Here is a 144,179-nt window from a genome sequence, read left to right on the forward strand (position 1 = left end):
AGAGCCCATCAAGGGGCTTGGTCTCAAGACCATGAGATCATAACCTGAGCCGAAATCAAGAGTCAAGGACGCTTAACCGAATGAGCCACCCCGACGTCCCATAAACAAAGTTTTAAAAAAGAGTTTATAGCTAAACATTTTTTAAAAGAGATTTTGTTTTTAAGTAATCTCTACCCCCAACTTGGGGCTCAAACTCATAGCCCTGAGATCAAGAGTCACATGTTCCATCTACTGAGCCAGCCAGGGGCCCCTATCTATAAACTTCTAAATAGCTTCCAAAATCTATCTAAAACTTTACAGTTTTGCCAGGGTAAATGGTAAATTGGATTGGGGTGCCCGGGGGGCTCAGTCGGTTGAGTGACCGACTTCAGCTAAGGTCATGATCGATCTCGCGGTTTGTGGGTTTGAGCCCCGCGTCGGGCTCTGTGCTGACAGCTCAGAGCCTGGAGCCTGTTTCGGATTCTGTGTCTCCCCCTCTCTCTGTCCCTCCCCTGCTCATGCTCTGTCTCTCTCTGTCTCTCGATAATAAATAAACGTTAAAAAAAAGTTTTTAAAAAAATGATAAATTGGATTGAATTCACTGGATATCTAAGTCTTTTCCAGATAAGATAAAAGACCGAAACATCAATTACTGAATGTCTGTTTTTCTGCTTTTAGCTTCTTACTGTAGGGGAACTAAAGGTACTTGGGTCCAGGGGCGCCTGGGTGGCTCAGTCGGTTGAGCGTCTGACTTCGGCTCAGGTCATGATCTCATGGTTCAGGGGATGGAGCCTGATGTCCAGCTCTGAGCTGACAGTGAGGAGCCTGCTTGGGATTCTCCCCCTCTCCCTCTCCCTCTGCCCCTCCCCCACTCACACTAAGACTGGAAAAAATTAGCTTTAAAAATACACTGGTCTAAAATTAAATTTTGGTTTTTCTCTCTCTGTTAAAAATACAGGATTTTTTTGGATTGTTGGTCTGCCCTTGATGAGAAACTCTAAAGCTTTTTTTTTAACCTTCCCAGAAAAACAAGGTTTCTGTATTTGTTTCTACTGAGCCCTTGATTACTTAATAAAACTGAATCTTATCAATATTAAAGGAGCTAAGTTTTGCCCACAACTATATACCCTTGTTATTTGCCTTTCAAATCTCTCGTTGCTGCCTTGGTTAAATAAATATTTAAATATTAAGTTTTATAGTAGTCTGTAATCCTACTTAGGCCCGTGCTTTCAAACCTTTTGATATTTGTAACAAATTTCCCCCAAATTCAAGTTCTAAATAAAGTCTTTTTAACTAATTAGGGTTGTTCATTGGATTTGTGAGGCACATGGGAAGCAATGTCAAACAAACACTGGTAAACCTTTTTGGTTACATTACATGGGCAAAAGTCATGACTGTTTCAGAAATTAGATAAAATTCCTAAAAATAAAAAAAAATTTTTTTTAATGTTTCTTTGTTTTTGAGACAGAGAGAGACAAAGCACGAGTAGGGGAGGGGAAGAGAGAGAGGGAGACACAGAATCTGAAACAGGCTCCAGGCTCTGAGCTGTCAGCACAGAGCCCGATGCGGGGCTCGAACTCACGGACCGCGAGATCGTGACCTGAGCCGAAGTCGGATGCTCATCCGACTGAGCCAACCAGGCACCCCAAAATTCCTAAAATTTTAATATGTCCTGGCATGATGTCACCACTTAAAGTTCTAATTATGAAAGTGTTGTGTGTCACAAAAATAACCAAATTTCCTTGTCAACTGCATCAGAATAAACTCTCATCAGATTTTTAACTGTAGCAGGATTCTCGCACAGGGAGTTGTGACACCGAGGCTTTTCTTTCCAGGAAGCAACTTTATTCTTGCCGGCCCTGCTCGGTTGGGTTCGTACCCAGAGACCTCAGCCCCGGATGCCACGTGGGGTAGTTTTTAAAGTATATTTTCTGCTTCCTTGTCTCCCATATAGGATAACACAGAAACACGTAGTCTGATTAAGTGGTCATGACGTTGCAAGGTCATGAGGGATGTTGTCACGTTCACGTATAGCCAGGTTACCTTGGTTTTGTTTTGTTTTTAATTTTCCCCTTTCCTTAGGGAGGGGACCCTACCACATAACCAGGGCCATTTTTTGAGTCTTCTGCCATTTACAGTTATTGTCCTGACGCTCTTGCAAACTATGTTGCAGCTTCAAGGAAATTCACGAACACAACTTTTAACACATACAGGCGTCCGATATCCTTAAGGTCAGAAAACTAAACTAAGCATTTCTAGAACTAATAGAAAAGCTCCACTCAGAACAAGAATGAACAACACGGGACTGACTGCATGGAGGTAGAGGACTAGAGTTTCTTACGATTCTTGTTTGAAACATTGCTGGTTCTCTAATGTTTGTGTCACAGGAGGGTGGGCGAGACGCCGGTCCTTGTCTCACGGAGTGGAAGAATGAATCTCCAGCACGACAGCGATGGAGTTTGAGAGAAAGGGTGAAGCTCTCAAGAGCGCGGGAGGTCCCGACGGGGTAGCCACTGAGGATTTCTGCCCCTGACTTTTTACTGGGACCTCATCAGAAAGTTTGTGAGACTCCACTCATGGCATCTAGCCCAGGCGGGTCCGGAATATGTTTATCCTTTTTTTTCTTCCCCCAAACCCTGCAGCCTGCCGCCCAGGGGGGTCCCTGATCTCGCCCTGCCTGATGTTGACCTTTTCCCCTATTCATTTGCACTTCCAGATTTAAGGAAACCTTTTCTCCTAAGATAGCCAGGACTTCCAGAAATTTGACAAAATATTCTTTTGTAAAGAAATGGAAACATTTATCTTTTCTCCCTGCCTGAACCTTCCCGAAGTCGGAAACTCTCAACGAGCGTTCTTTCTTCCATGACAAGCATGAGGCTTTGACCGGAATGTCCTATTTGAGAGAGACGTGCACAGACTCAGATATGGCCAGACAGTTTTAAGGAACAAAGGTCCACTTGGGGCCAATGGAGCCCCTTGGAAGTGTTAGCCTCATACCTTGCTTCCAGAGTTGTCAACAGCCTTACCAGGTGCGTAAAGGATGTCACTTCCTCGTGGATACAGGAACCTCAGGAAATTTTGGAGGACCTCACGGAGAGAGGAATTCACCTAAATCTACCAGTGTTACAGGTGAATTGGACGGCAAATATTTGGCTCGGCTCTTGGCCTTAACGTTGTTAAAGGCTCAATCTGAAATTCTTTATAAAAAGTTCAGCAGAGCAGATTAAAAGGAAAAAAAAAAAAACCAACCCCCTAGAGTCAATCACTATTCTTGCTGTGCTTATGTAGATAATTAAACCAAGTGTGTTAAAACTGGACTTATTTTACAAACGTATTAGCAAAATATTAGTAAAAGATTATGTTTCAATAACACCAGGGATGTTAGATTCTGGTTCTGGCTGATCATCTTTGAGTGTTTGTTGTTTGCCTATAAAACCGGGCTGCATCCTGAATTCTTTTGGTTTCCTCGAATCTCTGGCAATGTCTCTCCAACCTACTCCCATTCTCTCGTCTCGGAGTCATTGCCCATTTTCCTGAAAGCTGAAGCTTGACATAAACTTCAGAGAAACTGTGATGACAGTTTTCGTGCCTGTCGCTCTATGGACCACTCAAAAGGATCACCAGGGACATCTGAACTACAAACCAGAAAAATGCATCAGATCGTCGATGCCTGCCCCCACTCGCTCTGAGGATGCTTGGAGCCTGACATCTGGAAATCTTCTCACTGGCAGTGCTCGGGATTCAGACACTGGGTTTGTAATTTGCTCTAACCATTAGCCTGTGTTTTTCTTACATTTCCACAGAAATGCCTCATCCGTTCCCTGAGTGCCTACTGAACAAGGCAGAGTCTATATGATGGCTAACACTGCTTGCTGTACCTGTATTATATCCTCCTGGGAAGTAAACATCCATAGCGATAAAATCAGCAAGCCACTTGGCTATGAGAAGCCCTTGACCACCCCCAACCCCATTTCCAAGGTGGCTGGGACTGGTTGACTGATCTATTCTCTAGGATCCCCCCAGGATCAGATCAATTTTAGAGGACATTATAAAGTTGGGCTTGACTACACCGTTACTGTTCCTTGGGACATAGTTGGGGATAAGATTAATGATGTCATGCAGAGCTAAACTCGGCAGAAGAATAGCCAAATTCTCGGACAAGGGACTACCTTCGCTACCTCCTCCATTAGAACAAGGGGGTTATGTCCTGCGTTATGTCAATTCCTTCCATTCCAAAGCCCTGCTATAATTCAGCTTGAAGCGGTTACAGAAGTTGGGCCCCTCTGCCCGTGTTCCGTAGAAATAGGACGAATGGTAGGCAGTGGAGACACTATGACCACACTCCAAACGGTCATAAGCATTAATTTGCTTCAAGCTTCTGCATCCCTTGCTTGCTGACCTAAGTCCCTTGGTCTATAGCAGAACTTACCTACTTCTCTTGGGATTTGCAGAGCGCCGGTCTCAGGAGACAAGGACAAAACTTTCCCAGAAGATAAGAACTGACCACGGATGCCAGCAAGCCTGGTCAAGGTCATGTCGATCTTCGACTAACCGCCTGGGCACCGGCTTCTCCTCCCCCCCTTTCCCTTGCCTTCCCCTTGAACGCCCGCCAGCTCCTCCTGGACACGGAAGATGGTCTTTGAGACATTAGTTCACCACCTTCCCAGGTTGCCGGCTCCCTGAATAAAACAACCCTTCCTTTCCCACCATGATTCGTCACTTGAATATTGGTTTTCGAATGATGAGGAGGCAAACCTGAGTTCGGAACCGGTTCTGTGTCTGGTAACCCCCCCCCCCCCCCCCCCACCCATACTTTCCCATTACTAATACTGGTTCGGTACATTTGTCACAGGAGACGAACTGGTATTGGTGTGTTATTAACTCAAGTCCACAGTTCACATTAGGGTTCACTGTGTGTGCATTCTGCATAATGTCATGCGTCCACCATTATGCAATCATGCGGAACAGTGTCTCGAAAATGCCCTTGCCACACCTCCTCTTTCCTCGCTGTCTAGATCTTTCTTGTTTTCTGATTTATACGTTCAATGCTAACCACTTCTTTCTGAGCACCGCTTCTGCTGCATCCTGCATGTTTTCGTTGGTTGTTGTTCTCCTTTTCGTTCAGCACGGAATATTTTCAAGTTTCTTTTGAGACTTCTTTGACCCGTGTGTTGGTTAGAAGTGTGTTATTACATCTCCAGATACTTTGGAATTTTCCAGCTATCTTTCTTTGATTGATTTCTCATTTAACGCCACCGTGGTAGAGAGTATACTCTGGATGATGTGTATTCTTTGGAATTTGTTAAGGTGTGTTTTATGGCCTCAGAATCGGCATACCTTGGTGAATGGCCCGTGGGAGCTTGAGAAGAGTTTGTATTCTGGTTTTGTTGGAGATGTAGCCTATAAAGGCCAATGAGCTATCTATCTTAACAACCCTCTCTTAACCTGCTCAGCAATTCATTGCCACTTCCTCCCCTTCTGTATTAACAGGTCGACCGTTTGCCTGAGGCAAATGTAACCATGAAGGGGATGGGCTTCCCTCTGCGTGACACCTTGCTTACCAGTTGGATTGGATCTATTTCAAACCCACAGCGTAGAATGCTGTGTTAAGATGGGTTCAGAGGCTGCTAGCAGGCTCTGCGAGAAAGACGCCATATTGATTAGCAATGTTTGCCATGAGCACGGGGCAAGGTTAGTAATGTCTGCATTGAGCACAGGGCAACAGTGCCCCCTGCCACTTTTGGGGGTGCGACGTGGCCTTAACTGGTACCTCTTTCCACCTGGTGGCAGCTGGCTGATTTGTAGGAGAAACAGATGGACTTTAGGGCAGCGGTTTGCAAAGTCACCATGGGCGTGGGAAGCGGAAGGCGATAAGGCGTCAAACAGGAAGTATGTTCGAATGTACACCTTGTCCCCAGGGCACAGGAGAGTCTGGGGGTGGGGTGGCAGGGAGAGCATGGGTAGTTTGGAAAGAAAATATCCCCGGGTGATTCTAACATGCCTACTTCTTCCCCAGGATTGAGAACCCCCCTTTTGGGGGGGAAGAAAAAACTTCTCTCTAACATGGCCTGGATGGAAGTGGATGACTCCTTCTGGGAAGTAACCAACATTCCCGATAAATTGCTTCAACCCTTTCGGGATAGATCATAGGGAGATTAATCATCCTTCTGGGAAGTTAGTTACCTCCTCAGCTCACTTTTAGGACCACCGAAGGCTATCTGTGAAGGCTCCTTGTAGGATGGAAGGTTCTAGAACACAAAGGAGGTGTTTGATGATCGGTGATAGTATTAGCCAGTGTGTTAAGGACACTGTGCCGGGAGTCCCATGAAACAGCTTCTTTCCTGGCGCTGCTGTCGTGAGCCGTTGGGTGTGTTATTCCCTTTCCCAGGCTTTGGGTAATTCCTCTGTGAGATAAGTGAGTTGATTGGACTAGGCCCTGGCTCAACTCTGTCGTCTCTTTGGGCATGATCTGATTCCACGTCACCTTGGAATTTTCCCAAGGTTGGGCTAGAGGAGAGAAGAGGAGGGTTTGGGTACCAGGGAACAGCATTCAGCCATCATGGCCAGAAACCACACCTGCCTCGTCCACTGCTGTGTCCCCAAGGGCTGGAACGTAGCAGATACTCACTAAATACTCACTCTCCCAATAGCATCATGGGTCCTGACGGAGAGGAAGCACTTCCAGAAGCCAGAAAGGAAAACCCCAGGCCAACCAGCTTTCCTGGATATTCCTACTTTATTTTTTGGCTACATCGTCACTAAGAAAGGCAGTGGGAGGTTCTGCATGCACTGGAGGGCGTGTGTGGATTCTAGGCAGGGAGGTGGTTACATTTGTCGGGGACAGCGTGCACCCAGACCGGGGACACCGTGAGCTCGCTGCATGCCGATTCCAGCGCCCACACCAGCGTCGGGCTTGAGCAACACAGCCAGCATGCTTTCTCCTAAGGGCAACCGTGGGAAGGAGGTGGGCTGAGAGTGGGTGCCCCGGGGACTGACAGAGAGACGGGGTCAGGGGGCAAGATGCCAGCGAGGAAGCCGTTGGCCATCTTGGGGAAGGGGAAGAGCCATCTCGATGTTTAGAAAACGGTTATTCGAGGCGAGAAACCAGAGTCTTCCGATGAGTTTGTGCAGGGAGCTGGGGGTGGAGGCATTGAATGGAGAGGTTCAAAGGCGTGTCTGGAGAAAGGCAGAGCGTTAGGGTCCATCTGGTGATGTCTATAGGTGATGGTGGGCTGTTAGACAGAAGGAGGTGATTTTCACAGGGGTAGACAATGGAAACTGGGGGGAAAAACACAAGCCTTTCTCATGGGGCAGTGAAGACTGCCTGACCCCAGCCTCAAATTTATAGCGTTCATTCTCATTGCTTTTTTCCTCCTTTCCATTATTATTATTTTTTTTTTTGGGGGGGGGGGGAGAGACCGACCGATTCATGATGGGACAATGGCCTTTGGCATCAGGATCTGTCACTCTCGAAAGCTTTCCATTCATGATGGTGTTTTCTTCCCCTGACAAACTTGGTGAAGAAAGTGCAAGAGACACAGAGACTGAGACAGAGACACAGACTGAGAGATTCAAGGTGATTCTGAGTGAGAGACAGGATCCCAGAGATGCAGAGAGTCAGCGAGCGCTAAGGACGCAGTCGTGTGTTCCTTTAACTGACGGCAGAGGGGGGAGGAAGGCTGGGGGCTTTGGAGAGGCCCCCTGCCCCCAGAGCTCTGGTTTCTAAATGCCTTTGGCACCTGCTTGGGGAGCCCAGGGGCTGAGGAAGCCCTCTACAGGATGTCTACACAGCTCCCGGGACGTCGCCAGGCACCCGGGACATCGCCAGCAGCCGGCCCAGCCCGAGGACACCCAGCCCTGCCGGCAGGAGTGGAAGTTTTGAGAAGCACGGCCCAACGGGGACTTCCGGGATGCGCCAGTTTGGGTCAAGCTGGTGAGGGGCGAGGCTGGGTTAAGGTCTCTGTTTTGCCGTTGCTATTTTACCCCCCTTGGGGAGAGAGAAAGGAGGAGGGGAGAGAGATGGACGGAGAGAGACAGGAGCGTGAGGAGGTGAGAGAGTTTGGTGGGGTGTAGGGCCCGGGAGAGGGGAAGGGAGGTCGAGGGACAGGGTGGGGGCGCTAGAGAAAGGGTGTTGGGTTTTGCTAGGAAGCAAGTGGGGGGCATCCTGAAAGAGGAGGCTACGGGATCCCGTTGTGTGTTCCGTGCGTGCATTTCTTGACGCATCTGGAGCCAGGAGGGTGTGTTCCTAGTCACCGGGGAGTTTAAACCCGGTGGTCTGTTTTCCTGGCCATCGGCGGGGGCGGGTAATGCTGTGGAGGGGCAGCCTGGCCCGGATGCTCTGTTTCTGCCCCAGTGCTGGTCCTCACAGCCTTGTCCGGGTCTGCTGACAACTGAGGATATGCGCAGACACGACACGCAAGTTGTGTGTGTGTGTGTGTGTGTGTGTGTGTGTGTGTGTGTTCGAGGCTAGGAGGGTCTAAAAACAGTTCTAAATGATGAGGAACCTTTGCCGTTTACCCAGAGAGGTCATTAAATTCCAACCTCCTTGTCAAAATCGCCCCTTCCCTCTCCCTGTGGCCCCATCCTAGAGGGATCAGAGAGGGGCTGCACTCAGGGCCCGCGCCACAGCATCGCAGAGGGAGGGAGGAAAAGGTCTTTGGCAGTGGTGCCCAAGGTGGGGGGGGGCACCTCAAAGGCAGGTGCAGGGAGGGGAGGGGCGGAGGAGGCGGAGAGAAGAGGGACCGGAGTGCAAAGGGCAGCTGGGGTAGGCGGGTGGGTGAGCTGGCATGGGGGTGGGGCGTGGAGCTGGGGACCCGGCGGGGGGCATCCTAATCGCTCGACACGTGGTTCTCATTCTGTAGCTGGTGCCAACGCTCAATCTTCTTGTCCTTGTTTTTCAGACACTCGTACCAGTGTTTTAAGCGCTCTCCCTTGGCTGAGATCCCCAGCTGGCAGCCTCCTGGAGGACGAGATAGGGAGACAGGAGCAGGCAGTCAGAGCGGAGAGATGCGTGGGACTCTCACTCTGGACCCAAGTGTCTAGCTGGGGAAAAACTGCCACCAAGAAGTGACCCCTCCAGCAACCTGGGATCCTTCACTGTGGGGGGCTGTCGTAATGACGCTGTGGTTACTGCTGGCCTTCTCTGCCTGTGCCCCAGCTCCTCAGGATCCTGCCATGGCTCCCTATTGTAGCATCAGGTCATAGCTTCGCGGCCTCATCTTTAAAGACCTTCTGTGAGTGACCACCCCGCTCGGCGAAACTTCTCCCCACTCCTGGGTACTCCACACGGTTGCCTATGCTGCGGCCTTTGCCCGGGGCTCCCTCCCTTGCCCCATGTTTAGCGGCTGTTCTTCCTCATCATTTGAAGGGATGCTGGGAAAATTAGAACCTTCCTCCACGACTTGCAAACAGAGTAAGGAGACTTCCTTTGCGCCCTGTTTTCTGAGGCCACAGACCCCACTCTCCTCTGTGATTCGAGTATGCACTAAACATGATTTGTGCAGCACATAACCAATCGTGACCCAATCGCCCAGCTCTGGAAGCCCTTTCCTGTGAAAGCATCCCCACGTTGGACCCAAACCAGTACCATGGGTCCTGACTTGGTGTTTGGGCAATGTAGCCACAAAAGACAAAGAATGCCCTGACCCCCCCCCCTCCCCCCCCCCCCGCCACACCCCTCCCCAAGAGAAGCCTGGGTAAGGCTCTTCTCTCCCCGGAGGATGGGCTTTTCTCTGGGAGCTGGGAGCACTCACCGATGTAATCGTTGGATTTTCCGATGTCGTAGTCCCAGACCGAGATGTCCAGGGACTTCTTTGCCAGGTCACTATGTTTGATGTCATAGAAGAACTCCTGGTTGCAGCAGAGGGAAGACAGGTGAGTGAGAGGGTCCTGAGCCCTTAGAATCAGAAGCTAAGAGGCTGAGCCCTAAGGGTCCGTGGACCAACGGGAGGCCCTAGAACTGGGCATCTGGGAGCAAGGGGGCCCTCCTGCTCGAGCCTTTACCCCAGGCCTGACAATCCCCTTTCAACAAATACTCTGTATAACAAAGTCCCTCAAGCCCTGTAACTCTCTGTAACTTTCAATGACTCTCTGAAACAGGAAGGCTGATGGGGCTTTTCTAAGAGAGTTGCTCCTGGCCAAGTTTACTTGAAGGCAGATGGCCCGTGAAATCAGTCCTTCCATTCTGGTAGCTTCTGAAGTGGGTTTTCCTTTCACTCCATCATTTAGAGATTAAGGATAGTCGAGGGCCCTGAGGCTAATGTGAGGGACAGGTGCTTAGGTTTCCAGATAATCTGACTTTTATATAGCGTTTCTGCCTAACTATAAAATTCATTCACATTCACCATTAAAACAAACAAGGAAGCTAAAATAAAATAAAACCTAAACACCAAAACTTGCCGTCTAACCACCCAAGAATAGCCACTGTCAACATTCCCCGTGTGTGACCACATTAAAGTATGTTTTTAAAACTAATATGAATATTCATTTGAGTATTATATTATATGAAACATTTGAATATTCTATGAAATATAAAATAAATATACTGCACTATGGCCTTCTTTTCCCATTTTGTAACATATGATAAAAACCAGCTTAGCGGGGCGCCTGGGTGGCTCAGTCGGTTAAGCGTCCGACTTCGGCTCAGGTCATGATCTCACAGTTCATGAGTTTGAGCCCCGTGTCGGGCTCTGTGCTGATAGCTCAGAGCCTGGAGCCTGCTTCACATTCTGTGTCTCCCTCTCTCTCTGCCCCTTCCCTGCTCATGCTGTGTCTCTCTCTGTCTCAAAAATAAATAAACATTAAAAAAAATTAAAAGAAAAAAAACAGCTTAGCATGTTAGCAAATCTTTTTCTGCATCACCATTTTAATGGCTTCATTTAATGGTTGTGTGGCTGTTCCTTAACCTAATGCCCAACAGTTGAGTATTTAGGTTGTTTCCAACTTTCCACGCCGTTAATGATATGAGAAAAGGCAAACAGCAACTAAGTCATTGCGAACATCTATGACAGCTTACTTAGGATAAATTCCGAGAAGTGTCTTTCCGGGTTTGTAAAATTTTAAGATAGAGAGCAGTGGGCGTATTCTGTGATGTCATCTGTGATCAATAGGAAAGCAAGCCACAGGGGCACCTGGGTGGCTCAGTCGGTTGGGCGGCCGACTTTGGCTCAGGTCATGATCTCGCGGTCCGTGAGTTCGAGCCCCGCGTCGGGCTGTGTGCTGACAGCTCAGAGCCTGGAGCCTGTTTCAGATTCTGTGTCTCCCTCTCTCTCTGACCCTCCCCCGTTCGTGCTCTGTCTCTCTCTCTCTGTCTCAAAAATAAATAAACGTTAAAAAAAAATTAAAGAAAAAAAAGAAAGCAAGCCACATACGTATTTGTTTTGTATACTTATAAATTCTGGAAATGGATAATATACAGTTACTCTGGAAGAAGACAAGTAGTTGATAGAGGCTGGGAAAGGAGGAGGATTTTGACCGGATACCTTGGTTCCTTTAGGAATTTTCAAATATGTGACTATATTACCTGTTCCCCGAATAAATGGAATTTAAACTTAAAAACTGTAAGGCTTTTGGAGTAGTTTGACAAACATCCCTTAGGAAGTCAGACTGGTTTGTTCTCGTGCGCATGGCGTGTACCTTTCCCCACAGGCTCACCAACACCCGTATCAACATTTTACGGTATTTTTTGCCAGTTTGTGACGAGTATGGTGTCTGGCCTTGTTTCATACTTTCTCTATTGTTAATGAGGCTTATTGGCTGCCTGGATTTCTCCTTCAGTGACTTGTTCAGACTCCAGGAGAGGGTAGGGCAGGTCGGCAACAGTTGCCAGTTGGTTCCTGACTCAAAATTCCTGAGTCTGAGTTGGGGTCCAGCTGAAAGAGGGGCCTGGGAACGGGGTGGGCTGAACTAATGGCCAGGGGTGCTCTGAGCTCTGTTTACACAGAACATTCTCCACGCACGCCCATACAGGCACGTGCGTTTTTAAAAACAAAACAACACAAAACACCTGTACTGTAGCTTTCTTTCCCTACCTTCCGACATTTGGTGAAAATCCATACTCGCGGGCTCTGACCCAACATCAGATCATTATATTCAACGTATATTTCCGGACGCCTACCATCTAACAAAACTGTCAACAAATGATGCAGAGGGACAGGGTAAGACGCGGGGGCATGTAAAGCCTGGAAACACAGAGGAGAGCGTACCTGCAGGGTTAACACCCCAACTCCTGAGGGATGAGAAGGAGTTTGCCAGAAAGGAAAAGAGAGAGATGGAAGGCCAGAAAAAGGGAGCAGCGAGGGCGAAGGCTATGAGACGTACCAAGGACCCGTGTGAGGTTACTGTGACCTGAGAAGGGGAGTCAAGATAGGGCAGGGGTGGGACGTGAGTTCGAAAGGGCTTGACTGTCACCCTAAGAAGTGGGGAGGCCACTGCTGGGTGAAGCAACAGGGATGACAAATCCGGATCCATTCTTTAGAAAGCTCATGTTTAGGTGGAGGATGGGCCAAACACAAGGGAGTGAGGCAAGAGTCTAATGCAACAGTCCAGACAGAAAATGCCAGACAAGTAACACTGAGACAACAGGAAGAAGCACATTCAGAGGGTATGTAGACAGTGGCCTTGCGGGGACTTGATGCCCAGGATGGACATGGTGGGTGAGGGAGAAGAGAGAAGGGAGTGCCAACTGGGTGGATGGTAAAGGGCATCACTACCCCCATTTATTTCCTCAAATTTCAGTACCACAAACTATTAGAATTGGTAAAGACATTGGAGATGATTTCCTTTCAATCTCTCTCCGAATGCAGCTTCTTCCTATGGCATTCCTAATCCATAGGCTTTTGTCTTAGGCTTGATTCCCTCTGGTGACCAGGAACTCATTACCTATCCTTTAGCTAATTCAAGTCGATCTGTGAGAAAAACTTTTCTTGACGTGCTTTACAACGTCCTAGTAGGGAGCGTGTTCCTCTCTCGCATCTAGGAAATCTCTCAGAGCATGACAAAAATGGGGCAGCCTCACCTCATTAAATTCAGGATTCAAGGTTTTCTTCTTTATTTGAGTCTTGTGTTTGGCTTTCTTTCCCATGTCCGGTTTCAGCCAGCTGAGAGGAGACAGAAATGCTATTGTGGATGACGTTAAACGAGTAAGAGCAGACTCTTGATGACCCCAAAGGTGCCGTCCGGCGTCAGGAGAGTAAATGAACAAATCAGAAAGTGAATCAACATTAACGATGGCCAACGTGCACTGGAGCATCTACCGGGGACTGCGCTGAGGACCGTAGGTACATTTAATTCTCAACAAACCCTAGACGGTGGAGTTACGGCCACCTGTTTTACACACAAGGAAATTGAGCATCCAGAGTTGAGACAGGTGCCTCCGGTCACACAGCTGGGGACTTGACCCAGCTGTTGCCTATGGAGTCCATGCTCCCAGCCAGTATTTTCTCCCAAGGGATCGGATTGAAAGCCTAGATGGTGGTGACTGGAGTCTCACTATTACCCCTTAGACTGCCTCCAAGTCCTGGGGAGACGGTGACTGTGTAGACAGAAAGGAGAAGAAGCCAATCTGATTATAGTAAATCCTGCTCAAAACTGGTCGGTGGCCCCCCCTTCGACCTCAGGGTAAAGTTCAAAATCCTTGATGTGGCCTTTAAGGCGCTGTATGATTGGGTCCGTGCCCCGGCCCAGCCTGGTCTTGCACCATGCTCTTCACCCCACTCCCCATTCACTGTCCTTTCCACCACGGGGCCTTTGCACATACCATTACCTCTGCCTAGAAGGCTCTTCCCCAGTGTAGGCACAATGCCTGGCACATAGTCGGTGCTCAACTAATTTCTTCTGGGCAAATAAATAAAATAGGCCAACAACTCTTGGGAGTGGGGATATCTGGATTCGGATTAAAGCTATCACTCGCTGTGCAACTTTGAACCTGACTGTAGCTCTGGCATACCCCAGGTGCCCAGTCTCTAAAGAGGGCGAACGTTTTTTTTTTTTTTTCTTACTTACAGAAGGGTTTTGGAGGACAATTTTATTTCTTTATTTCTATTGAAGTATAGCTGACGTATAATGTCCCATTAGTTTCAGGGGCACAACACAGTGACTGGACAAGTCTGTGCTTCTACCGTGCTCACCAAACCCGTCACTATACGACACGACTGCAACACCATCGACTCTATTCCATACGCTGTACCTATGATCCCTGTGACTCATCCATTCCATGACTGGAAGCCTGTACCTCCCACAGCCCGTGAGGATAATTTTATTCATCTGTGAATTTTACTTCGTAATGTTTATTTATTTTTGAGGGAGAGAGACATACAGCACAAGTGGGGGAGGGGCAGGGAGAGAGAGAGAGAGAGAGAGAGAGAGAGAGAGAGGGAGACACAGAATCTGAAACAGGACCGACTGAGCCACCCAGGCGCCCTGAGGATACTTTTCAAGAAGAGACACAAAGTTGGTACTGAAAGTATGAGGTGCTGAGCGACGATAAAGATAAGATTGGGGCACCTGGGGGGCTCAGTCGGTTGAGTGTCCAACTTCGGCTCAGGTCATGATCTCAAAGTTCATGAGTTTGAGCCCCGCGTCGGGCTCTGTGCTGACAGCTCAGAGCCTGGAGCCTGTTTCAGATTCTGTATCTCTCTCTCTCTCTGTCCCTCCCCCACTCACACACACTCTCTCTCTCTCAAAAAGAAACATTAAAAAAAATTTAAAGAGATAAAATCAATTCTGATTTTGAAAATCTTTATTTGGTCTTAAACCGATTAATGGCCTCCTTTTAGCTTTCCCACAATGGCCACCAGGGCAGCTGTTTTCCTGGTGACCTCAGCAACGCTCCTTCTTCTGCAGAGATTGGGCAGACGAGAGAAGGGGTGGGAGAGAGAATTATTTAAGAAAAACAATTTGCATGTGGCTGGGATGTAATGGAGGGCAGGACAGTAGTCCAGGAGCCAATTTTCTCTATTGGACCGTATGAGAAAATAAAAGCCAATGACTCCCAGAAATCAAACTCACCCCTGACACGTGGGTTCTTTTGTTCACTAACTCCTCATTCGAAGAAAATCTGAAGCAAAGTCCACACTGAGTTTTAGCCATGACCCGAAGGGAAGCATTGCTTTCGATTATGAAAGGTAGTCCGTGGGAGGGAGCGTCTCCCAGGCTGGAGGGAACAATGAGCACCCTTTGCCGTGAGTAGGACTAGTGGTGGTGGTGATTTATAACCATAATGGCACATATTTATGGAGCACTTACTACGTACCGGACCCCACGAAAACACATCTCTCAGATCTCCAACCGCAGGGGGCAAAACTGGCTGACAAGCTGCTGGACTCTGATTTCACCCCGATGTTCCCACTGTGGCTGCGCTTGCCCTGGGCAGCTCCCGTACCTGGGCCGGCAGGGACAGGAGGCAGCCCGATTTCTGGGAGGTGCAGGGCCCCTCCGAGTGACTTTGCACTCCAGGATTCCCCACAGCCTGCGTCAAAACTTCCTCAGAACTGCCCTTCAATCTTCGACTTTCCCTGCCCAACCGTCCCCCCTCCTCCCCACCTGTTCTCCTCTGACCCTCCTCTCACTCCCTCTCAAATCTCCTTCACAGGCGTGTTCCCCAATAAATCTCCTGCACATCTCACGTAGTCTTGGTGTCTGCTCCTTGGAGGAGAGAACCTCATGGCCAATATTACTCTTCCCGTTTTACAGATGAGGACATCGAGGGCCAGAGATGTGAAGGCACTAGCCAAAGGTCACACAGCTGGAGAACACTGAAGACTACCGGCTCTCAGATTCAAACCCAGGCAGTCTGGACCCGGAGCCCAGGCTTTCCACCATATCGACAGAAACACAACTTGCTTATAGTTACACAGCTAGCAGCTGGCAGAGATGGGAGAGGAGCCCCACGTCTGATTCAGTGGTGGCCACGAGAACGTGCCGGGTGGACCTCCAGCCACAGCATAACTGACCTAGGCCCCAGCTGCTGCACTTGGAAATCCAGCCACGTTCGTGCCAAGACCCTGCTCCCAGCTGATGACTGAAGGTGGCAGGGCCCCCTCCTAGGAGACATGGGACTCGTCTGGCGGCTGATTTGGGCCTTGAGGACTCGGACGGTCTCGCCGAACTTGCATCTAGTATGCTTCCACTGGCTCCCACCTCCCCTCTCCGCTCTCGCACACACGGTGGCCTCTCCCACTCCCTCCCTGCTTTCCCTCACTCAGGCGTTTCTCCTAGTGAACCTTTGTCTGTTGAATCCCATCTTGGCATCATTCCAGAGGACCTGGACTAACACAGATAACACGTCTCTCTTACTCCCCATGGTGGCGATTACTGGAATAACCAAAGTCTAAGGCCTTAGAGCATTTCCAGACTGGGAAATGCTGGAATTGCTTCTTCAGTGGTGAGGCTCTGGACTGCTGGAGGGATGTGGTGCTGATTCCAGGGGGCTCCAAATGGGGTTACTGCAACTTGCCGACTGCCTCTCTCCCACTGGAGAGGACAGAGTCACAAAACTCCTCATACGGGCGAGCGACACAGCGGTCTGACTGTCTGAGGCCCCAGACTCACACTCTAGCCAGTCCTGGACATCACCTCATTGTGTGACCCTGGGCACGCTCATTCCCTTCTCTGAGCCTCAACGTTCAATGATCTTGGGGAAATTCTCTAGGTTCTCCCTTTGCAACGATCTAGGACCCCGTCTGGGGTCCATCCACAGTCCCAATGACTCACAGCTTGACAAATGGATCTGAGTAGCCATTGGCATCCATGGCGGCCAGGTGCACGCAGCGTATGATGCCCACGATGAGGCCTCCCTGCTGTGTGCTGTACATGAGGGACACCAGGATCTTGCCGCGTTCCTCTATGTCACCAATTCGTTCCACCTGCTGTAGAAGAAGACGGCATATGGGTCTAGGAAGGGGAGGGGGCCAGGCAACGGGACGGATGACTGGCAGGAGGGAGGAGCCCGTGGAAAGTAGGAGGCGCTGGCCCGCCCCAGCACGGTCAGCACCATGGACAGCAGATGCTCCCCAGACTCCAGAGACCAGAAAGTCGGGCTAGCAGTGAAGGCACCTGGGGGCCTGGGGCTTTACTCTGACTTAGACAAGGACAGAGCCCTGAGTGATTGGAGGTGGGGCTGGACCCTGGTTCCAGTCTGACTCTGAACTCAGATTTGCCTGAGTAAAACAGTTTTCTCACCACTGTAGTCCCTGGGGTCCCATGAGGGACCTGGGCAGAGGGCACAGATATGTAGCCCAACCCCAGCCCCAGCCAGCCCGTCCTAGGTCCCCACGGAGGGAGAGTGGCATTGCTTTAGTCCTGCAGAATTTTTCAGCAGAGCTTCTGCCAACAAGGCAGGGGAACTCAAGGGTGTGCCCCGGGTGTGAGAGGGTGGGCTTTCTTGGCCTTGGGGGCTCCAGACGGGAGGAGCATCCATTTGGTCTCATGTTCTAATGGGAAGGGGTACTTCTCTCGTGGTACACCGACGGGCAAGTGGTTTTGGGGGAAAGAATAAGGAAGGGGCTGGGAGGGAGAGAAAAGAGAATTGGCAGATCCTGACTGCGGCTTCAATACCCACGGAGTGCTCACCTCCTCCTCATAAAGGGCCATGCCTCGGGCTGACCCGGTGGTTCCAGCACGCTTCATCTTAGAGGAAGGAAACAGAAAGGAAAGATAACGTGAGTCTATGAGGCTCATCTCCTTACATGGGAAGGATCGGAAACCCACATCCTTCCATTAGCAGCCAGAGCCACGAGGGTGACTTCTCCAAACTTCTGTGGTCCTCCAGCTCCCCTTGTTTTAGATAAAGTTTATGTAATGTTAACCATTTGACAGACCACGTTAATGCACAACAGCCTATGATGCAGGTTGTATTCCTATCCCATTTGACAGATGAGGACACTGAGGGTCAGAGTGGTTAAGCCACTTGCCCGAGGTCACATAGCCAAGAAGTGGCCGGGCACCCCACTCATAAAACAGGTAAGATTTCATCTGCTTTGGTAGAGTTGGCACAGGGGGCTTGGGGTCTGAACCCCCCTTGGTTCCTAAGGTCCTTTTGTGGGATCCTAGGACTCTGGGGAACACAATGTGGAAACCACTGCCTAAATCCAACCTCCCCACTACAGAGATGAGGAAAACTGAGGTCCGGGGCGGGGGTGGGGGGAAGGGACAGCACTTGCGAGGCCCCTGCTCTTCGTGGGGCATGTGGGGGTAGTTGGCGGTGGGAAGGTTAAGGACAAAGAGCAAAAGATGTCCTGTGGCGGCTCCAGGCCCCTGCCTGTCCCCGCCACCTTTGTGCCTCTGGGGCTGGCTGCATCCCTCACAGCAAGATGGGCAGACTCGGAAGCAGATAACCCAGGTGGGGGCCCGGCCACTGTCCTGACCAGCTGGACTCACTGAGTGGGGGATGGAGGAGGAGGTCTGAAGAACCAGCTGTTTCTAGGAAAAGAGCCAGAGCCAATTCTTCACTCTTGGGATTGTCTTTAATGATTTATTTGGAGCCTGGCATTTGGGGCAAATCGCTTCTTGCAATTTTCCTTGCTCTGTCTTGTTCTTCTGCCTATGCTATAGAAACATGGTGCGGCACATGGGATATTCCATCCTCGGGCTGGCCATCTGGCGGGAGGATGCTGTAGGACTTCCCCTCCCGCCCCCCACGGAGTCCTTGTGGGGAGCTGGCCCGCTGCCCAGGGGGAAGAGTCACACTGGTGGCTGCAGGAGAGCTAGGCTCTGGCTGGTGCGTGAGAGCACAGCCACTGACTTGTGGCATAACCTTGGCAGCTCGCTCCCCTCTGTGGGCCCAAGGTGGCCCGTATGTAAAATGGGCAGGTTGTTTTGTCTCTAAAAATACAGAGTGCTGGGTCCCACCCTACCTCACTAAGTCAGGATCTCCAGGGAGATTCCCACGAATCATAGTTTAAGCTCTGGTTTAACATGTGGTTTAAACTCCGGTTTACAATTTGACAATACATTTCATATTTAAAAAAAAAAAAAAAAAAAAAAAAAGAAAGAAACTCCGGTTTAAAAATCTCCAGTTGAGAACTGTGTTTGCAGCCTCCGCTGTGCCAGCCTCGCTCAACACCTCCAGCCGTGCTCCAGCCGAAGGAGAAGGCGGGTAAGAAGCCCTGTCCGTGCCAGGGCTCATACAAAGCAGACTGCTCGAAAACCGGCGGGGGGGGGGGGGGGGGGGAAGCCTCAAGGAAGCCACAGGTTACAAAAGCTGCTTGCAAGAGTGCGCCCTCTACCGGAGGGCGAAGAAACCTCATCGTCACAGGCCTGGCCCTGTGGCCTTGGGTGAAATTAGACGTTATCAGAAGTCCACTGAACTTCTGATCCGCAAACTTCCTTTCCGGCATCTGGCGCGAGAAATTGCTCAGGACTGCAAAACAGATCTGCGCTTCCGGAGTGCAGCCATTAGACTTTGCAGGAGGCAGTGAGGCCTAGCCGGCGGGCCTCTTTGAAGACGCTCCATGCCAAACGTGCAACATTGTGCCAAAAGGCATCCAGCTAGTGCACCACACACACGGAGAAAGTGCTTAAGAATCCACTATGATAGATAACATTTGGAGGTGCCTCGGTGGCTCCGTCGGTTAAGCACCTGACTCTTGATTCTGGATCATGATCTCAAGGTCGGTGAGTTGACTATGCTGATTCTGCTTTGGGTGTCTCTCTCTCTGTCCCTCCCCTGCTCATACTCGTGTGCACTCTCTCTCTCAAAACTATCTAAACATTACAGAAATTTTTTTTCTTCCTGTCATTGGTGGCTCTGAACGTTAGGTACTTTTTTTTTCCCCATGGGAATCAAAAGTTACCTGAGTATATGATTGCAAGGGAAAACACAGGGGACAGAAATCAGGTATTAACAGTTTCTCCATTTTCATTTGTGTGTGAATTTTTAATGCAAATGCAGAGACCTAAAGCATTAATGCAAGTGAACATGTTTCAATGAACACGATTCAGCAGCTTCAACTTTATAACGATCTTAAATAAACCAGTTACATTTTTCTGGACAATGCCAGCATTTGGATTTTTTTTTTTTTTAAACAAGGAAATTTCTTATCGACGGCAGCTAAACGGTGTTTGTGGCTTTTTTTTTTTTTAAATTTTTTTTTAAACGTTTTTATTTATTTTTGAGACAGAGAGCGACAGAGCATGAACGGGGGAGGGGCAGAGAGAGAGGGAGACACAGAATCTGAAGCAGGCTCCAGGCTCTGAGCCGTCAGCACAGAGCCCGACACGGGGCTCGAACTCACGGACCGTGAGATCATGACCTGAGCCGAAGTCGGACACTCAACCGACCGAGCCACCCAGGCGCCCCAAGTGGCTTTTTTTTTTTAAATCACGTGGTAGATTCCCTCCATTCACCATTCTGAGTTGTCCTACAAGTCCTACCTGTTTTTTTAATGTCGTCGGTCCTCTGTGCTGTTCCTGTAAGTTTGCTACTTAAGTACACTGAACTATAGAAACAATTGAAAACAATACAAATCCCCAGTTGATTCCGAGGTATAGATTGGTATTCTCCAATCTCCAAGTGGAGCGCCTTGGTTTGGTTCCTGTTTTTTCCCAAAAGGCAAGCAGCACATAGCAGTAACAGCTCCAATGCTCTATAGGTAGTCTCAGATCAATCCTTCAAAGACCTTATGAAGTTGGTACTTGCTACATTAGTCCATTTTACAGATGAGAAAATTGAGGCCTAGAGAGGTCAAATCATTGGGCTCAGATTATACTAGAAGTGCCAGAGCCTGAGTCTGGCTCCAGAGCCCATATCTTAAGCACTATGCTACCCTGTCGCCCGCTGATCTGCGCGGTGCTTTAGGAATTCGTGACTGACAAGGGGGGTGAGGCAGTATTATTTTCTACAATAGCAACAGTTAATTTACAAATGGCTATTAGACCCTAGGTTCTGTTCTGATTGTATGTATCACACAACCGTCCTATGGCGAAAGTCCTGTTAGGATGCCCATGTTGTAGACTAGAAAATCGGAGGCTCAGAATAGTTCAGACCCTTGGCCGAGGCCAGGGACCAGGGAAATGGCGGAGCCAGGCTTTGAACCCAGACAGGCCACACTGCTGCACCACACTGCCCTTCTCAATGTCACCGAGGAGGACGCGGACGTCAGAGAAGTGATGTTGGTACAGGGTTGAAGAGCCAGGATGCCATCCCGATGTTCTGACCTGAAATCCCCCTCCCACCTCCACTGTCGGGCACCCTGCAGATCTATCACCCCCTTTGCAGGCCCCAGAGGAAGGCCCCAGCCCCCAAACTCTTCTCCCCCATCGCACCCTCGAGGCAAAGGCGCTCACCGGGATCACCCGCTCCAGGCAGATGTTGAAGTTCTTTCTCTGGTTAGGCTTCAGTTTCTTGAGTGAGAATCTGGTCTCACCGATAAACTCGTTATGGCCAAATTTGTCCTCGTCACAGACAGAGATCCTGCGATCAACATAAGGAAGGGGTGGGGAGAGAAAGAAGGGCCTATATTGAGCACCTACTATGTACCAAGAGCTGTGATCGATACTGACAAGGAATGTGTCGTGCGCATAGGAATATTTCAGTTTCCTATTTTTTGAGCACTAGGCCAGGTACTTTGTTTCTTCCTTATTACCGTGTAACTTACAAGCAGTAATGTGTACAAATCTTAAATTTATAACTTGCTGAATTTTTGCATAGGTATACACTGATGTAACCACCACCCACCTCAAGATATAGAATGTTCTGGCTCCTGGAAGATCCTCAAGGTCCCTCCTTGTCATGACCTCCCTCAAAGATAAGCTTCATCTACGTCTATAGGCATTTGTCATTTTCCCTGCTGTATAGTATTCCACTGTGAAACTATACCATGATACTTGTGCTACTGATGGGTATTTGCTTTTGATCCATTTCTAGTTTTGAGCTATTACGAAGAAAGCTGCTGCAATCAACTTTTTTTTTTTTTAAAGGGGGGTGGCCTGGGTGACTCAGTCTTTAAGCATCCGACTCTTGGTTTCAGCTCAGGTCATGATCTCGCGGTTCGTGGGTTTGAGCCCCGCGTCGGGCTCTGTGCTGACAGCTCAGAGCCTGGGGCCTGCTTCGGATTCTGTGTCTCCCCCTCTCTCGGCCCCTTCCCTGCTCGCACTCTGTCTCCCTCACTCTCAAAAAGGAAGAAACATAAAAAAATGAAAGAGAAAACAGTGTTGTAATTAATCATCGGGGAAATGCAAAACCAGAATTGCGACACCACGGCACAGCCACCAGAATGGCCAAAATGGAAATGTGTTGATGAGGATGGGGAAGACCCAGGACTCTCGTGCACTGCTGTTAAGAGTGGCAACTGGTACAATCTCTTTGGGAAACTGGCAGTTTTCTGTTAAAGCTGAACGTGCACATACACTACAATTCAACCCTTACTCTCCTAGGAAGAAAAGCATGCACAATATGTGACTCGAATGTTCCCAGCCGTACTATTGTAATAGCCCCCCAATGAAAACCAACCAAATGCCCCTCAGCAGTAGAACGGACACATAAAACTGTGGCATCGTCACCCCAGGGGATACTAAATAGCGACAAGCATCAATGATCTACAGCCACAAGCAACAACTTGGGTGTGTGTCACGAACATAGTATTAAGTGAAAGGAGGCAGACACAAAGGGTCATGTTGTGCCATCCCGTTTATGTAAAGTACAAAACCAGACTGAGTTCATTTGTCCTGTAGGAAGTCAGGACAGTGAATGCCCCGAGGGAGGGGTCCTCACTACGGGGACGGCGCTGGTGGGGCAGGGAGTCTGTGGTCTTGGGAATGTCCTCTTCTTGGATCCTGATGTGTTCATGTGGTAAAAATTCATCAATCTGTGCAGTTTTTTTTTTTTATGTGTGCATTTTTCTAAGTGGATGTTACCCTGCAATAGAAATGTTTACTTAACCTAATACTGTAGCTGGTGGGAATGTGCATGGAACAGCCAAATTTGAAACGCCGTTTGTGCGATTTGTAAAATAAAACAAACCCCACAACGGCGGATACTATGAAGCAGCAAATGCCTGCTCACTTCGTTTCTATCCTAAGGAAACACCAGTGTCTATACACGGAAGCATAAAGGATACTTGTTGCAACTTTGTTGGTAATAGAAGCTGGAAACAACCTAAATGTCCATCCATAAAGGATACTCGTTGCAACTTTGTTGGTAATAGAAGCTGGAAACAACCTAAATGTCCGTCCATAAAGGATACTTGTTGCAACTTTGTTGGTAATAGAAGCTGGAAACAACCTAAATGTCCGTCCACAGGGCGATGGCTGAATAAACTGGCAAACATTTACATAAAATTTAAAAACATGCCAGATAATACCACCATGGTGTATAGATACGTAGTTATGCAGCTAAAGCCTAAAGCATGCTGGGGAATGATATCCATAAAATTCAGTATGGTGTTTAGCCCTGCGAGGGAAGGAAGAGAAGGAAAGGGTATAGAAGAAAAGCTTTGACCTGCTTCTGTGGCACTTTATTTCTTGAAGATAATAATAATTTAAAAAGCAGCACATACAGCGCAAGAGTGAGATTTTCTAAAAGACCGAGTATTGAGTTTGTCGGTGTTTGTTTTATTATGTTCTACACTCTTCTGTGTCTTTGTAATATTTAAATTATAAAAGGTTTTCAAAAACGTGTGATAAGCCATTCTGTACAACTCTCCGAAGCAGTCAAATATTAGGCAGATCTAAATGTCTTCTGGCTATAACGCCAAGATACATTGTTAAGAAAAAAAAGGAAAGTTCCAGATCTATGCAACATGATACTTTATAGGTTCTGAACAGCAGTATGAACATGTGTACACTCACAAAGGGAGGAAGAAGGCCCGGGCTGGCAGACGGGGTTAACATTTAAAAGGAGTTTTGCCTTCTCTGTAATTTTTTTTTTTATAACAAGGAACGTGTATTCATTTATGACTTCTATAATTACAAATGCAGTTTACTAAAACACTGAAGAATATAAAATGGCACCAATATATTGTTAAGTAAGAGAGGCTAATTAGACCATCCTATTGGATGGTCCATTTTTATAAACACTTAATTTTAATTTTTTTTAACGTTTATTTATTACTGAGAGAGAGAGACAGAGTGTGAGCAGGGGAGGGGCAGAGAGTGAGGGAGACACAGAATCCGAAGCGGGCTCCAGGCTCCGAGCTGTCACCACAGAGCCCAATGCAGGGCTCAAACTCATAGACCACGAGATCATGACCTGAGCCGAAGTCGGACGCTCAGCCGAGCCACCCAGGTGTCCCATATAAACACTTAATTTTAGAAGAATTGTTGGCACACACACGCAAGGTCACACGCATGAATACACACACACACACACACACACACACACACACACACACAGCCCGAATGTCCAGACACCAAGATGTTAAGAGTTTTGTTTATCGCTGTTTTCAAAAGTTTCTACCAGCACTATACTGTTTTTGTAGAAGTGGAAAAGAAAGGAAAAAGTAAGCAGACACATTTTCCAGAGTGGCCCCTGGCAGCTACAGACGTGTCCATCTGCCCGGCCTCCGTGTCCTGTCCGCCCACCCTCCTGCCAGGTACCTGAGCGTCTTCCTCTGCATGTCCTCGTCTGTGATGCCGTGATAGACAAGTGTCTCGTTCCACACGGGGTTCCGGGTGTTCCGCAGGGTTTTTGTACGAAGCTTGTTGGACTAGAGCCCAGAGAGATGGACAGACACCTGCCTCGGTGGGGAGCCAGCCCTGCGGCCCTATCCTTTGGGTTGATTTGGGGGTGGGGGTGGGCGGGTGATGTAGGAGTCCTCTCCCCTTACGAGTATCCAGGGGCTCAGATGTTCCCAAATGCATGTTTTCGGTGAGTGAGGGGCATCCTGTAGGGTGATGGCTACAGCCATCACCAATGCTGGACATTGGGCCACCCCTCCCTCCATGCACTGGTCCTTCTCTTTGAACTTTCCACTAAGATTAGAAAGCAGAGACATCTTCCTCTGAGGAAAAAAAATACGATTTATAGGCCAGAAAGAAAGAAATAAGAGTCCCCCGTTTCTAGGCAGTAAAGAAACAATTTCTGGGGATATTGAAATGGTTCCTTCTGTCTTCCTCCATGCCTGAATTCCCTTGGGGACAAAGTTTTCATTTTGTTCTAAGAGAGAAGGCTAAACACGCACTATGTCCAGAAGAGGCGGCCTGGTGACAAATCTAATTCATACTAACATGTAAATGACTCACTGGGTGCTTTGGCAAAGCAAGTTTGGATTGAGGACTGAGCAAAGAGTCTCAAGGAGAAGTGAATGTCACTGGGGAGTTAGAATGAGTAGTAGCCAAACACTTCAAAGTTTGGCCACGGCCAGGTGAGGGACTCTCCTTGATCCAAGCAAAGAAAGGGTAAGAGAGAAAACATGCATGTGAATGCACGCACGTGTGTCCTCTTTTTGTGTGATGTGGCATTTCCTACTTGCAGAGATTTTTAACAGGCAGTTTCCCAAGATCACATAAGCGAGTGTGCGGTCGCCCTTGTTTTTAGGACATCCATATCAAATTAAGTCAACAAACCAGAAAACAAAACTCAAGAAAGCACCCTTTCCTTTCTAGCCTTGTCTTCTGAGTGGGTCAATCCAAAGGGAGGAGAGTTCACTCCATTTTCCCTTCCCAGGGCAAGGTCGCGATATACTGACTTTCACTCAGTAACAGAACATATTCTCAAATGCTTAGCCCCACAGCCTGGAGAGAGTTATTTATTTCTGTTAAGAGCTGAGTAGTCTTTGGTTGGGGGCGTAAAGTGAGTGGGGGAAGTGAGCCACGGTCAGCACTGGGGAGCCACCGAAGGTGTCTGAGCAGGTGGATCGCATAATCAGGGCTTCTGCTCCCCCCTGGCCTTCGGCAGCTCCTTGGATCCCAGGTTTCTGGGCTGGAGAAATGGGCAGAGCGCCCGCCCCTTGGGGAAGAATGACTCCTGTCTGTCCCTTACCCCTTGCAAGGACTTTGCCGCTCAGGGAGGAGGGGCGCTGGGGCCAGATAAGGCTATTTTAGGCTCTGGGCTGGGAACCTTGGGTGCCTGCCAGGGCCCATGTGCCCAGCCTGCCGAGAGGCCCGGGCCATATGGTACCTTGCTGGCTCCCGGCAGGAGATGCAGCTTAACGTAAGGATCAGCCAAGCCGTTGGAATCCATGGGCTTCAGTCCCTGCAAGAGAACGGGCAACAGCATGAGGGCCTCGGGAGGGCCTGGCACTCAACCGTCATAGGCAATGGACACAGCCCCTGACATCTGTCCTGCCCATCGGTGCACCCGTGTGCTTCCTCTTCCAAAGAGAGAGAAGGGAAGTGAAGTCTCTTGGAAAGAACGCCGGAATCAGGCAGACAGGATTTGAAGCCTGGCCATGTGTGACGCCTTCCCAGCTGTGTGAGTTTGGGCAAGTTCCTTAGCCTCCCTGAGCCTCATTTTCCACATCTGTCAAATGGGATGACAGAATCTGTTTCATGGAGCGGTATGACTTCAACACAGTCATACCTGTAAAGTGCTGGGCACAGAGCCTGGCCCACGGTAACTGCTGCGTTAAGGCTGGACTGTTATTTCTTCTTTTTTTAAAAAAATTTTTTTTTCTTAACGTTTATTTATTATTGAGAGACAGAGAATGAGCATGGGCGGGGCAGAGAGAGAAGGAGACACACAATCAATCCGAAGCAGGCTCCAGGCTCTGAGCTGTTGGCACAGAGCCCAAAGCGGGGCTCGAACTTACAAACTGAGAGATCATGACCTGAGCTGAAGTCGGACACTCAACCGACTGAGCCATCCAGGCGCCCCAAGGCTGGACTGTTATTTCTGAGATGGGAGGCGATGTTCCAGAACAGGGAAGATGGGAGAGGAGGAGAAGCTGGGGCAAGAGGGCTTGAGTTCTGGCCCTGGCCCCTGTACTCATTTCTGAGACCTCAGTTTCTTCACCCATAAAAAGGGGGATCACAAGGTCTGCCTGGCCCCCCTCACAGGGCTGGAATGAGGCTCAAGGGAGACACTGGGGGGGAAGGGAGTTTGGGGCAGGGATTACACTGGGCTTGTTTATATGAGCAACCCCAAGTTCCCGGGGCCCAGACACATTCTGTCAACTTCCTAGGCCCGGGCTGGGCAGACGTCCCTCCTCTGGGCTCCCGCTGTCCCTTCTCACAGCCCTAATCCCAAAGTCATGCATCTTTGTGCACCTGTTTCCCTATCTGTTCATGTTCTTGGGGGATGAAGACCTCTCCTATGAAGGGCGAGCTCTGGGCCCCGCACTAGCGAGTGTGGACAATGGAGACGGTGCCACAAAGCGGGGTGCAAGGGGGAGAGCTCACAGAGCAGCATCGTGGGTAAGAACGCAGGCTCCTGAGCTGGACTACACTGGTTCAAATCCCAGCTCTGTCACTTCCTGGCTATGTGATCTGGGCAGGTCCCTTAATCCCTCTGTGCCTTAGTGTGTCCGTCTATAAAATGGGGATGATGATGATAGACCCTTCCTCATAGGTTGCTGTGAAGGTGAAGGGGAACAAAGTAATCTGTGGAAAGCCCCGGAGGGTGTGTGATCCTCAGGAAATGCTACGGCCACAGTTTCTTGGCTGTTTCCCCAAAGTGAGCCCCAAAGCAGGGCCAGCCCTTGTTCACTCTGGGATCGCCAGCATTCGGGACAGTGCCTGGTACAGAGGAGGTATTTAGCCGACGTTTCTGGAATGACTATTGGGGTTCCAACGTTGCAAACTGGCAGACGCTGTGCTTTTAAACTCTGAATTTGAACGTCTCTGTTTGGGGCCTGCTCAGTCCAGTTGACCACAGTTACCATCACAGCTGAACATCTCACGCACCTTCCTCACCTCCGTTACCAGCCCGGCCCGAGAGCGTGTGAGTTTTCTGTGGCCCTGTCTCCAGGGGGCTGGCATGGTGTGGCATTCCCCCATTTCTGGAGCTGAAAGAGGGGACCGAATGCCTGGGCATTGAGCCAGACTCAAATCCAGCTCTATCCCTACCTGCCGGGTGACCTCAGGCTTTAACCTTTCTAGGACTCAGTTTCCCCATCTGTACAATGGGGCTAATAATGATCCCCACCTCGGAGGTTCCCAGGAAGATATAATGAGATCATGAACGTGCTTCCCTCACGGTGCTACTGGAGGCCGGGGGTGGGTGCAAGCACGTGCTTCCTACGGTGACGGATACAAAATACACGCTCAATGCCTCTTCCGAGGACGCAAGCTGGGTGTGTTGACCCAGGAGTTGTGCCAGGCACTGCTGAGCCTCGCTTATCTCCCAAACTTGGGCGTTAGGCAGGTGAAAAGGGGGGCTTTTAATCATTACAGCATCACAGGCGTGGCCAGGGACTGTCCTGGGCAGACGGGAATATGTGGCCACCTTCCTCTTAATACTCAGTCATCCTTGGGACGCCTCGCTGGCTCAGTCGGTTGGGCGTCTGGCTTTTGACTTCGGCTCAGCTTATGATCTCACAACTCGTGAGATCAAGCCCTGCATCGGGCTCTGCGCTGACAGCGTGGAGCCTGCTTGGGATTCTCCCTCCCCCTCTCTGTCCCCCCCACTCACACACTCTCTGTCTTTCTCAGAATAAAAAAAAAAAGTACTCAGTCATCCTTACGGGAGAGGCACATTATCCCCTATTTACAAATGGCACACTGAGGCACAGAGAGGCGAAGTAACTTTCCCCAAATCACACAGCCAGGAAGCAATGGAGCTGGTATTTGAACCCGGCCGTCTGCTTCCTGAGCCTTGCTTCTTGTTTGTTCTTCCACGTGGACCAGGCTTGCAGTGGGGGGAACTCTGGTCAGTTACTTTCTGGGATCTGCACTGGCATCTCCAGCTTTCCTCGGGGTCTGGAGGTGAGTCCACTCACTCCCCCTGGGGCCCGCAGCAGGGAGATGTCCTTGCATCTGCAACAATGGTTCCCCTGCCCCCACCCCAGCCGCTGCTCCAGCCCGACAGTCACATCAACAGAAGGAGCCCTCGGCGGGCATGTCAGCTGTCAGGTCAGGCTGTCACCGCTTCCCCGGGCAGCGCCTCTTGGGCAGATTCCAGTTCTGCCCTTGAAGCCCGGCTGCCTCTGCTCCCGGGAGCTACAGATCAGTGAGCCCCTCCCCCCCCACCAGAGACCACCCCTGAAGAAAGTCCTCCAAAGGAAGTGGCCACGGTTACTTCCTGCCCCTTTCTCATTACCGTCACGGTCACAGATCAACAGGCCTGGTAACCCACGCCAACCCCGAGTCCCCTAGAAATGCCAGGGCATCCTAAGCGGTCCCCAGCTGGGCCTCTCACCTACCTTGGCTTTTATGATGGTGCAGTGCAGGGAGCTGTTGTCCTGGTCGTAGAGAAGACTGAACTCCAGGGCACCCAGGGTGGCTGAAGGGGGCAGAGGCAGGAACCGAGAGGACATTCATTCAGTCACTCGACAAACATTTCCTGAGCACTTACTAGGTGCCCAGTCTGGTCCAGGCATTGAGCCTACAGAGAGGAAGACTCGGTCCCTGCTCTGGACTCGCCATCCCGGCAGACCCTCCTCTACTTTGGAGCCCTCAGCACACCTGAGATCAGTGAATCGGGTGGGCGATTGCCAAGTTAACGACTTCCCATCCTGCTAGATTGAGAGCCCCATGAGGGCAAGCGCTGTGACTGTCCTGTTCACTGCTGGGCCCCCACTGGGCACAGTGCAGGAAACACAGTCGGTGCTCACTTACTTGCTAAAGGAATAAACGAATCCGGGCATTTGCCGTTACCTCTGCTTGGAATACTCTCCCTCTAGATCCTCACGTGGCTGCCACCTTCTCATCATCCACATCTCGGCTTAAACGTCACCTCCTCAGGGAAGCCCTCGCCGACCACTCCATCTAAAGCAGCCACCCCCGTGGCCATTGCCTTTATTTCCTTCCTGCTGTGCTATCTCTGTTTGAAATGAGCTCATTTGTATGTTAACTGTTTCTCTCCACTAGAATGTTAGTTCTGTTAGATTAGCCATCTTGGCTGCCTTTTTTTCTTTTTTTTTTTTTTTTTTTTTTTTGGCCATGGTGTCTCTAGCACCTAGAATAGTTTGGGGCACATACTATGTACTTGATAAGTACTTATTGGTTATGAAGACGAGTGCATGAGTGAGTGAGCGGTACATATAGCTGAATACAGTATAGGATTGTTATAAATCACTGGCGTCAGCTCGTAAGAGGGACAGATCCAAGCTGGGAGGGATCATCTAGGCTCGGCAGGTCAGTGAAGAGACACCTAAGGCCGAAGGAAGGAGCAGTGGATACGGTTCTGGGCACAAGTGCCAGTGTGCAGAAAGGCGGAAAGGTGGGCCGGACACAGTGTGCATTTCCGAGGCAGGAAACAGTTCGTCGCTCACAAGGCAGTGGACCTTCCTACGCTCCTTTCCCGAGACCGCAGACCCATGACCCGTGGGAGAGCACAGGGGACAGAGGGGACAGCTGATATTTCATCCTGATCTATTTCACCCAGCTGATCTGCTACAGCCATACGACCGTCAGCCCCTCCACTCGCTGGCCCTGTGAGGTTGGACGGGTCCCTGAAGCTCTCGGAGCCTCAGTTTCACTATCTGCGAAATAGGAGGAGTAGAAGCAACTAGTCCCAGGCCGAGCAGGAAGACTCAATGAGCACGTGCACTGAACACACTTAGAAAAGCGCCCGGCATAAAATAAGCAAGTATGGACTGTTTTTACTTCTGATGTGCATACCACGTAAATAATAATTCCTCCTGTGTGTTTAGGACTATATAATGATAACGACTGCCAGTTTCACCTCCCAGGGGGTACCTCAGTTTACCACCCCCTCAGCTCCGTGCGGGAGGCAGTATTTGCTTCCCAGTTTACAACAAGGAGGGGTGACACGGGGGGACCAAGCCACGCCACTGATCATGGCTGTTCGTCCACTTCTTCTGAGTGGGTTCAGTCTGTCCCCCTGACTCGGAGCCCCTGGGACGCCCCCAACCCCACAACACATGTTAGATCAGACACGTGTCCTTCCACACCTCCCTCCAGCTCACAACGGCCACCCCAGCTCTCCCCTGCTGCTCCACACACACCCAGGATAAGTGCCACTGCGTGTGTGTGTGTGTGTGTGTGTGTCCCTAGGACTTCGGGTCCGAGTGGGAGAGGGACACAGCAGGCATTGTATAAATCACTGAAGGAATGGATGCAAGAGGAAATGTCTAGAAATATTTGAATCATGGTTAAAAAATTACTTCCAGAAGACACACAATAAAGAGTTTTGGAAACTAGTAAAACACACACACACACACACACACACACACATAATTGTAGAAGTGAGATGCTGGGTCGTATAATTCTGCTTGACTTGTGGACCCACCAAACACTGAACATCTGAGCATTGTCGATGTAGTTGAATTGTACTCTTTAAAGTGATTTAAATGAAAAAAAAAAGTTTTAAACAGAGAGGGAGGCAAACCATAAGAGACTCGAATGCGGAGAACAAACTGAGGGTTGACGGGGGGGCTGGGGAGGGGGGGAAATGGGTGATGGGCACTGAGGAGGGCACTTGTTGGGATGAGCACTGGGTGTCGTACATAAGCGATGAATAATGGGAATCTACCCTCAAACCCAAGAGCACACTGTATACACTGTATGTTAACTAACTTGATAATAAATTATGTGTATATATATATGTGTGTGTGTGTGTGATTTACATAAGTTGTGTGTGTGTATATATATATATATATATATATACATATATATAAAAGTGATTTACATGGCAACTTTGATGTTACGCTTTTCATCACAATAAAAAATACACAGCACCTTCTCTTTAGAAAGCGGAGGTCATTTTTTGAATTCAGCAACACAAACTTGTATCTTTATAACTTGATTGATACAGCTTATTAGGCTTGGCATACTGGGGGGGCTATTCTGATGTCCCCGGGGACGACACCCCGAAGTGACTTTCCCCAAACACTCCTCCCCTAAGTGCCACCTACTTGCTTCATCCGAATCGTAGCTGTTGGCTTCTTCCTCCTCGTCCTCCGGGGGCGGGGGCTGGCGGGCAGGGGCCACGGCGGGCTGGGGAGCCGCAGCAGCCGCTTGGGAATAGGGGCCCGGTGGGTGGCCCCCTCGGTCCTCCCTGGCTCCAGCTGCTGAGTAGCCCCCAGCTCCCCCTGTTCTGTCCTCCCGGGCTGGGGCGGTGGCCCCTGCGTAGCTGGGCTCACCGGGAGCCACCTCTGCAGAGGAGATGGGGAGAGGGCAGGAAAGAGGCAGCTGAGCCTCTGTGTCTGTGTCTGAGCCACTGTGGCAGCATTACCGTTAGTGATGAGTACCTACTGTATACCAGGAGCTTGGCAAGTCTTGCACCAGAACTACCCCGGCCTGGCCACGGAGGATCACCGTATCCAGTCGACGGGGATGGGGCGGGTGGGGGGGGGGCCATGATGTCATTCACCAATTCTCAGAATGTTGCCTTTGTCAAAACCACCTAGGGAAGCTTGCAAAAGTGCAGGTTCCTGGGCCCCACCCAGACTGAGTAGGCAGTGCAATGGGGCCCGGGAGTCTATGTCTCATAACAAGTCCCAGGAGCTGATTCAGACGTGGGCAGAACAGACCTCAGGGGGGCACTGATCAGCGGTGTGGTTCTGCAGCCAGACAGCCTGGGTCTGAATCTCCGCTGTGTGACCCGGGGCAAGTTACTTAAAGTCTCTGAGCCTCAGTTTCCTCGTCTGTAAAGTGGGAATTATGACGCTGAAGGCACTCAAAGAGTATCGGCTAACATTTTAAAAATTATCTACTACATGATAGGGGCACCTGGGTGGCTCAGGTCATGATCTCACAGTTCGTGAGATCATGTCCTGCATCGGGCTCTTCACTGAGAGAATGGAGCCCTCTCTCTCTCTCTCCCTCTCTTCCCCTGCCTTGCTCAGGCATGCACGCTCTCTCTTTCAAAATAAATAAACTTACAAAAATATATAACCTACTACATGTATATTACTTGACATAGTATCTGGTGAGTTAGGAAGCAATGATTAAGCTGTAGCCATGGTAACCGAAGATGATGCATAACATCATATGCAAGAATCACGGTCACTTAGCGTGACCTTAGTCCACTCCAGGCCACGTGCTAGAGTTTTATGTGTATTCGTTTGTCTAATCTTCCCATCAATTCTGTGAGGTAAATCCTTGTGTTATTCCCATTTTATTTTTTGTTTACTTATTTTTGGGAGGGAAAGAGACGGGGCGGGGGGGAGGGGCAGAGAGAGAGGGAGACACAGAATGTGAAGCAGGCTCCAGGCTCGGAGCTGTCAGCACAGAGGCTGACGCGGGGCTCGAACCCATGAACCATGAGATCATGACCTGAGCCGAAGTTGGACGCTCAACCGACTGAGCCACCCAGGCGCCCCAACTCTCGATTTGTTTTTAAGAGAGAGAAAGAGAAAGAGAAAGAGATAGAGCGAGCAGGGGAGGGGCAGAGAGAGAGGGAGCCACAGAATCTGGAGCAGGCTCCAGGCTCTGAGCTGTCAACACAGAGCCTGATGCGGGGCTCGAACCCACGAACCATGAGATCATGACCTGAGCTGAAGTCGGGCACTTAACCCACTAAGCCACCCAGGCATCCCTCCCATTTTAGAGATAAGGAAATTGAGGCCCAGGGAAGGAAGTTAAGTGACTTGCCCAGGGTCACGTAGCTGGGAAGTGAAGGAGCCGGGATTTGACTCCGGGGAGTCCGTGCTCTTAACCACTGTACGCTCTGTCCTTTTCTATTTAATCTTGGTAAGGAGTATCTAGAGTTTTGGAATCAGGGGGTCCCTCAGAGCTCATCCGATGGGTCTCTGGGCACAGCTGGGGAAGGTCTGGCAGCCCGGGCTCTCTCACAGGAGGTGGGAGGGCGTGGCCAATGGACAGGTATGGGAGGAGGGGGAACACTTGCCTGGTCTGTGATCTGGAAAGCGTCCTGCTGGCCCAGGGCTGGCTTTGCCGCCTCCTGGAGGCCCTGAATGGGGAAAAGAGAGAGGGGTGGAGCACAGGTGGCATGATTTCCCTGTTCTTCCCTCTCCCCCCTCATGTCGGGTTGTGGACACAGGCCTGGGGGCAGCAGGCGATGAGAAGGAGCCTCCAGGGCTGCAGGAATGGCCCCACTGGGGACTCTGGGGTCAGAAAGGCCTGGGTTCAAGCCCCAATGCTTCCTTCCTGGGTCTACACAACGAGGATGCCTGTACCTGCTTGTCATGTTTCACGGGCTGTTATGAGGTTGATGGACGAATGGAGTAAGGATTGTTTGTGAGGGGACGGGCAAGTTTATACCTGGAGTCCCCCACTGCTACAGGGCCATTACTGGTCCAGCGGAATTTTTACAACTACATTTCCCAAAGCCTGGGATGGGGCGGGGGGAGAGCCGAGGGGGCACGGAAGATCATTCAACCACACAGGGAGAGAGTCGCGTCAGTCTCCACTGCCCTTCAATACCGACTCCATCGTGGAAATGTCTCATTCAGGTGCCACTTTGTCTCTAACCTTTGTGAATTTCCCTTCTGAGCAAAAAAAGGACAGAGCTCGGACTCAGAACCTTCCTCAGGCCAGCGTACTGAGAATCTCACTGCGCTGTTTAATTTTCATGACATTAATTTTTAGAACTACCTTCTGCAATGGGTTGAATTGTATTCCCCCAAAGGATGTTGAGGTTCTAGCCCCCAGTCCCTGGGAACGTGGCCTTATTTGGAAAGAGGTTTCTTTGCCGATGATCAAGTTAAGATCACGCTCTGTCTCTCTCAGAAATGAATAAACGTTAAAAAAAAAATGGAGCAAAATGTTAACAGCACCAATGAGGCATCGCTCCTATTGTTTCATGCAATCCGCATTTGTTTAGATTTTCCCATATGACTCGTCTCTTTGGCCACCAATTTTTCCTGAATCTCACACTACTGTTCTGGGAACCATGTGTCCCCAACATTTGCTTGAGAGAGGAGTTTGGAGATAGCGAGTTCTCTCAGTTGCATTTTTCAAGGGAACCAATTTGAGGAAAGATGCGAAGAAATGAGAAAGCAGGAGGCAGATGTATGAGGTAAGGACGGTGGCGGAGAGTGACCCGACAACGAGGAGGGAAGGGGGCAGAGGCCGAGGCATTTCACTACTTCTGTCCGGCCCCTGCTCCACCTGCCCGCCCGGAGGATTACTCATTCTGAGGGTTTTGGTGGTGGCTGTGGCTTTGCACGAAGCCGGCGGGCTCTGCAAGCAAGGACGGGAGGTCCCAGGGTCACAGCTGGGTGACAGGTGGGGGTGGGGCGGCAGGTACCTGGCTGCCCGGGCTGTGGAGGGGCTGGGCTCTGCACGGAGGCGGGGGCTGGTCTGGAGGCCTGGACTGAGTTTGCCCGTCGCAAACCTGCAGGGGTAAGGAAAGGAGACAGCCCGTCATGTCGCACACACACACACACACACACACACACACACACAGTGGACACGGGAGGAACCTTGGGTCTGGTCAGCTGGCACGAGGTAATGCCTTCGGGGTTTGAACTGAGTGCAGGCTCCGATGCTCTCTGCTCCTCCAGACCCTCTCCTCCCCCTCCGGTGCCTTCTCTCTTTGCAACACTCAGATGCCCTGAACCAGGTCACAACAACGACACGGGTGTTGAAAAGGGAAGGATGCCACCTCCACCTGTGTGACCTTGCACAAGCGACCTATCCTCTCCGGGCCTCGGTCTCCTCGCCTGCGAAATGGGGAGAAGAGTACCTACTTTTTAGGGTTGTGGTGGAGATGCTGTGATGACATACAGGCAACGTGCTCAGAACAGCACTTGGCACGGAGTAAACACCGAATATTATTATTATTATTATTATTATTATTATTGAATCTGGTCTCTCTCTTCCCATGGGCCTGGCTCTGCATCCCGGTTTCTTGTATAAGCTGTGTGACTTTAGGATGGTCATTCACCCTCTCTGCATCTCTGAGCTCTACCTACTGATAATAATGAGTTGTCATATATTTAATGCTTACCATGTTCCAGGGACTTCAGATATAAGAGGTTGTTTAATCTCTGTACCCCATGAGGTGGGCGCTGATTTACCTCCATGTTACAAATGGGGAAGCTAGGCACAGAGGGCTAACATCTCTTGCCGGGTTAATGGCAAAGCCAGGATTTGAACTCAGGCATTTGCTCTCCGGAGTCTGCCTGAGACCATGAGGTGCTACTGTCTCCTCCAGAGCTACTGGAGGATCAAATGGGATAAGGTACACAGCAGGTCCTGACATCCAGAAGGCATGATGTTCCTGGAAGAAAGCCCTTTCTCACTTCTCTGGGCTGGATCCCGCCTTTCCTGAACTCAGCCCTGTGTCACCGGAGAGATGCTTGAATGCTAATGACAGAAGGTGCTTTGCCACCGCTGGCTGGGGGCTGACCCGTCCCTCTGTCTTGTCCCTGGGTCCTTGTTCATTCCTTCATCCATTCACTCACTCATTCAACAAGCGTTCATTGTCTACGAACTGCCAATCCTGATGGACAAAAATCACCTTGATTCCTCCAGGAGCAGATGGCCCAGTCAGAGGAAGGAGGCAGACGCTGAAATAACGAGTTTATAAAACAGCAATAACAGTGAACATCCACTGAGCGCTTCAAATGTGCCAGGCCGTGAGCCTCGCCTCAGGGAACCCTCACAACTTGACACCACGCGTACCGTTATGGTCCCCGTTTGCGGTCAAGAAAAGGGAAGCTAAGTGTGCCCAAGGTCACATATCTAGGAAGTGGCTAGGACCTCCGACCAGGCTCACCCGGCTCCGGAATCCCGTGAGTAATAATGCACACCGGCCCTCACGGCATGTCAGGCTCTGTTCGGAGATCTGAGGTTATAGTTTACTTAATCCTTTAGAGCAACCCGCGATAAGAATGATTACCATTATCATTTCCATTTGATGATAAAGGAAAGCCCAGTGCCCTGATCTGTAAAATGGGAACACCCAGCTGGTAAGTGGTCGAGCTGGGGTCTGACCCCACACAGTCTTTGATCTGGTATTTGTGCACTTGGCATTGAACTGAAATGGCCATACAGGTAAAGAAGTAACATCACGGGGGATGGAGGTGAGGGGTGACCTCTGGCTGGGGGGATGGGGACGCTTCACGGTGAAGGTGGCCTTTGGATTTGGAGTTTGGGTTTTTCCAACCCAAACGGAGGTCGTCGATGCACAGGCGACCTCTGTAGCATAAAGCAAAGTCAGGATAGCTCTGGTTTATTCCATGGCATTAACTCCAGGTCCCAGATCTGGAGAGAAAGGGGTCCTGGGAGGCATTGGGATTACTGAATGGAAGATGCGGAGGACAGCTGATTCTTGTCAAGGATCTGGGGCCCGAGTCGCAAGTTGTTCTCAGCACTCCTGGTGGGACCCCCTCTGGGGCTTAGGCTCGTCACTGAGGGCTCCCGGCATGATGGAACCTTTTCTTACACAGCAAGGGCAGCTGGCCTACAGATCAGGAACGGTCGCAACCACCCCTTCCTCCGATGGCACAAAAAGGGTGGCACAGACATGTCTGTGTTTTGGAGCAGCAGACCCCTCTGACCGACCTCAGCGCCACTAGGCAGGATTTGCATTGCCATAGCTATGAGATGTGTGGATAATATAAAAATTGCAAGACGCTGGCTCTTCCTCTGCTCAGGATCCTTCTGCGGCTCCCTGACACCCTCAGGAAAAAGTCCAAACTCTTTTATCTGACTTTTCAGGCTCTCAAACAATGGTTCTCAAACTTCAGCATTCACCGAAATCACATGAGGAGTTTGCTTAAGAAGTGCATGTGGATCCCGGTCCCAGAAATTCTGATTTCGTAGGTCTGAAATGGGGCAGTGCTTTCAACACTCACCTAAGGTGCCTGGATCTGCCGACCCCCTGTCTTCTACTGCTCTCTCAGGGAGAGGGATTCTGGCTACAACACGCTTTAGATGGTGACAAGCACTGAGTAGAGCTGTGTGTCAGAACTCTGGGGACTCAGAGGAGGGAGCAATGAACTCTTCTCAAGGTGAAGCAGGGCGGATGCTACGAGTTTCATAGACGAGGGGACATTACACTGACTCGAGGGACAGGGGATCCAAATCTGGCTCAGGAATACTGTGTGACTGCCTTTTCCCTCAACAGGCAAAATAATACACGGGCTAAAAGCACAGTCTTCAATATACAAAAGTTAGCTAAAAATAGATCAAAGACCTAACTGTAAGAGCTAAAGCTAAAACCACAAAAGTCTTAAAAGAGCACACTCAGGGAGAATGTCACGACATTGGCTTTGGAGCGACTGTTTGAATATGGCACGCAAAGCGCAGAGAACAAAAGAAAATTAGAAAAATTGGACTTCATCGAAATTAAAAACTTCTGTGCATCAAAGGACACTATCAATGGGGTGCCAAGGCAACCCACAGAATGGGAGAAAATACCTGCGGATCATAGATCTGACAAGGGATTAATATCCAGAAGATATAAAGAACTCCCGTAAGTCAACAATAATAAAACAAACATCCCAAATGAAAAGTGGGCAAAGGACTGGAAGAGACATTTCTCCAAAGAGAATATCTGAACAGCCAATGAGCACATGCAAAGATGCTCAATGTCACGAATCATCAGGGAAATGCAAATCAAAAACATGAGATATTGCTTCCCACGCATTACGATGGATACACACACATACTATATATATACGTGTGTGTGTATATATACACACACACATATATGTATATATCCTACATATACAGAGACACATGTATGTATATATAAGCGTTGGTGAAGACGTGGATTAACTCGAACCCTTGTATATTTCTGGTAAGACTGTAAAAATGGTGAGGCCACTGGGGAACACAGTATGGTGGTTCCTAAAAAATTTAAGCATAAATTTACCATATGATCTATCTATTCCACTTCTATACATATATATATATATATATACAGATATATGTATATGTATATATATATATATATATATATATACATATATATATAACCCAAAATTAAGAGCAGGAACTCAAATCGATACTTGTACACCAATGTTCATTACGCACAACAGCCAAAAGGTGGAAACAGCCCAAATGTCCATCAACGGATGAATGGATAAACAAAATGTCTACCCACAAAAGGCCACATACTGTGTCATTCCATTTATGTGAAATGGCAAGAATAAGCAGATCCACAGTGGTCAGTGGATTCCAGGGGCTGGCGGGGGGGGGGGATCAGCGTTTAATGGGTACAAGGTTTGTTTGAGATGGTGAAATCGTTCTGGAGATGGTTAGTGGTGACAGTTGCATGACAATGGGAATGGACTTGGGGCCCCTGAACTATATACTTCGAAGTACTTGAAACGGCAAATTTAATAGTAGTGTATATGTTTTACCACCATTAAAAAAGATTTTTTTTAAAGCATCGTCAATAAAAACTTCACCTCTGGAAGGGGAAACTCAAGAAGCACAGGCTTTAATGTCGGACAGACACGGGTTTCATTTCCATCTGAACCAATTGACAGCTGTGTGACTTAGGGCAAATGGCATCAATTCTCTGGGCCCAGTTTCTCCATCTGTTAAATGGGAATAATAGGAATCTTCGCAAAAGGATTTGGGGGTATGACAAGGATCAAATGAGATGATGTACGTGAAGAGCTCGGGACAATGTCTGGCACATGGTAAGTACTCAACAAATATTCCGTGATGTTGTAGACCTGAGAAATTCTTCTTTTTCTGTGAATCTGAACCATAGGTTCACTAGGGGGTGTGCACAGTGGATTAAGCACAAGGTACGTGCCCAGCTCTCCTGCCAAGAAGAAGAGGGACTAAGGGCCTAAGCTCTACACCCACTATTCAGGAAGAGAAGCCAGAGGTCAACATGGGACCTAAATATTCAGCCCATCTAACTTGGGACCTGGTCCAAAAGTCCAAGTCCAGGAATCAAGGATTCCCACCATCATGCACTCTCGCCAAATAAATCCACTCTGAGTGCAGCTGGAGGTGCTGGGACCCAATGAGATGAGAAGCGTCCTGGCCGAGCTGACCTACCCCATCCTCGTGGACAGCAGAGGACGCCGGCCAAGAGAAGAAAGAACTTGGGTGGGTCTGTGAGAGGGAAGCTTCCCTACTGTACTCAAAAGTACGTTGCATTTTCCTCAGGGCTTCCAGGGAGGAGGGCAAAAAACCCACATTTTCCTCACATTTGGCATTAGAGCAGGAAAGGGATATAACCCAAAGTATGGATGTGCAGGGTAAGAACTGTTTCTGAGCTCTGTCTTTCCTCTACCATAGACTAGAACCAGCATCTAGAACAGAGCGTGGCACACAGTAGATACTCAACAGATACTGAACGAATAAATGAATTAAAACGTTGTCCTCCCCACCCCCCAACTCCTTTTGATTCTCCTCCTCCAGGAAGCCCATCTAGATTTGCCCATGTCTCCTACCGGCTGGGCTCCGGCTGGAGTCAGCGGCAGCCCCACCGTGGCCATGGTCCCAGCTCTCTGAGTCCCGGCTGGATGAGCTCATGCGTGCCTCGGAGGCCCTGCGCACAGGAGGCCCATAGCTTCCTCGCCCGGGGGCAGAGGCCAAGTCAGGACCTGGAGGGAAAAGCACGTATTAAATGGAGAAAGGGCCAGAGAGGGATGGGATAAAGTAGAAGACAGAGTGGGCAGGACCTACCTGTCTTCTGACCTGGGCCCCTCCGGTCTTCTGTGTCACCTGGAGAGAGAGAGATGAAGAGAACTTGTTTTATGGTTTCTGGAGAGCTGCCACTTAAGGAACACACAAAGGGGCCCACTGCCACCCCTAGGAACTTCTAAAAAGTGAACTGAAAGTCTCTTCTCCTTTCTTCCCCTGTGGTGTAGCTCCCGTTTACAATCTCACATGATTTCCTTGGCATGCACACGCACATGTGAGCACACACAGGCTTTCAAAACAGCAAACTGGGATCCTCGGTCAATGATCACACAAACTGTTCTAGAATGTGCTCAATTGATTTGATTTTCCCCAGGACTCACTCACCGAGCATGCTCCCACCTCAAGTCCTTCTGCACATCACATTCTCAAACGTTCCATGAGCCCTCTCTACGCTTCTCTCCAAACACCGTCTCCGTAGACAGCCCTTCTGTGGCCACTCCATCCAACACAGACCCTCCTGCCCATGTCTGTCCCCCTCACCCGCTTCATTTTGCCTCTGGCTGTCATCACCACTGATATGCTATTATATTTGCATATGCTGTTTGTCGAGTATCTGTTTCCCCCAGTAGAATTTTAGCTGTGCGAGGACAAGGAGTTTGTCCGTTCCATTTATCACTGTATTCCTAGGGCACAGAACAGAGCCTGGAACTCGTTGGGCATTCAGTAAATATTTGTTAAAAGAATATTGTAAGCTCCTATCATGGGCATAATTCAAAATCTATCATACACATTTACATCATTGGATTCTAAAAGATGCCTAACATAGCATGCTATGGCTAGATCATAATCCATTAGACAATCCCATTAATGAACATTTGGGTTTCTCCAGTGGTTCTGCGATAGAAAATGGCACATAGAAAGTGATATAATAAATATACTTACACATAGATCTTTTTATATTGGTCCTTTTAAACCTTTTTTAATATTTATTTACTTTTGAGAGAGAGAGACAGAGCACAAGCTGGGGAGGGGCAGAGAGAAAAAGAGACACAGAATCTGAAGCAGGCTCCAGGCCCAGACCTGTCGGCATAGAGCTGGGCGTGGGGCTCGAACTCACAAACAGTGAGGTCATGACCTGAGCCGAATTCAGATGCGTAACCGACTGAGCCACTCAGGTGCCCCTATGTTGGTCCTTTTATTGCTGTTAAATATATTCCTAGATAGGGATTGCTGGATCAAATGGTATATACACTTCAAATTTTAATAAATTCTGCCATAATACTTTCCAGAAGGCTGGAGGTGACTTATAGTCCTACCAGTAGTTTATAGGGTATTCATTTCCGCCACATTCATCAGCACTGGATGTTATTACCAATACTTTTTTAGGTGCCACTGTGCAACGCTGGTGATGTTACTTCTTTCTAGCGACGTGAGTGGGTATCACATCAACCGTAGTCTTGGAGTTAATGCTTTGTCCAGAGTTTATGTGATAAGCTAATTCATACTATTTATGTGCGTATGTGTCTGTGTCTACGTGATTAACGTGATATAACATTGGCCAACATTTACTGAGCGCTACATCGTGCAAAGCACTTCCCATGTAGTATCTCATGTAACCTTCAAAATAACCCGGTGAGTTATTCAGCCCATTTCATAGGTGAGGAAAGAGTCTCAGAGGGCCAGGCGACTTGCCCAAGCTTATGCAGCTGGTAAGTAGCAGAGAAATGAGATTCAGGTCCTCCTGGTCTCAGATGTCCCAGATCTTGACAGTTATGCCATATAGTCTTCTCAGCCTACGGGGAATAGTGCTTAACCAGGAAGAAGGAAGTCTTGGGGGTGAGTGTGGGGGCTCCTCGGGGATGCAGTGTATATTGAGAATTTGGTATTTCTCTGCCAAGGAGCAGAAATTGCTCATGCCGTGTCAGGAGGAAAACATCTGGTGAATGCCATGTGGGTGCCAGGCACGACCCGGGGCACCTTGAGAAGTCATCTTACAGGAGGCATAGTTGGACATTTGAACTTTTGAGACCTTCAACTATAACTTTCCTTTCAGAAACACTGCCTGCGCTCAACTCCAGAACCATCATTCAGACCAGATTTTATCATTTACTGTTAGCTGAAATTATTACAGGGGCCTCATCTGGTCGGACCTAATGGTCTCACTCAATTATGATATGTTTTGATAGTAGTCGCTTTTTTTCTTTTAACTTTTTTTTTGCCTCTCCCTTTTATCATCATCATTTTACTAATTAATCGTAATGCTTGGGTAATAGGGATAATACCCACAGTCATGGTAATTTTCTTTTATGAATTCCCCTTTTGCTCAACTTTCACTTTTAATTAGTACAATCTCAGATATGCTGATGGTTGATAGCAGAAGTATCAGGGACAAGGAAAGCCTTCTCAGCAAATCCCCCTCGGGCTCCAGTGTGCATTTTGGTGACAGAAGTCTCTCAGCTTCTAGTTTTAATTCCCACCTCTGTTGTACCTCTAAATACTCCATCAGGGATGACGGTGAAAGCTTTTGGCAGCCTGACATTGCTGGAGACTTCCCTGTTCTACCCTCTTTTTAAAAACCGTTTTAAAGTCCACTATTATACAATAGTATTATTGTGTAACGCTATACGATACAGTGTCACATTAGTTTTAGGTGTACGATAGTGAGTCAACACTTCCCATACAACATCCACTGTGCGTCCTGACAAATGCTCTCCTTAATCCCCATCGCTTCTTTCACCCATCCCCCCACCCTCTCTCCTCCGGTAACCGTCAGTTTGTTCTCTATAATTAGGAGTCTGTTTCTTGGTTTCTCTCTCTCTCTCTCTCTCCCTTTGCTCATTTGTTCTGTTTCTTAAACTCCACATATGAGTGAAATCATATGGCATTTGCCTTTCTCTGACTGACTTATTTAGTTCTGCATTATACTCTCCAGCTCCGTCCGTGTCGTTACAAATGGAAAGATTTCATTCTTTTTTATGGCCGGGTAATATCCCTGTGTGTGTGTGTGTGTGTGTGTGTGTGTGTGTATCTCACATCTTCTTTATCCATCATCAATCTATGGACACTTGGGCTGCTTTCATATCTTGCTTATTGTAAATAGTGCTACTATAAACACAGGGGTGAATGTATCCCTTTGAATTAGTGTTTTTGTATTCTTTGGGTAAATACCCAGTAGCACCACTGCTGCATCATAGGATAGTTCTATTTTTAAATTTTGAGGACACTCCATATGGTTTTCTACACGGGCTCGCTATGCTACCCTCTTGACAAAGGTTCATGGTGAGTTGTGCAGTGGACATAGGGGTCCTAAATCCAGAGGCTGGCTGTCCACCAACTGGGTGGAAACACAGTCACGATGTCAGGACATCCTCTAGGTAGACCAGTTAGCCAAGACCTGTCCGTGGTCCTGAAAGGAGAAGCTGTTTCATTGTACCTCGGGTTGGAGCCCGGGCAGCATGCTTGGGCTCAGGAGCGACCTGCTCAGGGACAGCAGGCTCACTGACAGGCTCCTGGGGCTTGGTCTTCCTTATAGGCATAGGCTGTGGGAGGACCTGTTTGGGGAATCCCTTGAAGAACCACGCTCCAGAACGCTTCCACACCTGGGGGAGGAGAGGGAGAGGATGAAGACATGGCAACCATGCACTATTAGCCCTGCCTTCGTGAGTGCCAGTTTTTACCTTTGCTCCCTGCACTCAGGACACCGACACACCACATAGCCTGTCACAACTCCTCTTTGATTCACACAACAACCCCAAACACTCCGTAGAGCGGGCCTGAGTACACCCATCTCCTGGATGGGGAAATTTGAGGATCAGAAAGGTGACGAACTAGTATAAGGTCACACAGCACCTGCCACCTCTTACACGCGGTGAGCTCCCTACGTCGAGGAAGAGTCAAGTCACAGAAGCGGGAGATGAGAAAAGAACTTCATTCAAACACTCACTGAACAGTCCTGCCAGTGTTCACAGCTGAGCTGGTTCCTTGTTACCAATCCCGTAAGACCTACACCTAACCAGGCTCCCCAGCCCTCAATGGCCACCCTGCTTCCCGGCTGGCAGTGAGGAGGGGGGGGGTTGGACAGATAGGGACGGTGACCGGTCCACTCACCTCTCTCTGCTCGATGCAGATTTTACAGAGCCACACGGAATGCGGGCGGTTATTGGAGGTCTCCACCCCACACTTAGTGCAGACGTTCTGGGGACAAAACATAGCCCAGTGCACACTCACATACGCCAGGCTCCGAGCTGCCAGTGATCGGGGCCAAGGGGCTGAGAGGCAACAGAGCCCCTCTCTCTCTTGGTGGATAGAAAGAGCTGGAACTCCCCATTTCTCACCTCCCTCTCATGACCAAGGCCAGCTAGGATTAAAGTTCCAATTTGAGTTTTGATTTCCAATAATGAGAACTGGAGTCATCCTCCAGCACTGGATGAGTATATTCTCTGGAATTTTCCAAGAGTCCCTGTAGGGTCTGAATTTTTGGCATCCATATGGGGGAGATCACTGACATGATTTTTAAAGAGGAAAGCCACATATTTATTTTTTTCTCTCTTTCCCTTTTCTTTTTTTTCTCTTTCTCTCTCTCTCTCTCTCTCTCTCTCTCTCTCTCTCTCTCTCTCTCTCCTTCCCTTCCCCTTCCTTCCTTCCTTCCTTCCTTCCTTCCTTCCTTCCTTCCTTCCTTCCCACATGAATCTGACATTACCTAGATTATGGCTGCAGGTTCAGCTCCTTGAAGAGAAGGAAGTTACCTGTGCAAATGCCATGACTGTGATGGAACATTATACTTTTGGCTGAGTTTCCTGGCAGTCAAGACAAAATGGAAAACTCAATAGGTCATGGAATTTTTACTACGTGGCTGACTGCAGAAGACAAGTTTTGGGGCATAAACTTTCCCCAATACCGCATTCTAAATGCTAAGTGGGACCCCAAGCAGGAGATGCCAAGTGACATTCTGGATGTCCCCAGCTCACATGTTCCCCTGAATTCCTTTCCGGGGAATTCAGGCAGACCCAAGGACAGATATATCTGCGTCCTGGAACTGTCACGTGCAGACAGCTTGAGGAGAGGGTGCAGGGTGGAGGGAGACTCCTTTAAATACTCAAGAAGCCCAATGGCCCTAACTGGGCTGGAGAGGGGCTTTCTAAGCCAGGGTAAGAGGATGCTGGGTAAACCTTCCATGTTCACACAGGTGTAGACACCTGCCCAGCATGTTCTTTAGCCTGACACATAGCCTGCTAAGCTACGACCAGGATACCTGCAGGCTCACCCATAGCCTACATCCTATCTCAGGTTCCCATGTTCATCCCAGATGGAGCTGAGCTCCAAGGGGACAGAGGGGTCAGAACATCTTCCAAGAGGAACCAGGGTTCAGGGTTGCCTAGAAGATAGCTGGGCATGGGAGCGTCCCCAAAGGAATCATATTCTGGCAACTACCATGCAGAATCCAAGCTCCGTCCCCAAGACCCAGGGTCCCCCAAGGCTCGAGCCCAGGCTTAGCCCCCTGCATGTGATGAGAAGGGCAGCAGGGAGGAGGAGGAGGATAGTACCTTTTTACAGTCCTCACACACCACACAGGTGGAGCCCAACATCCCCAGCTGTTCTCCACACAGTATGCAGCGGTTCACCCCGTCCCCAGCCACGTTCTTCCTCATGTTCTCCAGACGGTCCACCAGGCGCCTGGAAGCAGACACAGAGTAATGAGGGCCTCATAGGACCGGGGACCACCGGCATCTCCTAGTATCAGGCTGATGGTCTTGACCTTCTCTGAGTCATGGACTCTTGGGTGTCCGATGAGGACTCTTGGACCCTTCCCCAGAAAAAGGCATGTGTGCATGAAATTCTGATACGTTTTCAGAACACCACAGACCCATATCCCAGATCTCCCACCTCCTTCTATTGACTTCAGATTAAACACCTTCTCTAGACTTACTATCTCACATCACCTCCTCCAGAGAAAACTGCCTTCTGGGCTCCAGATCCCTTTAACTAATTGTCGACGTGACGTCTTCACTCGGATGTCTTCGTTGCCATCTCAAAGTTTACTTTCAGCTGCTCCTCATCTTGGCTGTTCTCCAACCCCGTCCCTAGCACACCTGCTCCCATTCTCAGGAGGGAGCTGGACCCGGCCCACCCCTCCAAGGACCGGGTTCCCGCTGGGGGCACCACGGGCATGAGAACCACCGGGATACAACTTGGGTATCAGAGGTTCTAGAAGGACCCTGGGAGCCACCTGATGCTGACTCTCCCCACAAGCCTCCTCGCTCCTGCCATCCCCTCAAAGTGCTCGGATTTGCGGTGTTAAAAATAGCAACTTCTCCCTTTGTGTTTCATTCAACAGAGAGCCACTCTGTCCAGGGAAGAGCCAGGAGCAGCCTGCGGGCTCCAGAGCCTCTGCTGTGACCCAGATTGGACGGAGCTGCTTCGGCAGGCAGGGCGCACAGAGCCAGAGGCAGCACGCTCCTCCTTTCCTCCCCCTCATCTTCCCTTCCCCCTCTCCCTGTGTTTTCCCTAGAAATTGTTTTTATAGGATGATGGGTGGGGCGGTAACCAGGAGCAAGCCCCCCAGTCCACGGTCTCAGATGACCTAGAATAACAGTAGCCGATGTGCACTGAGCACTTAGTACGTGCCAGCTACAGAGATAAGCACTCCACATCAATTTTCTTAAGGACTCCTTCCAGTAGTACTATACGCTGAGCACTATTCTTGTCCCCATTTTCCAAATGGGAAAACTGAGGCACAGAGAGGCTAAGTGATTTACTCAAGTCGCACAGTTGGGAAGTGGAGAAAGCTGGGATACAGACCCAGGCAGTTTGTCCTGAGTTCCTATTCTTTTATTTTTATTTTTATTATTATTATTACTATTATTTTATTTTGAGAGAGAGAAAAAGCACAAGCGGGAAGAAGCGGAGAGAGAGAGAGAATTCCAAGAAGGCTCCACACAGTCAGGATGGAGCCTGATGTGGGGCTCAAACCCACGAACTGTGAGATCATGTCCTGAGCCGAAGCTGGACGCTTAACTGACTGGGTCATCCAGGTGCCCCCGGAATCTCTGTTCTTAACTGCAATACACCCTGCTGTTATGTGCCAGGCAGAGCCATGGGGGTCTTCTGGAACAGTCTGATCTCCACCCTGCTGGATCCTCCTGCAGGCCCTACACCAAGGGACCCTCAATGATTGGTAAGTAGGTACCAACTCACACACACCCAGTTACCCTAGCTGGTTCTGTCCATCTCACTTCCCTGAGCTTGGGACAAGACACCCAACAGCTGCCCCACCATTTTGTTTCCCGGAAAAGCCCTTAACAGAGGATTGAGAAAGCTGGGGGTTAGCCCTGGAGTTGGACTCTCTGGGCTTCAATTTCCTCATCTGTAAAACAGAAGGAGTTGGGTTGTCAAGCTGTGCTTTATGGCACCCCAGAGCTCCTCAGAGCCAGTTGAGGGGCCGTGCACTGTAGTGGTGGGGTGATTCTGAGGGGCCAGAAAACTGCACTTAATTCACAGCATGTCTGCATTTATCCATTCTGTTTGTTTGTTTGTTTGTAATTAGATTTCCTTTGGAAAGCCACGGTTTGAAGAAACAGCCTGAAGTTGTCTAGAGCAGATAAACTTCAGGATGCCTTGCAATGCTGCAGAATTATAACATGTTATGAGACGATGAGGCAAGCTGATGGGAGGCAAGGGATGGTAAACGCATGGAGACATTTTTCTTGTCCACACCCTCTTTTGCGGGTTGCCTCCAGCATGCACTGCCCTAGCCAGAAAACGGTTAGATTTTGTTCTCCTCTCTCTATCAGTGCGGGTCCCAAAGCACAGAGAAGGTGAGAGGCTTGCCTGGGGTCGCTCCGCCAGGGCTAGAATCTAGTTCTCTGTGTCAGTAAATCATCTTTGCTTTCCATGAAGCCCTCCCGGCTTCCTGCCTCAAGTCAAGCCCCAGGAGGACAGCACGGGACAGGTGACCCAATTCCTAACGGCAGTGCGCTTTGCTTAGGAAACTTAAGAGGCTTTCCTGCCTTCTCTTGTAAAATCGAGGCCATGGATTCACTCACCACTTGCAAAACCCACATGAGAGCCTCCACCAAGATGCCTGTTCCTCCCACAGTTCACTCCTAAATGCCGAAAGGCGCCATTAATGGGTCTTGAATGGGGAGTGTCTCATTAGCTTCTCTCAGTGCAGCAAATGGCGTGGAAAAACAACAGATTTAAGATCATTATTCAGATGTCTCAGCTCAGGGACTCTTGTTATTTGTGAATTCAGTAGAGACCAGTAAAGAGAGAAGCATGTGGGTGGGAGGCACAGACCTTCCTTCTCTGCTCCCAGATCGGTTGAGCAGGGGGTTTCCCGCAGCCTACTCATTTTGACATCCTCTCTGTAGCCCCAAATGCCGGGGCCTCAACGTGGAGGGCTCCGACAGCCAAAGAGTATAAACTTAGAAATGAAACTGTGCAGGAAGCTAGGTCAAAATATGTCACGAGAGACCACGAAGACAAGTGGGTCTTTATCCCGGTGATAAAATATTTCAGTGTTTTTACCCTTTTAACGTTTATTTATTTTTGAGACAGAGAGAGACAGAGCATGAACGGGGGAGGGGCAGAGAGAGGGAGACACAGAATCGGAAGCAAGCTCCAGGCTCCGAGCCATCAGCCCAGAGCCCGATGCGGGGCTCGAACTCACAGACCGCGAGATTGTGACCTGAGCTGAAGGCGGACGCTTAACCGACTGAGCCACCCAGGCGCCCCTCAGTGTTTTTACCCTTGAAGGAATGTTGTCTCGTCTCAGCGGGAAAACCCTATATGCATCATGAAAGATGCCTGCAACCTGCCATGCATGTCAATCACCCAGACAGCGTTCAAAAAGAATACCGACCCGTGGGCCCCCGACTCTAAACCTTCTCAGCTATGGATCTGCTTAAGCCCGGTTTCCAGTATTTCAGCATGCGGCCCTGTTGAGAACCACTGCATGGGGGGACGTTCTCAAAACTTACGGCGCCTCTAGAGCACCTGGGGAGAGTGTTTGACACACATACGATGATTCTGTGGGATTGCGGTGGGGCCTGGGAATCTGAATATTGAAGTGGCTCCCTCTGTGATCCTGAGGCTGGGGAATTCCGGGCCACACTCTGGTAAGCACTGTAGTAAGGAAGGAAGCAGCCGGGCAAACTGCACGGGGAAATGCTCTCCTTATGTTAAAGGGATGAGAACCCCCAAAACCCAGGATGTAGAGTCAGGGTGTGAACTTGGGTTTGGAACATGCTCATCTGAATCCCTTCATGGTGTGCACTGGGCAAAAAAGAAAAAAAAATGAGAAAGGAAACACCCAAAGAGTCACAGTGATAATCACGGGGTGGTGGGATTATAAGAAAGCTTTATTTCCTTCTTTAATGTCTCTACCACCCACCCTCCTCAAGCACTCAATTGTCTGGACTCCCTCTGCTTCTTTAATTTTCCAAAGTGAACATGTGTTGCCTTTTCTTCCAAAATGTTTATTTATTTATTTCGAGAGAGAGAGAGAGAGTGAAGGAGAGAGTGGGGGAGGGACAGAGAGAGAGGGAGAATCCCAAGCGGGTTACTCGCTGTCAGTGCAGAACCTGATGCAGGGCTCAACCCCACAAACCGTGAGATCACGACTTGAGCCAAAATCAAGAGTGGGATGCTTAACCGACTGAGCCATCTAGGCGCCCCACGTGTTGCCTTTATATTAGAAGAAAAAGTGCATTTTTGAAGATAGGGAACAGATAAGGCAGGGTCAAAAGCCATGGGTTTGAATCCTACCTTTTCTCCAGTCAATGACCTTGAAAACCCTCTATTCTCTGGGTGCCCTTTCCCCCAGACGTTAATGTGAGGGGTTAGATGAGGTGCACCTCAAGTTTCCTCCCGTGGGCAGCGTTCAGGGAGTCTCAGATCCTGAGGCTGAAACATCCAGATTTCCCTGGTGTTTTGAAATAGAAGATCCCTCAAGGACTAAGAGAAGGACCGCTCTGTGTCAGCAGCCTGGTGTTTGCCTGTCTAATGTCTCCACATTAAGTGCCCAATTAGCTGGACACCGTACATGGCTGTCACTCTCTAGTTATGTCTTTACATGCCCGATTAATTTTATGACTACAACTCACGCCTTGCATCCAGGAAACACATCCATCACCAGCCTGGACACTTAAGGGGAGCTGTTGGTTACTCAGCGAAGCCGAGTGGGCACGTCCCATTTCCCAGGATGCTCCCAGAGGTACCAGAAAGGGTGCATCTCTTCCTCTAGGCATCAGCGGACAATCCCTGGGGCTGGCGGGAAGGGGTTCCCAGCTTGGTCTGACCTTGCTATCCGAATGGATGCAGATGGGCTACTCATTCATTCAATTATTTACGGAGCACCTGCTATGTGAGGACCCACCTGGGAGCGAAACAGGTGAGTCCCTGTTTGCACAGACCTGACATTATAGCGAGAGACTCGGGCATTATCGAAATCATCATAATCATTCTATAGTAAAGTTCTCTGAAGGGCAGTTATGGGCAGCTAGGAGAACGTGTAAGAGAGGGACGTGAACAGTGAGGAAGGGGCCTCGGAGGAAGTGACCGTAGAGCTGAGACATGAGGATAAGGAGGAACTGGACCAGTAAAGAGGGCTGAGGAAAAGTACTAGGAAGAAGAGGGAACAGCATGTGCAAAGTACTTGAGAGATGTTCAGTATGGCCAGTGGGCTGGATGGTGGAAGATGAGGCTGGAAGGGTGGGCAGGGGCTGCTCCGTGCCAGATCTTGATAGGATACCATTACCAGGTTTTAGGTAGGGGAGACTCAACCTCCCCTCTTTTGAGACAACACGTGAATGTAAGAACGGAGCCCATAAGGGGATCACGGCAGTGAGGACTTCAGAGCTGTAGTGGGTCCAGGCAGAACGAGGCAGGTGGGTCCCCAGTCTTTGTCTACCCATGGGGCTGGACCAGGTCTCTTGAAACTACTAGATTGTCCCCTGTGGGTCTAACTCAGTATGGCTAAGAGTACGCTCTCAAGAGGACCTAGAATTCCCATTGCCTGAGACCAGACTTTGAGGATCTGCTCTGTGTTAGTTTCCTATTGCTGCCATAACAAATCACTGCCAACTTAATGGCTTAAAACAACATATATATATATATATATATATATATTACCTTCACAGTCCTGGAGACCAGATGTCTGACACAGGTTTCACTGGCTGAAGTTAAGGTGCTGGGAAGGCTGTGTTCTTTCTGGAGGTTCCAGGGACAAACCTGTTTCCTTGCCTTTCCCAGTTTCCAGAAACTGCCTACAGTCCTTGACTCATGACCCTTTCCTCCATCTTCAAAGCCAGCGGTGTGGCAATTTCCAACCTTGCTGTGACTCTGACCCTCCTGCCTCCCTCTTATAAGGACCCACGTGATTACATGGGGTCCACCAGATAACTGCCACCCGGGTCATATTTCCGCCTGATTCACATCAGAATCAGACTTCAGCCCTCCTCTCCACAGCAAGGTTGGGGCAATATCTCCCTGCCTGGCTGTGGATGTCAGACAAGCCAAGCCTGGGACTCTGCAGGATCCCAATCACCTTCTCCTGGCGCTCACGCTCAACTCCAGGAAAATGCAGGTTCCCTACATGCAGGTACACATGCACACACTTGCAGAATTTAGAAATAGGCAGGGACATAAGGATTGGGGTGCCAGTTTGGGGGTGAGTTTGCCTGGGTCTACATTTGGCCCTGCACTTCCTAGCTCTGTGACCCCAAGAAAGTTACTTAACCCTTCTGAGCCTCTGTTTGTCGTCTGTAAATTCGGGAAAACAAAATCCTTACCTCCTAGGACTGTTGCAAAGATGCAGTGAGAGTGTTTGTAAAATTCCCCAGAACACAGTAACTACTGAGTAATGGTTGCTGTTAATTATTTCTTTTAGAAATTTGTGGCTCCTATGGCTCCCCGGTCTCACACTTCTTCTGTGTAATGAGGATGCTATCATCTGCCCACAGAACCTGTCTTTTGAAAGCTTTAGAAGGAGCTGCAGTGACTAGAAACTGACACGGAGAGCACACGTGCCCACAGGTGAACACATATGCCCACAGGCACACCCGGAGAGGCACATGGCCACGTGCCCCTGTGAGCACACACGCACACACACGCTCGCACACACGCGCGTGATCGTACCTCCGGTGAACACATATGCCCACAGGCACACCTGGAGAGGCACATGGCCACGTGCACCTGTGAGCACACACACGCTCGCACACACGCGTGTGATCGTACCTCCGGGCAGAACACATCTTCACACGTACGGCTATCCCTCCACCACCCTCGCCGAGAGCCCAGCCCCATCTGGCTGCCTTCTGCAGACAAGGACAGAAACCAAGTCAAGGACTGACCGACACCGCCTGTTTGTAAAGCTCAGCCTCCCTCAAAAAGTCCAAACTGGCTTTGGAAGCATTCAGGCGACTACTTCTGAGCTTTCAAATGCGTATTGCTGCAGCGGCTACGGATGAATGTTGAGGAGAAGGCTAATGGGTGTACAATTACACCGGGAAGTAGGCTTAATGTGGCATGCTGCGGGGCTGAGGCACCCTGCCTGGGAGGCGTGATGGCTTTGCGGGCAATTCCTCAATCGGGGAGGGAGATGGCGTAAAGCCGGGGCTGGGTCGGGGCGGGCTGCCTTTAGAGCAGCGGTAGGTTGGATTACACACGATTCATAAAAACACAGCAAAAGGGGAGGGTGGATGTCATCTTGTCTCCCTGTCTCTGTTTTGTCAATTCCAGAGGCATGCTGTTTTTCCCTCACCCTAATTTCCCATCTGGGGGTGGGGGGGGCGGTGGATATTACCATTAAGTTTATTAAACTTGGCGTTTTCTTAAACCAAGATCAGATCATTTGCTGTGAACGGGGACATGGCTGCTCTGACGACGACTGGCCTGAGACTCCACTGCCAAGGTCTCGCAGAAACCTGTCCTTAAATGACTGAGCTGCCCTATCACGAAGCCATTCGGCTGGCATGCGGGGTGCGAGTATCTCAGACTCATTAATTCTCACTGTTGTTTATTACTGGCGACACCTGGGGAGCCGTGGATCCTAATTTCTCTCCTTGATGGATTGGTGAACGGGATTCCTGCCTGGGCCTCAGCTCTTCGGGGAGGGGGGCACCTCGGCTCAGAGTTGGAGACGAGGGAGCCAAGAGAAAAAGACAGCTGGAGGGTTCAGCCGAGCTAAGGTAGTCAATGCCAGGTAAGGTGCTGGGTCATTAGAAACCCAATAATTGTCATGGTTACCAGGAGCTGTGCTAAGTACTCTATATGCATTGTTTTCCTTGGGCCATCTTCAACCCGTCAGAGCAGCTCTAGGATTCACCCCCATTTTACAGATGGGCAACTGAGGCACACAGAGCCTGTAAGAGGAAAAATGGCGCTGGAGGCTAGGCCTAGCTGCCCAGATACTGGCCTGCTTTAGTTTCCCTTCAGTGCTTACGGTTAGAGCTCTTTCTAACCCCTTCCTCGGCCTGGCCTGGAGGAGGGGACAAGGGTCACTGCGGTGGAGAGACATGAACTGTCCCATTGAAGGAAGAAGTGTGTGAGCTGGAACCAGTTACCCGGAGTGAGGATCTGAGATCCCCTGTAAATTCTGGACTTCCCTAAATCCCTCAACTCATTTGTCAGCTGCCTTCCCTCCCTGCACCCCAAAAGGCCACAGGATAAAGTGGAAAGACAGATTCAAGTTCCAAGTCTGGTTTGGCCACGCAAAGGCTGTGTGCCTCTGGGCAAGTATCTTAACCTCACTGAGCTTCTTTCCTCAGCGGTATGGCAGGGACAACAGTCTGTCTCTCAACGAGGACATTAAGAAAATGAAAGGAAATATAACATATCGGACAGTCCCTCACACAGTGCTTGGCAATAAAGATTTGCTTTTCTATAGAAGAGCAGAGTAAGACTCTAGTCCTGGAGCCAGTCTGCCTCAGTATGTAATCCCAGTTCCAGCCTTTATTAACCATGTGACCCTGGGCAAGGTGCTTCACCTCTCTGTGCCTCGTTTCCTGATCTATAAAATGGGAATGAGAATAATGTGGCCGAATGCATAGGGTTGTCGTGAAAGTTACATAAAGGAATCCGTATAAAGCTTCGAGCACAGAGCTGGCATGTGGTGCTTTGTAAGAAGAGCAAGCTACCGTTTTATTTCTCTAGACGTTGAGCATGGTTGCAGGAAAATTTTCAAGTTTGTCTCTTCTCCCTTTTGTGAACCACCGGACAGAAAGGGCGAGCGCTGTGGTTCATTCAGCAGGGAGCATGTGGCAATGGCTGGAGATATCTGGGGCTGTCATAGCTGGGTGAGGCATCACTACAGGCATCTAGCAGGGGAGGCCAGGAATGCTGCATAAAAAAAAAAAAGATCCTACAATGCACGGGACAGTGCACACCACAAAGAATGATCTGTCTCCAAGTATACTCAGTACGAAGGTTGAAAAACTCCAGCCTGGAAAGACTTGGGAGACGACATGGGCCAACTCCCCATTTTACAGATGAGGTCCAGGAGGCAGTGAGGTCAAAGTGATTCCATGAGAGGCTTACGGGTTAGGCTTCATTCATCATACACTATTCATCTAACGAGTATTTATTTGTTCTCTCTTTTATGCCAGACACTGGGCTACTTAGGGAATTAAGAAGACTTCTATGTTCATCTTGCACAAACACGTTCTATAAAGTCTTAACGCGATCGGGCATTAGAAACCATTGATCCACAAATAAAATTTAAAAAAGAAAGAAAGAAAGAAACCACTGGTGCAATACCTGGGGAAACTAAGGTACTACTCAGTGGTTCTTAACATAGGAGGGTTCAGAGTCTCCCCGCCCTCCTCCCGAGTATGATGAAATCTATCAATATTCCTTCTCAAAAAATACAGACACATGCATAAATGCCTCCAAACCCCTGAATCCTATCCACAGAACATTTAGGACTCCAGGTCAAAAAAGGAAAAGAAGAAGAAGAAGAAGAAGGTGGTTGTAAGTGGTCCTCCTTTGGAAAGGGGAGAGTATGACCCCCTTACAAATCACAGGAAAGATGTCTACCCAACTCAGTGTCGCAAATTATAGGCATTATTACTCACTTCTCCCTCTGTCCACATTTTGGAAAAATTCTGTGCCAAAAATATGAGGGATGATGGAACCGAGATGGGGAGGTGACAGAACCCAACAGATTCTGTCAACAACAGGTCTCCCTGTGTCTCTCTGCCTTCCTCTTCCATGGCAGCGTCTGGGCACCAAGGTTAATGACAAATCCTAATTACTTTTGTGGGCCCATCTGTTTAGGGAAATTGACCTCAAATGGAAGCCACCCGGCTGCCCATCCCTTGGCAGGCAGGATATGTGAGCCAATGCCTTTGAGAGGCTCTGGACAGAAAGAAATGTAATGAGGATGTGGAGGGATCTATCTAACCCCAGGGTAAAAACAAAATGAAAGCCGCCGACAGGGTTTCCTAGGCAAAGGTTTAACTCCAGAGTTAATACATGCAACACTTTGGGGGACACCCTATGGGTGTCTGTCCAATGCACGAAGGTTCTTTTCACACTCAGCAGCCGCATCTGTAGCCCGGCGACCCCTGGCCACAACTGGCTGGAGGAGAGGTGGATGCTCAGGGTGAGCTGGGCCAGTCAGAGTTCCTTCCCTGGGAATCTGGAATTAGGGCTAAAAAGAGCTATAAAAATCCAGGAGGTACAGTATCGGTATGTTTTCTAATATGTCAGATGAGAAGCAAAACTTTCCTGAGGCCAGGCTGTGTTCCTGCACTCGGATCCCTTGAGATCTCTCCGAATCCTTATGTTAAACTCCCCTTTTTGCAGAAGGTGAAGCCTCCAAAGATGGCCGCCATCAATGCCTTCCTTCCCTGGTGGCCCAAGTCATTCTTCCATAAGGAGAAGGGACCTATTTCCCCTCTCCAGTAGAACATGGAGGGGTGATGCCCTACCAGTTCCAGACCTAGCTGGCAAAAATCCTGGCGAACGTCCATCTTTGCTCCCTTGGGATCTGGCTGCCACCTAGAGCAGCTCAGGCCAGACTATCGAAAAAGGAGAGATCCCATGGAGAGAGCAAGCCACAGAGAGAACACTGGAGCACGGACTTGGGATTGCAGCTCTCAGTGCAGCCCCGCCACCAGCTGAATGCAGCTGAGGGAGTGACCCCAGCCTGTGCCCCACGGAGTTGAAAACCCATCCAGCAGAGCCCTGCCTGAATTCTCAACCCACAGGATCGCGAAACACAATGACTGTGGTTTCTTTCAGTCACTAAGTTGTGGGTGGCTGTTATGCAGCAGCAACAGATGACTCAAGCAGTCTCCCTGGAATTAATTTCCTTCCCTGCCAATAGTAGTCCGGGCACGTCAAATAACCTCTGACGTCCCACTTAGTGCTTCAATAAGGAATGTGGGGGCAAAATGAGGCTGTTTGATGAATTTCCTTTCTGGTCGCCATCTCTTTCTCCAGGGATGCTGAAGAAAGCAGAGCTGGGCTGTGGGCCGAGCGGTGAGCCAAGGTTTAGGCACTCCTCCCCCCACTCTCCAGGGAGAGAAGTGGGTCCTGTCTGCTGCTTGCCTGGGGCTCCCTGGGGTGGTCAGCTCCGGCCAAATTGGCCTAGGGAGGCAGCGCCTCCTGGGAGGCCTGAGGAAGATTCTTCTCTGTATCTCTCAGAGCCACAGGAGTGCACAGACCAATGTTGGTAGCTTTGGAGATACAAACAGGTGAAGAAAAACTGGAAGGGAACCACTAGACCAGCACAGAATGGGTTCCAGCTTCTAGCTCCACAAGGTCCCCTCCAAATCTGGGCTTTAAAAATCTCCGTGTTCTTTGGAGTCTAAGAATTTGGGGCCAGGCCTTCAGGAAAGACACCCAAGTCAGCCGAGAGCTAAAAGCAGAATTCTGAAAGCTAGCCAGACAGAGATGTACATCTTGGCTCCATGTGACCTTGGGCAAGCGACCTTGGGCAAATCGCTTCTCTAAGCCTGTTTCCTCACCTGCAAAAGGGGGTTAAATAATAGCACCTACTTGACAGGGTTGAGAGAAGCAGTTAAGGAGTTAATCTCCAGGAAGTTTTAGATTCAATGCTTGGCACATAGTAAGTGCTCAATAAATGGTGCCCAGTATGAGGATTTCAAACCACTTCCTAAAAGACTCCACACCATAGAGCTGGTGTGAACCCAGAAGGGGTCTCACATACATCTGCAATTTTAACAGTTAGAAGGAGCTCATTTGCTCTGAGAGGGGCAGCCAACAGCATGGTCTGGGGTCCTCCATCAGACACGGCCAAATGCTATAGAGTCTGAGCAGGAAGGATCCCGAGAATCAGACTGACCCGCCTCATTAGATGGGTGGGAGAACTGAGGCCCCAAAGCCTCATTAACAGAGAACCTCGGGTCCTGAAATGGGACCCCCGTTGGCACCCTGTTTTCAGACTTGCTTCGTTTCATGTCTGATGTATCATCTTGCTTTCTTCTGACTCTGCTCTGATCCCCTCCAGGAAAGCATGGATAGAACAGGAATGAGGGCAGGTTTGAGATTGTAAGACACAAATAGCGACGGGTTTGCCTCTGGCAATGCTACCAGCAAGAACTGGCTGCTAGAACAGGGCAGGGAGACAGCCACGGCCAGAATCCTGTAGGACTGTCCTCCCCCACTCTGGCAGAAAGCACATCTCAGCAAAGGGACACTCTGTCATCAAGAGCTTGGCCCCGGCCTCCCTGGAAGCCTCTCAAATCTCCTTTAGGGGAAGCCAGGGCTGCTGGAATTCCAGGGCTTGCCAAACAGGTGTCTCAGGACATAATTCTAGAATGGAAGCCCTGGCCGGGGTCAAAAACTGAGCTTCCTAAGCAAATTTATCTCTAAACGACTGCCACCATTTATGGAGCGTGTGCTCTGTTCCAGGCACTACGATAATCCTGTGCCTCCTAACTAAACACTCACCAAGAATTATGCGCTGATGTTGTCCCCATTTTACAGAGGAGGAAACTGAGGCACAGAGAGGCTAACGTGGTGTACCTAAGGTCACACAGAGGGTAAGTGGTAGAGCTGGAATTTGAACCCAGGTATCTCTGACTCTGGGTCCCCAGTTGCTAACCACGGTGCTATTCTACCACGTCACCAAGTTAGTTGAGGCAATATGACAGGACATGGAGGACGAAGCAGGGGACCCATCTATCCTGTTCTAGAATGTTCCAGAATGTTCATGCTGCAATCTGCTCGGGCCACAGAGACCTCCTTAACGTCACCCTCAGAGGCAGCCCACCTGATACATGGCTGGCACCCCTGGCCACAGCTGATTGGATGAGAGCCCCTGACATAAGCCAGCCAATCAGAGTGTCTTCCCTGGGAATTTGGACCCTCAGCTACAAGATTCTAAATTCTCCATCATCTTGGCCACAGGGGATATCTACAGAAATTTGGGGCAATATGGTCTGCCACGTTCACTCACTTACTCAGCAAATATTTTACTGCACACCTACTATGAGCTAGGCTCTGAGAATTCACTAGTGGACAAAACAGGCAAAAATCTCTACCTATAGGATTCTCACAACCTAACAGGGCAGAGATGTACAAGAGTCAAAATAAATATATAACATATAAAATATGTTACCTGGTAGTAAGCACTATGCCAGAAAATGGCTGAGAGGAGTTTTGCTGGTAAGTGTCTACTCTTAAAACCCATATCCCTCACTTCCAAAAGGCTGAGGTCCATTGTTGGGGGAAGTGAACACACACATAGGCACGCGTGTGCACACACACACACACACACATACACACACACTCACAGATCTCCTGCCTGGACCACTTCCCACCCTCGATAGGTCTTTTATAAAGCAAAATTAAGGGGAGCCTGGCTGGCTCAGTCGATTAAGCATCCGACTCCTGGTTTTGGCTCAGGTCATGATCTCACGGTTCCGTGGGTTCAAGCCCCGCGTCGGGCTCTGCACTGACAGTGCAGAACCTGCTTGGGATTTTCTTTCTCCCTCTCTCTCTGCCCCTCCCCCCCCCCCACTCTCTCTCAAAATAAATAAACTTAAAAAAAGTAATAGAAAGCAAAATTAAGAATTCGATCCTATAAGCAGGCCCCTTGAGATCTCTCCCTTCGGCAGCCTCCGGGGTATGCAGACGGAGGGCGACCCATGAGGCGGACCCAGGAAGTACGTGGCAGGCGCCTGTCATTTGTCAGCAGTGCTCCCCATCCACCCTGAGTAAAACCGTCTGCAGAAACTCAAACCAAAGGCGCCAACTTCCAGTCTGCATCCGAGAACCTCTTTAACCTTTAGCTGAGTGTGTGGGTAGGGACATAAACGGCACCTCGGTGCCTGCGTCCGTTGTAAGCAATTGGCAAGGGCCGCCGCTGGCAGAAGGGGGACTGGGAAGGGGGCTGGGAAGGAGCAAGTCCATTTGAGACCCTGGTCCTGGAGGACCCTCCAGCGGCCCGGCATCCCGACAGCCGGTTTTCCACCTGTACCAAGAGCCCCGCCCCCATACACACATACTGTCCTAGGTCCCTGCCTGCCTCCTACCTCCCCGACCCCATGGTCACCCCTGCTTTCTCCACTCCTCCCTTCGCAAGACCACCCACACACTGCTCCCTCACTCTCTAGCACTGGCCTTGCTCACTGATTTTGTCACTCTCTGACGCACCTGTTACACAGCCTCCTTCTAGCCCTTGCTTCTCTCCCCTATACATTTTAAAACTATCTGCTCTCCAAACTCCACTTTTCCCTTCTTCTTACCATTTATGAAACACTGAGTGTCACCAGGGTCTGGGCCAAGGAGCTTACATGCATCATCTCATCTGCTGCTTGCAACAGTCCTGTGGGATAAGTACTGTCGTGCCCCCCACTCGACAAGTGAGCAAACGGAGGCTCAGAGAGGTGAGGCATCATGCCCGGGACCCACAGCGGGCAAGCAGGGAACTGGGACAAAACCCTGGGGTTCTTCAAGTCCAGACCCGTCAGGTTAACCTCTGCTGTCTCTCTCTCGTGCTGTCTCCCTCTTTCAAGCTCCATTTCTGCAATTCTCTTTTCTAAGTTCATTTCAAATGCGCTATTTGGCATACTGTCCCTAGACAGACACTCTTCTCCTTAGCTCTCCCTCGGCTGTATATTCTGGTCAATGGTGACTCCAGAGCATATTTCTACGCAACTGAACTTGGCCAAGACGCCCTGCGCTCACAATCACTGGCCCCCAGGCTCCAGTGACAATCTCCTACTGTCCTACCAGGGCTCCCCCTCTATATGTCACCCCTAGCCTCCAAGTCCCCTCCCTAGCGAGCCCCCAGCCCATTCTCTCTCCTCCTCCCTGAGCTCTCCCACCTAATGTCACAAGGATACCAGTTCTGCAGGGTCAGCGGTCTGGCAGGTCACGGACGGCAAACCCTCAGGGAAACCCCGCCACCCCAGCACACCCCTGGGCGGCACAGCCTGCCGGCCCTCGGGCCCCGGGGGCTCTCCGGACAGACGGCAGGCGTCAGGCCTCACCCAATTCGCTCCTGCTCCATCTCTTCCATTTTCTCGGCTCGAGCGATCACTCTGTTGATGATTTCCTTCTCCTCATCTGTCAGCTCTTCCTGCTTCCTCTGTCTGTCGGGCGGACCGCTGGGATGGACGGGCCAGCCTGCCTGGAGCCTGAAAGGTAACATGGGAAGGCGTGAGGCTGTGCAGCAGGAAGCAGACTGTAGTTAGGCTCTGGTCCCTGGTGTCTTCAGTTCAAATTCCTGCTGGGAAACTCTCCAGCTAGGAGATGAGCCTCAGTTTGCCCATCTGTACAACGGGACACGTTCCTCCCTCATAGGGTTCTCATGAGTTTCTGTCTACCGAGTGCTTAGCACATGGTAGGCATATTCTGTGAGCAGCATTTGTAGGAAGTTCAGGAGAACCCAGAGAGTAAGGGTGTTCTTGGGAGAAGAACCCAGAACAGTAGACTCCACAGCCAGAGGGGAACCCATTCTGGGAGGAGGGGGTCCGAGGCTGACCCAGCTCCTGCCTGCACATATGTTCTGTTTGTGCAGCAGATTATTTCCTTTATAAGTTGGAAAGAATTGCCAACAGGGTTTACAAAAAGCTCGTAATTTCACAAAAACATCCAGATTTCCAGCCTCAGAAGCTCCCGTAGCGTTTTGCATTCCATCTTGTGCTTTTTTTTGGCCTTTCTTTCTTTCTTCCTTTCCTTCCTTTCCTTCCTTCCTTCCTTCCTTCTCTCCTTCTCTTTCTTTTCTTTCTTTCTTTCTCTCTCTCTTCCTTCCTTCCTTCCTTCCTTCCTTCCCTCCTTTTCTTTCTTTCTTTCTTTCTTTCTTTCTTTCTTTCTTTCTTTCTTTCTTTCTTTCAGTCAGCACTGACACAGCACCTCCCGGGTGCCCACATGATCCCGCTGCCTCCTCATGCCGTCCCTACAGGGCAGGGGCTGTTATTGTCTGCTTACTGGTGAGGAGACCCCAATACGGAGCAGTGAGACCACCGGCCCAAAGTCACATGGCTGGGAGGTGGCAGAGGTGGAATCCAGAGCTGGGCAGGCTGCACACTTAACCTCCACGACACAGAGGGAATGGAAGGCCAGCCCCGCAGCCCTGGTGATGGTGCAGAGGGTCAAAGGGGGCCGGGTGGAGAGCTAGTGCTGTTGTCATTATCTCTGCCAATAAGATGGTCCACACCCCATGGCGCTGAGGTGCCCCCCCTGAGTGGAAAGCAAGGTTAAATACTGCTGGAAATCCTTGTCCCTGCTAGGGAAAAAAATCAGTAGAGTAGGAATCCTCTGGCCCCAGCACCCCATTAGCTGTCTGCTCCTATTATTTCCACTGCTCTAATCACATCAGCAGGCATGAAATTGCCTTTTGACGCTCAAAGTTGGAAATTAAAAGCCCCATCTCCCTCCCTCCCCCGGCTTCTCTTCCATTCTCCCACCCTTAGCTGGTTTGGTCTGAAGAGCGGAGAAGGAAGAGTCTGGAAGCGAAGAGAAGCAGATGTCTTGGGCAAGCCTGACGCTGAGAAAGGGAAGGGAGGTGGGTGGCCTGGGGAAATGCTGATGGAAACGTACCTTGCCTTGCAGCAGGGGCCTCTGGGGATGAACACCCGATCGACGCACTTGGCCCACTCTGCTCAAACCCCTCCAATGGCTTTGCACTGGTTTAGAATAACACCCATGACTACATACAGGCGGTGGGCGAACACCATAGGGAATATAAGTGCCAATGACCTGTACACTTTAAAATGGTTCATGTTATATTATCGTGTGAACTTTACCTAAATAAAATAGGACGTGCTCTTTTGGCCCACGTGCAAAATCCTACCCGGTCTGTCCTTAACCTGTGTCTCCATCCTCGTGGCCTCCAGCTCTCCCTTATCCCCATAGTCAGCTGCACTGGCCTCCCTGCTCAGTCCCAAACTCCGAAACCTTGTTTTTGCCTCAGGGCCTTTGCACTTGCCATGTCTCCCGCCAGGAACACTCATTATTCAGGCCTCAGCTCAAATACCAGCTGCTCAGAGAGGCCTTCCTTGATCCCCCATTGCCCAGATTTATTTTCTTCATGGCGCCTATCACTAATTCAAACTACCTTTCTAAAATAATTTTGTTACCTGTTTACTGCATCTCTCTACACGCAACCCCCCCTACCCCTGCACCAGAATGTTGGTTTCAGGAGGGCGGGGGCCTTGTCTGGGTCTGGGTCACTACTGTGTCAATCGTATTTAGAATAGTGTGTGAGAGTGAGCACAGAAAGTTATTGAATTAAGACACAGTCCCTTGTGGCCCAAAGGGATGTTAAACGTCTAATCCTAAGGGTGACCTAAGCAGTGGAACTTGGTTAGTCTAAAGGGCCAAGGACAGCTCCCTGGGGAAGTGACAGCCATGTTAAGACCCAGACAAAGATCTGCTGTGATACAAGCAAAGCTTACATTTGGGACTGTTTGTTCGCACAGGCACCTTCCCAGACCCCAGGAGGGGCATTAGCAATGGTCCTGTGAGCTGAAAATTTTGTAAAAGCAAGGTAAAGAGGGCCCCCCAAATTATGTAAGCTTCAGGCCCCAGAGCAGCACTAGGGCCCCTGCGGAGACCGCAAGGGTAAGCTAAAATCCAAGAGGGGACAGCAGAGAAAGAGACCAGGCCTGGCGAAGGGAGTAAACGGTCTTTGCAAAGGCTTGGAGTTGAGAGAGCGGGCAGAGTGCCGGAGGAGGTGAAGATCAACGTGGCAGCCAGCCTGCAGGGTGGTCCCCCAGGACCCCTGCCTCCTGGTATTCATGCTGACTCCTGGCCAGTCCCGTGTGACCAAGAAATACAGTGGGAGTGGCGGTGCGTGACTTCCAAGGCTGGGTCGTAAAAGCCATCGCAGACTCTGCCTTGTGGTCTTGGATCGTTTGCCCTGGGGGAAGCCAGACGCCACGTCATGAGGACACGCTAACATCCCTGTGGAAAAGCCCCATGTGCAGGGGAAGGGAGGCCCCCAGCCCCAGCCAGTGCCATCTTGACTGCTCCGCGGTCCTCCAGCCCCCAGCAAGCCCTGGGAGGACACCAACTGCACGAGTCACCCTGTGGGGGAAGCACCCGCCACCCTCAAATTCCCACCAACAGAAACCGGGAGATGTGATAAATGGTTTCGTTGTTTGCAGCCACTCAGGTTGAGGCGATTTGTCCTGCAGCGTACTGGAAAAACTCGGCTGGAGGGTAGAGACAGAGCGGAAAAAGCCCCATCTACAGGGTCTGTATACACTTTCTACACTCTCTATTGCTGCATCACGAGTTATTACCGATTTAGGGGCTTAAAACAGCACACATTTGTGATCTCACAGTGTCTGTGTCCATCCAGGCCCGGCTAAGCCGGCTCCTCTGCTTGGCATCTCATGAGGACGCAGTCAGGTGTTGGCTGCGCTGTGTTCTCATCTGGACACTTGACCGGGGAGGGGGAAAAAAAATCAGCTTCCAGGCAAATTTGGGTTGCTGGAAGGATTCGTTTCCTTGCAGCTGCGTAACTGAGGGCCTGGCTTTTTGTTAGCAGTTGGCAAGAGGCTACCCCTGGGGTCCTGGGGGCAATCCGCAATTCCTAACCAAGTGGGCTTCTCCAACTTCATCCTGGGAGCTGCTTGCTTCATCAAGTACGCCAGGGGGACCTGGCTCCTGTCAGCTGAGACAGAGTCTTATACAACATAATGTAATCACGAGAGTGACGTCCCGTCCCTTTGCTGTATCCTATACGTTAGAAACAGGTCCAAGGTCCCACCCACCCTCAGGCGCCCTCACCTTGAGGGGACCTTGATTACACAAAGGCATGAACACCAGAACATTGTCTGTCTGCCACGGCCTCCCTAGCAGGGGTCTTTCCAGCCTTGCTTGAATGCTCCCCACAACGGAGACCTCACTTTCTCAGGGAGCCTGTGATGTTGTATTGGAAAGATCTTCCTTACAGTGGGCTAATATCCCTGAGCCTGACGTTTCTTCAATTATTTTTAAAGGATGCACTGGACTCCAGCATAATGAAGATCACCCACCCTTCCCAAAAGAGCCTGTGTCATAACCCAATTCAGCCACCCCTCCCCCAGGTCCCTCTGGCTTTCCCTAGAAATGGACGTCCCAACTGGCCCTATTCTTCCCTCCTTTGTCCCCACTTTTCTTCCTTCTACCTCTTCTGATCCCTCGCCATTTATGTCCTGCCTTTACAAAACAGCCTAGTGACCAAAAACAGAGCACGGGTGAGATGCTGGGCCATGTTCCCAGTGGAGACCCCTTCAAGGACGTGTTCCTGGAGCTCACCATCTGGTCGTGGGCAGGGTCAGTCACGGGCCAGACACAAAACCAATGCCTCTCACCCCATCACACAACTCACCGGGGTCCGTGTGTGCAGGAAATGGGTGCTGCTGAACACATGTGGCTCCAGAAACATAAGCAGGGACGGGGGTCCCTGAGAGGGCCCGCCTGACATAATTGCCTCCATCTGCAGACAGGCAGAAGGCGTGCCAGGGGTTGCCAGCACCTCTCCAACCCCTCCCCCATTCTCGGCTCCAAAACACGCAGTTGACAAACAGCTCATCCAGTGTTTTAAAATGTCACCGACTGGTCTCAGTGGGGACTCGCAAGCCTCCTGTGGATTTTTGTGTTTTAATTCCAAAAGCAAACAGAGAGAAGCGAGATAGTGTTTCAGACCAGAGCCTCTGCTCTCAAGAGAGAGACTGGGCCTGTCTGAGCCTCCCTGTGATATGCTGGGGAGCGCTGTCAGCACGGAACCCTCGGGAATGCTCCTATGACAGGACAGTGGCTCCTTTGCCAAGGCCCTCTGAGCACAGGATCCCAGCTCTGCAGCCTTAAGACCAGGGTCCAGTGTTGGGAACTCATCAAAGGCCAAAGTACTGTTTCTTTGAACAAGTTACTCACAGCATTGCATCCAAGCCAGAAAACACCCGGAGGGCCTACTGCATGGCGACGTGAGCCCTCCCTGACCTGGCGGAGTTCAAGATTGTAATCCTGGGTCTGCCGCGTGTAAGCAGCGGGCTCTGCTCCGCTCTAAGTATCAGTTTCTGGATCTGTTAAATGGGAATGGTTTCATTTCTGTTTCCTGCTGGGGCCCTCGGAGGCTGCATGTAGAGAGACCCCTGGCTTGCCGGCTGAGACAGGTAAGGGCGAATTGCCTAGCCTGTCTCCACTCTTATCCACACACTTAAGACAAACATCAAAGGATGCCTGCCTCCTATTCCCTCGCCCCGCCACCAAACTGGGCTCAGCAGTTCCCTGGAGGGATCTCAAGGGCTGCAGGGGGGTGGGGGATAGAAGGACAGGATAGGTAGGCAACCAGGCCGCCCACCGTCCTCACTCAGCTGGGTTCTCAGCACTAGCAGAAGACGGATACCAGTATAGAAAACAAGGAGAAAAAAATGGAAAGTACGTAGTATTTAACAAAAGCATGAAATTTGGTTTACTGCACTGATGACCTCCATACCTCACCCTTCCAAGTATCCATGCTCTTTGCCGCGTGAATTTGAAATCGCTCTCACCCAAGAGTCAGTCTATTTCTCTACACGTGCATCCTTCCCAGACTTCTGACTTGCCCTGGCCAATGAAAGGCGGGGGAGCGATGTTGTGCCACTCCCGAGGCTGAGGCTGCAAAAGTCTTGTGTGTTTGTGCTCACTCTCTCGCGCCCCTGCGGTGACCGTGACAACAAGCCCAGGACAGGGGGCTGGAGGATGAGACGCATGTGGAGCAGAGCTGAGCCGCTGCAGCCATGGCCATCCTAGATCAGCCAGCCCCGCTGATGCATAAGCAAGCCCAGGCAAGCCCAGGCAAGCCCAGACCCCTGAGAGTAAGCGACTGTCGTTCCATGCCACTGAGTTTTAAGCTGGCTCGTCACACAGCAAAAGCGAACTGATACAGTGTCCACTGTGGCGACCACACAGATAGGTGAAGCCCGTTAGGGCGTCTACGTTTATTTTACAGTTTGGTATTATTGGAAATGACCAGCGGCACCAACTTCCCTATAAGAGGTTGAAGGCTTGTAGCCACTAAAGGTCTTTATCCAGCTCTCCTCTGATCTGCCTTACATATCCAGCTTCTGAATTAAATTCATTCAAAGCGTTTCGCTGTTGACAAAAAGTTTAAAGATCACCGCGGCTGGCCTGCAATTTGTCCAGATGCCTGACACGCAGGAGAGGGGAGGAAATTGCTGAGAAACACGCATGAGGCAGAGACTCAAGAAACCGGCATCCGGATCGTGCTTCGGCTGCTACCTGAGCCTACCTGCTCAGGGGTGTCTGGACAGGGACAGAAGGAGCCCTCCCGCCACAGCCAACACCCAGGGCCCCCAACACAGAGGAGATCCGTCCTGACTGCTGGTAGAAGCCCTTCACACATGTCGCTCCCTGAAATACTGCAAAATCCAGACGCCCACCTCCTTTTGGCCTCCCACCTTGATTCTTCATTTCATGCACACAATAGTCACATAATAAATACCCACCAGATGTCTCTATTAATAAATTATAATTCCCAAAAGGAGTAGGACGAGGCAAGTGCTGTCGGGGCACGAGGGCTCCGAAACATTAAATAGCAGCGGTGTGCAGAAAATTAATCCTTTTTCTTTCCTTTCTTACTTCTTCTCCACCCCCCTGTCCCCCAGGATGCCAACACCAGCAGGTGTCGGCAGGAAGTCTCTTTACAGCTCAGTGAATGAGGTTTTAATGAATCCTGGAGGAAAGGATGGGGAAGGAGGGGCGGCTACACCATGGAATGCCATGGAATGTTTTACATAGGCCCTGCCGGCCTAAAGGCGCTTCTGGATGAAATTCACCCCTACTAGACTGAAGGGGGTACAGAAAGGATGCTCGGGTTCCTCCTACCCCTTTTAGACTGCTAAGGGAATCTCAAGTTCCCGCTAATCTTTTAAGCCAGACTGAGTTCTACTCAGTTCTTCTAAATTTCCATGCCGCCTCTCACATTTGGACTTTGCACACGCTGTTCCTCTACTTGGAACTCCTCTGTCTCTTCTCCATCTTGCTCCTCTGTCACCTGGTCTCAGTTTCCACATCACCTCTTCCAGGAACTCCCCTATCAGGATCACCAAGTCTGGGTTATGTGCCTCTCCTTGCATTCCCAAGGCTCACTGTGATTCTGCTATGACAGTTCCTTGCACGCTTGGATATTTGTTGCTGACTGGCTATTTATTTGTTTGTAGACCCCCCTGGATCCATACTCATACTTTGGCTATGCCTGTATCCCTAGTACTAAGCACAGTGTTTGACATGTGGTGGGAACTTGGTGAGGATTTGTTAAGGAAGGAAGAGAAGAAGGGAGCAAGGGAGAAGGGGAGGAAGGGAGGAGGGAAGGGGTGAAGGAAGGAGGGAGACAGAATGAGCACATAACCTACCTTTCGACTTGCAGCACTCAGAGGAGTACCCTCTGGAGTCATGAACCTCTCTTGTGATGTTCATATTTACGCTCTGACAACGTCTCAGCATCTCTCCCTACATGTCTGGATAATATACTCGTGATATTCATCAAAAGCAGATTTTGTGTGGCCAGAGTCTTATCAGCCAACATCAGACTGTAGGACATTCAAATGGTCTTCAGTGATCAGCTTGTTCAAAGTCCCCATTTGACAGATGGGGGGGGGGGGTCAGGGTCAGGAAAGCAGGAAAGAATTTCCCCAGGTCATCTAGTTAAGTGTTTATCAGTGTTAAGAAAACTTCTAAGGATTCTGGGTATGATGATATGGTCATTTAGGTCCAAAAAAGCTGTACAATATACACACCCCGCACATAAACACAGTGTATATATACACACAAAGGTAAGGCAAGGTTGTAATTCACACATGCCTCTGATTTTGCTTGGTGCCTTACAGTTTACAAAGCTTTCCTGTACATCTCATTTGATCCTACCACCACACGAAGAGGAAGGAAGGGCAGGGTGATCATTCCTATTTTACGAAGGAGGGAGCCAGGATTCAAGGAAGTGAAGGGCATCACTCAAGGCCACCCTGAAACTGAGCACCAGACCAGGACTCAGACCTGGGTTTTCTGGTGCCAGACCTGATGCTCTGCTCCTGGTTCAACGTGCACACACAACGGAAGCCCAGGCTGCTTTGCGGCCTGACTGTTCATTTATTGGACTCGGTGTTCAATCTGTCATGCATATTGAGGAAATGAATCCAATTTAAAACACAGACGTAAGCAGGGATAGGACCTCCGCGTCAAAGGCGCCTCACTGGGAACCCAGACTGACCTCCCATGAGGTGACAGAGACCACATGTGTGGCACGTAACTTCCCAAAGGCTCTGTTCTGTTCCTCATCACCTTTTATTAGTGATAGCAGTTATGTGAGTGACCATTGTCTTTATCTGAGAACGTTGTTCCCAGGCAAAGGCTGCAGAAACGGGCACAGAGGGGTCAGTAAGCTGGCTGGAATCCCGCAGATCACTAAGAAGAATGACAGTGAGGGCTCTCCGAAGGAATGCTTTCTATCCTTTTACCAAGATGGTTTTTTGTAATTTCCTAATTTTTTTCTCCAGAAACTTGGATTTTTTTTTTAAGACGTGTAAAACTTGCTAGTTCCTTTTTTAACCAGCTCTCTTTGGGGGTCAGCTAATTTGAACAGAGAAGAGATAAAATTCAGAGTGTGGAAAAATTAAAGTATCAAAATACTCACTGTTCTTTATCACTGAGGGAAGGCAAAGAAAGGAGAGAGACAAAAAATGAATAAAGTTAAGGAAACAAATCTCATAAAATACCAACCCTGGATGCAACCACTACAGAGTTGACTTTTTTAGATAAAGTGTCTTTTTAAATGTTTATTACTTTATTTCGAGAGAGAAAGAGTGTGTGTGTGAGCGGGAGAGTGGCAGAGAGAATCCCAAGCAGGCTCTGAGCTAGCCTGATGTGGGGCTCGAACTCACGACCGTGAGATCAGGCCCTGAGCTGTTACCAAGAGTCAGATGCTTAACTGACCGAACCATCCGGGAGCCCCAACAACAACCACAGAGTTTAAATTGCAATGACCTACTTCTGTTTGGTTTTGGTTTCCGAAACATTTTCCAAAAACACTTCCAGTCATTATTACCTTATTTCAGCACATCTGAAAAAGGCTGCTGCAAAGAAGGGTTGTAAAATCCTTCGCTTTGATTAAAATGACTAATCAGTTCAGCTTATTAACTGAGCCGACCATTTATGTAATTGAATAATGGATTTTGGTACTAAAGAGAAATCGCCTAATGATAGCATGGCCAACGTCATCCTGGGGGACAGAGAGCGCATTGAGGTAGGGCAGTGAGCCCTGAACCCTCTGTGGGTCATTCGTTTGCAATGTTCCAGCTGGGGAAAGTCAGTTCTTCCACTCTAGAAAGAAGACCAGCATCTCTATTTACTAGGTGAGCAACTGTAGGCATGTCATAGCCTCCCTTGGTGCCTCAGTTTCCACCTCTGATCTCTGGTACTCTCTGCCTTGCAGACTTGAAAACTACAGAGAAATAGAACTTTTGGACACCAGCATTTCTCCCCACGTGTAGAGAGCTGAACGTACCCAAGCAAGAAGCAGATGTGTTCCCATCTTTCAACCACAATCACAATTGTGCCTCAAACGTTGTCATTAGATTCAAGGAGGCTGAGAGAGGGAGGCATTTGAAAATCACAAAAGCGTTTGAAAATCACAAAAATAGTAAGTGTCTCTGGCTAGCCAGAAGTGAAGCAAGACTGGATTTCTTAATTTCCCAGAGAAAGACCTTAGAAACATCTGCATTAGCTGCAGCAAACTAAGTAGCAAGTGTGATGTCTACAATTCACCCATTAGTATTTATTTGAAAAATAATTTTAATATGTGAAGGAAACGTAGAAGCAATCAAGGCAGCCGGATGCATGCAGAATGCCAAGATGTTTCACAGAAGAGCCCAGGAGCACTTTAAGAAAACTGCATCCAGACTGGTGGAATAATTTTAATTTAATTGTAGGGCAAATTGTTTGGCTTCATATTGACTAAAAGTAAACTCTGATGGATGGTATTTTAATTAACTGGCATTTCCTAAATAAAATAAATATTTTACCCTCATCCACCCTCCGGCAACTATTTATCTTACAGAAACACAATTTTTTGGCCGATGGAATGTTCTCTGCAAAGTAACTTTGGCTCCAAGAGAACACCATGGGAAGGGCTTGGCAGAATAGACGTTTCCTTTGGAAAAGTTCCATAGTGTCTTCAAAACTGTAAAACTCACAGAACTGGAGGTTTTGGACAGAAGTAAGCAGACGGGGGCTTTTGCTTCAGAGAATATACGTGGACTAAATACTCAGAAAGACCCTTCATCAATGCATAATTAGGTCCTAGATAAATTAGAGCAGACCCCCCCCCCTTTTTTTTAATGCAGTTCTGGGATTGCTATAAAGTTAGGGGAATTCTCCAACACCACTTCCCCTTGCCACACAAATAAACACAACAGACTTGGTCAAAATGAAAACTTAAACGCTTCTGTTATGAAAAAGAAAAGGCAAGTCAGAGCCAAGAGAAAATTCTTGCGACAATGTGTATCCAAAAACAGGACTCTTATCCATAGCATATGGAAAAAAAAGCTTGCAAAATTTAGTAAGAAGGTGAATGCCCTGATTTTAAAATGGAAAAAAGATTTGAACAGACACTTCAACAAAGAGGTTATGTGAAAGGCAAGCGTTACGTAAGAGGGGGTTCAGCATCATTAGTCGGTAGGGAAACGCAAGTGAAAAGCACGAGGAAATGCCGCTGTGCGCACACTAGAATGATTAACGTTGGAAAGACCGGCCACGTCAAGGGCCGTGAGGAGAAGGCACAGAAGCTAGAATTCTCATACGCCTTCTGGTGGAAATGTAAAATGGTGCAGCCAACTTGGAAAACAGTCTGGCAGCTTTGTTAAGAAGTTCAGCACATACCTATCACGCGAGTACGGGAGCCTGCTCCTAGGTGATGACCCAAGCGAGAGCAAAGCATCTCTCTACGAGGCTTTATGTGTCCCAGCCCCAGACTGGAAACAGCCCAGAGTCCACCAGGAGACAAACGGATAAACAAATTGTGGTATCGCCACACAATGAGATAGAATTCAGTAATAAAAAGGAACAAGCTATTGACCCGCACAACAATATGGGTGTTTTGGAACAAGACGAATGGATCATGAAACAGAAGAGAGACGTCTCCCAAAAAAGAGTTCACACTGTATGATTCCACTTGCGTGAAATTCTAGAAAACATAAACTAATGTTATAATTACAGAAAGGTTAGCAATTACCTGGAGACGTGGGGGTTGGGGTGGGGGGAGGAAGAGGCACAAGGAAACACTGGGGAAGTAGGGATTTGTTCATTATCTTGGCTACTGTGATACCTTCACGTTCTTCCAATGGTCAAACTGGACTTCAAATGTGTACTGTTGAAGGTACATATTCATACTCTAGAAGGCATTTTTTTGAAAAAAAAGAGAAAGAAGACAAAGCAAACTGAATCTAGGACAGCGAGCTGTGAGCAGTAAGCCGATGCGAATACCAGCACTGTGTTCCAGAGTCTGACCTTATGCCCCTAACAGGCGGAGAAGCTCAATCTGAGACCCGGGAGGACGTTGAGCCAGGACCCTCCGAGGGAGCTAACGCCATCCTAGGGGAGTGACTCCCCTGAATCCTGGCAGAAGCAAGAATGTTAATCCTTCCGAAGAGAGATATCCCCGAAGTCGATCCCCAGGATTCTCACAGATTGAACTCACAGTAAAAAACTACCAAGCATTCAAAGAAGCCATTGTGAGCGAAAGCCCACAGGAATGATAAACAACAGACGTAGGTTGTCAGGCTCTACAGGCAGTGGTGTGCTGGTGAACCCTCCACAGACAATTTAACAGTGGAGAAAAAGCCCCGCTGAATGCAAAATTGGGAAGAAATATGCAGAAGCATAGCATTAGATACACGGGTTTAATGGGGGTGCCTGGGTGGCTCATTCAGTTAAGCATCTGACTTGGGCTCAGGTCATGATCTCTACACTGACAGTGTGGAGCCTGCTTGGGATATATTCTCTCCCTCTCTCTCTCTCTCTCTCTCTCTCTCTCTCTCTCAAAATAAAACATATGTAACATAACACAGAGAATAACAAAATATAGTAAAATAATTAAGTGATTAATTTTGAGTATTTATATCCTTTGTGTTTAACATAATTTAATGGTAACATTATAAACTTAATTTTTAATGACTGTGTTTAATAACAGGCTTGCAAAACGCCCCAAAATTTATCAGCTCTCATGAGCCAGTTTGGCACAGATCTAATACATCCCTTATTCAGGTATAATAATTACTGCATACAGAATATGACGTTACTTTTATGCAAAATTTCCCAATTTTTAAATAATCAGGCCAAAACCAGATAGTAAAAACAAACAAACAAACAAAAAAACACGGTTGCAAGTCACAGTCAGCTGGTTGCCTGCCCGTTTGCAACCTGTGATCTAGTCCAACTTCCTCATTTGACTGATGAGGAAACTGAGGCCCAGAGAGGGGAAGAGATTTGTCTATGATCGCACAGTAAACGAGCTCAGATCTAGAAGCAGAACCAAGTCTGATTTTAACTGTTGGGTCAGTGCTCTAACCACTCCACCGTGCCACCTCTAATATGTGGTATGGAGTTCCAAATTTCACCTTGTTTTTTTTTTTAACGTTTATTTATTTTTGAGAGAGAGAGAGAGAGTACAAGCAGAGACAAGGCAGAGAGCGGGAGACACAGAATCCAAAGCAGGCTCCAGGCTCTAAGCTGTCAGCACAGAGCCTGATGCGGGGTTTGAACTCACAAACCGTGAGATCATGACCTGAGCTGAAGTCGGACGCTTAACCGACCGGGCCACCCAGGCGCCCCAAAATTTCATCTTGTTCTTCCAACCTTGCGAAGCAGTAAAATCGGTGAAGAAGTTTCCACGACAATACCCCCACCGGGTGTTTTTTCCCCCCTCACCCCAGGGAAGGAAATTCTGTTCCTTTCCTTGCTTTGCCTCTCTTCCTTCAGGTGTAGGACTATCAGGACCTCACTGACCCCACAGAAGCCACTCCCAGGAAGACGCAGGGACTTACTCTGATTGAAGGGGTCGGTCACTGGGACACATCCAACGGCTGGGGCTGTTGCTGAACACGGTGTCGGTCATGGCAGAAGTTCGGTGCTCCTGGAAAACATTAACCCGGACATCACCCAGTTATCCAGCCGCTCTTTCTGAAGTCCCTACTCTATGCCAAGCACTCCGGGAACCCAGGCCCCAAGAGGGAACGTTCCTTCCGGAAGTCACAGCTCCCTAGAGGCAGAAATGGATCGGAGCCAAGAGCCTTCTTCCTAAAACCCACATCCCCCTTCTTCACTAACTCAAGGCCACGTGCCCAGCAGGGGGACGGTCAGAGTTCTGGATTCCAGTCCAGGGTCTTTCCACCGGAGGGTGTCATCTGACTCATTTGCCAGTCACCTTGGCCTTGGCCAGCCTTGAGGTCCAAAACCCTGAAGTCAATCCTGGCTTTTAAAAAAAAAAAATTACTTTTGACACCCGACCCATCCGAAAATCACGTTGGTTTGATCTTCACAATGGATCCAGAATCTGTCCACTGCTCTCCGGCTGGCTCACCGCTGCGCTGATCCAAACCACCGCTATCTCCGCCCGGCTCACCGTGGTGGCCTCTTCCACAGCCCCCCTGCTCCCATACCCTTGGCTTTCTTCAGTCCACGCTCCACACAGCGGCCAGGGAGATCTTTACAAACACAACTCACAGCTTGTAAAAACAGCACCCCACGGCGAAACACAGAGCTACCGTGGGATCCAGCAATTCCACACCTAAGTATCGACCCGCCCAGGGGAGACGAAAACACAGGTTCACCCAAAAACGTGTACGCGGATGCCCGTAGCAGCATCATTCGTAACAGCCAAAGAGTGGGAATGACTCCGTATTCACCAGCTGATGAGCGTACAGACAAGATGTGGTGTGGTCTATGCGACGGAAGGTTATGTCGCCGTAAAAAAGGAAAGAGGTTCTGACATGCGCCACGCGGATGAACCTTGAAAACAGGGTGCTGAGTGAAAGACGCCACATTGTGTGATTCCATTTGGAAGAAACATCCAAACCTACAGAGGCGGAAAATAGATTTCGGTTGCCAGGGGCTGGGGAGGGTGGGGGGGACTAGGAGGTGATGGCTTTGGGGCACGGGGCTTCTTTGGGGGGGGGCAGTGAGAATGTTCTAAAATTCATTGCAAAGGGTGAATTGTTACGATATGTGAATTTTATCTCAGTGAAGTGGGGGGAGGGTGGGACCATCACTTTGGGAAGCTGGCAGGCCCGTTAAAGCTGTGGACGCTCACCTCCCCTACGGTTCACGAGTGCGACTCTTAGGATTACACCCAAGGAGAAAATGCTCACGTTCTAAGCATGTACAAGAATGTTCATAGCTTCTTGATCCACAACAGCTAAAACCTAGAAACAATCCAAATGCCCATCGACAGGAGAGTAGATAGATCCGTGTGGTCTGTTCATGCAGTGGGATGCTGGTCTGCAATAAAAGACAAACTCTTGACGTATGTACCGGTAGGGACACATCTCAAGACACCATATTTTATGAAGGAGGCCAGCAGCAAAAGAGAACACGCTATATGGCGGTGGCTTTCATGGAAGTTAAGAAGAGACAAAGTTATTTGATGACTGTAGAAATCAGAGCAAATCCATTGCTAACTTGGGGGCTGGGGAGGGGCAGCTGGGGAGGGGCCTCTGTAGGATGAAAATGTTCTGCATCTTGATCTGGGTGGTCATTAAACAGGTACATACACCTGCAAAAGCCGTGTCTGCACTTTATGTCCCTTCCCTCCCTACCTCAAATACAGTAAGTCAGCCCATGTCACTCTTTTGCTCAGAAGTCTTCAATGGCTCCCTATTGCTCCCAGAATAAAATCTACACTCCTTGGCATGACCTTGGCTCCTTGTGACCTCCTTCTCTAACTCTACCCCCCACTCTCCTCTTGCTCCCTATGCAGCCCCCCGCGCCCCCCCCCCCACCAGGCCTCTCTGCCCTTCTTCCAACCCTCACTTCCTTGCTCTCCCCTCTGCCCGGAACTCCAGGCCCATATGCCAGGCTCACTGCCGTTTCTTTAGGTGTGTTCCCAAATGTCATCCCCTCAAAGGGCCCTCCCCGACTGCTCCATTTAAAACAGCTCCTCCCCCACGTCCTCCACTCTGGCTTCCTTTACTCTGATTTCCTTTTCTTCACAGCTCGTATCCCTTCCCAAATTTATCGGATGTCTTATTTCTTTATTTGCTTAGAGTTTGCCTCTCTTATGTCTAAAACGTAAGCCCCTTGCAGGACTTACTCTGTTCTGTTCTCTCTTAATCTCCAACACTTCACAGAGCGCCTGGCGCATAGAAGGCATTTAATAAACATTTGTTGAATGCATGCGTGAGTCTCCTTCAACACTAAGGCAGTCGAGCTGAACTGAGCCAGGCTCATGTCCTCTGTGAGGCTCCCGCCCCCCTCCCGCAGGTCTGGCCAAAGGGCAAAGCGGGAGAGGCCACGGAGATTACAGTTAATTAATTAAAAAACAAAAACTTCGGAATGTGGGTCACTGTGTCCCGTGGGTCCCGATTTCCCTGAAGGTCTTGGCACCACCCGGCCTCGTTTTCTGGGATGCTGGGAAGTCGGGAGGGGAACAGGGAGAGCACTCTCTCTCCTATCCTGCAGCCCGTGGAGTTATTAAATCTTTGAGTGCGTGAAGCCAGAGGGGGGCCAAGGGCTGGACACATGGGAGGCAAGCCTCTTACAGAAAAGCCATTTCGTCTGCTCCCCTGTGATCGACATAATCTTCTCAGATTAATATGACCATTTCACCGTTTCCACTTGGAAAGCAGGAAGAAAGAAGGGACATCTCCTGGTACAAAGGGAATCTGCTGAAAAGAAACTTGTCTCGTTATTGTCTGTGTCAGTTGCTGAGCGAGGCCATCCTGGGCCCCTGGGACCCCTGGCCCCTGCTCGGGCCCAGGTTTTGGGCTTCCTCGGCTGCTCCCGGACGGGGACTCCAAACATTCATTCGAATGCCTTGCCTCCTGCTTTGCAGCAGAGATGTGGTGCTGCCCTCGGGGGACCCCAGGAAGCAGGGAGGGCTGGGACAGGGGTGACACGGTCTCCGCCCACGAACTCTAATCTCCAAATGCTGTTGCTCTCCAGGCGGAACCTGGTGGCCCATCCTCTCCTGCATTCAGTCACGCACACTAGGAGCTCATTTCCCGTTAAAAGTCTGCCTGCAAAGTCCAAGATCATTCACGGAAAGCACCCAGCTCGGTCCTCCAGGCCAGAAGCTACCCTGGACACTACTGGTTAGTTCAGCTTTGCCATCCAGAGAAAGGAGGTCACGTGTCCACAGGCAGACGGTGGCTGGGGGGATGGGGGGACAGATGCAGGTGGAGGGGAGGGGGCACAGCACGCATTGCCGATGTCCTTGACAGGAGGGGCGTCCACCCCCAGCCTCTGGGAGTGTTAGCAGCTAAGGGCTTAGGGCAGCACCGTTTTCCAGAGAACTCCCCTTAGCCAACAAGGGCAGCTGCCTTGCCCACAGACACCCCGAGTGCAGCCCAAAGCCAATGAATAACGGGCAGGGGGCAATGTAAAAGCACAGACTTTTTGTCTCGAGGCGGGACAAGCGTGTGCCAGCATGCTCCAGAGCTCCCCATGGGATCAGGCTGAGGCCAGACTGCAGCTGAAGCCCCGTCCTCGCCTGGCATCCCTCACTGCTTCCCGGAGTCATCACTGGTACCAGAAAATCCCATCGTGGGTTCTGCTTCTAGAGTACTTGACCTCACGCAGGAGTAGAATTTTAGGAAATCGGGGTTCTGATCCCCAAGCTCATCATGTTACTTAGCCGTCTTCTAACCTGACAAAAGGCGAGCCTAAGACACTCTCCTACCTGCCTGCAGATGATGCCTCAGGAAGTCCAGCCACGATGTCAGGTTTGAGGGCGAGTTAACAGAAATGGAGAAAGCCTCTGACGTTTTCAGATGACCCCTGCCTCTCCTATTGCACACTACAGAGAAACCATCACCACAGTGGACAGGAGGCCTGCAGCTCCAGGGAGAAGCCCCAGAGAGAAACCAACCATTGGCACCAGGAGCAAAAACAGAGATGCCTGTGTCAGATAAATTACATAGGATTCTGCCCTAGGACCCGCAGAACCTCAGCGTCAACGAGCTGATGAATTTCAGCATCTACAACGGTCCCTGACACACAGTGAGCACTTGCAGAAAGATAATCCCCCTTCCTACTTCCCCTAGACTATAGCTTATGTAACAACGATGACCAACATTTCTTGAGCACCTACCATGTGCAAAATTCCATACCTTCGTCATTTGCTTTAATCCTTACAACCCTACTGTCAGGTAAGTGACATTTTACAGGTAAGAAAGTGAGGTTCAGAGTGGTTAAGCCACCTGTTTAAAACCACACAGCTACCAACAAGCAGACTCAGGGTTTGAGCTCTCTCCAAAACCCATGTGCTAATCACTACTCTGTTCACACCTACAGAACATTCCTCCCTGGGCTTTAGATTATTGGATCCTGACAGCTCCTGGCTGTATGCCCACCTGTCAGCCTCAGAAACAAGCTGAGACCCTCCCCCACCAGCCCCCTACCTAGAGATGCTGAGAGATCACACACTTTGGCTCGGTCGAGGCCAAAGCCATGGCTTAGATCCAGTCCTGCAGCTGCAAGTTCAGAAAGCATAAACTAACTGCCTCCCCGGAAACCAGAGGCTCCAAGACTTTTTCCTGGGCACAGGTGGTCCCCCCCCCCACTCCCCAGTCCTGGTGCAAACTCCAAGGAACAGTCTGCTTTGAATAATAAAAGCAACAACAGCAACAGCTGTTCACATATCAAGGGCTTACTACGTGCTAAGTGTCTTTCAAGTTTTATCTTGTTCAGCCCTCACAATAGCCTTCAAGATAGATGTTCTTCTTGTCCCATTTTACAGAGGAGCAACTGAGCCACGATGCATTTAAGTGGGCTTCCCAAGGTCCTGCTTAAAGTGTTTCAACAAAGCAATCTAAACGCCCGGTACTTAGCGCTGGCTAGCCCGTTGGCTAGCCTGTGGTGTGCCTCTGGATAGTGGAATACTGCACAGCGGGAAAGAATAAGGAGATTATTTATGATGGACGTGGATGCATCACTAAGATAAACTGCCTAGTCGTCAAGACCAGGACGTAGGATGATGTTCTCGAAGAGCACCATCTGTGTGCACAAGGCAAAGCAGGATACGTGCACACGTGTGACTTGTGGTTATCCGTGCGTAAGATACATGTATCTCTGTAAAGAACTAGCACGAAACTAGCACAACATTGCTTGCCTCCGGGGAGGGGGACCGTCGCTGAAGCTGAGCTGGGAAGGAGGATTTTCACAACATGCCCCTTCGTATTTGCAACCGTGTGGATATGTTAGCTATGGAAAAATAAATGAACATTTATTTTTCTAATGTTTATTTTTTTATTTTTGAGAGAGAGAAAGAGAGAGAGCTAGCGTACAAGCAGGGAAGGAGCACAGAGAGAGAGAGAGAAACACAGAATCCGAAGCAGGCTCCAGTCTCCGAGCTGCTAGAGAAGAGGCCGATGCAGGGCTTGAACCCATGCACTGGGAGATCATGACCTGAGCCAAAGTTGGACGCTTAACTGACTGAGTCACCCAGGTGCCCGTGAGCATTTCTTTTTTTAATGTAATTTTAAAATAATAAAGCGCTCCAATGGCTGTCCATCATAAGAGTTAAGACTTCCCCTGTAACTTGAAAGGAATGTCATGACCCTCTGCCTGCTACCCTCTCCGTATCTCTGACCACCCTCTGGTCGTGCTGGCTTTTCCAGCTACCAGGCCTTTGCCTCTGCTGTTCTCTCTGCCTTTATAATAACACCTTCCTCTTCCTCTCACGTGGCTAATTCCTTCTCAGGCTCCCCTGGTCTCTGCTCAAGTGTCACCTCCTTCAGGAAGCATTCCTTGACTACACTAAGTTACCTCCTTTCACCCCATTGCTTGCTGTCACTGTTTGTTTCATTTATAATACTTATAATGATTTGCAATTATCATTTTTTCTTTATCTACTGTGTGTCTCTTCACCTATTCTGTAAGATCCATGAGAGCAGGGCCTGGGTCCAAATTTGTTCGATAACTGTACGTCCAATGCATGCAGGGCCAGCTTCACGGGCCCACAACCTAGGCAGCTGCCCAGCGCTCCAGGCCTAGAAGGGTCCAGAATTTGCCTTAATGCTCTGCTGTCACTATCTTGAGATTCTTAACAATAGTTGATCAGGGGGCCCTGCATTTTCGCTCTGCAGCCGGTCCTGAACGCTGTATACAGTAGGTGCTCAATAAATAAATCCTCACCTAAGCTCAGTGAGTGCAGTAGGCACTCCATAAACCTGCATGTAAGCGGCAGAGCCAGGCCTGTTCCAGATCTGCCCACCCGCACAGCTTGGTCCTAACCCGTATGCCGCCTTGCTTCTGAAACTGCCAGAAGACTCTATCCCAAGCCCAGAGAGGCCAGATTCCAGAACCTTGCCTCTCTCCCCCTTTGCATTTTGTTTCTGCCTACTTCTCCTTGGCTCCCGTCAGCACCATTTGCTCAGGAGCTGTGCCTCGAACCACCAAATCTCCAGGTCTTCTGTCGGTTTCCGATGAGCTGAGAAAGGAACTCTTAAAGCCCATTTAGCCGCAAGTGTCTACGCATGACTCCTCGGGCTGGGCCGGGCTGGCAGGGGAGCTGTACAGGCCCCTCAGGGCACAGCAGGGAACTGACGTGAGCTACAGCTGTAATTCAATGCCATGTGTCAGCCCCCCAGCCCCACAGTCTTGGAATTAAGCCAGATGCTTCACAGCAGGCCCCGCAGCCACCAGCTTGGACAGCCCCCACCAGTTCTCTCTGTCTTTTCCTGTCTCGCCCTTCTTTCCCTGAGTCAGGCCTATCACTGCTTAGTTAGAAATCTAGAAAAACCACGCGGACTATGTGATGGTGTGGGAAATGCAACTTACACCAAGGGCCTTAAATGGTGGGGGCGGGGGGTGAATGGGAGGTTCCAGGAACAGGGTCCAGGCTGAAAATATGTTTTGTTTGGCCATGCAGTGTTTTTGAAAAAGTTAAATCAAGCCAATATTCTAAAAGCATGGGATTTAATTAAAAATACAGATTGCCGGCTTCTGTTAAGAAATAGGAAGAATCAAAAAAATACTTATAGAACATCTATTACTGTGTGCCAGATACTGTTCTAGGCACCGGGGATACAACATCAAAGCAAACAAACAAAAAAGAGGAAAATCGCTGCCCCCATGGAGCTTAACTTTTAGTGGGGAATCCAGAGGATAACCAAGCAGTAATTCAAATGTAAAAGGCATCAGCTAGTGACGAGCACTTTAGAAAAACAAGACCAAGAAGGGGGATTGGTGATTGAAAGGGAAGTGTGAGTTTTAATAAGTAGTCAGAAGAGGCTTCAGTGAGATATGTTATTTGAGCAAAGACTTGAAGGGGGTAATGGACTGAGCCATGTGAATACTGGAGGCAGAGCATTCCAAACAGAGGGGAAAGCAAGTGCAAAGGCCCTGGGGTGGGCATACGCTGGTAACGTGGAGAAACGACGAGGAGCGCATAGTGGCTGGAGTGGAGTGAGCAAGAGGAAGATAGGTGGGAGCAGAGGTCGGAGCAGTAGTGGGGGCAGGGAGGGGGGCACGTCAGATCACGAGGACCATTTGGGCTTCCACTCTGAGTGATGGGGAAGCCAAAGAAAAGCTCCGAGAAATGAGCTGAATATTTCTACTCTGCCCCAACCACGCATCCGGCGTTGACTATTTGCCGGGGTCTCAGGGTTCCGACACACCCCGCCGAGGCAAGGACATGGGCCAGCAAGGGGAAAGATGCCATCAGCCACACTTGATGGAGCCAGGCACGGCCCCGCTTGCCCACCCGCCTTGCCACGCCAGCCCCGTGTCTCAGAGCTACAGCGTCCCTCATGCGGCCAGCCACATCCAGCGCCTACAGGCTGCCGTCGGCTTCTCTTTGCTCCCGAAGCCAGCTGGGACATCCCCAGGCTCCCCAGAACCTGGCCACAGGCCTGGAACGGTAAGGCCTTGCTTGGCTCCTTCCCTGCAGAGCCTGCTGGTGCCTAAAACAAGGACAGAGACAGGCCAGAGTAACACTCGAGACGCAGGCACGTTTGTGCTCCTGGCCTTGAAACAAACGAAACTCACCATCACCTCCACATGCTTCTCCCACAGCCACACAGCAATAACGGACGATTCCTGTCATGAGCCTTCGAAGAGGCCCACGGGACAGTCCCCCTGTTAGAGAGTTTTAAGGCAGGCAGAGAGTCTATCCCTCACCGTTGTGAGGGTCACGGTCATCCTCGCTGCTGCAGCCGCCCCGTCGTAAACCAGCCACTCCCAGCCCGACCTGCACGCTGGCCACAGATGTGAGCAAGCCCAGACAAGGTCATCCAAGTCTGGCCTAGACCAGAGGAACCACCCAGCTGAACTCAACCCAATCGCTGACCTAAACAATCGTGAGATAAATGAATGGTTGTTGTTCTAAGGCACTCAACTGTGGGGGGGGCTTGGTTATGCCCCAAAAGCTGACCGAGAGAGCAGCCCATCGTTACAGTGCAACAGCCGGCCTTGGACCCGGAGTCTGGGAATCCAACCTTAGCTCCCCTGTTCGTTTTATTTTCTGTTTGGTCATTCTGGGCCTCAGTTTTTGCATCTGTAAAATGAAGACATAAAAATGCCCACCTCTGTCATGTTTGCCTTGCCGTGTTGTTGGGGAGGGCTCACGAGTGAACACACGTGCGGGGACCTCGTAATCCAAACTCCTTTTCAAGTAGGAAGCAAGGAGGTCACTGCTAATGTTATCTGAGGGTACGGCTGGGGAGCAGAACAAAGACGTAGATTCCAGATGTTTGTTTAGGCTTGAGTGAGACACTGCAGTGGATATCTGGGATCGAGACACCTTATTTTTGCCTGTTTGGCATTTCTCTTTGGTGGGGGGAAACAGCAATTTTCCCTTGGGAAACCCTTCCTCTTTCACGATCAATCTGTGTCGCTTAAGAGGAGCTCATCCACTCTGGTCCCTAGAAGTGGGCCAATTTCCCTTGCCTGGCCAATCAGTGTATTACACCCCATAGGCTACAGTGATTGGTCCAGGGATAGGCACATGACCCAGTCTGGACCAATGAAGACCTGCCCTTAAACTTTTGCTGGAACCATACGGAAAGAAGCATTCTCTTTCCATTGGGATTGCTCAGCTGGTGGAAGAGAAGCTTGGAGCTGCCACTGGTCACTTTTGCCACCACGTGGGAAAGGCCTGCCAAAGCATAAAAGTAGAGCTGAGAGATGGAAAGAGGTTGATTCCTGACGATGCACTGGAATGCTGGATCCAGCCACGCCTGAATGTATCCTCCTGGCCTTTTTAGCCACCATGAGCCAATATGTTTCTCCTTTTTTTCATTTTTCAAGTCAATTTGAATTGAATTTTTGCCACTACAACCCTCCTGAGCAATATGTGTCTTCACAGACCAGCCACCTTGGAGCAAAAGGGGACCTCAAAGGCAGCCTGAATTGGCCAAGGCCTGGAGAGAAATACACCAGCCTTCAACAACCCCCTGGAGCCCCCCTCCCCCCGCCCTGCCCCCCGCTTCGGAAGCACTGCCACCCGAGCTCAGGCCTTGCAGGAGGACAGGAAACGTTTGTAAAGCACCCTCACCAAGGCCTGCTGAGACCCTGCACTGACAATTAAAATTCAGTGACAACAAACAGCACTAATTAAAAGCAAAACTAAGTACTTAATAAGACAAATGAGGTGGCAGTATTAAAAGCCAGGATGAGAGAGCTGGCATTAATTAAAAACAAAGACTAATCTCTTCCCTCCTCTGAAAAGGCTGTGTCTGTGTGTGTCTAGAAAATGTTCAGCTCTGTTAATGTGCTAAAGAAATGCCATGGGAACAGGCAGGCTCTGGTATATGAGGAATTCATGGGAATGGAGCCTTGGGTGATGGGAGGGCAGGGGGGAGGGGGGGAAACAGGACTGAAAAGAGAGGATGGGGCCATGATTCACCCCTGTCACCCAAAGCAATGTCCATCCAGGCAACCCTGCTTGCATTTAAAGATGCAGGGGCGCCTCGGTGGCTCAATCGGTTAAGCATCCAACTTCGGCTCAAGTCATGATCTCACGGTCTGTGGGTTCGAGCCCCGCGTCGGGCTCTGTGCTGACAGCTCAGAGCCTGGAGCCTGCCTCGGATTCTGTGTCTCCCTCTCTCTCTGCCCCTCCTCCCCCTTGCACTCTCTCTCTGTCTCTCAAAAATAAATAAACATTTAAAAATTAAAAAATATATATTTCCAGAGGCTAAGACCACATGCTCTTAGCAGACAGTTCAGCAGGGTGATTTAGGGTATGGGCTTGGGGGCCAAGCCCATCCAGCCATCTACCAGCCTGATAAGCATATCCCCATCCCTGAACTTCAGGGAGGTTCCTCATCTGTCGAATTAGATCTCAGATCATAATTATCATGAGGCTTAAATGAGACGATGCATGGGAAGTTCCTGGTTCAGGACCCGGCAGGAAACACCCGCTCGTCAAGTGGGAGCTATCATGAATTTATGTTACTATTAACAACAATGATCTCAGTGACATTTTCCTAAAGAGATGGGAGTCCAGCTTTGGCACTAGAAGGAAATATCTCAGGCTTTTTGAAGCCAGAATAAGCCAGAGTAAGCCAGAGTAAGTACAGGGAGCATACTAAAGCAAGGGTCGGTTGTTGAGTGCAATGGTTGTTGTCAGTGCAACGACTACGTTTCTGGTTTTCCACCGTGTGATAGGATGGTCCTTCCCTCTCCCTGGGAAGCCGGGAGAGGCCACATGATCCGTTCGGGCCAATAAACATCCCCAGGTGGAAACTGAAGCCGGCGCATGCATCACCACATTCCCCTTTTCCTGTCTTCACAAGCGCGGATGGATGATGGAACCCCCCTCAGCCTGGGTCCCTGGGGCAGGTCAAAGGCAGAGCAGACACCTATCAACCCACCATTCCCAGAAACCATGAGTGAGAAAGAAATCTCTGTTGCTTCAGCCAGTGAAACCTTGGGGATTGTTTGTTACTGGAACAGCCTAATCCGCCCTGTCTGTGCGTCCTACCGGCCAGGAACTGCACGAAGCGTTTCCCATGCAACCCCTCGTTTGAGCTCCACAACAATCCTAGGAAACGCGATGTTCTATTACCCAGCTTTACAGATCAGGAAACTGAAGCCCAGAGAGGTCAAGTTCTTTGCCCAAGGACACGCAGCCAGTAAATCACAGCAGGGTGTGCATTCACACACGAAAGGCAGGAAGGATCATCCAGAGTTGACCTTCCTGGGGGAGAATGTCTCCTGCTGGGCAGGGGTACCCCAAACCTTTCCTTCCTTCCCTGAGGTATGAATCTCTCTGCACCCTGAGTCTACAATCCCAAACACTGCACTGCACAAAGAGCAGACACTGTTACGGAACACTCTCCAGGGCTCCCTGCACAGCTCAGCCGATTACCCGATTCTTTGATAAAGTGGAAACTTGGCCTTTGCTGTGTTGTTAACCCAGCTTATCTCTGCTCCAGCTAGGCTGTGGTGTGCGAGGGAAAGAGGAAAGGTTCGGGACAGATTTCTGCGTTTGCACATGCATGCCCAGACACAGGGGGCCCCAAACGGGAAGATGCCACGAGCTAGGTCTGCATATTAAAACGAGTCATTTAGCTTAATGGGCCCTGGCTGCCACTCAGGCCTAAATTGCAATGAAACTCATTCTGATTAAAACCCAGCTAGAACTGACTTATCTGCAGCCCTAAATCTCATCACGCCACAGACCGCAAGTGCCATCCTGACCCCGCCTGTACCCCGGGTACGAAAGAGAGCAGAGAGGAGCATCTATCCATTGAAACGATGGTGGCAGGCCTCATCCTCAAACCTGAAGAGCATTTTTGCATTCCCATTTTACAGACGAGGAGACTGAGGCCCCAGTTTGTCAAGGTCACACTGGCAGCAGGTGTAATATCCAGGGATGCAGACCAGGGTCTTGTATAAATGAGCCTTCTAACCACCCTGCTTCATTGACTACTGATGCAAATAACAGAACATTTGGCTAAGCATATTAGTTTGCTGTTTTTATATGGCAAATATGTTGCATAGTGGCAGTATTGTATGGTCTAACTCAATAATAAAAATAGCTTTGCTGGGTATTTTCTCTTCACCCCTGCAGACGCAGTCACCCTCCACCCGGCTCTGTGCCCTGGGAGAATGACCTGTGTAGGCGACATCAGTGGCCTCCTTGCCCTCCGGCTCCTCGTCGGGTTTGTCTGATGGGAGGCACCAGCAGAAGGCTGGAGGGAGGGAAGAGAGAGGCCGGGGCATTTATCCCCTGCTGGTCACCCTGGGTTGGCTGTTGGGGGTCCCAGCTCCCGTCAGGAGGACCCCTCCGTACAACCCTTTCTCTTCTGGATCCACAGCTGTTCCCTTCCTGCCCCTCCAGGCCAAGAGATGGGCCTGCTGGAGTGCTCATGTGACTCTAAATATCTCTTCGTTAAACTCACCTTGTTCCTTAAACTGGGCGTGCAACCGGCTTCTGCTGCTTGCCAGGCACTGTTCGAGGAACTTAGCTCACCTAATCTTCACGGCGACCCAGTGAATGATGATCATTCACCTTTCATGGGGGAGGCACCTGGAGCACCGAGAGGTCAGGTGACCTCTTCCAGATCACACAGCTAGGAGATGACGGGGACACATTTGGAATCCCTGCCGTGTGGCTCCGGAGCCTGTGCATTTGACCAGCTCACCATCCTGCCCTGAGGGTCTGTCCTTAGCAAAGGTAGGGTGGCACAGAAACGAACAGCACCGGCCTTCTGATGGGCAATTTCCAAGTACCACCTCCTTCCGTCTTCAATACCATCCTGTGAGGCAGGCCCTGACGTTACTCCTGTGCCTGGGGCTCAGAGGGGTGCGTTAATTGCCCAAGGTCACCAGCCAGGAGTGGTGGAGCCAGCCAGCTATGAACCCCGGTTTGTCTCCCTTTAATGCCAACACCCTTGACCGCGACTCTGGACAACACCTCCTAGAACGTGGCCGCCTGGCGGCTGGGAGACTGGCTTAGGTAAAGAATGGCTTTCTAACCGTCAGAGGTACCAAAAGGAGGATGTGCTGCTTTGAGAGGTGATGAGCGCTCACACCAGACATCATCCACACAAACAGCAAAACTGCCTGTTGGGGCTGCTGTAAAGATGGTGAGGTGCTTTTCTGAAACGGCCTCTCCTTTCTGCATTTGGGGAAGAACAGCTCAAGCTCACGGACTCTCCCCGGTCAGGTGCGGGCAAAACTCCTTACGCTAACTCCCTAGCTTGGCCTGACTCTCTTTTAATGTTTATTCCTTCTTGAGAGAGAGAGAGAGAGAGAGAGAGAGAGAGAGAGAGAGAACGAGTGGGGGAGGAGCAGAGAGAGAGGGAAACACAGAATCTGAAGCAGGCTCCAGGCTCTGAGCTGTCAGCACAGAGCCCGACGCGGGGCTTGAACCCACGGACCGTGAGATCATGACCTGAGCTCAAGTCAGATGCTTAACCGACTGAGCCACCCAGGCGCCCCGGACTCTCCTACCAAGCAGGCAGAACCAGTCCCTTCAGATAGCAAGCTTAAGTCCTCTGGCCTCAGACGCTCCCTGCCCTGGGAAAATGCATATTTTCACTTCCTCCTTGTGAAGCAGAGGCAATCAAGGCCCCAGGAAGGGCTCTAACTTGTTTTCTCGCCTCAGCACAACACACACACACACACACACACACACACACACACACACACGTCTCATTTTCACCCATGGTACAAATCTCATGATAGAATTTTCCATCAAGGGAAAATTGGCTTTTGGAGTCACATGGTCACCCTAGCAAACTATTTGGGCAAACAGTCTGCCCAAACTCTGGGCAAACTATTTAACTTCTCGGAGTCTCAGCTGGCTCATCTGGAAAATGGGGGCTGTAACAGCACCCGCTTCATTGGGCTGGTGAGAGGTGGGAGTGGAAAACAGAGTAATAAAGGTTACCTAGCCCAGGGCGGGTACAGGTGCTACTCAGGTGTTCTTCCAGAACCTTCAACACCCCAAAAAATAACACGAGTTAGAGTCTCTGGCCAGGAAGGATACCTCTTGCCTTGCACCATCTGGCAACAGCCACTTCCCCGGGGCGTGGATCCTAAGAAAGCTGAGGCCACTTCAGAAAGAACAAAAAGCTCCTTTTAGTTGCCATGAATAATAGATCTTCAAGACCTGCCTCCCTCCAGTCCCTGCCCCGCCCAGACCTTCGCGGCGCCAAGTGGGAGAAAGTAACAGAAAAAGGAAATCTCGGTTGGTGTTGGCCGGAGAATATGAATGAACCACAAAGTTCCTGTCCCTCTCCCGTGTCCCCATGGAAACAGCCATCAGAACACCGAGTATGGACGGAGTCCTCTGTAATTTACAAAGGCCTTCGCCTTCACAATCCCCCAGGCAGGCGGGCATTAGACCCTCATCACTGGAGGCAAAAGAAGGCAGAGAGGGGCCGAGCCAACAGGGTTCAGCTCTGCCTCTTTCTATCTGTATGTTGGGCTAGTCACTTAACCTCCCTGTGCCTCAGTTTCCTCATAGGGAAACCAGAGATGAGAGTAACAGTGATAACAATACCTTTCTCAGAGGGGCGTTAAAAGACTCAATGAGCTGATACTTTCAAGTGCTTAGAACAGCGTCTGGAACGTGGCTAGCACTAAATAAAGTGCAGCAAGTTAGCTTTGCCACACCTTCGGGGTGAAAAGGCTGATAATAACAGCCGTAATGGTATTTATCATCTACCGGGTACCAGTGGCTGCACTCAGTGACTTACATACTCTGCCTCATATAATGCTTGCATAGACACCACTGAGCTCATCTCACAAGTAGAAACACTGAGATTGATAAGGGTTAACTAACTTTCGCCCTAGACCGAATTGGAGCCAGAAAGGCACAGGGCTGGGAGTCAAGTACAGTTCAATTCTAAACACCCACCTACCATCGCCTTCCTCCTCCCCATCCCCCTTCGTTGGACCCCTAAATAAATAGACAGCATTTATTCTGTTTCAGTGCCCAGTTCTCCACACATGTTGGTGCTCAGCGCAGCCGTATCTAAATTAATCCTCAACTCAACCTTTAGCCCCATTTTATACCAGGAAGCCGAAGCAAGGCGAGTTTAGGTACTGGCCCAAAGTGTCCAGCAGAGGCAGGATCCAAACCCCAGAGGTGAGAGTCCATTTTTATACACAGCACACACACGCACAAATGCACACACAGGCACACAACAATACCTTCGAGTTACATCCGATACGTCACCATCCATCCTCCGACTCGAAGACTTTCTGGAGAGACAGGACATTAAAACTACATCCGAAGCTGGTCTAGTTTCTCTTCTTTGCAAAGCCACTCGCTCCAGGAGGCGAAGCATTTTATTGCGTTACCGGCAGACACAGACTTACCCTCTCAACATCGAGATTTCCAGGGAGGGACTTACAGGAGCTCTCAAAAGTACACGACGCCAACGGCAAAGAAAAATGCGGAACGCAGGTCACGGTCCAGTTTGTCCTGGGTCAAGCAGGGGAGACTGTTCAATTGGTGTCCTTCAACGGACACGCCTCCCACCTGGTGTGGTTCCTTCCACACTCGCTCTGGACTTAGCACGTGGCTTTCTGTGGCCCATGGGAGATCAGTGAATAGGACACAAGCAGGGTTGGGGTCAGCCCCATTAGAGTGCCGTGCACCGATTTGACATGAAGAAGAGGAGGGAGAGAAGTCCACTCCTCATCCCCTGTGGAACCGTCAGTCTTGTGGAGAACGATCTCTGTGAACCACGGGAGGCTGGGCCCTGAGCTTCTGAGTTCACAGCACATTGGTCAGGTGGTTCTCCCAGGTGGAGAAAGCCCGCCCGAGGGAGAGGCCAACCCAGAAGAAAGCAGAGCTGGGTGATCGGAAATCAGTCTGAGTGCTATTTTTGAGCCACTGAGTACAGTCATGCCTCATAGCCAAGAAACGTCCCCCTGTATCACTCGAACTAGACGCAGTTAGGTTTACCATTAATGTAGTTCTGATCGACACACACATACTCACGCCCAGAATCGATTCACGTATTTGCAGATTCCGTATTTGTGAATTTGCCTACTCAGTAAAATCTGTTTGCAACCCCAAAATCAATACGTGTAGCACTTTCATTTTTCACCGGTAACAATACTTGTGAGTGTGCACGCACGCACGCGCGCACACACACACACACACACACACACACACACAGTGGCCAGAAAAAACGGAGTTGCCCGACAAGCATGTTACCAGCTCAAGTCCACCGGCAAATGAGCTCCAGCTCTCACAACATACACAAGTCCCTTTTTCAAGGTCTCGTTTAGCACAACGCTGTCTGCATTATTGTCGGCGATCGCACTGTTTAAAAACGGCCCCCGAGCACGGTGCTGCGGTCTGGCCCGTGTTCCTCAGTGCAACAAGGCTGCGATGTGCCTCAGAGAGAAAATATGTTTGTTAGGTGAGTTCATATGCCATGAGGTATAGTGCCGTTGGCCCTGAGTTCAACGTTTATAATCAACAATACGATATACTGGGGTGCCTGGGTGGCTCAGTCGGTTAAGCGTCTGACTTCGGCTCAGGTCATGATCTTGTGGTTCCTGAGTTCGAGCCCCACATCGGGCTCTGTGCTGACAGCTTGGAGCCTGGAGCCTGCTTCGGATTCTGTGGCTCCTTCCCTCTCTGCCCCTCCCCTGCTCACGCACACACTCTCTCTCTCAAAGATAAATAAACATTTTTTAAAAATTAACAATATGGTATACTGTTACAGACTCGACGTTTGTGTCCCCTCGACATTCAGGTGTTGGGACTTTACCCCCACAATGTGATGGTATGTGCAGGTGGGACCGTGGGAGGCGGTCAGGGGGTGGGACCCTCCTGATGGGATCGGTACCCATGTAAGAGTCACAAGAGAGCCATCTTGCTGTCTCTGCCCTCTGCCACGTAAAGACACAGCGAGGGGTCAGCAGTCCGCAGACCAGAAGAGGATCGTCACCAGAATCTGATGCCGCCGGCACCCTGACCGCAGACTTGCAGCCTCCAGAACAGTGAAAAATAAATTTCTGGGGACACCTGGGCGGCTCAGTCGGTTGAGCATCCGACTCTTGATTTTGGCTCAGATCATGATCTCATGGTGCATGAGTTCAGGCCCTGCGTCAGGCTCTGCACTGTCAATGTGGAGCCTGCTTGAGATTCTCTCTCTCTCTCTCTCTCTCTCTCTCTCTCAAAATAAACAAATAAAAATAAATAAATAAACTTTCATTGTTTAGAAACCACCCAGCCAAAGGTAGTTTGTTACAGTAGCCTGAACAGACTAAGACATGTATTGAACCAGATGTCTTTACACAGAAACACACATAAAACAAGGATGTGCGTGGACTGGTTGACGAAGTGTGAAGAAAGGCTTGTAGGAACTAACCCTGTATTTCCCTCAGGAGCAATGATTCAGTCTTTGCTGATTCGGTGATCACGGTAACTTTGCACAACGTGATTACTCCAAATAATCAAATTACCTCCCTCTTTCTCTCTCTCTTTCATACATATGTGTATACATGTAAAATCAACAGTATATTACATGCACCATATGTAATGATATATCTCCTGTGTATATGCAGATGTTTATATATATAATATATGTATATATTAGACATATATATGCAACATACTAGGCGAATTGGCAAGTGCTCCTAGCTTTCCACTTTTCCTTTTACAATGGGGACTATTAAGTGGGACAAACGCTTAGTAGTTTGGTCTGTTTTCTGTTTTATTTTTTCAGACTGTGGTTGGGGCGAGGGGCAGATAATAAGATAATTGATGTCAAGAGGCAATTTGGGAGGAAAAGCACCAAGGACCTACGAAGTCCCGTCACTGTGGCTTGTTTCCTGGCCAGCTTCTCCCACAAGATGCCCAAGGTGCGTTTCAGACCCCGTTCCCCCAACCACCCCCCTTCCGGAGCAGAACGGGGTGAACTGGGAGAATGGAAACCAGCCAGGAGCAAACACATTGGTTTGGGGATTCACCAGGGACGGAAAACTTACAGGAATCGTCTAGCACATGGCTCTTCTGGAGTCTGACCAGATAATGACCCGGGACTGGGAGCAAATGGGTTTCTAAGTGTCTTTGTCATCTCTGGCATCCACGACACACGCTCAGAGGGGAAAGGTTTGCGGGGCCTACGGTGGCTGCCGATGGGTCCTCTCAAACCAGCTCGGTTTCTGCAATAAACCGGGTCACTGATGAGGGCTGATCTGGGGGAGCAGGAGGGTCCTCATCTTTCACGGCTTGAGGACGGAGTCCCCTTGGCCCTGATTTTCAGCTCTTCTTGAGAGAGGAGACTTGAGGAAAGCAAGGAAAACGTGAAGGTCATTTCTCCCTGAAAGACGGGTGGAGGCTTTGCGGCGATCTGTGAGTTTTCGGTCTGGTTTTGAACGGCCAGGCTGCCGTATGAAAATCAAGAAAGGAAACAAAAGTGCCCCCAACAAGCCTTCATGGGACCTGGTGTAGTGGGAGATGTGGAAGCCTTGAGTAGAAAACCAAGCCCCCGTGACGCAGAACCAAAGCCGGGGTCTGAATCTAGAGGCACAGGGAGGGGGTGACGCTCAGCCCATGAACGGCCACTTGACCTGGCGCTTCCGGAGACATCTTCAGGACCTCTCCTCAACAATCACCCCTCCTAGAAAGCCAACCTGTGTTCAGCGTAGGGACCCGTGAAGCACGAAGTGGCTAAATCCCGACACTTCACCGGTGCCATCCTGGCTCAGCCCCTTGCCAGCCTTGGGAATTGCCAACCTTGGGCACGTTCCTGTCTGCACCTCACTTCCTTTGTTTGGAGAGTGGGGGCTACCGATGTTCCTTCTTCTCAGGGCTGATGGAAGCGTCGGGTGGAATGAGGCAGGTACAGTTCCCGGCACAGAGCCGGCCCCGGGGCCCCAGGATGCTGAGCGGGGTGGCTGGGGCAGCCGGGCAGAAATGGGCAAGAAGTGCCCCAGAGACCCTCATCAGCTCTGCCATTGGCACAGCGCTTGGAGCCCTGCAAAGATTTCACACCAGCATCCCTCCCAAGCTTCACAATTTCCTTGCAAGTCACAGAACATGGGAGGGTAAGGGCCCGCTTCACGGGTGCCAGAAATAAGGACACACGAGGTGAGATGACTCATCAAAGGCACAATGGTAGGGAACAGGTGGGCTGCCTTAGAATGTCCCTCGCTGCACCCTAGAATCAGGGATTTGGGGGGCAGTAAAAATACTAGTTCCAGTATACTGGAATTATAGTATTCAGAGTATATAAACTTAAAAACAAACAACGGGCACCTGAGCAGCTCAGTCGGTTAAGCATCTGACTCTTGATCTCGGCTCAGCTCATGATCTCATGGTTTGTGGGTTCGAGCCCCGTGCTGGGCTTTGCGCTGACAGTGCAGAGCCTGCTTGGGATTCTGTCTGTCCCTCTCTCTGCCCCTCCTCTGCTTGCTCTCTGTCTCTGTCTCTCAAAATAAATAAACTTGGGGCGCCTGGGTGGCTCAGTCAGTTGAGCGTCTGACTACGGCTCAGGTCATGATCTCACCATTCGTGAGTTTGAGCCCCGCATCGGGCTCTGTGCTGACAGCTTGAAGCCTGGAGACTGCTTTGGATTCTGTGTCTCCCTCTCTTTCTGTTCCTCCCCTGCTTGCGCTCTGTCTCTCTCTCAAAAATAAAGATTAAAAAAAAAAAGACTGTTAATAAATAAACTTTATTTTTTTTAAATTTCCTAATGCTTTTATTTATATTTGAGAGACAGAGAGCAAGCAGGGGAGGGGCAGAGAGAGCGGGAGACACAGAATCCGAAGCAGGCTCCAGGCTCTGAGCTGTCAGCACAGAGCCCGACGCGGGGCTTGAACTCATGAGCTGTGAGATCATGACCTGAGCCGAAGTTGGACGCTCAACTGACTGAGCCACCCAGGCACCCCAAAATAAATAAACGTTAAAAAAATGCTAAATTCCAGAATCCCAAAGAAACCACCTTTAGAAGAAACTTGTGGTGGGGACCCACATCATACTTTTGAAAGTCCTCCTGGTGATTATAATGTGCAGCCAGGACAGAGAACCACGAGCTTAGAACCATGTGCCCCACTCCATACTGTCTTCAGGTCCCTGTCCCTCCTGCCAGGACATCTTAAACTTGGTCGTGCATCAGTCACCTCGGGGGGGGGGGGGGCTCCTGAGAGTGGACTCATGCTCACTTGCCAGCCCCGGAGTGTCTGTTTCAGGAGGTCTGGGACAGAGCCCGAGAATTTGCATTTCTAGTAAGTTCCAGGCGCCACTGATGCTGCTGGTCTGGAGACCACACTCTGAAAACCACCACTTTATGCAGCGTTAGCAAAAGGGGGACCCACGAGACCAAGCTCCCTGGTTTGTGGGTTTCTTTCCACGGGTAACACTCTCTTGCCCTGGGTCAGAGCAAACGACGCTGGGGTGGGCTGGTCAATGTTATCAGAAATCTGGGAAGGCCAGGGAGAGACTGAGGGCGTTAGGGCTTTTCCTTCTCTTGTTTCTCTCCTTTTAGAAACAATCCACCGCTTACGAGACTGTCCCTGAGCATTTGCTGGCTGTCCTTCTACCTGCAGCCCAGACCCTTTGCCTACAATGCAGGTCTTCTTAAATATTGAATAAGGCTGCTTCCATCAGCTGCCGCGGCCAGGGCTGAGGGAATGTGGATATTGACAAAGTCTTAATGCGATTAATCAGGTTAAAAAGAGCAGGCTGCAGAGCTGGTTTTATAAAAGACCTTCACTTTTTTCCCTGTCACAGAAATCTCTGGTGCCTCAACACCTTCCCTGTCCACCCCCCACCCCTTCTAGGGCTCGGGATTTTTGGATTTTTTTTTTCTTTTCTGCTGCTGCTTTTGCTGTTCAGTGAACCGTTAGGTGAGTTACAGCAGCCTGGGGAGTGGGTCAGGTTTTGAACAAGAGCAGGGAGCATTAGATGGACACTGTCAGCCTTCATTTATCCAGCAAATACTTACTGAGCACCTACTGTGTGCCCGATGCTCTGGGATACAGTACCCTGAGCACAGAGTGGTAACTAAAACAGTCAAACATTCCTATTCTGTTGGAGCTGGTGTTCCAGTGGGGAGATAGACAACAACAAAATAAATAATTTATGTATAAATAAACTTAAAAAAAAAAAGAAACAAAAAGGCTTCCTGGGTGGCTCGGTCGATTAAGCATCTGATTCTTGGTTTTGACTCAGGTCATGATCTCATGGTTCATGGGTTCAGGCCCCACGTCAGGCTCTCCGCTGGCAGTGCGAAGTCTGCTTGGGATCCCCTCTCTCTCTCTCTCTCTCTCTCTCTGCCCCTCCTGAGCTCTCTCTCTCTCAAAATAAATAAATGAACTTAAAAAAAACCAAAATTAGTAAGTAATATAGTAAGATAGTGTGTCATATGATACTAAGTGCTGGAAATATGAAACAGACAAGGAGGAAGTAGGATTCTGGCATGGGGGTGCACTTTTAAATAAGATGATCAGAAAAGGCCTCTCTGAGAAGGTGATGTCTGAAGAAAAGACCCGTAGAAGGTGAAGCAATAGGCAGAGGGTGGAAAGGATTAACAGGATCCCTTCTAGAATGTTGAGCGCTGAGATTTCATTATCATCACCTTGATCATCAACATAAAAATGGTACTAGCTAATGTTTATCGAGCATCCCTCCTATGCTACGCCTGTTCCAAACAAAGACTATGTACATATTGACCTGTTAAATCCCCAAGAAAATCCAGTGAGGTCGACGTTATTGCTGTCCCCATTTTCCAGATGAGAAAACTGAGGCACGGGGAGTTTTTTGTTTTGTTTTTTTTTTTTTTTAGTAACTTGCTAAAGTCACACAGCAGCAGAGCTGGGATTTAAACCCAGGTGGATTGCCAACTGTCCCTAGCTCGTCTCTCCAGATTTCCAGGAGAAAATCACCATGATTCACTGCAGAACAAAACCTCTCCCTGGTTGGGGTCACACTGCCCTCCCCGCTTCCAGGAAGTAGGTGCTGTGAAGAGGGTGGGGCACAGGGGGTTCGGCCAATAGCGAGGCTCTCTGTTGTCAGCTTAGAGTCTGTCAAAAGACCCCAAGTCCTCCCCTGGATGTGAATCCCGCACAGCCGCTAGGGAGGTCTCTACAAAACCGATCCGATCAGGTCACCTGCCTGTGAAAACAGAACTTCCCTCAGAACTGCTCTCAGAATAAAGACAAGTGGCCACACCACGGCCCTGCACACTGACTTCATCTCACACTGGGCTCCCCTCAACCTTGTGCTCCGACCACGCTGGCTTTCTTTCAGATCCTTGAATGCCACCTCAGGGCCTTTCCACGTGCTGTTCTCACGCCACAACTGTTCTGCTCTCTTTTCTTTACTCATAAACTCCTACTCAGCCTTCAGCTGCTCTCAGGGCAAATGTCACTCCCTCAGGGAAGCCCTCCCAGCTTAGGTCAGATTTCTTTATGAGACTCTCTCATAAATGTGTTCTCCCCTCTTTGGAATCCCTTGTCTCGGGTTTTAATGATATATAATTAAATTTTTTATGATAAGCATTTTAATATAATTTTACATAATAAACATAAAAACATGTTATAATATATCTAGATATAATAGCATATATATTATCTATATGTAATAATATATTATCTATATCTATATCTATATTATTACATATAGATAATATATCTCCATATGCATGATTACTGATTCACATCTGCCTCCTCAAGAGAAAGGACCAAATCAAAACTGTTTTCTACTCTATTCTAGCACTGAGTACAGTGCCTGGCAAATGCTTTCCAGTGTTTGGTTACGAGACCAAACAGAAGGCAAGGGTTCCTCCCAACCAACAGGCCTCAGAAATTCACCTTCTATCCAAACTGTTTTTCACACTGGCAGGTGTCTCTCATTCTCTCTCCCTCAATTTGTTTTATTTTGCATAACAAAATAGTTCAGGTAAATTCTTCCTAAACTTCTCAACCACCAAGGCAACTCCAAATGGTATCTCTCCCTTTTCCTGTTCTTCGACAAAAAGTATTTGCGGTAGATGAGTTTTGCTGAAGTCACAAAACTTTGTCTATTTGTTTGGTTTGTTAATTATTTTCTAACTATGTATCAGCAGCAGAAAAAACATTTAATTGATTATTTGATATAATAAACATTTTTAGACAATTTTATATAACAAACATATAAAACCATATATAATTTTATATAATAAACCTTGACTCTAGAAGTAACTTAAAAAAAAAAGTTCCAGGGGTGTGGGGATGGCTAAGTTAGTTGAGCGTCTGACTTCGGCTCGGGTCATGATCTCGCGGTTCGTGAGTTCGAGCCCCGCATCGGGCTCTGTGCTGACAGCTGGGAGCCTGGAGCCTGCTTCGGATCCTGTGTCTCCCTCTCTCTCTGCCCCTCCCCTGCTCACACTCTGTCTCTCTCTCAAAAACAAATAAACATTTTTTTAAAGTTCCATGTAATAATAAGCAGGGGACGTCTATGCAGTGGAGCAGGTATATGAATTACCTGATAGAATCCTCACAGCATCCCTGTGAGGGAGGCGCATTATTCCCGTCTCACGGGTGGGTAAACTGAGGCCAGGGAGGCCGAATAACTTGCCCGAGGTCACAGGCTGCCGAGTAGCACAGACCGAATTGCAAGGAATTCTGGAGGCGACAGCTGTGCTCCTAATCACTGAATACTGCCCCCTGCTGATCAGTGTCGCCCCCCCCTCCCCGCCCCCCGATCCTTCAGCAGAAGGACCTTCCTGCTTAACGTCAAGATCCAAGCCAGGAGGATCTGAAGACTAGACAATCCACGTCAGCAGAGCTTCACATCAAAGAAAGAAATTCCAAGCTGCTCGAATTTCACAACTCCAAATAATAAGTGGTGATTGGTTATTATCTTATTTTGCAGAGCAGAAGAACGAGGCCCTGGGAGGCTCACTTCCTGGCTATGAAAATTCAGTATTCGACTTTGGTGTCCAAAAGATCAGGGCTGGAATCCCTGAATTGACTCTTGACGGGCAGCAAGAATTTGGGGAACTGAGAACTCTCTGTCCCCTGTAGCCTCGGAGTTCTGGTCTGCAAAATGGGCATGGTAACAATGCCTCCTTCACAAGCCCTCTGAGGGTTACGGGCGATCACCTATGTAAGGGCAGATCGCAAGGTCGAGCCCCCCGTGACTGCTCTGTGACTTGGTGGACGAGGCTCCAATTCATTCGCTTCCCGTATGACCATGCAGCTCTGGGCTACAACCACTATGTGGCATAGCTGGGATTCGAACCTAGCTGGATACTCTTAGCTCACGGGTCTTTTTAGCAAGAGGATGACGGAATGTTAAAAGCAGGTGGGGAGCCTCCCCAGGGCATCAGAGACCACCCTGCGGTAGAGACCTGAGGCCACCCTGCAGTCTGTCAACAAGAAATGACAGCCTTGTGGTGCCCCATTGGGATGAAGGGTTCCATCCCAGACTTGCTGCCATGACGACCAGAGGGAGAATGTCCCAGAGCTGGAGTCTACTCGGTCCCAGGGCCTTGGAGTCTTCCGGGGGCCTCTCCAGCCACTTGAAGACTCCCACTACTGGTTTCTAGGGTGTTTTAGCCTCTGAGCGTGCTCAGGACCAACATGAGCCTTTCTGCTGCCACCAGTCTGTTTCCAGAGGCCACGTCAGTGTTTGAGTAGAAACCCCAGTCCTGGGGAATGCACAGAGGCAGCTCGTGTGGCTGACGCTAGAAGGGATCAGGGTCTCTCCACATAGAGGGGGAAATAACTGTTCCACAGGGCAGACACTGTCTTGGCCTCAGCCAGGAAACCACGCCCCAAAACACACACACACGCACACACACACACACACACACACACACACACACACACTGACACAGATCCAGCAGAACATGGAAAGGATATAAACATCTACTTATGCAACTCCCCTCGCAGGGTGCCATTTTAAAAAGTTTTATTACACAGGGGCACCTGGGTGGCATAGTCAGTTAAGCGTCCGGCTTCAGCTCAAGTCATGATATCAAGTTCGTGAGCTCGAGCCCCGTATCAGGCTCTGTGCTGACGGCTCGGAGCCTGAAGCCTGCTTCAGATTCTGTGTCTCCCTCTCTGTCTGCCCCACCCATGCTCACACTCTGTCTCTCTCTCTCTCTGTCTCTCAAAAATAAAATAAACATTAAAAAGTTTTATTACACAAAGCGATGACATATTATCATCTACTTCACTTTCAATAACCTTATAAAATGAATAGCATCATTCTCCCCATTTTACAGAAGAAACTGAGGTTCAGAGACGCAAAGTCACTTTGCCAAAGGGCACACAGCCATTGGTGGGTATCACGGTCTGATTCAGACCCAGATCTGCCTGCCTCCAAACCCCACCAACTTGACCACTGTCTCGCTCTCCATACCCATGGGCACCATGAGTGGATGCTCAGTGTTTGTTGAGCAAACAATCAAAAGCTAAACAGTGAAGCATCTCCCTACACCTCCCAAATGACTATTAAATCTCTATTAAAATAAGTCTCCGTGTCCCGAATCCCAGAGGGTTAGTGCAGGAAAGTCCCAGGAATATTCCAGGTTAACTGGAATTAACGTAAGAGAATGGGTAAGATGTGGGGTATTTATGCTTTGGAGCATGTAACAATTAGAAACAAAGGATTAGATGCACGTTTTGCAACATGGAAGGATCTTAAAAACACAGTGCTAAGTGAAAAAAAAAGTGGGCAACAATGAAATTTATAGAACCATACCATTTATATAAGTTAAAAATGCATATTTTGGGGCACCTGGGTGACTCAGTAAGTTAAGCATCTGACTTCAGCTCAGGTCATGATCTCACAGCTCGTGGGTTCGAGCCCTGCGTCTGGCTCTGTGCTGACAGCATGGAGCCTGGAGCCTGCTTCAAGTTCTGTGTCTCCCTGTCTCTCTCTGCCCCTCCCCTGCTCATGCTCCCTTCCTCTCAAAAACAAATAAACATTAAAAAAAATTAATGCATATTTTGAAGGTGCACATACAAACAAAAGAGAAGTCCATTAAATGGAATAGAAGGGCTGCCTGTGATCGGGGGCGGGGGGGGGGGGGGCGATGGCATATGAGGACAAAGAGAATAAGTAATGAAAAATTGAGACAGAAACCTTTAGGGATCAACAGTGGTCATGTGCTAGGAAATGAGAGAGAAAAAGAACTCCATTCTCAGCGCCTGGGCTACAACAAAAATTCCACGCTAATCTACAGAGCAGATGAGTTCTCTGTGGAAAACTGAGAGGCTACAAATGAGGCCAGCTCTCCTCTCACTATAATCAGAAGCAAAGCCCCCTCCCGGTCACCAGCACGCGAGCACTATTTATTTTTCCCTGGGGCTGTCCGGATGTGGACACGCGTCCAGACCCCTCTGCAGGTAAGACACCAATAATACTAGGCCTGCCCGAGCCAGATAAACCCTCCCAAGGGAAAAAAACAAACCTAAAGAAACAGCAGCAGGTCTCTTTCTGAGAGGCGCAGGAGGCCTGTCATCGGTCTGAATGTTCCCTCCAGGGCTGAATCGTCTTGTTTTTGGCTTCTGGGACAAGCCAGTGCTGATGACTCCCTCTGGCCAGGGCCGGCCAGCCCTGGTGAACAACAGGACATCTGATGATCAGATGCCAGGAGCTCTTGTCTTTCTTCCTACCCAGCAGCCCTTCCCACAAGCCCCCCCGCCCCTCAGACCTTTGGGAGAAGTACTTGGCCAGACATCCCTGCCCGACACGGCAGCAGCAGCCACTTTCGGGGGCTGTATCACCTTTGCCAAGTCCCAGTATGTTGCTTGGCCCCTGGCAGATTAATCGAGCCACTGCTCGTGGAAGAAAAAAAAAAAATTCTGAGCTGCTGCCTTTTCCTCTGGGGAGAGAGGGGTGGTGCATTTTAGCAAGCACGGAATGGGCATTGGCGATCTCCCTGAAAGGCCCCCCTCACTTCGCACACGCTGTCAGTCTTGCTTCTTAATCCACTGGCCCCTGGTGGCAGCCAAGGCCCCTCTCCTCATCCCCAGAATCTCAATGGCTGCACCAATGCCAAGAACAGGTCCTGTGTCCCCAGGAGTGGGCCCTGGCTCCTCCCTCAACCCACGTGTGATCCGTCAGTAAGACCTGTCTGTGCTACTGCAAAATAAACATACTAGAATCTGACCACCTCCTTCCCTGCCACCACGTGGTCTGCGGCCCTGTCACTGGTCCCCGCCCTGGTCTCCTGTCTTCCACCCCTGCCGCCTGCAGTCCTTTTTCCACTAAGAAACCAAAGCAATCATTACCAAGGTTATAAATTAGATCATGGCACTTTCCTGATTAGAATCCTCCCCCCAGAGAAAATCAAATCCAGACTCCTTGCCTACACGGGCAGGTCCTGCATGACCCGGCTCCCCGGCCCCCCGGCCCCCGGCTCCCCGGCCCCCCGGCCCCCGGCCCCCCGGCCCCCCAGCCCCCGGCCCCCGGCCCACCTCGTCCCCTCACTTTCCACCACAGTTGTCTCTGCCTCTGCACTTCTGTTCCCCTGGCCTGAATTGTTCTGGCTCCTTCTAGAAACTCAACTTTCAATCCAAATGTTACCATCTCTGGAAGTGTCCCCTGGCCATCCTTTTTTTATAACAAAATTAACTTTCTTCCCCCTACCCACCACTTGTCTTTCTGTACCTTGTCATACTGTTTCCTGAAATCATCTTGTTGATGTATTCATTGGCTTTGTCCCCCAACTAGACCGTAAGCTCTAGCAGAGCAGAGAATTATGTCTCACTTACTGCTGAATCCTCAGGGCCGACAGCACTCCCTGGCACATGGTAGTAAACAACACATATTTGGGACTGAATTGGTAGAAACCAGCGGTTCTCAAAGTGGGGTTCCTGGAGCAGCAGCAACCACGTCGTTGGGAATGATGTGTTAGGCACGCAAATTCTTGGGCCCCGTACCAGCCCCAGTAGAATCAGAAACTGCCTTAATAGTCCTTCAGGGGATTCTGACATAGGCTCAAGAGGGAGAACATCTGGCATAGGACCGTCTACAATCTCTCACTGGATCCCCTCTTGTGACAAATGAGCGAATAACTGGCTGGGTGGTCAGTCTTGCCGGGGGAAGGGGAGGGGAGGGAGGAGGGAGCCAGCCCCCTGCCCTTGACTGACCATTGGCTCTGCAGACCCAGGTCACCTTCACGCCCCAGAGCCACGCAGTGAATGCCAAGGCTGGGGAGGGCTCCAGAAACCACGGTGTCCCTCCCCCTGAGCAGGAGAGCAGGTGACTGCCCCTCCCGTGGCCCCTCCTCCCCTGAAAGCCACGTCTCTGGTCTTGGAGAGTTCTACAAGATTCCAAGCATTTGACATAGAGGTAAAAGGACCTACTTGTCCTGGTTTGCCCAAGCCTCTTCCAGTTTGAACACACAGAGAGTCTGGCATGCCCAGAATCCTCTCTGTCCCAGGCAAACTCGATGGCAGGTCACCCTACCTGGGGCCTTGGGGACTCACAAATGCTTTCCCTTCCCAAGCCACTCGATATATCTGCACAGATGGGATGGGGCAGGGCAGGAATGAGGAGAGGAAGAGAGCAAGAGAGTGGGGAGAAGAGGGAGAGAGACAGGCAGGGAGACCACAGAAATGGGACAAAGAAAGGATTTTAAAAGGGTGGAACAGATGGGTGAGGGGACAGGGGCGGTGTAAAGGGGAGAGAAATCTAGAGAGAGAGGCACTTGGGGACACGGCGACGCTACAGTGACGGAGGAAAAAGCCGACAGGTAGAGGGGGCCGGGGACAAGGGGCAGGTGGAGGGACAGAATGCACCACACAGATGCTTCTTCGGCAGCATGTCGCGTGGAAGGCCTCCCGATAAACTTGGAGAAATCATTTCTCCTCTCAGCAGCCCCAGCATGCCACCCCGCCATCGATGGCTGGCACCAGAACCCGCTTACATAATCTGTTCTCTACTGAAAGCTGCTTCCATTCACAAGTCGCTGCCTGTCACTGTGTAGGTGCATTAAAGAGGGGAAAAAAAAGGAAAGAAAGGAAGAGAAAAAAAAAGAAAGAAATAGGCAACTGAATGAACTCACTCAGATTATATTGAGAGACGAGGAGACTCTCCCCCTCTGCTCTCGAAATAAACCCTTCACAAAGCACACATCATGACGATGCTGCCGGATGGTTTTCCTCGCGTTGATTAATAGCAGAGGGGTGGGCAAAACCCCAGCTTCCGGGGGCATATGTCATCTTGCTCCCTAACCGGATTACTGAGCCGGGGGCTGACACGGCTCCATTACAATGAGATTTAAGCATGCGTTATGTCATTAAAACTAATGACAGCAAGACAATTACTTCGAGGAAACCACGGTGCCATCGCATACGGCAGCCTGGTGCCTTGGTGCAGCTGCACCCCCCACACTTCCCTGGCCCAAACGGAAGGCCAGTTGGGCTGAGAACCAACTCTGTTCTCTCAAACCCCAAAGGCCTGGCCAGGCTAGCAGGCTGGCTGGTCGCTGCTACCTGGCCACTAAGCCATCTGATAACCTAAGCCCCTGGGTCCTTCCTGCCTGAGAAAGAAGTGCCCCCACTGGGGTGCTCAGAGGTTAGCAGGGAATGGGGTCAACACGGCGAGATCAGGCTCGTGCTTCTGTGGGAAACAGGGATTCAGTGGCAGAAAGGACATGGTGGGTGCTGGGGAGGCAAGAGGCCTGAATAGCACCCTGTTCAGCCCCTCGGGGGATGGTGAGCCGTGTTGGGAGGGGGCCTTGGGAGAAAGTCTGAGGCTTGCAACACCCCAGAACTGTTGTAACTCCCACCTGTAACAGTGTTCCGCATTTCAAAACCACCCCTTTATCTATAGCAGGCGGAGGCTTGTGTAAACACACGTCTCAAGGCCCTGCGCTCAGAGTTTCTGATGGAGCGGGTCCAAGGTGCCCCCCAGGAATCTCCCTTGGATTCTCTTGGGCATCAAGAGCTTTCTAACCCCGGCAGAAGGTGAATCCAGCAACATTTGCCTTTCCTGCCTTTTGCCCCCTTCTTTTACCCGCAGGCTCCACTCCCCACCCCAAAAAAGCTCCCCCCTCCCTTTTTGGAAGGGATATTTCCAACTCATCTTCAGTAAAGTATACACGACGAAGAAGGCTGGATGTGTTATCCCATCCCAGGCATCTGCTTTTTGTCTAAGAGCAAAGGCCTGAGACAAAAAAAAAAAAACACAAAAAACAAAAAACCCCAGAAACTTAAATGATGGAATTTCGGATGTCATTTAGCTGAGTGAAAACACCCCAAAAAGGGTGACTAAGGAAGCCGTCTCTCTGTACCACCCCCCCACCAAGTTTACATTTTGTAGGCAGCCACTTACTTAATCTAAGTCCCAAAAGACATTGTGTCTTTGTTACCCTTTTTTTCCCAATACCCACCATGGTGCCAGGCATACTGTAAGCACTCAATAAATGGACAGCACTAGACTAAGCGTCGATGATACTCCGTCAGGAGGAGACAGAGAGGCCCGTCCTTTGCCTGTAGCCGATCTGAGATGAAAGCCAAAGTCTAAACTCTGCACCAATGACTCATCATAATCAGCACACACTAAGTGCCTACTGTATGCGGACCTCTGGCTTGGACCGTGGGCCAAAGATACCTCCTCAAATTGATCCGTCCCCTAGTCATCCAACTAAGGTTTCATTCATTTATTCATGCATGCATGCCTCTGTGCAAGTCACTGCTGAACAGCTGCTGTATGCTAACCTTGACTTTAAACGCTGAGATGCTGCACAGCCTTGGCCCTTAGGGATTTGGCCTATGGCGCCTCCGGAGCCCTATGCAGGAGCACCATGGCAGGGAAGCAAGGGGAAGCTCAGTTCTCCTAGGAAAGATTCACGGGCTCTGAGCTGGTGCGTTGGAATGATTCAGCAAAAACCTCCCGAGGATTTGAAGAAACAAAAGACAGAGTAGTCAGTATGTGTATTCTCCTCCCAGACCCCCTCCTCCGGGGCCCGACCACCACACTCACAGGGCCTGTTTCCTCAGGGCTTCACAGGCGTTAAGGAAAGGAGGTCATTACGCCCATTTCACAGATGAAGAAACTGAGGTCCCGGGAGCCACCGGAAACTGCACAAAAACCACACAGGGAATAAGCGGGACTGGAAGCGTCCTGTTTCCAAGCCCTGTCTTCATTCCCCCAGGGCCCCAGAGCTGCACAACTGGCCCACAGGATTCACCTTCCTCTATGTCACCCTCATCTGTTCCAGTCAGAGGTGACTTCACCACCATCACCCCTGTTGCTAACGTATGTTGCCTACTTACTTACTCCTCCCGGGCTCAGTACTAAGTAAGTGCCTTGCAAGCATTCACTTTCCACGGTTTTGCATTTCCTTAAGTATCCTCACTTTACAAGTGGAAAACTGAGCCTCGGGGAAGTGTAGTGACCCAACTAGAAGGATCAAAACCCAAGGGGTCTATTTTCAGAGCCCACACTCTTGGCCACCATGCTGCACAACCTTAACATACTTAACTGGGGAAACCGAGGCTCAGAGAGGTTAAGGGTCTTGCCTGAAGTCACACAGCAAGGAAGCACTGGGAGTCAGAATTCGAACTCAGGTCGTGGCTTCTCCCAGAGTCCCACCCTGCAGCCCCTCAGACAGCTAGTTAAGGAGGCGGAGCGGGGTGGGGAACAGGAAGGAGAGGGGCCTATTTCTGTGGTGCTTCCTTCACAGTCCCAGCACAGCAGGGCTCTCCATCCTGGGTGGCGGCTGAATCATTTAAGCTCGTTGGCTCCAGCCTACCACGACTGGGTCCTGGATTTGTCTTTATCCCAGGTTACAGCCACAGCACTTAACAGAAATCTACCACACCGTTTGCTTGATTCGTCTGCATTTATGACCAGCTCCCCACTCAAAGGGGATAAAGAGCAGAAGACAGGACCATATGTCATTGTGGTTCTTCTTAGAAAGTCACCCACTCTCTATGACCAGCATGGCGGGGAGGGGGGCGGTAAATGAAGAGTAAATACCACGTCTTGCGCACGCAAACGCCCAGGGCAGCCAACCTGTCAAGAACTCACAGCCTCGGACAGGTAGCCAGGATGTATACGAGCGGCATGCCTTTCCAGGCGGAGCAAGCTGGGGAGAGTGACTTCCTGGGCCGCGTTTTGGAACTGCAGAATCTCTAGCTGCTGCCTCTCTCCCCCCCCAGCGAGAAAGGCAATGTCTGCGTTTGTCTCCACAGCTCTGCCTTCCCAATCACCCGCACAGGCTAGTGCCTAGAGAGGCACCACAGAACGTCCTCCCTCCACATCCGGCCAGGCGAGGCGAGTAGGGGCTGCCAGAGCTGGGAGTAAAGGGATGATGTCTTGTCTTCATGATGGTCGATTTCCATGTTGCTCTGCTGTGATTTCCTGTGTGGTCTTAGACAAGCCACTTTCCCTCTCTGGGCCCCCTTGAAGGGGTTAGACTAGATCAGAGATTCCAAACCTGAGGTGCTCAGGCGGGCATTAGGGAGGCTCCACGGATCCCCGGGTGTTGTGTGTTTGTGGGAATCTGCATCTTTTCTGAGTGGAGGCTCCCAAAGGGGTCCTGGCTGCCACCCCTGGAATAAGTCTCTACAGAGCCTTCAAAAACTGTAATACCTGCACGTCTACATATCTGAGGCCACAAATAAAGCAGACTCCTCTTCAGCTGAGCCCAAGATTCTAGGAACCTAGTGAAGTTCTCACAAGAGACCCCCATCCCGGCTCACCCCAAACAGGACCTCCTTGACACATGTGATAAATTCCCAAACGCAACGCAAACCCTTCCTAGAAGCCAGCCTGCACATACACTCCTAATACACAGCCACAGGGCTGGAAGGAGCTGGAAGGAGCTCCGGAGTCACCTAGACCAGGTGCCTCATTGCACATACAGGGAAACTGAGGCCCAGACAGGGGAGGCAGAGCTGGGGCTGGAACCCAGGTCTCCTGGTCCAAGTCCAAGCCTCTTTCCAGAAGCTTCTGTCTCCCTTTCCCCGGTGCACCACAATGCACCATTTCAAATGTGATGGGGGAGGAGGGAGGGCAGCCTTTGGGATGTTAGCCACCCCCAAGGAAATAAGGCTGAGAAGCAGCAAGGAGATGTTTTCAAAGCACCCACATGTTAAAAAACCCAGTCCCAGCTACCTCAGCTGGGCTAGCATCCACGTTCTGCCTGGCTGAACCGGTCGTTAAAACACTGAGATACTCCTGTACTAGATGGTGATGTTGCACTGAGGCCCCTGTGGCTCCCCTGATACTCTCCCAGTTCCCCCCTAAACCTCTCCATAATCCAGCAATTAGAGGGTTAACACTCAGCACACTAGGGAACCCCCACTCCAGGGCCCCAGCCATTGCCCGGTTTGCCCAGTGATTGCCGAAGTTCAATATTTTAAATTTCACCCGTGGCCAGACCTTGCGGCTCCTCATCTGAACCAAATTTCTTCACGTCAATCATCACACTTGAGGCTTCCTGGGGAGGAAGCTAAGGCAACTTCCTCCTCAGAAGCGTGGGATTTGGCGGACCGAGTCTTTGACACTAACCACTGAACAGCCCACCCCCGCTGCCTCACACGCTCTACCTGAGCAGGCACAGGTCCCAGGATTCTGGCGTCCCCACTTGGCTCTGGGGCCGGAGATAATCACTGAGTGGGCCCTGCCTCCATTTCAGGCTTGCCAGTCTCTGGGGCTGATGTTTTATTCCTCCCACCACCGAGAACAAGAACCTACAGAGAAATCCTTGGGGGTACAGAAGACTGAAGTGGCCCCTGGGATAATAGTGAAGATGCTAAAAATAAGGACATTCACTTCCAGAAAGATAGATGTAATCAAAGCAGAAAGCAAAGAGAAATCTCCTTTTGATGGGCCACAGATCAGCAGCAAAGGCATTTTAAAATTAAATGTGAGTTTCTGGATTCAGTTACAAGAAACCTCAACTTCCCACTCACTAACAGGTTGGTGCAGGCTTATCCCATCAGGATCTCAGATAAAGAAACTAGATCGGGGTTTGGTCTGCTCTGGAACAGATCCGAAGCCGGAAACTGGAGTCTTTCCCCAGAACCTGAACAAACCCTCTTCCCTTCTTTGCCTACTCTGAGACAAGCTCAGGATGGAGTCCCCCGGGCTGGTGCCAGGACGCACCCCACACACAATCACTTACAGGTTACACCACCTGTGAAAATAAAACATCGTCGGCTCAGCAGGCTGCTGGCTGCCCTCCTCTGGCCTGCCTGACCGCTCAATTCCAAGCAAAATGTAGTCCTTTCATGGCTCCCAGATCTCCCATCTCAGGAAGCTTAGAACAGCCAAGCTTGCAAAAATCACTACAGTTGAATTACTCACCTGTACCTGGAAGGTGGTAGCTTCTGAGCTCTGTCCTACACAAGCCTCACCTGGTGTGCCTAGGTGACCCTCGCAAGGGTTAACCTTTCAGCCTCAGGTGACCCTTTCCCCTCCAGGGCCAAGGTGCCCACCCACTAGATCAGAACACTCAGAGACCCTCCATACAGGCTAGCCATCCCATGAAGGGTTAATCCACCCAGAGACCTGCTGGCTACTTTCAATAGCTTCTGCTGCAAGGGAGAGGGTAAAAATTGGGCAGAAGCCACAATTTTGATCGCATTGCCTAAAACGGGAGCGCATTTTACCCCCTCCCTGGGCACCGAGCCAAAATCTCATTTAGCTTTGGGGTGCCGCTTAGGCGATCAAACACTGCAGAATGTGGGCAAATAAATGTGGTCATTTCTCAACACTCCTCCCCCCCACCCACCCTCTATCCCACCGGCTCAGGTACACTCCTCATCCCCACTGGGATCCCAATACCCCCTAGCCCATTTACACAATTGAGAATAATAGCACTTACCACCACACCAGAGGATTGCAGAGGGAATGGGTGAGCCAAATTCTTGCCAACTCCTCCCTTCCCTGCCGGGTGGGAAGATGTTAACTCCCGATGACTTGATTTGAAAGCTCAGCGGAGGTGCCTGAAAGAAAATTGTTCATTTGATTCCCCTACTCTTCCCAAAAGAAAATCAAAGCACCGACACACACACACACACACACACACACACACACACACACACACACACCAACGACCCCTAAATCATGCAGGACCAAGACGAAAAGAAATACCACTGCCAGAAGAAGAGAAAACTCAGTGGACAAGGCAAAGACAGTGGCTCCCTCAGACTGCCCTCCACATGGATGAAGGTTTTTCGCTCCGAGCCCTCTCCCCCCCTCCACCCCTCTTCCTCTCTATTTCCCTTTCTCTCTGTCGTCCGCGTCCGCGTAGGCAACTCCGGGCTGCTGGCAGTAGACGAATCAATTGCTTCTCCAGTGCCTGAATCAGTGGCAGCTGCCACCACTGCTGCAAAACCCTGTGTGAGCGAGGGAGGGGGCAGAAGCTTCCCGGCGCAGGGGGAACCGAGCCGCCCTCCCACCCGTGATTTATGTGTGAGGTGCCTGGAGAAAGAAAGGTGGGAAGCCAGGAGGAGAGGTTGGGCGCACCAGAGATCCCCGCTGGTCGAACCGGCAATCAGGAGATTGGCGATCAGCACCGCGGACAGCGCTAAGATGCGGCGGGCGGCGGAGGGATGGGCGGGAAGCGAACCCTCAGGCGGCGAAGTTAAGTTATTGGATGGTTAGAGCAGAGAAGGGGGAGTAGTGGGAGGCGGGAGGACGGGACTTCTCGACATCACCACACACGCCCCCAGACCTTCATTGCTCCTCTGTGCCGGAAAGAGTTTGACCCCAGTGTGGGAGCCTCCACGTGGTTTTTACCCCCCAAAACTCAGCCCGGCTGACCTGTCCTCACCCACATTACTTCGGATTTCTGACCTGCATCTTGAATGCCTCAGAATTCAGAGCATGAAAGGCTTAGCAAACGTACATTTCTAAGGGGATTAGTTGAAAACGCATTTGACAGATTTCTGGGAACCAGTTCTAGCCCCCATACAACCCTGGGAAAGTCATTTAATGTCTCTAAGTTCCAACTGTAAAATGAGGATATGACTACCCAATTTTCCTAAACATAAAAAGCAACATGAAGAACATCAAAGTTGTGGGCTGCTAGGATCCCATAATCCATAAACTGTCCTACAACTCAAATGTCTTGACAGAGGGAGAAAGGATGTGCCCAGGATGTGCCAAGCCTCACCTTTCAGCATGTGGTGTAAGCGGGATGAACTTGGGAGATTATAGGAGGTCTAAATCGTGCAACTGAGCCTCCCCCAAAGACCCATCCACAACAGATCTGAAGTGAAATCCAGAAACAAGAAAATAAAATCATTAGAAGGAGAAATACAGGGGCACCTGGGTGGCTCAGTCGGTTGAGTTTCCGACTCTTGATTTCAACTCGGATCATGACCTCGAGCCCCACATCAGGCTCTGCACTGACAGCTCAGAGCCTACTTGGGATTCTTTCTCTCTCTGCATCTTCCCTGCTCTCTCTCTCAAAATAAATAAACACACAAAAAATTATATTAAAAAGGAGAAATATACAGAGAAAAATTTATTCCCATAGCTTCCAGTGTTCCAGATCTCAAGGGCCCTATTCCTGCTTACTACGGGAAAAGGAAAGGCTATCTCAAGCAGACCAAGATCTGTTTAGAACAGCGAAGCGAAGAAGAACCCTCTCTACTGGGGACCCTTCTAAAGTGTCCCACTCAGATGGCCCAGAATGAACTACCACATTTGTCACTTAATTCTCCCCTTGAAAAGTAAGGCTTAAAATGTCAGAGTTTTAGAGATCATTTAGAGCTTCGCTTTATAGATGATCATGATCATAATGATCACAATGATGGTGACGATGATGGTGGTGGTGGTGGTGACCTTGATGGTGACGATGGTGACGATTATAGTGGCAGCGGTAGCAACGGCAGCTGTCATTTATTAAGAACGGACGATGCACCAGTCATTCTGCTACAAAGTTTACATGCATCATTTCCTTCAATCCTCACCATGACCCCTTTGAGGGTATTATTACTCCCACTTTAAAGATGAGGAAACTGAGCCTCAAGAAATTAAGTCCCTTGCATAAGGTTACACAGTAAACGGCAGACACAGAATCCAAACCCAGGGTTGTATGATTCCAAAGCCCATGCTGCAAAATGACTCTCTCACAGTCAAGTTCAAATACATTCTATGTTTTTTTGGCAGGATCTCACTGAATCTTTGCTGGGAAGACCCGATGACACAAGTTCAATCCCCTCACTTTACACATGGGGAAAGTGAGGACCAGGGAGAGGCAGGGAGTTGCTCAGACACAAAAGAGCTAGGAAGTTGCAGAGATGGGTCTGGAACTTAGGCCTTTCAGGTACCAGGGCCTATGTTCCAGCACCTAGGACAGCGCCCGGCACATAGTAGGCCCTCAATAAACATCTGAAGAGTGATCCAAAAAGATGGGGATTAAAGTCACACAGAACACTGGTGGTAGAATCAGGACCCAATATTTCCCAGGTCTTTTGGCTCCTGGTCCCAAGGAATAGTCTACCCTACCTCACAGCTTCCTTGGGGATTAGGTACATATTCCGAAGGGTCTGTCTCTAATTCAGATCTCTCTGAGGAAATGAAAATAGCTACACCTGCTAAATTCTTAGACACCTACTGTGCACTATGCTAAGCATTTTACACTTTACACTCCAGCTTACACAAGTGCGTGAGGTGAGTGCTATGTATTTATTATCCATTTTAAGATGAAAAGACTGAGGCTCAAGCAGGTGGAATGAAACCCCAAAGCTCACAGTTAGACAGTGGCAGAGGCAGGGTTGCAATCCTAGGTCTGTCTGACTTCAAGGCCTGTGTTTGTGCCACCCTGTTAGTTTTTCTTCCTCAAACTGGGCCCCCTGGAGGCCCCTGATGGAGTGAAAAGGAGGCCTGAGTTGCCCCCCACATACATCCTGGTTTCAACTAGAGCAGCTGTGCTTTTAAGTATTTTGCATACTGGGCATCTGCCCAAGCCTTCACTGAAACACAGGGCTTTGCAGCAAATTTTAAAAACGATAATATGGTTGAAACCAGAGCTCTGCACCTTTCCTGATGACCACGCCATCTAGGAACTAGCCCCACCTTCTCTGGGGATTTTGCCCCAGCCTCCGCGCTGCGCTGGTCACCATCTCTAAACCCTCATTCTGTTCTGGGAGCTCCTGGAGAGCTCTTAGTTCAAAGAACCAGCTGCTGCTGTAAGTTCTGACAGATCTGCAGCAGGGAGGTACCTCGAAACCAGACACCTCAAGGCTCAGCCCAGCCAGGCTCTGATCCTCTCACGAATGGAGCACTGCCATGCGATTTCTCAGGGTCCCAGATTCAGCAAGCTGTCCCGTCCTGTCCTTGCTCTGCTGGGGCCAGAGGCAGCCCACCAAGGCTCTCAGTCACCCCCAGGGGGGATGGGCAATGATGGTGACGGTGACAACCATAACCACAAAAGCAACCCACTATGTTTTGGGAGATTCATGGGCACCACCCATGTTGTTCATGCTCACAACAAGCCTAGGGGTTAGGGTGGTTACAGTTTTATTTCCATTTGACAAGTGAGAACACTAAGATTTGGATGCCTAAAGCAACTAGCTTGAGGCCACTTCCTTCAGAAGTGGAATTGGGATTTGAACAGAGGCCCCTGGAGTTTATAACTATTATGCTACATGGCATCCCTAATTATAATGATCTCTCCCATTTTTATTTTTGGTGTTTATTATTCACCCAGCGACATGCTTTATCACTCCAACACTATCCATCACTTAGTACAGTGAAGTTTTACCCATCTTAGAGATGAGGAAATTAGACACAGAGACGTCAGGTGACCTGCCTGAGGTAACACAGCTAGGAAGAGGGGGAGGCTCAGGGTGTGAATCTAAGTACTTTCAGGCCCCAGTGTGATGTACTGTCTCCCAGCAGGACGGGTACTGAGCTGGCGGGCAACCAATGCCCCCATTTTACTTGGCAAGTGGGGCAGAATAACGGCCCCCAAAGATGTCCACGTCCTAATCCTCAGAAGTGGTGAGTATGTTGCCTTATGAGGCAAACGAGACTCTACAGGTATGATTAAGTTAAGGATCTTGAGATGGAGAGATTATCCCGGGTCATCTGGGTGGATACAATGTAATCACAAGAATCCTCATAAGGTAAAAAGGGAGGAGGAGGGTGGGGGTGATATTGGAGTGTAGGATTGAGAGAGAGAGGGAGAGAGAGAGACAGATGAAGGTAGTATAATGCTGGCCTTGAGGTTGGAGGAAGGGGCCACAAGCCAAGGAATGAGGACAGCCTCTACAAGCTGGAAAAGGCAAGGAAACAGATCCACCCCCCGTCCCGCCCCACCCGAGCCTCCAAAAAGAGCACAGCCCTTCCCACACGTTGATTTCAGGACTTCTGACATCCGGAGCTATAAGATAATAAATCTGTGTTGTTCTAAGCCACTTGGTTTGTTGCCACCTTTACAGCAGCCACAGGGAACCAATACAGCCTGTCTGCCAGAGGGACCTACGATGAGAAGTCCACAGCAAGCAGCCGTAGGAATCACGACTGGGCCAGAGGACCCAGTGCTTCACTCATAACACAGCCGTTCTAAACAATACGGTGTGCACGCATGTATGTGTGTGTGTCTGCGTGTGCACACGCATCTGCACACACGTGCACACGGATGGAGGCCCTACAACAGAAAGGACTCGACCTCAGGGCACCAGCCTGACCGCCAGGCTCTGTCGCCGGATGGCGCTACCGGGGCACGCGGCGCTTTATTCACTCCCTCCTTCTCTTTGTGAGCCCCTGGGGAAATGCCATCACCAGGAACACAAAAGGGAAGAAATGTCACAGGGCAGCTTTCCAGGAGCACAACTCACCACCAGGGATCAGTCAAAGACAAAACAAGTAAATGGAACAGAGAGACAGGAGAGCAAGAAAAAGTGAGAGAGAGAATTGCTGGGTCCCTGAGACCAGCCTATGTTCCCCGCCAGATCCCTTCCCACCGAGAAAAGAGGCAAGTCTTGGGGAAGTGCATTAGCCCCCTTAGGAGAAAATAGGGTAATTACGGAGACGATACTGCAGGACTTGGCCAGGCAAGCTTTTATGACAAGTCAACAAGTATTATTTATTCATCAGTCAGTCCGGTGTTACCAGCGAGGTACTGCGAGGGGTGAAAGAAGCCTGGGCTTGCCTTCCGGTGCTCTGAGCTTGATTCTTGGCTCTCCCACTCACCGGCTGTGTGACCTTGGGCACGTCGGCTGCACGCTCTGTGCCTCAGTTTCCTCAACGGTAAGATGGAACTATAATACCTTCCTCACCCACTTACCAGCACGGGCAGGACGTTTCGTTGAGCTAATGGACACAGACGAGTGTCCCTTTCTTCCTCAACGAGTCTAGTTAAGCATCCAGCCCAGAATTACCATAGGTGCTGGAGAAAGGGCATTGGCAGAGACAGAATGATCGAACGGTTACAAGGGTAAGGCTGCCTAGCTTCCAGGCTGGCTCCACTACATACACACTGTGGCCTGGAGGAAGTTGCTAAACCTCTCTGTGCCTCAGTGTCCCCATCTGTAAAGTGGGGGATCATAACTGTACCTCCTCACATGGTTGTCATTGGGATCCCATGAGAAGATATACGTAAAAGCACTTAGAATGGTGCCTGGGATATGGGAAGCCCTATGTGTATCATTTTTATTTATTACTTTCATTATTGGGATGATTATTATTGACGAGATGCATTTTCCAAAGGGTGATACACGTTGGACTGAAATGCAAAAGATGATGTTAGTGATATGAGGATACATATTTTTTTAAGGTTTGAACGTTACATACGTTTTTTATTTAAGTCTACTTATTTTATATTTTGAGAGAGAGAGAGCAGGGGAGGGGCAGAGAGAGAGGGAGAGAGAGAGAGAATCTCAAGCAGGCTCCATGCTGTCAGCATAGAGCCCAATGTGGGGTTTGAACTCATGAACCATAAGATCATGGCCTGAGCATGGGGCGCCTGGGTGGCTCAGTCGGTTAAGTGTCCGACTTTGGCTCAGGTCATGATCTCACAGTGTGTGAATTCGAGCCCCACAGGAGGCTCACTGCTGTCCTGCCAGCACAGAGCCTGCTTTGGATCCTCTGCCCCCCTCTCTCTGCCCCTCCCCTGCTCATTCTCTCTCTCTCTCTCTTTCTCTCTCTCTCTCTCAAAATAAATAAATAAACTTAAAAAAAAAAAAAGAGTTGGACGCTTAACCGACTGAGCCACCCAGGTGCCCTGTTACATATGTATTTTAAGGTGCATAGAAAAATATTGTATTTCCATTTCCAGTAGCAACATAATGTTTTCTGGTAAACAAATGTACTTAAGTTGATATAGCACAGGGCAAAACTAAGTTGGCTTTTCTCTTTTCTTTCCAGCACGTTGATGGCATTATCTGCCCTGAAATCAGCCCTCTAGGTGTGCTGGGTTCACCTGCCTCCCCTCCCCTTAGTGACTGCATCTCTCAGGGGGCAGCTCTAGTTATTCCAACAAATCCAGAAGCAAAGTCTTATGCCAAGAAAATAAGGGAAGAATTTACTATCTTCCCTTCCCAGGTCCCCTCCAGAATCTGCTTCTGGTCTATAAAGAAGAAATAACTAACATTTGCTGAAGGGCGACCCTTCAATTCAACCCTCAATTCAACAGTTGCTGAAGTGTGTCCCTCACCTGAGCTCCTGCAATACAGCTAACGCTCTCCCCGGGTCCAGCCCACGTAACCGGCCCTCCCATCACACTGGATATTCCAAGAACCGGCTCAGTCTTGTGCATCTCTGAGCTCTCAGGGCCCAGAACCGACTTGATGTCTGATCAATGCTGAATAAGTAAATCACCAGAACTATTGATGCCTATTTCTCTCACCTTACTGTAATCTCAGGCAGGGGGAATGTGACCAGCCGAAACTGCGTGCGTAGTTATGAGCGGACTATGTCAGCAGTTCACGGGATCCCGCAAGGAGTCCCGTGTCTTCGAAACGAACAACTTTACGAAGACCTGGGCCAGGTCATCATCCCAGATGATCAGCTCCAGAGTTGCCGGCCACAGGGAGAGAGCTGAGCAAGCTGGGAGAGGCTGGGAAACCTGCCTGGGTAAGATTTGAGCTGGTCGCATTTGGGCAAGTGGGGAAAGGAGTAGAGAGAGGAAAAGCTGCTTGAGAAAAAAGCTTGGGCATCCGGACACCCGTCAAGGCATTAAGGATGGAGGAGGCTAAGGTTTGATGGGAGAATCTACATTTCCAAACGTAGCTTTAAAAGCTGTGATGAAAAAGGAATGAGTCCAGAAAAAGGGGGTGGTAGGCACGTGACTGGAGGAGGCGAGGTCAGGAAACGCAGAGCTATTTCCTGTTAGGTCTTTCAAAGCACTCCTCCAAGAAGACCCTCCGGCTTTTCCCTGCAATGAACAAACCAGATTCCTCAATAATTCGGTTGCCCATCTGTCAACATCTCCTGATCATCGGCTAGTGGTGGGAGGGAGCAGAGTGAGAGCTGGCCCTCATTTAGTGGCTGAGCTACTCACCAAGCTCCTAGCAGAATGGTTGAAAGGGAGTTGGCTTTGAGCCTCACCTCTTCTACTCACTGGCTGTGTGACCTTGGGCAAGTCACTACACCTCTCTGAGCCTTAGCATCCTCGTCTGTAAAATGGGATAAGAGTAATACCGACATCATTAGTTTATGGGATCATTCAATGAGATAAAACATGTAAAAGGCTTGATATAGTCTTTAAAGTGCCTGGCACATAGTAAGTGCTCAACACATCAGTTGCTGTTGTTACTTTATTATTATTTTTTAAGTTTATTTATTCATTTTGAGAGAGACAGAGAGAGCAAGTGAGGGAGGGGCAGAGAGAGAGAGAGAGAGAGAGAGAGAGAGAGAGAGAGAGAGAATCCCAAGCAGGCTCCAAACTGTCAGTGTGGAGCCCAATGCGGGGCTTGAACCCACAAAACACGAGATCGTGACCTGAGCTGAAACCAAGAGTCAGACACTCAACCGACTGAGCCACCCAAGTGCCCCTGTTATTTTATTATTATTAATCATCATCATTATCATCATTCATTCGTTTTTTATCATTACCGTCTGCCAGATGCTGGGGATACTCTGAAATGAGTAAGACTTCACCCCTCCACACAGGCCAATGGGAGGGAGAAGAAAGAGACCCCCAAATGATAAAAGAGAGTGGCGACCACTATAAGAGAGCCATGAGAAGCATGCCATGGGGAAGACATATATTTGCAATGCGAGTGCGGTGTGGCGAGGAGGAACAAGGCTACCTCTGCGGGAGGTAGAGGGAGACCTCGGGAAGTGGGTGGGTGGAAGGTGGCAGGGGGCACGCCGCGTGCCCAACCTCTCAGTGCCCCGAGTGTTTCTCCCTCCCTACTCCAGCCCTTGCTCCAACATCTGGGGACCATCTTTCCTCCAAGGAGATTTCTCAACATCACACTTACGTAATCCTAACATGACACGACAGATATCCAGCAGGCTTGAAAAAAGAGAGGCTAGCTCTCCCCATGAATCTCATTTGGCTAAGCAGGCAAGGCAGTGAAAAGTGGCATAGAAATGGCGGGGGGCCAGCTTGCAGGCAGCAGACTAGTGGTCAGATTAGCTGGCGGGTAGAAGTAAATTGTCACAGCCTACCCGGAGGGTGACGTAGTCCTACATGGCCAAAACCTTAACAATTATATACGCTTAACCATCTGACCCATTAGACTCTCTTGAGGAATTTAACCGAAGGAAATAATTACATGTGTAGACAAAGATTGACATCACGGCGTCACTTATAATAGTAATAGACTGGAAACAACGTGACTGTCCAGGAATAGGAGAGTCATTTAAATAAACTGTGGCACAGTCCATATTAGCAGAAGTGAAACAGCCCCACGCTGTCAGAGTCTTGATGTAACCCTGAAAAGATGTAATCTCCGTATTTAAAAAAAAACCTACAAAATTGTATATGTAGTTTGAGCCCACTGATACACAAGGTCCCTGGGAAGACAGAAATGCAGGAAAGACCCTTCTGCATGCACATCCTACCCCTCCTTCAAAGTCACTCATTTAGTCAGTCAACAAACATAAGCTAAGGACAGACTTACATGCCACATGCTAGGGATACAGAAGGACGCAAAAGTGATATCATCCCTTCTTTGGACAAGTTCACTTCCTTCAGGGAGATCTCTCTGATTATACCAGTCCAGACTGAGGTTCCTCTTTCTTGATCCCTGGTAGTCCCCCTAGAATTTATGAAGGACGATAGTAGCAATTTCCCAAGACATCAGTTAACTTCCTTACATGTAGGATATTGTCTCATACTTACAGCATCCCTGGAGAGTAAATCCTAGGATTGATCTCCATTTCCCAGATGAGAAAACTGAGGCTCAGACAGAATAAAATATGTGTTCAGACTCACACATCACCACATGACCAAGCAGGGACTCAACCCACGCCTGTCCGACACCAGACCCTACGCCCTTAATTAAGTGCCGTGTTTGTGCCAAACAAACACTTAAGGACTTGCTTGGGCGGGCACAGGGCACCTGTCCGCGCTCCCAAGACCCTTTTCTGGCTCCTCCCGACACAGCTGGACCCTCCTCTTCTCTGCCCCCAGTGCACATAATTCAGTCACCGTAACAGCCTGTCTCCTACCATGACCCCCAGTGTGGAGAGGGGGAGACCTCTGACCATCCTAAATTGCACGTCTAGTTACCATAAATGGTTCGTGCCAGTAGCGAATGGGATTCTCTAAGGAGCCCCATGCCTTCCGGATAGTGCTATCCATGCACGAGGTTAGAAGGACATAGACTAGACCATCATTCCAGAAGATGAGTGTCAGAGTTGCTGGCTATAGCCTAACAGTTCCTAAGGACAGGGCACCCCATCTGTCTCTTATGTCCCTCACACAGGGTCTGGCACAGGATAAATACCAAATAAAAAAGTGGCTACATGAATGAATGAATGAATGAATGAATGGAAAGGGGCATCATTGTTGCCAGCCATTTATCTCCTGGATGAAAGGTTCTTCCTCTGGGCTGGATGCCTACAGTTCGCTGAGCCTTCTACCATCATTAGCACACCCAGGAAACTGCAAAGAATTTGGGCAGATATTCAGGCCACCCGTGCACTCACGGCCCCTCTCGTGGCCCCAACCACATGGAAGAGGAGTCTTGCAGAAGGAGATGAGGAGTGAAGGCTGCATGTCCCCTGCCCGAGCTGCAGCCCCATGGAACGCTCCTGCTCACTCAGACAGCAAACCCAGGAACCTCGCACCAGCCCTCTCGGGCACAGGAACCCAAGAGAGAAGAAGCCTCAGGGGACACAAGTCTGGTTGCATTTGAAAATGCCTGCTGGTTTTTCCGGGAAACCAGATAAGTTCCAGAGGGTACTTTTCATAAGCATGTGTATGCCATTCTCAAGCTAACCTTGAGGGGCAGCAAAACAAGATCGTTTCTCCTCATTGACGGATCCTGATAGTCCCCTAATTCATTGCAGGAAAAGGAAGCAGAGGTTCTCAGCCTCTCTATCCTCCTGTAAAATGTTTATAAGGATGAAGGGGGATTGAAACACATGAAAGGGGGCCGCTGGATGGCTCAGTCGGCTAAGTGTCCGACTTTGGCTCAAGTCATGACCTCTCGGTTCGTGGGTTCGAGCCCCGGGTCAGGCTCTGCACTGGCAGTGATATTCTTTCTCTCCCTCTCTCTCTGCCCCTCCCTCGCTCTCTCAAAATAAATAAATTTTTTAAAAACTTTAAAAAAAAAAAAGAAAAAGAAAGAAACCCATGGAAGGACCCAGCACAGAGCTCAGCAGCTAGAAAGCACTTCAGCAAATGTCTGTTCCATCTGAAGGCAACAACAATCACCACGAACACGCCAACGTCATCCGGAAGAAATGCCACTTTCCAGTCTAGCAGGATAACATTTATCAGCCCGTCCCTCTCAAAACACTAGAAAGAATGGATGCAGGACAAGAAAGTTTTGAAGGAAGAAGGGGGGAACTTAGGGATCGTGAGGGGTTTTCTCAGACATCAGGCCAAAGTGGTCCCCAAGAAGAGAAGATATGGGTACTGGACACACAGAAGGGAGTAAAAGGGATACGGACAAGGAATAAAAGAACCAAAGACATAGTAAAGGAAGGGTGTGCTAATTTCACTGACGACCTCTGAGCACAGCAAACGACGTGAGATGCAGCGTCAGAAGACCTAGGTAATAACCAGCACCCAGGTCTCTATTTGGGGAGATCCTCAACGGGATCTCACGGAATCCAGCGTCCAGCCTCCCAGCCACCATCACCTCTCACCTGGACAACAGCAGTCGCCTCCGCCAGCGAATGCTATCTCTCTACAATACATTCGCTGCACGCGACCAGTGGTATAGCCCGAAAATCAAACCAGGACCTATCATCCCTTCCCTTGAGACCCTCTCCGGGCTCTCCCCATTGCCCTTTTTTTCAAACGTTTTACCTAGCCCCCCTCTCCTCTTTTGCCCTGTCTCCTACCACCCTCCCTTTTCTCGCTACGCTCCAGCCTCAGGCCTTTGCTCTGTGTATCAAACACCTAAGCTTGTCTCACCTCAGGCCCTTTGCACCAGCCATTCCTTCTGCTGGACTGCACTTCCTCCTGTTCTTCGCACGGTGAGTTCTCTTTTTGTCATTCATGTCCTAGCTTCGGTCACCTCCTCAGAGAGGTCTTCTCTGATCACCCCTCCCTCATTGCCTATCTTAGTTTTCTGCATTAAGTCGCCACTTAATGGTTTAATTTATTCAGAGAGATGGATAGAGTCTGTTTCTCTTACTACGACATAAGTTCCATGAGATCAGACACCTAATACTCTGTCACAGCTGTATCCCAGGGCCTAGAGCAGTGTCTAATATACAACAGGTGCTCAACAAAAATTTATTGGAGGGATGGGTGACAGATGTATCCAAAACCAAGATATGAAATTTAGCCAGACCTCATAAGATATGGAAGATGTCCATCATAAGCCAAGTTTTCTCCGTGTCTCTGAGAGGCCCTAGGGTATTTCTTTGCTCTGCTTGCCTATCTCTTGACTCTTTCTTTCTTTTAAAATACCCTTTTTACGGGCTCTGTGCTGACCGCTCAGAGCCGGGAGCCTGCTTCAGATTCTGTGTCTCCCTCTCCCTCTGCCCCTCCCCTGCTTGCGCTCTGTCTGTCTCTCTCTGTCTCTCTTTCTCAAAAATAAGCATTAAAAAATTTCAAGACCCTTTTTATTTTGTAATGATTTCAGATTTACAGAAAAGCTGAGTCCCCCATAGCCTTTGTTCATCTTCTCCTAATGTTAACATCTTACATTACCATGGTACCTTTGTCAAAACTAAGAAATTAGCGCTGGTACAATACTGTTAACTGACTTCCTTTGGATTTCACGAATAGCTTTTTTGGTTCCTCTAGGCTCTGACGTTGCCTTCAGCCGTCACATCTCTTAGTGTCCTGCACTCTGTGACAGTTCCTCAGTCTTTCCCCGTTTCATGACCTTGACACTTTTGAGGAGTGCTGGTCAGGTATTTTGTGGAATGCCCCCCACCCCCCACCCCCCAGTTTGGGCTCGTCTGATGATTCTCAGGATTAGGCTGGAGTTGTGGATTTGGGGAGAAGACTCCCACAGAGGTGAATGCCCTTCTCATCACCTCCCATCGGTCAGGGGGGGGGGGATGGGGAGGGAGTCCATGATGTCAACGTGACTATGTCTCGTTTCCAGCCACATTCTTCAGACTTGCAATGATCTGAGTCTTTCTGGCCAGCATGGCTGTCCCTGTACCATCTGAGCACAGGCTCTGTCACTCTGGATTCATCGGCTCAGCAGTGCCCCTGGGTGGGGGGCAGGGTCACACCAGACAAACAGAGAGAACCAGAGGGGCAGCAGGTTCTTTTGGGGGGGGGTGTTGGTTTCCTACAGCCACTGTGACAAATTACCACCAACTGGATGGCCCGAACAACAGATTGACTCCCCCACGGCTCTGAAGGCTGGAAGTCCGAAATCAAGGTGTCGTGAGAGGGCCACGCTCTCTCTTGAAGGTCAGAGGGAAGAGTCTGCTCCATGCCTCGTTTCTAGCTTCTGGTGCCTGCCGACAGACCTTGGTAATAACCCTGGCCGGGTGCACCGCTCCCGACATCACATGGCCTCCCCCTATCTCTTCTGCCTCTGTATCTTCCTCTCTTCCTCCAGTAAGAACACCAGCATATTGGATTCAGGGCCCACCCACCCTAACCCCAGTATGACCTCATCTTAACCTAGCTAATTATATCTGCAAAGACCCTATTTCTAAATAAGGTTATGTTCTGAGGTTCCACATAGGCACGAATTGGCGGGGGGGGGGGGGGGCGGGAATGCTAATCAACCCGGCGCAGAGCAGGTACGATAGATAGGGAGGCAACGGTCAGGCTCTGAGTCCGAGCTCTTCGCTGACTAGTGGAGAGGAGCGGCCTTGGACAAATCCTCACCTCTCCTTCCTTACCTTCCCCATCTATAAAATAGGAGAAGGTGGTGATAACATTGTTTGCGGAACAGGGATCAACTAACAACTAAGCTGAGAACTATTACAGCCTCTTTTAATCTATCACGTACTTCGTAACTACGTAACTACGAGGTACTGTCAGTGGAAGCCGTGAGAATGCCTTGCAGGCCTCCAGCTACAGGAAGCTTAATGAACCAAGGGCCCCAGCTGCATCACTCTCACATCCATCCGTGCAAACGAGGCCACACTTCCCATGGGCCGCTCCCAGCCAATGACTGAGTGCAGCAGGGACACTAAACGAGGTCTGATCCGGGGGGACAAGGCCCTCCTCTGGCAGCGCGAGGACTCCTGGCACCTTGCTGGAACTTCTTGAGACTGCAGGGCGGTGGGGGGGGGGGGGTGGTCTAAGACACGCCCACCCAACCTTCCCTTCCTCTCCTCTTCACTCAGGGTCTGATGGCTCTCCAAGGCTTCCTGGTGCCCCTCCTATTTTCTCCCGTAGGTGCTTCCCCTAATTAAATCCTTGCACATTTAATCCCAGACGCCTGTCGGAAGGACCCGAACCAGTACATCATCCCAGACATCATCGGTCGCCTTTGCCCAATCAGCACACTTATGCCTGCTCCTGATTACCCTTTGAGTAAATCACACACTCACCCCCATAGTTGATCTGTGAGGTCTGAGTGGAGCTGATGCCTCCCACTACTCCAGGGGCTGGTATATGCCCAAGCCTGACCAATCCTTCTATTGGATTGGCCACGAGGCCAGTGTTTGGTGCAGGGAAGGGCATGTGACTCGACGCAAGCTATTGGATCCCTATTAGAAACTTTGCTACTGCTTTTAGGAAGGAGGTGTATCTTTTCCAACGGGGCTGCTAAGCTGGTAGAATCTGGAGCTGCTGAAGAGCATCTTTGCCCCCCCTCCAGCCTGAGACTGAAAATCTATGTATGCAAAAGAGAGAGGGATGTGAGAAACTGGTTCCTGATACCATTATCTTAGCACCTGGATCCAGCCATGCCTGAAGCTCTTACACTTATCCATAATGTATGTCAGTACATTCCCTTTTTTTTTTTTCTTTTAGCCTATTTGAGTTGAGTGTTCCAACTAAAAAAATTAAATCCATAATTTTCCTGACATGATTCCTCACGGTGAGGGCCAGAGATTGTGGCTTTGGGAGAAGAACTACAAAGTCAAGTAAACATCAAGGATGGACAAAATGGATTCTTTTAATTCAATGTGTGAACTACTTTCAGAGTGTCGGAAGGATTAAAGAGAAAAAAAGAAACAACCAAAGAAGCATCAGTGGGAGCCAGTTTGGCTTTAGGCTGCTTTTTAAAGAAAGCCTCTCCACAATTAGGATTTCCAAATATAATCCCTCTCTCGTTCGACAGAACCCAGTACCTAGACAGCTACTTCTAAAAATAAGAGAAATAAAATCTGTTTTCTGATGAATCACAAACACATTTCATCTCTGGTTCTTCTTCTGTTTGGGAATGAAACTCAGAAGAAGGTGTTTCCCTTCTTTTAAAACATTAAAATTTGTGGGGATTTCTATCAATAAATTCGTTCTGCTCTTCTCCCTAAACGGATTACTATTTTTTTTTTTTTTTTTTTGCAAATGCTCCAATTTGGAGGGAAGGCTGATATCAGGCCCATAATATCAACCACTGTTGAGGTTGATCCTACATAGTGAAAAACATCTTGGCCAACTGTTTGCTTGGCAAGAGACAAGAACCCTAACAAAACCAAGACTCAAGAATCCTTTTTCTCTTAGCTAAACATAAGAGCACTCACCCAGCTGAGGGACTGTGAGCAGAGATACAGAATTTAGCAAAACTGTGGCCTGTGAGGCATTTCTAATTCAAGGCTCAGTCTCTCTCCTTTGGAAATAAAAATACATAATAAACCATTAATGTTTAACTGCAGGCACCATTAATTAACATGAGGAGCCCAAACCTGACTATGCAATTAATTCCCCTTTGCTGAGTAAATGCAAATGGCAAATGGAAAGAAAGTCTGTCTCCTATCAGGACCCTTCTGCCCCTGTTTCAGATGCGTCTCTGTCCACGGCATGGTTTTGATGACAAAAAGGCAAAGGCACCTACATTTTCTTTAAATAGATTTCTGCCCTGGCTGCCTTGACAGCTAATGGCCAAAGGATGCTAACACACTGTGGCATCTGTGTTCGCCAAATCAAGGAAGTTTTCCATCAACTGACTCGCTCCTTTATTCAGAGGAAAAGCAATCAGGCATGCAGAAGCAATGCTTACTAGGGGATTTGAACCTCTGAGCTGCACTGAGCAGATGCCCAGGGATGAAGAGGACTGAAATCAATAATAATAACAGCCTTAATGATCATAGCAACAGCAGCAGTGGTAATGGCTATTATTTACTGAACACCTTCTGCAAGCCTGGCTCAAAGTCACCATTTTATGTGCATAATTTCGCCGAATTCTCGTAATTAACTCTAAGAAGTGGGTGCTAATGTTACTCTGCATAGCAGCATGACTGCAGCAGATTGGTTGCCAAAGTGGCCCTAATTCCTCCTTCTCCTGTACCCACAGCTTTTGCAACGTGACTTCACAATGCAAGGTGATTCTGCAGCTCTGTCCTTCAAGAGATGAAGTCCATTTCTCTGCTCCTGAAATCAGGCCGGCCTGTGTCTTGCTTTGGCCAACAGGATGCCAAGATTCTGGACTTCAAGGGGACCTTGCAACTTCTACCTCCTCTCTCGAACTCCTGCCCAATAACAAGCCCAAACTAGCCTGCTGGAAGATGAGACGCTTCATGAGACAGGCTCTCTTTACCCAGCCAGCTCCCAGAGACCCACAGCCCCTAAGCAAGCCCAGAAAGATTAATCAGGCTCTGTCCAACTTGGCATTTCCACCCAGGCATCCCACAGACTAGTGCGCAGTAATAAATGTTTATTGTTATGTGGCACTGAGGTTTTGCGGTTGTTTCTTATATATCGTTACTGTAAAAATAGACTGATGCAACAAGGAAACGAAGTCATGGAGAGATTAAAGTGACTTCCTAGGGGTGCCTGGGTGGCTCAGTCAGCTAAGCATCGACTCCATTTCTCACGGTTCGTGGGATCGAGCCCTGCATGGGCCTCCATGCTGACAGTGCGGAGCCTGCTTGGGACTCTCTATCTCCCTCTCTCTCTCTGCCCCTCCCCCACGCATTCTCCCTCTCTCTCTATATATATATCAAAAAAAACTTTAAAAAAATAAAGTGACTTCCTAGCAAATTTCTTATCTCATAGTAGGTATTCAACAACTATTAGCTGAATGAGCAAATAAGTGAATAAATGAGTTAGAAACAAAGTCTAGGTCTGTCCGACAGGACAGCGTGAGCATTTGACTAATAGGCTAGACCAGAATGTACATTTCTATCCTAAGTGTGCTCTCTTTCAGAATCACCCAACACAGTACCTGGCTCGATAAATGACCCTTTCCTTTCTTTTCTCTGCCACCCTTGATTTCTCCCCAACCAATTTAACTCAATCCCTGCCCTATTAGAAAGTCCATAGAGAAGAGGAAATGCAGTAAGTGAAAAAAAATGTGTTTGACACAATTATAATTCATTCCTGGAAAATGAATAGATTTCTGTTGAACGCTTCTCTGTTCTTATGTGTTCAATATAGCTGGGTTCTGCCCACATGCCCGTGTTTAATCTCTATCTTTTAACTGGCAAGTTTAAACCATTTATATTTATTGTGATTACTGATCTATTTGAATTTCACTCTATCTTATTTTGCACTCTTTGTTTACCCTGCTTTTTGCATGGTTCTCACTCTGCCTTTCCTGGTATTCTATTTCCCCCAATGCTAGTAGGAAGGTCTGTTAGAAGGTCAGGGGGAAACAATAAAGTATCCCCTAAACTAAGAAGGCACTTTCAGACTGGAAAACGAAGGAGGTGATGCCATAGAGTTTACAGAGGTTTATTCAAGGTAACTTGCTGACAGAAGGGATAGGTTGGAGGATGATCCACAGCAGCTGCATAGCTATTCTCTGCAAAGTCTGGACCTTAGTCCACAGATTTATAGAGTGAGGGGACGTGCAGAAGGGCCTTGTAGTCAGATCAAAGGGTTCGCATGCACCCAACTGGCAGCTAACCTTTACTTAGATCTTGTGGTACCACCTGTGCATCAGGAAGGGGCAAGGCTGTTGTCTCCAAGAGATTCATGGGAGGCCAAAACAAGTCTCCTCCAATCCCAGCCTTGGTGGGCATTTCTAAGGTATTAATCTCCAAGGTGCCTGGAACACGTAGCCCCAAGAGAGGCCATCAAGCTAACATGAACAAGATGGAGGGAGTCAGCACTTGTACAAAGTTGTATTTTCTTCCTATTCTTTCAGTGTTTATCTTCCACTTTTCTAACATGCATATATGTGACTTCGTCTAAAATGAATCCACTTCTCAACCCTCCTTCAAGGTAATATCTTAAAATAGTTTCATTCTAACCCCTGCCTACTGTCTTACATACCTTGCACTGTTTTTTCTCTGTCCCTCGAAATAGTCACTGTATCCCCAGAACCCGGCACCTGGCACACTCTACAAATAGATACTTATCACTTACTTGTTCTTACCCCTTATACATACACTATATCCCCGGGGCACCCAGGTGGCTCAGTTGGTTAAGCCTCCGACTTCAGCTCAGGTCATGATCTTATGGTTCATGGGTTCGAGCCCCACATGGGCTCTGTGCTGACAGCTCAGAGCCTGGAGCCTGCTTCAGATTCTGTGTCTCCCTCTCTCTCTGCCCCTCCCCTGTTCACACTGTCTCTCTCTGTCTCTCAAAAATAAATACATGTAAAAAAAATTTTTTTTTAAATTAAAAAAAATTTTTTTAATTAAAAAAAAGAAATATATACTGTATTTCTCATTCAACTCTATATTCTTCAAAGGATTTTCACTCTCATCAACCCAAACTGAGCAAGGTAAGCAGTGGAAATATTATGATCAGGATACAAGGCTGAGAAGCTCAGTGTCTTAGAAGGGTAACAAGCCAGAGAGAGGGAGCCCTAGAGGGGGAAGCCAGTTCTCCAGACTCTCAGCTCAGTGCTCTCAGAAGTCTCCAGGACATTGGCAGCTGAACCAGATTTAGTGTTCCCTCTCCACAAATATTTTGTGCACATATAATCATTGTAACACTTTTTATGCCGGTGACAGTCTGCAAACTTGCCTCTCATGCCCGAGAGAGTTCTCTGTTAGTTCCAAACTCTTTGCCCTTATTCAAATTTTTTTAATACAAAATATCTATTTATCTATATCTCTAAATCTGTTGTATCTATCAAGACAGATTTTTTTCACAGCTTGTCTGTTTCCTTTCTCAGGCACTCCATTCCATATATATCTCTGCAGCCTTGCCCTTCCTGGTGCCTTTCTTTCAAAGCCGATGTGTTCCTTGATTTTCCTTCCTAGCAGCCTCGGCCATTCCCCGCCCCCACCCCACCTCTCCTTTCACTGTGACCCGGTGGTGATGTGGACAACGAAATGTTTCCATCCACTGGTGCCAGGAAATGAAGGGGGATTCTGTGGAATGCTGAATATAACTTTAATTAAAAAAACAAAACAAAACCCAAAACCAAACCAAACCAAAAAAACCCACCCTATCTACCTTCTGTAAAGAGCTTTAATCTTTCTCTTCAGGGGATTGAAACACTTCAAAGTAGTGAATGAAAACTCATTTAATCTCTCCGTTCAAATATGTTCCATCAGCCTATAGATTATTTAAAAAAAAAAAAAGACAGTGCTGAATGTGAGAAAAAAATAAATAAACCCAATTTGTGCTAGCAATCAAAATTTCAAAGCTGGGGTCAGGTCTCATAATGGAAAAGGAGAGGGAGATCGTTTTCACACCAGGGAACCAATTCCACTGTCATTATATTTTACTTCCTTTTGCTTCGGCAAAGCCCCGTCCCTCAACAAAAGGTCTTACTCATTATCTCCTCCCCATTAGATTTCTGTACAAGCCTAGGAGAATGGTGTCCTAAATGACAGTAAGAGCTAACACTGATCGAGCACTTACCACGTGTCACCCGCTAATCTAAGGATCTGACATGTTATATAACCCGCTCGATGCCCTATGAGTCTATGCAGGGGGCACCTCCAGTGTTCCCACTTTCCAGATGAGGACACTGAGGCACAGAGAGGCGACCTACCTAAGGGGTGGAAGAGGCAGGATTTAAACCCAAGCACTCTGGCTCTGGCACTCCACGGCCTCTCATGGCCGTACCACTGCTGTCCCTTGAGATAACTCACTGTCCGAGGCGTCCTGCTGCTCCTCCTCATCCACCCTGCTCAGTAGACCCGGGCATCTAGGAACTGACGTGTGCACATCGCAACTCTGGGCTCCCTTGTGCACTGGGTTCACCGGTGGAAGGTTCTGACAGGAGATCAGAGGATGAGGGAAAAAGAGACGTTGGGGTCTTTATTCCCATGCCCCCTCCCTGCAGGGTCACCACCGGCCGGTCAATCCCCTTGGCCAAATGCCACACAGCCCTTGTCAGGTGGCCATCTGCACAACTTGCTCTCTCAAGGTCCAGGTAACTTTCCTCTCCCCTCGCCCCCTTCAAAATACTCCGGCTGGTTCCAGCTCCTGGCCTGATGTGCAATGTGGCACATTCCCTGAACCCTGCCTCCGCCCTTGTAAGCAGGCCTTTCCTACTCTGCAGACCCTCCGGGTTGAGTGCTCCTCTGTTCCTGCCAGGCCCCTGGCTGATTCGCCCGCCGAGGACAGTTCATCAGAGTTTCCTCAGACCATCTCTTCACGGATGGCAAAGAGCGTCGGTCACCAGAGGGAGAAGGATTATTTAGTACCCTTACAAAATGGCCAGGGGTCCATCGGTGCCTCTCCCGAGACGGAATGAAAACATCCAAGTCGCTCTTTCTAGAACTATCTATGGAGTGCCTTCTAGATATTAGACACTACCCGGGGGGATACACCTATGGGTGGGACAACCAGGGGCCTTCCTGGAGGAAGTGCAAACGTTACAGGGAGATTCAGGTCCAACCCAGAGTAAACGAGAAACAGAACGGTACTGTGGCTGCGGACGGTGAGAGGGGGGAAGGGCTTCTGACCGAGAGGCCTCACACTTAAACCTGAACAGGGAGAGGCCACGGCCACGCGGCAGGTGTGTGAGTTGGGAGCGTAGCGTTCCAGAGGAAACCGTGCTCTGGAAGGCGCAGAGGTGGGAAGGACAGCAAGGGTGGTGGGCATTTCGGATTGGGGGGGGTACCACTGTGAGGGGAGGGGGGCTCAGAAAAGCAGGGAAGGGGCATTTTCTTCATTGCAGCAACTAGGAGGGCACTCCTGACGTGCTGCGTCAAGGCTTCTGAGTGGCCGGAAGGGGCAGGACAGCCCCTCACCGTGAGGACTGCTCGGCCCTGAGCGGGAGCACCTCCCTCCGGTGAAGTGAAGTCAGCAGCTACACCAGCCCTCCGCGGCCCTCCGAGAAGTCCGTCTACACCAGCTCTGACAGACTATATTCCCTACGCTGGCCTTTCATCCCCGGACTTCTTCCTCCCATGCCTAGAAGCCTGTGTCTCCCTTCACCTATTTTGCCCATTCTGCCACCTCCTCCCCTCTGGCAACCACCGGTTTGTTCTCTGTCATTACGAGTTTTTTTTAATTTATTCTGGGGAGAGCGCAAGCGAGGGAGGGGCAGAGAGAGGGGGACAGAGGATTCCAAGCAGGTTCTGCACAGACAGCAGTGAACCCAACGTGGGGCTTGAACTCATGAACCGCGAGATCATGACCCGAGCGGAAGTTGGATGCTCAACAGACCGAGCCACCCAGGCGCCCCTGTAATTACGACAGTATTTTAAAGATAAAAAATGTGGTAACACATTATGCTGATGAGCATGTGGGGAAATGAGCACTTTCATACACTGTTAGTGGAAGCAAGAATTAATGCCATTCCAGTAGTGGGCCATTTGGCAGTCCTTATCAATATTTTAAATGCACAGGCCTCTGACACGGCAATTTCACTTCCAGGAACCTCTTACACATTTATTCACACATGTGCCCAAAGATGGATGTGAGAGAATGCTCGCTGCACCGTTGTCTGTAGTGACATCAGGTGGCAAACAACATAAGCGTCCAATAGGACACTGATACAGTGACTTCTGGGACATCCTTACGGAATTCTAAGCAACCATGAAAATAAACGAGGCAGGTTTGGATGAACTACAATGGAAGAAGTTCCAAGATGTAGCATATAGTTGAAAAAGCAAGGGCAATAGGCTGATAATTGTCGAGCTGAGTGATGAGTACAGAGGGATTTACTGTACTCTTCTCTCTACTTCTGTATATGTTTGAATTTTGCCATGGTTAAAAAAGTAAAAAAGACAAGTGCCCAAACTATGTTCAACCTGCTACCATTTGTGTTTAAGCCCGTTTGCTTTAACAGACAGGAGGGTCCACAAGAGACCGGAGGCAGCACGAGTCTCTGGAAAGAGACCTAGGGAACAGATGTGGGAGGGAGATTTTTAACCTTATATGCGTTCTACTCTTTTACTTTATAACCACAGGTACCTTTTATCTATGTGTGTCTGTGTACGTAAAAAGAAGATAAAAATAAAACTGATTTACTAACCTCAACAAGGATAAACACCATGCTACCTGAACCCAAAATAATCAAGGATTTCATCTGAAAATCAAACAGGCTAATTCACGACGCAGCTCGTACTCCTAACCCTGACCCCCCCCCCCCCACTATTCCCTACCGCATCACGACCTCTGGGGGTTTCCTGAGCAAACAGCTCAAAAATGGAACCCAAGTGTTTCCACCCAAGTGTTGTTTCCTTGAATTGACGCGGAACAAAGATGGGTCCACAGGGGACCCTGATTACACCCAGATTATAACCGGAAATGATTTCAAGTTTAACTTGTTCGGTTCCCTCACTTTCAGAATGCCAGATGACGATACAGCCATCCCATTTCTCAGTGTCTACCTGAGAGAAGAGGCCTGAACCAGGCTCTTCACCCCAGCACGGTTTATAACAGGGAAAAACTAAAAACAGCCCAGATGCTCATCAATAAGAAAATGGCTGCGTAATGATACATCATGGAATACCGTTATGGACTGAATGTTTGTGTCCTCCCCACCCCCCACCCCTCTAACCCTACCAAATTCACAGTCTGGAGGCCTGACCCCCAATGTGATGGTATTAGGACGAAGGCTAAGGGAGGTAATCAGGTTTAGATGAGGTCATGAGGGCCCCCATGCTGGGATCAGTGGCTTTGTAAGACTGTTCTTCCTTTGTTCTCCATTCTCATTTTCCCTTTCTTCCCCTCTCTCTTCCTTCCCCCCACCCCTACCCCCACTGTGAGGACACAGAGAGAAGTCAGAAAGAGGGCCTCACCCAGAACCAAAACAGCTGGCACCTTGATCTTGGCCTTCCTAGTCTCCAGAACTGTGAGATATAAATGCCTGCTATTTAAGCTACCCAGTCTATGGGCATTTTGTGATGGAAACTCAAGCTGACTCATAGAAATAGCATGAAGCTATTTAAAAATGTAAGAATCAGGGCACCTGGGTGGCTCAGCCGGTTAAGCATTTGATTTCAGCTCAGGTCATGATCTCACGGTCCGTGAGTTCAAGCCCCGCGTCGGGCTCTGTGCTGACAGCTCAGCGCCTGGAGCCTGCTTCGGATTCTGTGTCTCCCTCTCTCTTTCCCTCCCCCGCTCATTCTCTCTTTCTCTCGCTCTCTCTCTCTCTCTCTCTCAAAAATAAATAAACATTTAAAAATTGTTTTTAAATATAAGAAACATATATGTACCGACTCGGAAAGAACTCTTAGCTCCAGGTGGAAAAAGCAAGTTGTGTTTATGATGTTATATGATTTATGATGTTATGTGAAACACACATTCATATAATAATGTATGTAATACAATACACAAATGCACAGAAAATTATCTGGAGATGTAAACATCTAACAAATGACGGGATACTTCAGGACCACAGAGGAGTCACGGTCAAAGGGGATATTAGCTTTGTCGATTCTTATTTTTTATAAAAAGCTATTTCCGTATTACTTGTGTAATTAAAAACGATTTCAGAACATACCCCTTCCAAGTGTTCAGAGAGGATGGCCTAACCGCAGGCCACACAATCAGTCAACTCCAGGGCTAATTCTAGAATCCAAGTTGTAAAATCTGCCTGGCAACCTGAGAGTTTTCGCTCCACTGTTAAGCTCTCCGTCTTAATTTTGAAACCAGCAAAAATTACATTCTGCTCAAGAGAGAATAGGGCAGGACTCGCATCCCACCAGACACCAATGAGGAGATAATGGTTTTATGCACTAAACGTAACATGGTTAGATCTCAACAAGGTTAGCTAAGACAATTAATTTCAAAGCTTTACAACTGACAGCAATACACAAATTAGCTTCCGCATCAGCTTTGGGAAACTAATTGCATTACAATGAAGAATTCAGAAGGGAGTTCTGATGCCTTTTTAAAAAGTGAGATGAAACTTCAAAGTGAGAGGAAACTATTTTCTAGAGCAACTTTATAATTATGCCACAAAGACAATGTTTACCTTGAAACCCAACACCCAGTAGGGATAAGATAGAAGGAGGAAAGAAGCCTCAAAGAAATGTCAGCTTGAAATCTGCAAGAGACATTTATGAAAGAAAAAGAAAAGATTAAAAGTCCCAGCAAGTTTCGTATAAATTATAGCAAGGGCTAGCAATTATTTATTCAGTCAAAAAATAACTGAGTACTGACTGGACCAAGCTCTGTTCTAGGCACTGGGGAGACAGCAGTAAACTAGATGCACAAAAATCCTGCTTTCGTGGAGCGGATGTCCTAGCAATAAACCTAAGTGTTACAATAATCTGGGCAGGTGAATAGGGAGTATCAGGGCAGGAGGTTTTGATGTGAAATACACTGAGTGGTTGGTTTGGGGGGGGGGGGGGTCTCACTGAGAAGGTGACATTGGAGCAAACACCTGAAAGAGGCAAAAGATGGAGTCCAGCAGATATCTGAGGGTAGTTTGTTCCAGGCAGAGGGAGCGGCAAATGCAAAGGTCCTGAGGTAGGGACATAGCTGGTATATGCTTAAGGAGCAGCAGAAGGCTAATATGGCTGAAGCAGAGAGAGCAAGGGGCAAATCTCAGGAGGCAAGATGAGAGAGGAAGCCAGGAGTCAGCCGGTGTGGGGCACCGTAGGCCGTTGTAATGACCTGGGCTTTTACCAAGAGAGATGGGAGCCACAGAAGAGTTTAGAGAGCAAACATGACATGCACTCACACAGTACTGGACAGTTGGACGGGGAGCGAGGGAAGAGGTGGAAAGACCAGTTAGGAGGCCACTGTAGTAATGCAGGGAGAAATGGTTCGCGGAGTATTTTCCGTGAGCTGGGGACTTCACAGACCGTATCTTCCGGTTTTATATGTCTTCATTGAGCTATAATGCACATGCCACAAAATTCATCATTTTCAAGTGTACAATTCAGTTGTTTTTTTAAACACATTCACAGACATATTCAGTTGTGCAACCGTCAACACTCTCTAATTCCCGAGCGTTTTCATCAACCCAGAAACAACCTTGTGCCCATTGGGAGTCACCCCCCATTCCTCCTCCCCCACCCCTACCCCTGGCAACCACTGATCTACTTCCCGTCCCTACGGATTTGCTGATTTTGGACCTTTCATAGAAACGGGATCACACAACACGTGGTCTGTCATCTCTGGCTTCTTCCACCGAGCAACACGTTTTCAAGGCTCCTCTGCATTCCTTTCTAGGGCTGAAGAATATTGCAGGATGTTATTAAATCCCCCACAAAAGCCCTACGAGGACGGTACCATCATCATCACGCCCACTCTTCGGACAGGGAAGGTGCAGCCCAGAGAGGTCCAGTAAGTTGTACCAGGGCAGCCAGCAGAGGGGACGATCCATCACTGAGCTCAGAAGTCTGGCTCTGAGACTCGCCCACCTGACTACTTTGTTAACCGCCTTTCCGAACGAATGGCGGACCTCAGTCAGGCTCCTCATCAGATGGGGGACACAGAGGCCCTGAGGTCATTGAGTCTGAGCAAAGCTGTGACTGAAACTCAGATGCCATGACTTCCTGTTCAGCCGGGGCCCCCTTCGGCATGTCCTTGTGGCACCGGTGGGGCCCTCTCATTCTGGGTGGAGTCAGGTAAGATCGGGAGAGTGGGCCTGGCAGAGGGGAGACCCTGGAGGTGGGGATGGGGGGGCGGGAGGGGAATACCAACAGGGCTGCCTTCTCCCACGGCCCAAGTCACAAACATCGGTGCCGCTCAACAAGCATTTATTAAGCTCCTACTGTGCGCGAGAATCTGTGTGAACAGAGATGTCAGCATGATGTGGTCCCCGCCCTTAAGAAGTTCACAGGGCAGTTGGGGAAACCGTTATGCCAGTGCTACCTCAAAGAAGAGGTTGTGTGTTCCTGTCTGGGCCCCCTTTGCATTACTAGGAACCTGGCACGGCGCTGGGCACACAGCTTTCCTCCAACAGACATTTGCTGGCAAGCATCTACGTACTCAAGGTGCCACTCCTCCCCCTTGGCTCTCTCTTATTAACCTTGCTCTCCGCCTTTGGCCTTCCCTGTCACCCCATCCTCTTCCCAGTCTCCCCGAGAACACTTCCCGATGAAGCCTTTCACGTGAATCCTGGTCTCAGGTCTGCTTTTGGGAGCCACCCAGGCCAGGAGGTGAGCTGGAAAGTTATGCGATAATCACCGTCACCGATGTTAACCGAACACTTACTAGGCACCAAGAAGTCAGTTATTACAAGCACTTCACCTGTATGAACTCGCTTACAGCACGGCTAAGAGGCAGGTGCTATTACGACACCCCCTTCGCAGATGAGGAAAACGAGTCGCAGGGAGTGGTGGCTGCACAGTGAGTGATGGCCGAGCGACGATTTGAACCCCATCTGTTCCAAGCCTGGGCTCTTGACCGCTCTACGATCTGCTGCCCTTTGGGTGGGCTTGGGGAACAAAGCTGCCATTTGGGAGGCCAGGCGCCACAGGCAAGGTGGCATCTAGGTATAGAGAGAAAAACAAAACTGGGAAAAGCACTGGGGGAAGAAGGGCAAGAGGAACGTGCCAGAAGGCATCATGAGTCTTTAGCGGCAATGAAGCCCAGCCACGGTTCTTGCCCCTGAGTTCTAAAAGACTTGCCCGATTCCCTACAACCCCCTTCGTTTTTGTCTGAGCTGCCTTGAATGAATTTCTGTTCCTTGGAACTGAATTAATTCCTATATTCCTATATTCATTCCTGAACTAAGTCCTATAAGACAAGGTGTGGTTCCCACCCTTGCAAAGGCCTACGGTCGGCTTCAGTTTGAGGATCTCGGATTGGGTTTGTTTGTTTGTTTTATCAATCTTTTTTTTATGTTTATTTATTTTGAGAGAGAGAGAGAGAGAGAGAGAGAGCGAGCACAAGCAGGGGAGGGGCAGAGAGAGAGGGAGAGAGAGAATCCCAAGCAGGCTCTGCACCGTCAGCACAGAGCCGGATGTGGGGCTTGATCTCATGAACCATGAGATCAAGACCTGAGCAGAAAACAATAGTCAGATGCTTAACCGACTGAGCCACCCAGGCATCCCTGGGTGGTTTTTGTTTTTGTTTCTTGAGATAATATTTATAGGTTTATATGGTAGGTTACATCACGCATTCCACGGAGCTCTTTACATGCGTTCTTTTTTTTTAATGTGTTCAATATTTTTTGCATATAATTTATTGTCAAGTTAGCTAACAGACAGTGTATACAGTGTGCTCTTGGCTTCGGAGTAGATGCCAATGATTCACCGCTTACACACAACACCCAGTGCTCATCCCAACAAGTGCCCTCCTCAATGCCCATCTCCCCTCTCCCCTGCCCCCCGCCATCAACCCTCAGTTTGTTCTCTGTATTTAAGAGTTTCTTATGGTTTGCCTCCCTGTCTGTTTGAAACTATTTTTTCCCTTCCCTTCCCCCATGGTCTTCTGCTTAGTTTCTCAAATTCTCAAAACATGCCTTCTAGGGGGCAGACGCTATAACGAGCTCCATTCTATAGACGAGGAAATGAAGACCTCCGATGTTGAGTCCTTTACCCAAGGTGATGGTGTTAAGGGGAAAAGTAGCCCTTCAGCTTAGGTGTGACAGGCTCTGTGCGCCACAGTCTGAAGTGCTAAGCTTCCCCACGTTGTGTGTTCATGCTCTGCTCGGTGAGGCAAAGTAGGGCTGTGGGGCCTTCACTCGCCCAATCCTACCCTTGTGCTGAGCGGAAATAGGCTCACAAGCCACGCCTAACTTCTCAGAGCCAAAATTGGGGGAAGCTGGCCTTTCTTCTGAAAAACTGGAATTGGGGCATAGCATACAAGAGTAATGACACATACAGTTAAAACATTACACCCGCCTCCTTACCACTTCCATGTTGAATTATCCTTTGACTTCCCACAGATAAGCCTCTCCCTGACTGGCTGGGACCATGCAGACAAGCAGCAGGGATGTTTGATGAATGGAGAACTTTCAGTGAATACAGAGCCTTCAGAGAGAGCTGACTTGTCTCTCTCACACCAGCAGCCGAAAAATTCCTCTCAGAGCAAACAAAAGTCCCTTTGTGCATCAGACAATTCCACAGAGCGAGCATTCTCCCAATGGTTTGACAGTTCGAAATGAAACCCTCTAACAGGTTGGTATCAGTCAGACAGCAACCAGGCAAACAGACACCACTCTATTTCAGATGAAATTTAATGCAGGAAATTGGTTCTATGGGGGATGGAAAAGGTCAGAAGCTGACAGGGGATGGCAAGACCACCCAGAGATTGGCCACAGCAAAGAGCCACAATTGTCCCTAGGTCTAGATAGACAGAGGGAGGAGGAGGTTATTACTAGAGCTGAGGAACCAGAGTCACAAGGCAAAAGCTGGAACTGTAGGAGATACAGACATTGCAAAAGACAAACAAACAAAAGACTCTCAAAGTAGAGAGAGGTAGGGAAGGAATACCCCAGATTCTCTCTTCCTCCTACCCTCCAATAGCCAAAGTCTCCCACTGGCTGCCCCCAGGCAAAAGTAGGGACCCTAAGAAATGCAGCCCAAAGCACCCCCCGCCCATGTTAACAGAACAGGGAAAGAACAGCAATGAATCTGAGGACACACAGGCCCAGAACCACCACAGTGTGGCTTTACAAATGCATTCATTCACTCAGTGAACATCTCTTAAACGCCCACCCTGTCCGAGGCACTAAGTCAGGTGTCTAGAACCTACAACACTAATGATACTCAGCCCCTACCCTGACAGAGAGTTATTTATAATTGTATTAACGGTGAGCTCATAGCGGAGATGACATACGACTCAACCTGGGAGGAGCCTTGGATCTGGAGTCCCTTCGCCGAGATGACATTTAAGGTTTCATCTCGAAGGAGGAGAAGGATCCACCATGTGTGGAGGGCACCTGTTGTTTTCATCTGCACGGTAGCCAGTATTCTTTGGGGGATGACCTTTAATCTACCCTCAGTGCCCGTGGTTTCCCACGGGATGAGCACATGACCCAAATCTGGCCAATCAGCACATTCCATTTTCCTGGCCACAACAGTTGGATGGGGCGTGGACACCTGACCGAACTGACCCAATGAGCGGCAATCCTGGCCTCTCCCAAGATCCTTACGTGACACGGAGCCCTGTGTCTCCTGGCGTTGTTGCAATGCATGGAGGTGAGCCTGGAACGTGGGTGGAAATGTTGTCACTAGCAAGAATCAACATACCGAAGGACGAAGGATGAAGCCAACACGAAGGAAAGTGATCTGAAAGAGAAAGTCCTGATGGTATCTTTTGAGTCCTGGGATCCAGCCATTCCTGAAGCCAATAATTATGCAGTTATTTGAAGAAAAGAAAGTGGCTTTCTGCTTCAGCCCTTTTATATTGGGTTTCTGTCACTTGTAATTAAAAAGGCCTTGACTGGCAAGATGAGAAAAGGCAGAGGAAGTAGGGCTTGTGAGGAGAAGCAGGAGGGGGTGGTGTATTCAAGGAACCACAGATAGTTGGGTGTGCCCGGAGGCTAGAAATTTCTATAAACAGGGGCGCCCGGGTGGCTCAGGCAGTTAAGCGTCATGATCTCTGTGTGGGTCATGATCTCGGGGTTGGTGAGTTCAAGCCCCGCATTGGGCTCCGTGCTGGCAGCTCAGAGCCTTGAACATGCTTTGGACTCTGTGTCTCCCTCGCTCTCTGCCCCTCCCCCACTCACACTTTGTCCCCAGCTTGTGCTCTCTTTCTCTCTTTCAAAATAAATAAACATTTAAAAAAATGAAAAGAAAAAAAAAAAAGAATGGGGGCAGAAGGTGTGTCTGAGAAGGTGAATGTGGACCTAAAGAGCCTTGAGGCCTCAGTGGAGGACCCTGAACTTCCTCCCCAGAGCCCAGAGGTTCTACAACTTTCTACTTCTATCTCAAATAATCAGCAGGAGTTCTAAGTACCTCAGGTTATGTCCAGTCTCGTGGTGAGTAAAACACAGACGGTACCTTCCCTCAGGGGCTTACCATCCAGCTGGGGGACGATGAGGCAAAAGGGGGAAACTATCACTGATGATGTAACTACGTGGATATTTATCGGGTATTTACGATGTGCCGGATACGCACTGTGTCTACATAGATTTTTTTCATGGAACCCACACACCCCTCCGCGAAGTCGGTGCCATGCCATATTTTATTGATGAGGAAACTAAGGCTCTGAGAGGTTGAGTCACTGGACTGAGGTCACACAGTTTGGGAGTAGAGCTAGAATCTGAACCCAAAGCAGTGTGACTACAGAGCCCACGTTCTAGAACCATTTTGCCGAGCAGCCAACTGACTTGCAGATGGAGTGAGAAAAACTGGAAAAGGAGGTCAAGATCGAGAGTCTATAACCGAGCTGTAAATGGCTCTGCCCCAGGTCTCATCTTGGAAGACAGCCCCAGTGAGGGTCACGGGTCTGTGTGGCAAACAGCCTTTGTACCCACCAGTGGGCATCCTCATGGGCTCGGGGGCCACACGGCCCTGCTGAGGACACAAGTGGAACCCTTGTCGAAGGACACGGAGCTTGAAATGCAAGGAGAAGCAGCAGCAGGCTGCCATTGACCCCACCTGTCACATAATCCCGTCTCCCCTGGATGGTACCCCTTTTTCCATGGCCGTGACTGCCTCCTGGCAGGTACTGCAACTTGACCTCCCACTGCAGACCTCCCACCCCAGAGTAGGCTGCCCAGGGTGTGTTTGCTTTTTATTTTGGAGAAAGCAGACGGGAGTAGATTCTGAAGGCCACTCACTGCTTACCCGCCACAGTCCCTCACACTCACAATGTGCATGCGTGTGCTGGCTCACATGCACGCACACACACACACACACACACACACACACACACACACTGCCCCCTGTTGATGCAAATTATGCCCATCCTTCAAAGCCCCCTGAAATCCCGCCTCCTGTGGTAAGCCTTCCTCGAGCACCCAAACTGGAACCCCCTCTCGTCTCAGAACTCCAAGAACCAGACTCACTTGGAGGAAACCAGGTTCAAAGAGACCACATGGCACAGAAGTGTCGAAAGCCACAACCAGATTCCCAAGTGCCTCATGCTTCTCCCCAGACAGGCTCTCTTCCACGAGATCCAGAGCTCTGATCTTCTGTATCCCGCGGGTGGATGCTTTTTGGTGCCTTGAAACACCTTTTAACTGGTGGATGGCAGGTGGCATTTATCATGTCGGTGTTGACTGACTGGGAACAGCCGTCCAGAGCGTCGTGTTGAGAAGGATACAGAGGACCATCACTTCGTGATCGGGGCCAAGGCTGACGACTGACGTCTACCACGGACACAAGAACGGACAGTGACATCATACACGCCAGGCATTTGCCACCTTCTTTTCCTATCAGAAGCCTCTCCCACGTGTTCCAGGCAGAATCAGCTGCTCCATGACATGGATTCCCATGCATTCGAGTGCCCTTCCCATTGTGATGCAACCGTCTGTTTGCACGTCTCTCCCGTTAGATAGTGAATTGCATGAGGTCACCGTCATTTGTGCGTCCGCAGAGCCTCAGTCGGTGCCTTGCCTGAACCAAGCAGATTTGCAATGACTCTGTGAACGTTGCAAAATTGAGACCTGTTTATGTAATTATAACTTCACTAGTTTATATCTTTTTTAAATTTTTTTAATGTTTATTTATTTTTGAGAGAGAGAGACAGAGCGTCAGTGGGGGAGGGATAAAGAGAGAGGGAGACACAGAATCCGAAGCAGGCTCCAGGCCCTGGGCCGTCAGCGCAGAGCCCCACGCGGGGCTCGAACTCGCGAACCATGAGATCATGACCTGAGCTGAGGTCGGACGCTCAACTGACTGAGCCACCCGGGTGCCCCAACTAGTTTGTATCTTTAAACAACTTTCATGATATCCAACATCATATTGCACATGTTTGGTATTTTCCTACCATGCCCAGCAGGGTGCTGAATTCAAATTTTAATTTAATTTAATTTAATTTAATTTAATTTAATTTAATTTGCTATCACTGGTTGAATGCTTACTACATGCAGGTGCCATGGTATGGGCTTCCCATATATTGCTGTATTTATCCCCCATCTGTACCCTGCAATACAGCTATTAATCCTATTTCAGATGATGACACCGAGGTTTAGAGAGGCTATTCAGCTTGCCCAAGGTCACACAGCTAGTAAGCAGCAGAGGTAAGATTTAAATCTGAGTCTCTGCGACAGCAATTTTGGCTGACCGATCACCATGACAATAGAGTAATGGTCAGTGGGGAAGCAGTGAGAATACCTACCTTTAAAATCTGGAAACTGGCGAGGTGGATGCTGGAGGTGTCGTGTTTTAGCTCATTAAATGTGGCACGTCAGCTCAGGCTTCACGGGGTGGCTGCCAAAGTCTGAGCCAGGCTGCGGTGGCCGCCGTGACATGAACGTCCACGCTGCCTGGACAGGAGCCTGCTGGGCCAGCCCAACGTGACTCAGCACCTGGAAACATGTGCTTCTTTAAATAGATCCTGCTCTCAGCTGGTTCTCGGGGCTGATAAATGCCTTACCCGTCACTGGAGGGCAGCAGCCTGGGGCTCGTTAAGCTGCTGTGCTGGGGTGAAGCAGAGGGACATAAGGGGCAGTGGAGGAAGGTCGTTGGTGGCTGTGACCCTGCCAGAGAGTTAAGAGAATGACCAGGTGAGACAACATCCAGAAGCGGGGAGGGGGGGGGGGTTGTCTGCACCCATCCCCCCAAACCGGTCTGTAAGGGTTTAGTGCCACGCCCCTCCTTTCCTCCAAAGCCCCTGCAACTTTATGGAGGAACCATCAACAAGGTGGACCCGGGTCAGGAGACCCAGGTTCAAATCTCAGCTTTGCTGACCTTGGACAAGTCCTTCGCTTTCCTATCTTCTCCTCCGTCAAGCATACGGTCTAATTACAAACGTGAGACAGGAGGCAGAAGAGAACACAAGTGCTCTCAGTGGAGGACGGCCAGACGACTTACAGTCCGTCCACACCATGGACACATAACTGACAGGCGCCGAGATGAAACCATGTCTGGGCAAGGTGTGGCAGTGAGCTGCCACCTGAGTATTTTACGTGGTGTCCTATATAGACACGTACCCCAGAATATTCATAGACTAACTCTAAAAGAACACACACACACACACACACACACACACACACACACACACATTCTGGTGAATGGAGAAGACTTAAGTTTTGTAAAAAAAAAAAAAATTTAAGGAGACAAAAATAAGTCTTTAACTTATCTTTTACTCTATGCTTTAAAAAAAATTTTTTTTTCACTATCGCATGTTTCCGAAATAGCTTCCAAGTCGGCAACAAGAATCGCACATCCGTGCTCCACAGAGAGCAAGGTAAGCCCTAGATAAACAGGCACGCCAAAGACACGGCCTGTTTCCAGGGGCCACAAGCTGGGTGTTGTGCACAAGTCCCCAGCCTCTCTGAGCTTTGGCTCCCGCTGCTGATAAACAGCGGCGTTCGCCCGTGGCTGGGGAGGAAGATCAAATGCAGAAGAGCTTGGAGAGCACAAAGGGGTGCCCACGGTCATTAAGAACTTCTCTGAAAGAGAAGAACGAGTCTATAAAGGGTCAGCTGGATAAACTTCGGGGACTTTCTCTTTGAAGGCGTTTGTCTTTTCAAAGGCATCCCCGCGTTTTGCGTGGCCTGAATTTCACAGGTACTGGTGTAGGGCAGAGCAGAGTGGGGCTGAAGGCACAGCTCCATCAGCCACAAATGTAAACATCCAAAGTCTCGGTTCCGTTACTGGGAAAATGGCAACCATAATACTTCACAGGGATCTTGCGGGAATTAAGTATGTGAAACTTTTGAGCACAGAGCATAGCACCTACTATGTGCTCCATGGGTAGTAGCATTTTTCTTTTAAACTTTCCTTAATTACACCACAAGCCATTTTGCTTTTAGGACCTAGGTGTTCCATATTCCCTTTAGGAAACCCGCAACGTCTGCACGGGGATGAGCGTACTTTCTGTCTCATCCAGGGTTCCCTGGGAAGCAGAGCGTGGGGCAGAAGTGGATGCGTTCTGGGGCACGCGATCCCGGGGAAGCAGGAAGGGACACGAGCGAATGGCATGCGTGATGAAGCTGTGGACAGGGTGGCTGCTCAGGATCACAGGTCTTCAGAGAGGCTGCACCTCTGAAGGGGCCAGAAATCATTTATCCACCAGCTCTCATGGGGTGTCAACGCCCCCCGCCCCCGCCACTCTTTGATTTCAGAGGGGGGTATCAACTGGACTTCACAATCCTCATGTCTCAGTGGATATAAGGGACCAGAGCAGCCGTCATCGCAAGAATGACAATAGCCAGGTTGGTGGCAACAGCCATTGTCTCTCAGACCATGAGAACATCGCCAACTGTCGTTAAGCCCACTCTGGCCAGAAAAAACAGGCAGGGGCATAGTCCATGGAAGGCACATAGGCTCGGGCTGCTGCGACTTTCATCCAGGTAAGAGTCCAGATGTGCCCCCCTTATAGTCACACGAGGATGTCAACCTGCCACCTGCTTGTCTAATGTCTAACGTGTATAGATCCTCTCCCGACCACCCATCTCAGAGAATGAATAAGGTCCTGGGGAGCATCCACTCCCACTGAAGGTCCCACTAAGGACTGACACAGCCCTCTGGATATTCTCAACTCTTTGCTCCAAAAGGCTGCTTACTTGGACCTCCTTACCTCCAGCCTCTTGGAGAGCTGTCCATCGGGAGTGGCATTTAAATGTGAGATCCTGGGCTTTTTATCAAAGGACACGATGAACAACCACAGCCATGCCAAATCTATTCTTGCTTCGGCTGGCTTTTATTTGGGATGGTGAGCCATGGCATTCAGTGCCCCCTATTTAAATGCCTCTTGTTTTATTCATTCATTTATTCAGCAAATATGTACTGAGGGAATCAGTACCAAAAAAAAAGACAATCTAATTGCAAAAATGATTAAAGGGTAATAAATAGGCAGTTCGTAGAACTAAAACACAAATGACTCTTAAGCATTGGAAAGATGCTCACTTTCACTCAAAAAAACAAAAGAGAAATGCAAATGGAAGCCACATGTAGATACCATTTTCCCCATCAGATTGGCAAAAACCCAAAAAGTTAATGACACATTTTGTTGGCAAGGTTGTGGGGAAACAGGTATTCTCAAGCACTTCTGGTAGGAGTGCTCCTATGGTGCATAATTTGACGACATCTATCAGAATTATGAAAGCAGATATTCTTTGACACAGCAATTTCCCTTCTGGGAATG

The 144,179-nt window shown here is 49.4% G+C and overlaps 1 protein-coding gene across 1 annotated transcript; it reads right to left on the bottom strand.

The window, feature by feature from the left end:
- Nucleotides 1–7,384: 7,384 nt before the first annotated feature.
- Nucleotides 7,385–74,160, bottom strand: RPH3A (rabphilin 3A). The gene is made up of 19 exons (XM_049619963.1): nucleotides 74,001–74,160; nucleotides 60,963–61,109; nucleotides 46,044–46,173; nucleotides 44,608–44,694; nucleotides 43,934–44,099; nucleotides 40,543–40,581; nucleotides 40,308–40,460; nucleotides 35,189–35,275; nucleotides 33,827–33,889; nucleotides 31,890–32,129; nucleotides 29,214–29,293; nucleotides 26,033–26,107; nucleotides 24,511–24,620; nucleotides 21,262–21,388; nucleotides 17,548–17,604; nucleotides 16,690–16,844; nucleotides 12,995–13,076; nucleotides 9,732–9,828; nucleotides 7,385–8,938 (listed from the first exon to the last, which is right to left on the bottom strand). Exons 1-19 carry the CDS (start codon nucleotides 74,069–74,071, stop codon nucleotides 8,808–8,810), a joined length of 2,097 nt encoding a protein of 698 aa, XP_049475920.1. The 5' UTR covers nucleotides 74,072–74,160; the 3' UTR covers nucleotides 7,385–8,807.
- Nucleotides 74,161–144,179: the final 70,019 nt, after the last annotated feature.

This window comes from Panthera uncia (assembly GCF_023721935.1).
Source record: "Panthera uncia isolate 11264 chromosome D3 unlocalized genomic scaffold, Puncia_PCG_1.0 HiC_scaffold_8, whole genome shotgun sequence".
NCBI classification, from domain to species: domain Eukaryota; kingdom Metazoa; phylum Chordata; class Mammalia; order Carnivora; family Felidae; genus Panthera; species Panthera uncia.

Bases quoted from the DNA above. Each gene is read 5' to 3' on its own strand.
- RPH3A (XM_049619963.1), bottom strand. From the start codon at position 74,071: ATGACCGACACCGTGTTCAGCAACAGCCCCAGCCGTTGGATGTGTCCC. The intron at 40,582-43,933 runs GTACAATGAAAC...CTCTCTCTCCAG, and splicing joins TGCCCGGGCTCCAACCCGAG to GTGACACAGAAGACCGGAGG. The intron at 16,845-17,547 runs GTGAGCACTCCG...CTTCTTCTACAG, and splicing joins TGGCCCTTTATGAGGAGGAG to CAGGTGGAACGAATTGGTGA.